Here is a 144179-nt window from a genome sequence, read left to right as displayed (position 1 = left end):
TAAAGTACGGTGCTGGGCAGATTGTGTGCTTTTGTCTAAGTATTCATGTTAATCACAGCTCGTGAAGGGGCTGTGATTAACATGAATACTTAAACTAAAGCACACAATATGCCCCGCACTGCGCTTTACTCAATAGAGTACAGCAAGTTTAAAAACACAGCGCGCTGGAGGTTACACGAAGATCTCAGTAACAGGAGTATCAAATTAAACATAGCTCCATGGGCACTTCGCAGCGCTAAGGAGCAACCGACGGGCTCAGCAGTCAATCACAGTGCGATAGATACCGACATTAACAGCATCATGTATGCGCATGCCTGCCAAGTGCCACGTATCAGGCGTGGGACTAACGCATTTCAGTGTGGTGCCCCACATCACCGCACTGAAATGGAAAGTCACGCATTTTAGGTATAGCGCTTGGCTCGGTAGTTAAGCCGTAGCGCTTCTATGCTGAATGAAACTAGTTGGAATGCCGTCCCTGCAGGCAATAAAGTATTGTTTCCCCATCTAATTTCTTGCTAATGGTAGCAAAATTATTGCGCATGGCTGCATTGCTATTGCGCCCCCACCACCCTGCAGGCTGGCACATGTGAATCTCCCTGCCCCCTGGACTAATGCAGCAGCCTTCGGCGTTTAGCCTACTTCTGACTGGCTGCTGTACTTGCGCAAGACTTCCGACATGGCTGCAGTGCAGTGTGCAAACCCGGAGGATGCGACCTGAGACGGCCGCACTATTCCCTCACTGCCCTAGGCCCCAGTTAAGCTGAAGCTGCTAGCGGGCGCCACCTGGGGACCACTCTCACCACAATGTCCTGCCGTACATTCTAGGGCAGGGGCGCGCCCGGGGTGCCTCCCCTAACACCAACAGCACCAGAACCTAACACTAACAGCACCAGAACCTACCCCCCTACCTGCTTGCAGTACCCGTGGGCCTGCAACCACAAAGACACGATCATGGCGCAGGAAAGTATACAGGCCTGTAAGGCCGGGGAGGAATCACGACATGCTATGTGAAAATGCACCAAAAAATAGGCATAACCGCCTGATGAGCACGCTGGAGATACGTGGGACCTGGGAGCACTGAAGCGGATGAGGTGCTCACTGACTGAGGCCAGCAGCATTGATAACCACTAGAGTGGGTGGGCTGGTAGGAGCGCTGCTTCCGTACAATAACAGCCTCATGCAGAGCCAGCTACAGATGGAATTTCCCAGCATCACTGGTGCTTTGCAGCGGTTTGAGATCGAGTTTCTGGCTGCTCAAATAGGTATAATTTCTAATATTTATATGTCTCCCTCATCTTCATTGCTTGAATTTTGGTCACGAGATGGTGTCACTCATAGTTGTTGAATGTCACTCAAGATTGCACAGAATTTATGTAAAACGTCACATATAGCAATCTGAAACCTTGGCAGCTATGTATGTTTTTGCGGCTATACACCGCGTCAAAGATGCGTGCACTGTTGCCTCGCTGCAATGGGTGCTCGCGGCGGCTGCTTCAAAAGCAGAAAGGATTTGCGTTGACCTGGTACCCAGTCCTGCCAAGTATCACGCATCACGTGTGACACTAACGCATTTCAGTGTAGTGTTCCGCATCACCGCACTGAAATGCTTTGTCACGCATTTTTAATGCCACTGAAACTGGCTACCGCGCAGGTGTTAGCGCGCCGGCTCTGCTGCTCCAGACTTCTGGCAGTGTGGCTCATACACAGAGCCTGTTACAGCTCTACTCACGGCCTGTCTCAGTGTCCGGAGCCCCGTGTGCCACCAGTTCGATCCCGACTGGGACCCGTGTCCGGAAGCCTTTCATTTCGGTCCTGACCGGGACTCCCAGGCAGAAAGGGCTACATCTGCATAGTATAGGGGAGCAGTGGTGGTGCCAGCTGATCCCGCCCACCCACAGCGAATCTCGGGTGACACAGTCCAGAGCACCGTTAGGTTGCCCGGCGCAGGACAGAGTTTGCAGCTGTAAAGTGAATGCGCACTACACAATTGCAGCAGACATTCAAGCACTGAGAGCAGCAGATCGCTCCTCCTGACCCCGGAACTGCACAGCGAGGAAGCCTGTGCCCTGGAGGGTGAAAGGGGTTGTGTCTGGATCGGCCACAATGAGAGAATCTATAGTTAACTTGGCGCCGGACGGGTGGGCTGCCCGGAGCTTTAATGAAGCCTACACTGGCCTCAAGCTTTTTGTCAGCGCACGAAGGGAAGAGCTGAGACCATGGCGATTTGCCCCCTGAGATGAGGTTGCAGCTATCTCTTACGTTGCTGTTCTGCCACCAGTGCTTTCCGATTTTGAGGTGGCAGGTCAGGTCAGTTTTTTGTATGTTTGTGAGCTTATCGAGCTCGGTCTGGACTGAAATGAGGATTTTTCTGAAGAAAAAAAAACCCCTGCAGTAAGCTTAAATGGACAGAATCTGACATGCAAAACACGTACATAGCTATGAGGACACCCTGAAACCGTGTTTTCTGTGGTGTACGTCCTGATCTCCTACTGTTGCACTGACGTGCTATGCCATATAAAATTGCTTTTGGTGTCACAGTCCCGTTGCTCAAATGGTTGTAGTTGCTGATATTTATGTTTCCCGCATTTTCTTTGCTTGCAAAGACAGTGTCACTCATAGTCGTTGAAATGTCACTCATAATTCCACTAAAATTATAAAAATGTCACACATAGTGATCTGAAACCTTGGCAGCTATGGGTACCTGAACCTTAAACTTGCCTCCTTTTTGGTACATAGCGCTTTAATCAAAAGAGTACAGCAAGTTTAAAAACACAGCGTGTACTTTCAATTCATTCTGAAAGTACACACTGTGTTTTTAAACTTGCAGTACTCTTGCAAGTAAAGCGTGGTGCGGGGCACATTGTGTGCCTTTTTCTAAGTATTTATGTTAATCACAGCTCGTGAGGAGCTGTGATTAACATGAATACTTAAACTAAAGCGCACAATATGCCCCTCACCGCGCTTTCCTAACCGCCCCAAGCCAGACAGCCAGCCTGCCTTACCTGCACTCCGGGGTCCAAATACCGCATCCAGGAAGTTTTTCGCGACGCTCGCTTTTTTAAAGCGGCGCCGCGAACTCTCTCCGGATGTCCGGTGCGCGCGCGCGCTCCACACGGCAGTGCGCACTAGCAGGAAGAGAGGCGCACCTTAAAGGGAACAGTGATACCAATGTGTTACTGAGTGCGTATAATAAATATAACTAATTTTATAACTACACTGTGTGGTTCTTTTTCGTTAAGCCGACAGTATATGAATAGTTCTGGTGAAACAAGCTGCTTAACACTCCTTCTGGACTAAGCCTGAAGTCTGCTCTACACAGCTACCACTTAGAGAGCTTTCTATGGTTGTCTAAGACGACTAAAATCACCATAAGTGTTGTCTTGAATAGTGCAAGGTGCCTCACTTAAATAAGTGTGCACCACATGCTTACCACTCTCCTGCTCAATGGGTGTGGCTCTTTTGCGACACTTGTTCCTTTATGTGATACTTGGATTTTTCAGAATCTCTAAGAGTTTAGTGATGTAACAGTGATGGCAGGACAATCAGTCGCAAAATTGTTCCAGCACCACTGCCTACTAGGGCCACAGGAGCTCTAACAGCAGTGGGAGCTTGCTGGTAGTTCCACCCCATTCCCTCAGCTGCAGAGTCGGTTTCTGGACAGCAGAATCTACTGAAGCACCTGTGGGGGCACTGTGAAGGACTCATTGAGCATGCACTGAATGGCCCAGCAGTACCGATGCTCAGTTTTGTGAGTGCACCATTCGGCCTTGGCTGCCTGATGCCAGCAGTGGTCAAAGAAGAAGGATAACTATTCATACTTCTGATGTTACTGAGGAAGAATTGACCATTAGCGACCCCAATAAGTTCTTTAAAAGTACTTGTGCATTTGTTCAGCATAAAATTAAACAAACAACACTCAAATCGTTCATTTTCCCAGTCTCAAAACTAATTAGATCTATGTTCTTTTACTAACTGCTATTGTATGCCCTCCACCGGTCAGACTAAACATATTGATTACTGTGACTGCCCTGTCTTCAGAGGGCACCCAGCAGCATTCAAGGAGTCACGGGCTAAAGCCAAGTCTTTGGGCCTCGCAATAGCATCCTGAATACGTCTTTCGTGGCTACGTAAGGGGTTTCCAACAGCACCAGCCCTACTTTAGCCAGAGAAGCGCGCAAAGTTCTGCAACCTCTGTGTGACCGGGGGCGCGGTTCGCCACAACCCCGTGGGTCGGGTGGCCAGAAGTCAGGGCAAGCCACAATCTCCTCTCCGTCCATCCTCCCAGATGATGGGCGTCCAGTTGGTGGCAGGATAAGGCATCACCTCCACCATTGGCGGGACATCACCTCGGACAGGTGGGTTTTGCAAACAGTCCAAAGGGGTTACTCCCTTCCCGTTGAGGCTACCCCTACCTCCATGTTTCCAACGTACAATCAGCTGACGGAGGATCACCTTGCTTTGTTTCGAGAGGAAGTTAAAACTCTCTTGGCCAAGGGAGCAATAGAGAGGGTTCCGGTGCCAGAAGTAGGCTGTGGTTGCTATTCCCGCTACTTTCTGATCCCCAAAAAGAATGGAGGCTTTGTCCTATCCTCGATCTCAGAGCCCTCAACTACTTCCTCAAGAAAGAGAAGTACAAAATGCTCACTCTTGCTCATGTTCTGTCTGCTCTGGAACCGGGAAACTGGATGGTAGAGTTGGACTTGCAGGATGCTTATTTCCATATTCTCGTCCTGCCTGCCCATCGCCGCCACCTTCGGTTTATTTTGAACCACAAGCACTTTCAGTTCACCATGCTCCCCTTCGGCATCACCAGTACCCCTCTGGTGTTTGCCAAGGTGATGGCGGTGGTCGCAGCTCATCTGCGGAGATCAGGGGTTCCAGTCTTCCCCTAGCTCGACGACTGGCTGTTGAAGGCTGGCTCGTCCCAGACAGTCGTCTCCCACCTCCAGACTGCGGTGGGCTCCAGCACTCGCTGGGGTTCACTATTAATGTGCCAAAGTCACACCTGACCCCCTCTCAGATGCTGCCTTTAATCTGAGCCGTTCTGAACACAGTTCAGTTTCAGGCCTATCATATTGAGCTGCGAGTCCAGGATTTTCAGGCAATGAAACAGATGTTAGACTGACTCTGAGGCTTCTGGGCCTCATGGCTTCCTGCTAGTGATTCATGCCACATGGCACATGCAGGCTCTGCAGTGGGACCTGAAGTACCAGTAAGCCCAGCTTTGGGGGAATCTCACCGACCTCGACCGGATCTTGGAGGGAACTGCGTGAGATGTGCAGTGGTGGCTGACAAACAGCGAATGGATCACAGACAGACCCCTCTCCCTTCCCCAACCAGATCTCACAGTAGTGACAGATGCGTCACTCCTGGGATGGGGCAGCCATCTGGGAGAGGTGGGAATTAGAGGACTGTGGTCTCTGGTGGAAGCCAGGCTCCACATCAACCTGTTGGAGCTTTGTGCATTCCGATTGGCCCTGAAAGCCTTCTTACCAGCTCTCAAGGGAAGGCTAGTTCAGGTGTTCACGAACCACACCACCACCATGTGGTACTGCAACAAACAAGGCAGGGTGGGGTAGTGGACTCTGTCAGGAGGCCCTGCACCTCTGAATTTGGCTGGAACAACAGGGCATATCCCTGGTGGTTCAACATGTGGCCGGTTCCCTGAAAGCCAGGGCAGACCTACCCAGCCTTCAGTGCTTAGCAGAGGTAGTGCAAGGTCTCTTTCAGCGGTAGGGAGAGCCTTGGTTAGATCTGTTAGCCTCCGTCGAGAACGCACATTGTCAGCGGTTTTGCACATTGCTGTTTCCAAGGTGGCTCTCGCTAGGCGACACTTTTCGTCTCGAATGGAGCTCAGGCCTCCTTTACGCCTTTCTGCCCATACCACTGTTGTCCAGAGTTTCCAAGAATATCGGGGGTGACTAAGCATGAGTTCTTCTTGTGGCTCTGGACTGGGCACGGAGAGTCTGGTGTCCTGAGCATCTGCAAATGAGCATCAATACTCCGATTAGGCTGCCCCTTCTGGAGGATCTTCTGTGACAGCAGCAGGGTAGTGTCCTCCACCCGCAACTGTCAACCCTCCACCTCCATGGACAGATTGAACGGCGATAGTTGATAGCATTTGAACTTCCTCCCAAAGTTTGTGATGTTATTCTGGCAGATTGCCATTTCTCCACTTACTCGATATACACCTGCTGATGGCAAAGATTTTGTAAATATTGTACAGAATGGTCTATTGACTATTTGTCTCATCCCTTTCTGACATTCTCCTTTTCATCCTATCTCTTGCCCAGGAGGGCTCTGCTCTGGGCACTCAGAAGGGCTACCTATCGGCCCCTTCTACGCTGCCACAGTTACCAGACCAACTGTCACTATTCGAGTCTCCTATTGTACATAGATGTCTGAAGTGGCTTGCACATTTGTTTCCCTCTTCACCATGCCGAAGTGGGACCGTAACTTGGTCCTCACTTATCTAATGTGCGCACCATTCCAGCCACTGCACAATTGCCCCCTCTGGCTTCTCACCATCAAGACTGCCTTTTTAGTGGCAATAACTTCTGCCAGGAGGGTGAGCGAGCTGCATGCGCTCTTCTATGAGCCTCCTTACCAGACCATCTTTCCAGACACGGTAGTGGTCCGCACTAGGGCTTCTTTTTTGCCTAAAGTTGTGACACCTTTCCACCTAGGACAATCTGTCACGTTGCCTACTTTCTATGCTCTTCTGCATTTTTCTAAGGAAGAAGAGCGTCTCCACCTTCTGGACCCAAAAAGAGCGTCAACGTTCTACCTTGACTGCACTAAAGAGTTCCAGGTGGACGACCAACTCTTTGTGGATACGTTGGATCATAAAAGGGACGTGCTGTGCAGAAGAGGACCATCTCATGATGGGTTATCCTCTGCATTAAGATCTGTTACACTTTGGCAAAGAAGGTTTCAGAGCTCATTCCAACAGGGCTAAGGCAGCCACCACGGCTCTCCAGCATGGTGTCCCAAGCTTGAACAATCAGGTCCGTAGGGAGGGCCTCTTTGGCAGTTCTGTCCTACAGGACGTTCGGGTTTAAACTTTTCTGCAGCGTTTCCTCTGGGAATGCTATTGCTTGGGCATCTGTTAACAGGCAAGGAATCTGCGGCTAGATGTCTCTATCAGATGGACAACTTAGTTACCTTCGGTAACGCCTTATCTGGTATAGACGTGATATAGCCGCAGATTCCTTACCGACCCACCTATCCTCCCCGCACTGAGGATCAGTTCTTCATGTCAGGGCTGTTCCCCTTCGGGGTATAGTTGTTTAAACATACCACTGTCAGTTTACTTAATGCGGTCACACTCCTGGCATGGAAATTCGGGAAAAGTACTGGCAGCGTGTCGAGGTGGCGCCTATATTGACAATGCAGAAGTCACGACGACGAACTCAACGCCATACGATGTCACGCGGAGTGGACCGACACCACCTACTGGTGCACAGAGATACAGCTAAGAAAAATCTTCCGGATCTAGCCTGCTGCCTGGAACTTCACAGGTAAGGAATCTGCGGCTAGATCATGTCTCTACCAGATAAGGCATTACCGAAGGTAAGTAACTTGTCCTTCTGTGCCTGAAATAAGATCAGATGCTGCTAGTATGATACCTGTTTTGTATGTGAGGATATCTTAGCTTGCACTGCTGATGACCATATTATACCTGTGTCACTTCTGAGGGGAACTTACACTTCTGTCAAATGCTGTACATTGTGCATGTATGTTTACACATAGTCTTGGACTGCTGCTGCAGACGCTGTCCATGTTCAGTGCATGGGAGGGAAGCTTCCATTGTTTCTGACCAGACCTGTATGTGTTCTAAGGTTAGAGGAAAGTGTGTACTCCTGCTAGGTGCTGTACCTGTTTTTTGTTCAGAGATCTTGCTATGCCTATGAGTCAAGCTAGAGTGTGGTCCCTTACACTTGTACCAAAACTGAAATGCTGCTTGTTCTTTCTAACTAAGAGATGCATTGCAATGTTCTGCCCAGTACACTTGTTCTATGTCTTTGAAGGAAGCATGCAGGGGCCCTGCAATACCTCACTTGAGACATGTCTTTGAAAGACGCTTTCACTGGCTGGCCCTCCAATACATCACTTGTTCCATGTCTTTGAAGGAAGCTTGCACTGGCTGGCCCTGCAGTACCAAACATCTACCATGTATTTGAAGGAAGCTTGCACTGGCCCTGAGTACCACATTTGTTCCATTTCTTTGAAGCAACCGTGCACTGGCCCAGAGTACCGTACTTGTTCTATTTCTTTGAAGGAAGCTCTCACTCGCCCTGCAGTACCACATTTCTTCTTTGCCTTTGAAGTTAGATTGCACTGACTGGCCCTGCAGCAGCATACTTGGGCCATGTCTTTGAAAGAAGCTTCCACTGTCTGGCAGTGAAGTACCACACTTGTTTCATGTCTTTCAGAGACGATTGTGATGGTCTTGACCAGTGTGCTATGTCTTATGCGTGGGAGCCATGGACTCCGCGTGCTCCTGTGCTCTATCTATTTCTGTGTGTTTTAGGTCTGACCAAAAGACCATTTTAGCTGTCTCATCAGCCTGTTTTCTCAAAAATTACACATAATCTTGCTTACAGAAAATGGACTTTAGGTCAACCCACTTCAGTAATACATCAGAGAGACATTCACATATTAGTTCAGCCCTTCTGAGCAATATACATACAATTGGGCAGTGGATTATCCCTCTTCAGCCATTGGCTTTGTTTGCAATGTATGGCACTGCCTAGAAGACAACCGCTGGTCTTTAGGATGTCATTTCGTCAAAGTAACAGTATTTTGCCTACTTACTCTGTGTTACTCAGCATAAAGAGAAGTGTGACCTCGGGAGATATTTCCTTAAGTTCATCCTTCATCAGCTCACCTGGAAATGCACCCAGGTGCCAATTGAGTAATGCTCTGCTGCCATTGCTTTTGGACCACAACTTTCTTACGCAGAGCACCAAGCATCACTGCTGCAAACTTTAAAATCATGCCACCTTCTTGAAACTATATCCAGCATACTCAATAAAAAATACTTATCAAAACTTTCTTTATTGAGTTTTTAGAGATTACAACAATACAGTCTTGTTGGCTTTTGTGCAGTTATCACAATTGAACCTGCAGCTTACAGAAATGCTATTAAAAAAATCAGTTTCTAAACATTCTCAGGTGTCTTCAACAAAAACCTCAATTGTCAAGTAACTTTCCCCCTAATAAAAGAGAAGGATAAAATGGAACAAAAATCCAACAACTAAATGGACATGAGTGAAATAACACAGATAGTCGATGATCTTAACGCGTGCAATGAGGGATCTACATAATCATAGCTTGCATCCAATTGGTATTTACACTGTCCTATAATGCCCCTCCTCGGGGCCGTTATTAGTATTGGGATAAGTGTAAAGCCTGTATTTATGTTGGGCAGGCGCATAAGGACAATCCCTGAGAAAGGTAATGAACTAAGGGTGTTCTTAAAGGTGTCCGATAGGATATCTGTCATGAATTCAATTGATAAAGCCTGCCATAGGCGAGTGTGCCATTGCATTATAGAGGGGGCATCTGTCCTCTTCCATGCGCCTGCCACTGCCATCTTCGCCGCTCCCAAACACAACCTCAAACAAATTTTACAGTTCAAAGATGGCAGACCAGTGCAAAACTTTACTTTGTAATTTGTTTTATTGAAGCACATGCTCTCCACATTTTGTTGCCATATGTTTGTTTTTTTAAAAATCTTTTTATTAAACAACAGTCGACATATAAGCAATTCCAAAATCTACTAATTATCAACCAAGGCATGACAGTTTGAGACAATAATCAATCAAATTGTATACAGTAAGGACATTTTAGGGAGGGAGCAGGTCTTCCAATTCAATAGTCAGAGGGGGGCTGCAAATATTCCCCAAACGCGGGACCACTTTTTAGGACAGCCTCTAGCAGTATATACTGTCTTTTCCCTGAACATGGACCAGTCCATACTCTTTTGCCATGCCTCCAACGTGGGGGGACTTGCCGCTCCCCAGGCTTGAGCGATGTTTCTCTTTGCTAGCATGAACCCCAGGGTGGCCCACTGAGTCTGCTGGGTATTCAAGTCAGTTGGTTCCCATATATTCAATAGGCATCTACGCGCTTCAGGATGGATAGCGATACCTAGGACTGCTCTCATGACTTCGTGCATCTCCCTCCAGAATGTTTAAATGTATGTGCATTCCCATATGATATGCATAAAGGTACCCGTCTGCCCACATTTTCTGCGACAGTCTCCTGTGTTAGCTCTCCCCATCTGGACCAATCGGGGGCCGGTTGTTTTCTTTTTTTTATCTTTCTTTCTTTAAGCATATGCTTGCACTATAAAGAAAACAACCACCTTGTGTTTTAGAAGGCAAGTTGGAACTTTTTTATGTCAAGACTTTTACCCGCAAAAGTTCCCAAATATCCGACTCACATCGTCTGTAGTGCTGGTCCAAGTATCGGAGATTAGATAACATCAGTGGACATTTAGACTTCAGTGTAGCTTACTTCAAAAGCTTTGATTTACACTAATGTAATCTCACCAACAAAGTTGGAGAAGGGATTGCTACCATCCACAAAGAAAACATCCACAGCACCAGCGAGACAGAAGACAGCATCTAGACCATTGAACACTTCGACTTCAAGTTCCAAACAGATGGAAAAACCACCATCAGAGGCACCCTTGCCTACAGACCTCCTGGGCCACGCCCCAGCTTTTGCATCGTCATCCCCAGCTTCATCGACCCTCTCGCCATTGACTCCAAGGACTACATCTTCCCCAGAGATCTGAATTTTCACCTCGATTACCTCAACACCAACACTGCCAGTCTACTCGACAGCATGAATAAAATCAGACTCACCCAATTCATTACTGACCCCACCCACAAATGCAGGACACATGCTGGACCCCACCTTCACCTTTAGCAATGGGGTCAAGTACAGCCACGTCATCTAACTCACCTGGACTGACCACTGCATCTTACACTTCAACATCTCCAGCCCCGCACCACCACCACTGGGCCACCCAGCAACCCCCACCGCAGTTAGAGCAAATTACCAGAGAGCCAATGGCCCTAACATTGCATCTAAACTGGACCAAGCTGTCAAAAACTTCAGCCCCTGGATCACCAACTTTACTGACTTCATTGCTCCAATCAAGACCAGAAGATACAGGAGATTCACCAAGCAAGCAAAACTGAGAACTGAGAAAAGCAAAATGCCACTGCAAGCAACTGAAAAGAAAATAGCACACAAGCCAGGACAACTCAGAGAGGACCCCCATGAAGACCTTCCTCAAACTCTACCACCGGCTACTGAAAGAGACTAAGAGGAAAGCCATAGCCGACTGCATCGAGTCCAGTTCCAACCACAACAAAGAGCTCTTCAACATCGTCAGAGAGTTTTCCAATCCCACAGCCACAGAAAACAGCATCACCCCCACCCAAGAACTGTTACAGACTCAACTATTTTTTTCCACAATAAGATCACCACCATCTAAATGAACTTCGAACCCCAGCCCACGTCCTCAGTTTTCCTTCACACACTCACCAAAATCAATACGGACCACCGACCCATCCAGGGCACAAGACGGGGGTGCACGTAGGTCCACGGTGTCCACCCACTACTTTCACAGGGTGGACGCTTTCCCCCAAGCTAAGAAGCTGGGCCACACAGAAATATGGTGAACTTGTGGGACACGTTCAACAGTGTATGTACGTTGTCTACTTTCAATTCCCAGCAGCAACGTGCAGGCAGCGAGGGAGCTTTTTTTCACCTCCAGCTGGATCAAAGTTAAGGGGCCACCAGGCCTCCTTTTGTGTGAATATCCTGACTGGAGGCGGCCTGGAACCTCACACTTAAATGTAAATGCCACGGAGGGGAAACAAAGGCACACAGCTTGTTATCTCTCCACAGGTACCTAAGAGAGGGATGCTTTTGCCTTTGTTCAGTGCCTGTATGTTAGAGATGCATGCACTGTAAGACTGTCAGATGTGTTGGTCTGTCCCAGTATTTACACAAATAACAATTTCAATAGCACTATTTCATTTCTTTACTAGCTCTATGTAACCCAATGCAGGGTGTCAGAGCTCTTTACGTAAAATACACATTATACATTGACAATAAATCATGTACATGTGTAAATCAATGTACAAGATGAGTTGCATGAGACAGGGTTACAAGGTGTAGGAGTCACATGTCCTTCATAGCTTACTGTGCTATATTACAAGGATTACAATTTACGAACTGCAGGAAACAAATGGATCTCTGTATTAAAGCAGTAACCCACTTTACTATCTACATAAAATAAAAATCTGTCATCTTCTTATTACGTGATGTGATTTGCAGGAGACACATTAACCTAATACTACTTTGATTCAAATCTGGGGCTTCACAAAACACAGATCTCTCCAACAAATGCGCTAAACTCCAGAGTTATCTCACCATTATTACTATTCCCTGAGATTTGCTGGGCACCTTTACAGCAGATGCCTTAACCCAATAAAATATTTTAAAATGTAGACTTTGCAACCAATAAGCGTAACAGATCTACTGCTATGCTTCTCCTTGCTACCCATTTCTTTGTGGAAGGCTTAAAAATATAAATGTATTAGTTGAGGCCCAGATTTTGCATCGGGATTGCTCCACTTTTTTGGCACCACCTCTACACCAAATCTCAAATGTTAAATCTCATAATGTGCTTAAATGTACTCATTATATACCTGATAATCATATGTGTGAGGTCTTAACAACATCTGATATCACTTCTTGTGATGTCACTTCCAGTGAGGTCACATGCAATGTCATGTGTCGTGACATCATGCGCTGTGATGGCACGCGTCATGATTTCACTTGCATACTGCCTAACCTGGCTAGTCCCCCCACTTCTGTTTTTTAAGGACTTGTGCCCTGGACCCATGCGAATCCAGAAAAACAGTCATGCACGCCCTTAACAGTAGCAGACTGGACAACGTCAACACTTTCTATGCAGGAATCAACAAGAAACTACTTTGCAAACTCCAGACCGTCCAGAACGCCTCAGCAAGACTAATCCTAGACATCCCCCATCATAACCACATCACCTAGCACATCCGCGATCCCCACTGGCTCCCCTTTGAAAGAAGAATAACCTTCAAGCTCCTCACACACGCATACAAGGCCCTCCACAACATCGGACCAGCATACTTAAACATCCACCGCTCCGATCATTTGACCTTTTTCTGGCCACCATGCCATGCATCTACAAGACCAGAATGGGAGTCCCTACACTACTATAGTTCAGGAAGAACCTCAAGACCTGGCTCTTCGGATAACCCCAGCATGCAACAGAGCCACTCCCACCTGCCCCCCCCCCCCAGAGACTGGAGACCCTCATGGGTGAGTAGCTGCACTTTACCAACCCTGATTGACTTACCTCACCGGATCAGCTCACTCACAGGACACCAGCACCATCAGGAACTCCTTTCACTCAGGAGCCCCCAATGACACCTGCCCGCACCACATTTTCACCCTCTGAAGGCGCAGGATCAGCAGTGAGCTCACCACCCTCTTCAACTCCTCAATTGCCACTGTCCCCTTTCCCGAAGACTGGAAACATGCAAAAATCAATCCTCTCTTCAAGAACCCATCGTCTGACCCTAATAAACTCAAAAACTACTGCCCGTCACCCTTTTCCCGCCAAAGTCCTGGAAAAAGCCATCAACCGACAACTCACTAAATATCTGGGGCAGAACCTTCTCCTAGACACCTCCCAACCAGGATTTAGCGTCAATTACACCTCAAGACTGCCTTCATTGCAGCCACCGATGAAATCAGAGCCCTCCCTTACTGGGGAGAACCAGCAGCTCTGATCCTCCTTGACCTCTCAGCAGCCTTTGACACTGTATCTCATTGCACCCTGATCAGAAGACTGCATCACATCAGTATCCAAGGGAAGGACTAAGTGGATCACCACTTCCCTCACCGGCAGAATGCAGAAGGCCTGCCTATCTCCATTCACCTCTGAACGCAAGAACATCATCTGCTGTGTCCCTCATGGATCCTCCCTCAGCTTCACCCCTTCAATACCTTCATGACCCCCTTGGCCAACATCGTCAGATCCCACGGACTAAATATAATATCCTACGCAGATGGCACCCAGCTCATCCTCTCATTCTCAGAAGATCCAGCCACTTCCACAGGTGCATGACGAGTATCGCCAACTGGATAAAGGACAACAGACTGGACCTCAACATGGACAAAACGGAAGTGCTGATCTTCGGCAAAAATGCACCCCTTGGAACGACTCCTGGTGGCCCTCGGAACCAGGACCATTATCCAGACCGACCAACCGTGCCAGAAGCCTCTGCATATTCCTGGACAGCAAACTGACCATGAAGTCCCAGATTCATGCAGTCGTCTCTACCTCCTTCTGCACACTTCACATCTTATGGAAAGTCTTTAAATTGATCCCCCATGAACACAAGGTGTACCGTCACTCAGGCCCTAATCACCAGTGGATTAGGCTACAGCAACGCACTCTACGCTGGGATCACCATATACACCTGCAGAGACTCCAAACCATACAGAAATCTGCTGCCAGACTCATCCTCAACCTCCCCAGATGGACCCACATCACCCCCCACCTCTGAAAACTCCACTGGCTCCCCACCCAGAATTGATGCCAATTCAAGCCGAAGATCCACGCCTGCAAAGCCCTGCACAACCAAAGACAAACCTACATCAACCATCGCCTGAATTTCCACCACCCTACCAGACAACTATGCTCCACCCCCCCCCTCCCCAGAAGCAACAGCATAGAACGCTCCTTCTCCTACCTCGTGGCGAAAACCTGAAACAAGCTCCCTCTGCAGCTACAGACTTCTGACTGTATACTGGAATTCCAGAGAATACTCAAGACTTGGCTGTTTAACTGAGTCACGTGAACCATCATGACTCCTCAAGCACCTGGATACCCTCTCGAGTGATTAGCCATGCTATATAAATCCACTTATTTGATTGGTAGTAGACCGATGCCTCAGATGATCAACCTGTTTCACCTCTTCCATCATCAAATTGTGCTCCTTCCTAGTGAGTGGTGTACCTGTGTGTGAGCAGTGTGCTTGTGTGAGGGCAGGATAGCCACCACATTTTGAGAGTGCATGGTGAATAAGGTTTCCAGTTTTCCATTTGACTGATATTTACAGATGAATACTGACAAAACAATGTGTTTTCTGTCTATATTTATTTTACAAAAGCAGAAAAATGCCAACGTTTGTGTTTCATGTTGGTGACTCCCCATGCTGTCCCCATGATGTTCAGGACAACAGCTCAGCAGATAAATAGCATGGGAAGTTAAAAAAAACAAAAATTGAGATTTCCGTAAAGACGGGCATAAGTTAACATATATTTGTATTATAATGCTGATATTTACCTGTGAGTGTAGTGTTTCACTATATTTAGCTGTTTATTTTGCTAAAAAGAGACATGCAGAAAGATAAGAGTGCATATTTATCAGTAAAATAAATGTGGAAATATACAATTTTACTGATCGATTTATTCTTAAAACACTAAATAAATAGGGATAAATACAAATAAGGTGGCCAAAAAAATAAATATGGATAAATACAGACAGCAATATTTTTCACACAAAAAAACGGAAAATCGAAAGCCCTAAGTGTGAATAATGGGCCTGTGTGAATGCAAAATTAACATTGTATTTTGTGAGTGCATGGTAAGTGGTCTACAGGTTGAAAGCTGTTCCTATGTGTGTGCGCAGAGTGGGGAATATGCTTGTGTGAGTACTGCATGAGGACTTTCCTATGCGAGGGCATCATTGCATACATGCCAACATTTTAGGACAGGGACATGGGAGATTTAAAGTAAAAAATCGGGAGAATGAAAATTCCCCATTGACTTCTATTGTTGAAAATGCAATTTCAGGCGGGAGACAGCTAAAATAAAGTCATTTTTGGCTTGAAAAATCGGTAGTCTCCCACCTGAATCGGGTCTGTTGGCATGTATGTCATCTACATGGCCCCCCTTGCCGCCATCGTCAGACAGCACGGGCTCAGCATAGTTTCTTACGCAGACGACACCCAGCTCATCCTCTCCCTCTCGAAGTACCCCGACGACACCAGACTATGTTTCCAGGAAGAAATGAAGGACGTCGCCGCCTGGATGAAAAACAGCTGCCTGAAGCTCAACTCTGAGAAGACTGAGGTCCTCATCCTCGGACCCTTCGCCTCCGCCTTGAACAACACCTGGTGGCCCGCCGCCCTCGGGAGCCCGCCCACTCCGACAGACCATGCACGGAACCTCTGCATTATCCTAGACTCTTCCCTTACTATTACCCGCCAGATCAACTCCATCGCCTCCACCAGTTTCAACTGCATTCGGACCCTCCGCAAGACCTTCAAATGGATACCCCCAAATGCAGAAAAACCGTCACCCACGCACTCATAACCAGCATTCTGGACTACGCCCTCTACGCCGGAATAAACAAAACTTTCCTACACAAGCTCCAAACCATCCAGAACACTGCAGCCAGACTCGTCCTCGGAAGCCCACGCCACAAACACATGACAAAACACATGACAAAACACCTACGAGACCTCCACTGGCTCCCCGTCGAGAAGAGAATGACCTTCAAACTTCTCACTCACGCCTACAAGTCCCTCCACAATATCGGACCCAAGTACCTCAATGAGAGTCTCCGTCCACATACCCAAGAGGAACCTCCGCTCTGCCAACCTTGCCCTCACAGAGACGCCCTGCATCCGCAGAACCAGAGCAGGTGGAAGATCTTTCTCCTACGTTGCAGCCAAAGCCTGGAACGAGCTACCGGTCAACATCAGACACTCACCCACCCTGCACACCTTCAGGAAGAACCTCAAGACCCGGCTCTTCACCTGAACCGGAGCTGCACTCAACCCCCCCCCCCCATCCCCTTGAGACCCTCACGGGTGAGTAGCACGCTTTATAAACCCCTGATTGATTGATTGTGAGTGTGTTGTCTCTGCATGTTATATCTGTGTCCATGCACTTTACAAGGGCCAAACTATTGGTTATGGCTTTGACTTGGAAAAATGCAGTGCAGAGAGTGGAAATACAATAGTCTGTACATTACGATGGTAGTGAGTTTTGATATGGAAGGTGCAGACTCTGTATAAGGAGGTTGAGGATTTTTAGGAGCTGCTGACAGGCTGAGATGTCACCCTTGTGAGGAGGCCCAGTTACTTTGCATGCACTAAGGCCCATAGCAAACTACCTACGCCACTGGGAGTGGCGCTGTTTAAGAACCTCATAAAATGTTAGTATCGGCAGCTCAGCTACCCAGCACTCCCGTAACTGTCCGCCCCTTCCATTTTAGATAGCACAAAATGAGTAGTCACTTGGTTGGGTGTAGAGGATATATAGGCGCTCATATAGTAATTACACTTCAATCTAGTGAAATACAATAGAGTGTGGTGCATCCAAAAAGGGGAAGAGAACACCCTACCTCCCTAAAACTCAATCAAAGGATTGAACAACTATTAACAATTTTTTGGAGCACACACGTCATATATACTAAACATTACCGTTATCATACAACAAAGCAAACTATAATCAGTTGGGCTCTTGTTTTTCTTCTTTTAATATCAACAGATCATCCAATCCCTTATGCCACTGTGTTTCGCCGTGATAGTGGGTAACCCTACAGCTTCCTCAGGGCCGGAAGTGATACAAAGTACGAGGTTGTAATGTCAATACTATATGCATTACAGTTATCCCATGAAGCCCAAACATTTTACAACCCCATGCAAAGGGCTAATCAATTCCATAATTGTCAAGCAATATGCCATAAAACGGAACAAATGTTAAACACCTTCATACTCGGATGTAACCAAGTTTTCATTAAATAATATACAAATTCCCTGCACAAAATATCTCATATTCTCTAACATTAGATTATAAAAAAAGTCATAAAGCATTATCCTTATTCTTCACATGATTTTTACATTCCATTGCATGCACATTAACATCCAGTTCCCTTTTATTTTTTTATATTTACCACGTTGTCGTGATGTTGTGACCAAATGTGTTAATATTCTAGCTACAACCATAGTGCTCTTTTATATGTACGTAACCCATGTGATTTGAAACAGTAGTGTCTTATGACACAGGTACTTTAGGGCTTCTTTCAATGCGTTTCTGTGAAGCCAAAGTAAAATTCTCATTATTGTTTCATGCTGCGAGGCAACAGTCTTTCAATGCATTAGTTATGATCATCAAATGCCATATTTTAGGTCACTAACTCTTACCTCAATAAGGGTAATCTTCCAAACTAATTTCTGTGCTCCTTCGTCAAATCCTAGTGCATAAATCGTCGCTAAAATATCCAGAATCCTAAATAAATATATGATATTGCATTTTAATTTAACCATATCATAAATCCTACTTTTCTATTCCAATGTTGAGCAATTATGCACTTATAAACCGCCTGTCCCTTACCTCCAAAAAGTGAAGTCCTCCAAGTAAAAATATCCCAAGTAATATTGCCAATAATATGATAAATCCAATATCTTTTGTGTTTCCAATACCAATTGAGGTGCAGTATGTATCTCCTACAAGAATCGTAGGACATGGGATTACACCAGGCTGGTCAAATAAGATCCCGGACAAGGCCAAAATAACTATACTTGCATCATAAAATAATCCCAAACACAAAGTCTTATGTTGATTATATTGTACATCCAATCCAAAAATCCCAAAATACCATTTCACCCTACCGTTTTGTTTCCTTCTCTTTTCTCACGCTTTCCCAAAGGTTATTATCGCCGTCAGTCAAAACCGGACCTTAGGTCCCTCAATATCCTGAAACAGGCAAAGTGCAAAAGAACGCAGGTTACAAGTTATGTGTATCCTGTGGTCTAGAAAGATAAAACGCGCATGTAACAAGTGATCGGTACATACCTGCTCACGCTGCCAAACAACACCCGAGTACAGACGAGGACAGCTAGACTTCCCGGTTCGCGGCAGAAGTAGCGGGTAGGCCAATTGTATCAGGGATTGGGGGACCAACGGAACGTCTATCACAATTTGTGGATGTATTTTTGCAACCTATAATGACTAACTTGCCTTCATATATTAAGGATACTCGGCATGTTCTGAACATATTAGGTGACATCAGATGGGACCCAGAGATGATACTAGTGACTCTTGATGTAGTCTCCCTTTACACCAGTATTAGGAATGAACTAGGCTTGAAGGCACTGAATCACTTTCTATCTAAAAGACCAGCAAGCTACTGGGAACACACGCAAATGTTATTAGCCATGACTGAGCTGATATTGTCTAATAATTTATTTTTATTCAAAGATGATTGGTTTAAACAAACCCAAGGTGTAGCCATGGGCTCCAGGTTTTCACCGGCCTACGCCAATATATTTATGGCTTGGCTGGAGGAGGTGATTATCTGGGGCTCAGGGGGCAGTCGTTGGAATGAACATATCCTGTATTGGGGAAGGTTCATCGACGTCTGCCTCATGATCTGGACAGGAACAGAGCCATTATTGCAAGAATGTTTTGATTATCTAAATGATAATGATATGAATATTAAGTTCACCACGCACTACAACACCACAAAAGTGTTATTTTTGGATGTGGAATTATATGTAAAAAATAATTGTATTCAAAGTGACATGTATCGTAAACCTACCTCCTGCAATGCCATTCTGCATGCAAAGAGTGCCCATCCCCGGCATCAGATTAAAGCAATTCCATTTGGGGAAATGATTAGGGCCAGGCGTAATTGCATCAATGATGTGGAAAAAAGGTTTATTGAAAGAGGTTATTGTAAACAGGATATACACTTTGCCAAGGATAGAGCATTAAAAACTAAGCGCATATCCACCTTGAAAACAGTGAAAGGCAACGCACAGAATACATCACCCATTAGGATAATTACTGATTATACACCAATTGGTAATACTTTGATGAAAAGTATGTGCACACATTGGCACATCTTGAAAATGGACAGAACCTTAGATGGCTATCTAACAGAGCGACCTCAAATTACATTCCTAAGAGGTAGGACCCTTGGAACCTTATTAAGTCCAAGTTATCCACTGAATAAACAACCAGAAGCCTGGTTAAGTCAAAACTCAAAGGGCTTTTTCAAATGTGGGCATTGTGGGATGTGCAGATGTGCTAAGGATAAGACCAAGGGGGGCGTGGCCAACTGCCGGGCATGGAGGACGTGAGCTGAAAGAGCTCCGTTCTCTACCCTGACAATAAGCTAATTATCCTGCATTTCCCCGGACCTGTGCAGCTGGGTCACCCATATTACTGTGGCGGAATACTTCTGGACCTGGTAGCTGCGTTTTGAATGCCGCAGACCTGGCAGATCCTGCTTAATTGTGCACTGCTCCTGGACGACACCAGAGCTGTGGAGAGACGAAGGGCAGAGCCGCATACGATGTGAGGCGAGCCCGCTAGACATCGCGACTCCTGCCGTGAATACGGTGATTGTGGGAGCCATTGGCAGAGGAGCTACGGGCACTATCCTGGTTCAGTGCTGAGACGGGGGGCACCTAGAGCGGACAATCGCTTGCCTATTTGCTGCACACAGACAATGGCCGCGGGATACAAAATGGCGGATGCGGCCGACCGCGTCTCTGAATGGCGCAGATGAAGGTGAAGACAGGAGGCTCCGCTTTGAGTTTGTGAGTGATCGCAGCAAGTATTACCACTGCAGAGCGCTGTACCTGCGGGCGCCTCCCCCCCCCCCCAACTGAGTTGTTATCTGGCTCTTACAGAGAGAGCCTACGAGGGGAGGGGTGGTGAATGAGCCTGTGTGGGCCCCCCCCTGCTTCTACACTGAGTGCGGCTGTGTTCTCCGCTGGCGGCAGAGGGTCGCAATCTACGAGGAGACAACTTGTGGCATTCTGCACACACTGTACCAACCTGGAGCCAGGTATTGACCATCCACTGGGAAGACCTATGTGTTGCTCTAATGTGAGGGCTACCTGTGAGCATTTGCACCCCTACCCCTGTGATTGGCGACCACACACGCCGGCGACATTGACACTCTCCACCTGTGGAGGAACGCCCGAAACCAGACTGGGGGTGCAGTGATCTTACCACTGTTGGGACAGCTCTGATACCTACTGATGGTGCGGTGACCAGCATTCTTACTGGTGAACTCTAGGAGTGGATGACTGGTACATAGCTGGGAATGCGGTGAATTGCGGAACTTGCGTCTGCGGAAATAGTTTGTTCACACAGATGCCCTGCGCCTACTGTGAGCATAATACTGTACGCTGACGTGCCCTGGTGGCCCCCCCAAGTGAACATCCTGGAGCAGAGACTGACGGGCGGGCGCCGTGGCACAATGGGGCGCACCCAAAAAAAATAAAAAAACGGATGCGGCTGCAGATGGAGAAGGGCAGTTTGCATTTGGTAGTGACCCCTCCAATGCTTCGGACAATGATGTGATAACTCCCACTGGGACGGACCCCCATGATGCCAAGCTGGACCTAATCCTGAAGGAAATACGTGACTCACGGACGGCGCTGGAGGCGCGAATGGGAACTATGTCTACCATGACACGATCCTGCGGGCAGCCAGAGAGAATGCTCCCATACGCTTGGAGAACAAGACAATTTCTATCTACCCAGATTTTACCCCGGCAGTCCAGATGGCCAGAGCTAGTTTTCTAGGAGTCAAGAAGACCCTACGTGCACACAACTTGAACTATGCATTGCTTTTCCCAGCTCGGCTGAAAGTAGTATACGGACAAAAATCATATTTTTTTGAACACCCAGAGGAAGCAGCGGACTGGCTTGAAATAACTTTTACTCCGGAGACTTCCCAGACCTCAATTCCACCGGGACAACTACACCGGGCCTCTCCGATACAATCTGCTGGGCTACCCAGACCGGTACATGACAGTCGTGTGGACACTATGGACACTGGCCCAACGTCGGAACAGATCACGAACAGCAAAAAGGATGCACTACTAACGGCGGCGGCGTTGGCTGCTCACGATGATCAGGCTGCGGCAACTTCGGTGCACTCATCGGATGCGGACACAGTGCGCTCTGACTCCGAGACCAGCATAATGCTGTTCCCTTCGATTACAACTCAGATTACCAGAGACTTCTAATGCTGCGTTCCGTGATGTCTGGGAGCGGTAACGTATGAAGGGGTTATGCAATATATACTACTGCTGGTGACTGCTCAAGTGGGTCTGGAGTAACTAAGCTATATAGGGAAGTATGCTTTTGTAGCCAGGACAGTTTCAAATGGGCAATGTGTTGTTTATACGAACTGTTGCAGTTTTGGCCTACTCCCCCCAGGCGATTGCGATATGGCATTTCTTGTTCATAGTCCATGTTGGACTTCTAGTTCAGGTTTGGTCCTCTGATGTTTTATGGGGGAACCTAGTATTGGGGTATTCATATGTTTTTGCACACTCGGCTCACAGGCAGTTCATGTTTGCAGGGATTCGGTCTCCACATGTAACATAGCACCTACACTATCTGCACCATGATGGCAGTATACATAAAAAGTATACCTACTGCACCTAGAACGTGAGGGGCATGGGTTCTAGTCATAAAAGACACCATATCCTGGCACAACTCAATAGAAGGAAGGTTGCTATAGCTTATCTGCAGGAAACTCATTTTAATGCTGATGAAGCAGCCAAGCTGCAGAAGAAGTGGAGGGGGCAACTGTTTGCCACGACATACTCAGCTTTCTCCAGGGGTGCGGCGGTGTGGGTGCAAAATAATGTTCCTTTCAGGCTTCTAGAGCAGAAAATAGATGTCAACAGCAGATATGTGATACTTCATGGCTTGTTGGATGGGGCTCGTGGTTATGGGTTGTATATATGCACCGAACATCGATCAGGATAAATATTTGACTACACTGAGTGTAGTATTGACAGACTGGGCCGAATACCCCTGGATGCTAGGGGGTGACTTTAATGCGATATTAAAAATTGACTTAGACAGGTCTCACCCCCCACTACACGCTACGGAAAGCAAAAAACTAGCTGAAGCACTTAAAGGATGGGCAGAGGGATGGGAACTTCATGACGCACGGCGAACAAAACATCCAGGACACAGGGAATGTTCTTTTTACTCGCCAACGCACAGACTGCACACTAGGATAGATAGGTTCCTCTGCTCCGGAACCCTGATGGGGTCCATTGCTTCTGTGCTCCATATGGGCAAAACCCTATTGGATGACAATCCGGTGGAATTAACACTACAGTGTGGGGCAAGGTTCCAACTCCAATACCGACTTGGAAGTTGCAGCCCATGATGCTAGAGGATGCTAGGTCTTCCGTGATGCCCTCTCGGAGGCGATTGCACATTATTTCTCGGAGAACACGGGGACTGCTAGTACTCGCCAGATGGAATGGGATGCCTTTAAAACGGTCATCAGGGGGGTGGCAATAAGCACTAAGACTGGGGTTCGACTTTGTCTGATGGAACGACTAGCGGAGATAGAGGGTAGGTTGGCTGCACTAGAAGGAGAGGCTTCAGGGACAAATGAGCAGTTGACACAATTACGGGAGGCTAACATTCAATAGGCAGAATTACTTGAGGAGCTACACGTTGTTGATCACCGGCTGTACACGCAGAAGCAACACACACAGGCTGACAGGTCAGGGCCGTTACTAGCATGGTTGGTCCGAAACGCTCCTTTGCCCACACCCATATTGGACATTCGCAACAGGGAGGATGTTGTGGTAAACACACAATTAGACATTAATACCGCGTTTAGGGACTACTATGAACACCTCTATTGTCCATTGCCTGGGCTTACCGACACTGTTCTTGAACCCTTCTTCGACGGACTAGGCTTACCACAGCTCACACAACAACAGCACGATGAGTTAGCACGACCAATAACCGGGGCGGAAATCCGACAGGCATTAAAGCTTTATCACGTAATAAAACCCCAGGGAACGATGGCCTACTGGTTGAGTTTTACGCTGTATATTCTGATTTGTTGATTCCTCATTTACAGTGCATGTATCACGAGTCGTTGGAGAAAGGTGGGTTCCCCGCTACTTCACTGCAAGCGGTATTGGTTTCTTTGCTGAAGCCTGGGAGGGATGGATTGCTCATTTCGAGTTATAGGCCCTTATCACTCCTTAACACGGATTATAAGATCCTGAGTAAGTTATTGGCCACTCGCCTTTGTCAGTTTATCCCCATACTAATACACACTGATCAATGTGGGTTTGTGCCTGGTAGGAACACAGCACTCAACATCAGATGCCTCCACCAGGTCATGTTGGGAACACTTGTCACGGTTACTAAGGAAGGTTGCATATCACTTGATTTGAGGCAGGCATTCGACTCTTTGCGTTGGGACTATTTGTTCTATGTCCTCGCACGATTTGGTTTCCCTGGTGAATATATTGCGTGGGTGTGCCTGCTGTACACGAACCCCCCTGAGCGGGTGCGAACGGGTCAGCATATTTCGAGGCAGTACACGTGGATCAGGGAACCAGAAAGGGCTGCCCCTTGTCACTGTTGTTGTTTATCCTAGCACTGGAACCGCTTCTGCACAGACTCCGTTCCTTTGCAGGCTGTAAGGGAATAACGCGTGGTCGTGTATCTCACACTGTCTCTGCATATGCAGATGATCTCATTCTTTATATCAAAGACATGGACGCAGACCCACACCCGATGCCCTCCATCTTTGAGTCCTTCCAGGAACTTTCTGGCCTGGCTATTAATGCTGCCAAGTCGTATGCATGTTTCTTTGATAATTCGGCGAGAAGCGGTCACTTTACGTTCGGCCCCTGGACCTTCCAGATAGCGCCTGATACTTTTAAATACCTCGGAATACAGATCTATCGCACTGCCACAGACCTCCTTGATGGCAACTTGACATGCGCAATCAATGTTCTCAAATTTCAAATCCACTTCTGGGTTTCGCTGCCCCTATCGGTGGCGGGTAGAGTAACCATCACTAAAATGGTGCTGCTGCCGCGGCTACTTTATTATTTTACCAATCTACCTAAACTTGTCCCCTCGAGAATTTTTAAAGTATTGAACTCTCTGATGATAGACCTAATATGGGGCACGGGGCGCAGACGTGTAAGCCTAGCGAAATTACAATTGACTACGAAGCAATGGGGGATGGGGGTACCGGATTTGCGCGCGTATTGCTATGCTAGCCAACTGCAGTGGCTAGCGTATTGGCTGGCAGGCCATAATTTGCAAGAGTTGGATATGTCATTGCGGGATAGGGACAAGGGGGTCCGCCACAGGCTCTTACTACCTCAAGCCCTCCTACCGACATCTACACCCCACTTGCTAAAGATGTACATTACTTACTGGAGAAATGCAGTGAGATACACTGGACGAACTACACCGTATGCTCCTACTATTCCGTTACTGGGTATCCCTACACGATCTGGACTGATCACTAACCGTGCACTACAGACATGGGCTGACGCGGGCGTCACCACGATAGGAGATTTTTTTTCAGAGGGTGTATTAATGTCACATGCATCATTTGTGCGCGTGCATGGTGCCTCCGATATACTGTTCCTGATACATGCCCACATATCCAGATATATACGCACTACATGGTCACCCGAAGACACTGAATCGAACACGAATACACTACTTACCATGCAATACCTCATGGGTAACGGGGCACGCCTGACAAAATGGTTAACTCACGGGATTCGGACTGAGAAGGCGATCTCGTTGAGATCGTTGCGAGACAGGTGGGAAGAGGACGTAGGCCGTGAATTTACAGTCAAGGAATGGGACACCATACTGGGATACCCCAAGAAAGTATCTCGTAATCCAAAATTTAAATGTATTCAATTGATGCTATTGCACAGAGCTTATTTAACCCCATGCAGATTTTGTGCTTTGTTTTAGAGGGCGCATGATTCCTGCCCACGCTGCCACGCACCAAATGGAGGGCTGATACACATGATATGGGACTGCCCTCGTCTGGGACACTACTGGGCAACGATATGCAAAATACTATCGGATATAGCCCTGGTGCGTCCTAACGACACATACCGCATACTGGGATTAGGGCCCCATGAAAAGAAGGGAAATTCCACCTGTCGCTTTGCTAATCTTGTGCTCCTTTTAGCTAAAAGGGCTATAACCACACAGTTGAATGCCACTAGTGCCCCGTCCCTACAGGACTGGCATACGGAAGTGAGGAGAGGGGGTAAAGCAGAGGGGACTCAACATCAAAGAGAGGAATATAAGGGCCTGCGAAAAACACCGATTTCTTTGAGTTGGAATACAATGTTGGAGGAATATGCTTCAAAAGATATATTATCCTACTAGGGAATGATGTCACTATTAAGGGGGGGCTTGGACCACTAACACGGGGCACATGGGCTCCTCACAACACCCGGGGGCTATATTATTATTTACTTAGCGAGACTGCTTAGTACATCTCAGACAGGCTGTGGAACCAAGATATACACGAATTTCATATAGATATGTGTCAATGCTATTATAATTGTTTCTTGCCGAGTGTGAGGGGGGAGGGATGGTGGGGTAAGTTTTGTTAGGTTGATGTAGATGTATGGGATATTGATAGAGCTAATTCATCATGATAGGGTATGCGGAACTACTAGTGTAGACGAAAATTCCGAGAATTACCTGTACTGGCTTGCTGTTAATGATTCATACAACGGTTTCAGACTTATGTGCATAGTTATGCAGATACTCTCATAGACCTTCAGCAATATAGATGTGTATATCTCTAATCTGGTTGTAGCTATGTATAACTAAGTTATGTACCAATATGATCGTGTTGTGCTCTACAATGTATAGCAGATTACTGTGTAAAATCAATAAAAACAAATAATAAAAAAAAAGGATAAGACCAAACAATTTCAGATCAATAATGGTCAAATGTACACTATACTTATTAACATAAGCTGCAGTACCAAATATGTCATTTACATTATTGAATGCAAATGTTCTAAAATATATGTGGGAAGTACAATAGGAGCGCTAAAAGATCGTGTGAGTGAGCACTTACGAGCGATAAAGCAGAATGACATAAGATACCCCATTTCAGAACACGTACACAACTGCACAGCCCAAGGTCAAAGCAAAAGTCTTCAATTTTTTGGCATTGAGCATATTAAATTAGACCCACGAGGTGGTAATAGAGAGCTTAAACTGCGGAGGCATGAGGCAAGGTGGATCATGCGTTTTAGGGCCGTAGAAGACGGCCTGAACAATGATCAGGAACTGCAATATTTCTTAGGTGACTAAACAGACGTTAGAACTATACTGCATAGTCACTGTGGTTAGTTTGGATTTACAGGACATAAGTTGAGTGAAGCTGTGTTCACCCTCTAGATGAGAGTGATATGTAGGGCGTATAAATAATACATGAAGGGGAAGAGAATTTTTTCAAATAGTGTGAGGAAGGATGATACGCTCAACTTGTTATATGAGATTATTCAGTTATAATATTTTATAAATAAAACAGAATACTGATTAGTATTAATGTGCGGGTTACGGTCTGATAGGAATATTTTGTAATTTAACTTCATTATAGTTGTGACCTAATAGAGCACTTTTCAGGTGGATTATTGGATAATTTGAAATATCTCTGACAAGACTGACACTATATTTTACCATTCTAAGATGGCGCCGACCTCAACCGCTTCATGGGTGAGTTCTTTTGTTCTAATTTGTCTACAATTAAATTACAGAGTAAACCATAGGTCCGTGGTGATAATTTTACAGTATATTTTATTCTGTGAAGAATATAATTGTAAGACGGTAAGAAATACGGCAGATGCACATCACGTCGAGATGGCACTGATACAAACAGGACACAGATTAGTCCTTTGTTAGTTTCGGATACGCGCTACTTCTACCGCGAACCCGGAAGTCTAGCTGTCCTCGCCTGTACTCGGGTGTTGTTTGGCAGCGTGAGCAGGTATGTACTGGTCACTTGTTATGCGCGCGTTTTGTCTTTCTAGACCGCAGGATACACGTAACTTGTAACCTGCGCTCTTTTGCACTTTGCCTGTTTCAGGATATTTAGGGACCTAAGGTCCGGTTTTGACTGGTGAAATGGTGTTTTTGGATTTTTGTATTGGATGTACAATATAGTCAACATAAGACCTTGTGTTTGGGATTATTTCACGATAGAAGTATAGTTATTTTGGCCTTGTCCGGGCTCTTATTTGACCAGCCTGGTGTAATCCCATGTCGTAGGAGATACATACTGCACCTCAATTGGTATTGGAATCACAAAAGATATTGGATTTATCATATTATTGGCAATATTCCTCTTTTTACTTGGAGGACTTCACTTTTTGGAGGTAAGGGGCAGGCGGTTTATAAGTGCATAATTGCTCAACATTGGAATAGAAAAGTAGGATTTATGATATGGTTCAATTCAAATTTAGTTTGGAAGATTATCTTTATTGAGGTAAGAGTTAGTGACCTGAAATATGGCATTTGATGATCATAACTAATGCATTGTAAGACCGTTGCCTCGCAGCATGAAACAATAATGAGAATCTTACTTTGGCTTCACAGAAACGCATTGAAAGAAGCCCTAAGGTACCTGTGTCATAAGACACTACTGTTTCAAATCACATGGGTTACGTACATATAAAAGAGCACTATGGTTGTAGCTAGAATATTAACACATTTGGTCACAACATCACGACAACGTGGTAAATATAAAAAAAAGGGAACTGGATGTTAATGTGCATGCAATGGAATGTAAAAATCATGTGAAGAATAAGGATAATGCTTTATGACTTTTTTATGATCTAATGTTGGAGAATATGAGATATTTTGTGCAGGGAATTTGTATATTATTTAATGAAAACTTGGTTACATTCGAGTATGAAGGTGTTTAACATTTGTTCTGTTTTTATGGCATATTGCTTGACACTTATGGAACTGATTAGCCCTTTGCACGGGGTTGTAAAATGTCTGGGCCTCATGGGATAACTGTACTGCATATAGTATTGGCATTACAACCTCATACTTTGTATCACTTTCAGCCCTGAGGAAGCCGTAAGGTTACCCCCTATCACGGCGAAACGCGTTGGCATAAGGGATTGGAAGATCTGTTGATATTAAAAGAAGAAAAACAAGAGCCCAACAGATTACGGTTTGCTTTGTTGTATGATAACTGTAATTTTTAGTATATAAGACGTGTGTGCTCCAAAAAATTGTTAATAGCATAAAATGAGTAGGCATGTCAGACCCCTCAGTTGAGGGTTTATTGCCTATTCATAAGGTTTGCAATTAGACCATGAGAAGTAGCAGGTATTCTATCCTAAAGTGGAACTCTCGCTAGTTGTTTGGAGTGGCTTAAAGTACGCCTCGCTGCCAATGAGGCCCCACAGTTAAATGGGACGTTAGCTTAGCAAGATTAAAAATATTTTCTCAGGCAGTCAAAACTGTCCTTGCCCTCACTACTGCGTAAATTAAACAGACTTCTCGGAGTAGGGGGGATTTCCTGACACTAATTAAGAAAGAGGATGTGAGATTCTCGTCCAACCAAAATGTTAAAAAAATAATAAGATACTAAAGAGGGCAATTCAGGAGTTTGATGTTCCTAATCTCTTTGGCGTACCCCCGCATGGTCACTGCTTAACGTTGTTACGATAAAGAGTTGCTAGTTCAAACGTGGCCACCATCGATGCACAATCTTGACTTTACGCTCTCTCGGCTATCTATCTTCAATAAAACAAACAGACTGGGAAAAACGTAAAACAGGGCTGTGTAATCGTCGTGTTCGCAGTCTCATGATAGAGTCTTTGGTTTTACCAATACATGAAAGCAAGAGAGGGAAAACAAAATATACACATTGTTTCATATTAGTGGAGAGCATGCAGTTATGAAACGATGGTAGTAAACTCGTTTATTGTAAACGATCATAAACGTTTTAAAATGGAAATACTGTCACGTGACAAAATTGGGTTTATAAGCAAAAAGTGAAAACGTATCATATTTTTGTTCTGATATGAAACATTGTTTTAAGTTTTTCAGTTCATTAGCCTCTCGTCCAAGATGGCGCCTTCTCCGTTAAGTGAGCGACAGTCCTTCTTTTGTTTCCACACGAATTGTCTTGTCCGGGTCGTTGTTGCCGGGCGGGAGCGGAAGTACTGTCAGACCCAGGACAGGAGCTGGACTCGAGGGGATGCTGAGCTCATCAGTAGTAGTACCTGGAACGAGATGGGTAACATTTTTGGCAGGAAGCGGCGTAGCAGGGTCACTGAGCAGGATAAGGCGGTACTGGTAAGTGTAGGGGCAAGAACGGAAATGGAGTTGGGAGGGATATATAGGAAGGAAATTGCCTGGCCTACAGGGGGTGTGGCTGAAAAGGGTGTGACCTGAGGATGCTAGGCACCAGAGTTTGGAAATAAAAGGTGGGTTAGTTGGAGAGGTATGAGAAGAGGCTGTACTAAGGGAATGAAGTGGGAGGATCTTGTATTTAAGGATGTTATGTTGCATTTTTGCAGTGTCAAGCCCTATTGTTATTCCAACAAATTGCACGTCCTATTTGTGTTCTCTTTCGCACCTACCGAGCTAGAGGCACTATCATTTGATAGTGTATGTTGTTGTATTGGTCTGTAATAGAATTAAGAATCAGTTAAGCACAGTTCACGCTCTGTTTTGTTGTGGGTTCCTTTTCTTTGCATGGGTGAGCTGGTACTTGGAGGCTAGCCTTACAGTTGGAAGGAGGATGAAGGCCTGACAGGAGCTACGGCAGTACCGAAGGCGCAACAGGAAAAGAAGACTGGCTATCTTCATACTGATGTGGCGTCTGTCTCATCTATATGAACACCATCCTTCAGAACTCAACATCTGGGCAACTAGGATTTAGAGAGCCTGCATGGAGATGCAGGCAACATCAGGGGGCATGATGGTGTTGTCACTGGTACAGGAATAAGGCTACATAGAGACACTGTAACCAGAATGGCGTAGTATGGGGCTGCCCACCTTCAAATCTTTCTGCAAGTGGCGTCAGAGCTTGCTGCTATGCTGGAGGAGCCCAGTGAGGAGAGGACACATAATACATTTCTGCTAGACATTTGGGCATAAGACAGGCTGTTGGATATTTGAAGTATGAGGTGTACTTGAAAGCGGTAAACTGTAAATGGAAACCTGCATGTTCTGGGTGTTCAGGCACTTTAGGAGCCTACATTGGGAGACGTGTGATTGACTATAGGCTCCTAGCTCTTTAAAAGGACTTGTGGTGCTCGTAAATTGGTTTGACAGTGTTGAGTCATTGTGCTTACTTACACAGTAATGCTTTGTTTCAATGTGCGTTATCTTGTTTAATTCATCGTAGCAGCCTGACTCTGTGTCACATGTACACCAGGGTTGTAGACCTACAAGATTGTTGGTCTTGCAGTATAAAATTGTTTATTGCATTTATGGTACTAGGCGTGTAAGGAACTATTGGTGACAGGCTAGCTGGAACTGAAAAAATGTTGTCTTTGGTGTGGGGTATTTATGAATGGGTGTGTATACAGATGTTGGTGATTGCCCCCACAAACTGAACTCTTGTGAGAAGTTGATGAGCAAATACAGTGTTGCGTATGAGGGAATATATGAGCCTTATTGCACTGTGCGATTTACCTGTGATCGTGTCAGTAATGCCAGCAAGACACTAGGCGGGGTCTACAGGTTGCACTACTGAGAGAAAGTTGTAGTAAGGAGGTCCATACTGGTAGGATGTAAGTAAAGATGATTTATTCAAGCAGGTAACATGTTGAATAGTTCCAGACAACAAGAAGTTGAGTTGTGCAGGGGATCCCCACCAGAAGCAACCTGTCTGCTGCTCAGCCCATGCTCAACTGTCACTTCAGCTCTCTGTGTCCCAACATTCCGAGGCACATCAAGACTCTAAGATTCTATTGAGCACAGAGCACAAGCACTGGCTAAGCAGTAGGTGTAAAATACATTACATTACACAAGGGAAACACAAGTCCTGTATATGAATGATTTATAACGAGAGAGAACCAAGGAAGAAATAACCAGGAAGAATGGTGGAACAGAATCAACGTCAAGGAAAAGAGTAAGCAAGGCAGAGTGAAGCGACCAGTAGATGAAGACGAGGAGGAATCAAAGAGCTAGTATGCACAAATGAGAAAGACCCGAACTCTCCAACAACGAATACAATAAGGAAGCAAAGAAGTGACCGAACAGGAGAGAGCAAAGAGATAGGTGAAAGAAGCGAAGAGTGAATATACACAAAAGGAATTGACGCATACCCTCCAAGAAAGAGTTAGAATGGAGAAGGAAGCAGAGATGATGCGAAGTAACACGACAAGTGAACAGAAAGACATAGACACACCAAAGACTACCCACAACATACCTACTGGCCAGGCAGGTAAGCAAGGAAGGAAGGACAAGACATGACGCGAACAGAACAGAAAATATACCCAAGCACAAGGAGAAGAGAAGGAAGGAACTCCTCCTGAACAATGGAGAACGAGAAGAACACAACAGACAAGGAAAGGCAGAAGACCCAGGAATAACAACAAAGAATGTGTAAGGTCCAGATTCCAAAGATGAAAAGGAAGTGAACATCAATAGGAAAGCTGAACCAGAGAAAACGGAGAGGAAGCAAAGAGACACAAACAGTATCACTAAACTCCTCCCCATTTCCAAATAGATAATACAAATAAGGATAGAGTGTAACTATGCGTAATTAAAACCGCTGTGTAACATCATAGAAAATACAAAGAAAGAAAATGACAGCCAAAGGGACTGATACCCATGACCGTCCTCTACCCCGATTGGAAAAAAAGTGAGGATCACTGTGAATGGGACTAAGGCCCATGACATAGCACCCCGTGTAAGGACAACCCCCATGTAGAGGTAAACAGTAGTGCCATGTAGTGATGGGACTATAAACCCGTAAGACGCCCTGTGAGGGTAATTGTGTAAATGTAAGTGGGACTGTGACCCATGAAACTGTGCCCTGTGTAAGGGAAGCTGTGTAAATGGGACTGTGACCCATGCAACGGTGCCCTGTGTAAGGGTGAAAACCGTAAGTATCCCATGTAGGAAAATGTAAGATCAAATGGGGCTAACACCCACTGCCATCCCTAATGATGGGAAAAGTTACATGTAAAGTGTGATAATTCGAAATAAAGCACGAGGTCAAGAAGGTGTAAAACATGCTATGAGCTTAACATATTATGGGAACAGATCCCACCAGGAAAACACGTGGAGTGAGGCAGGTTAAACAGTTCCTTGATGAGGTGCTCCAAAAACTTTGTCTTAAATGCGACTGTAAACGCAGCCAAACCAAAAATAGGCTTCAATACTGATACGCAAAACTGTAAGGAGACAGTTATAGATTAGTGTGTGTGTGACACCGTAATGCTGTGACACACACCAGCATTTGTGAGCAAGATGCTACGCAGAGAAAGTCCGGAGTAGACTATGTCAAGTAGCAGGCTCGTGCACTGGCTGATAGATCGCAATGCGTCAATGTCACCCTCGTGCACTGCCAACTGAACTCAATGTTTTAGTAGGGCATGTGGGCTCGAAAACCATGGACAAAATGTACACACCGACTTCAGTACACGACCATGTAAGTAGCATTTTCTTGGTCCTGAGATGTGCCAGAGTTCCTGAGCTGACGAGCATTGCCCAAAACTGACAGCAAATCCATGACAGCAAATCCACAGACAAACTCTTACAATTTGAATAAGAAGTCCAGCGGGAGCGGTAGCATTACTGAAACCTTCAAAAGTTTCCTCTGAAGTGAGATACTAAGCAACAGAGAACCTAGATCCCGCGACGAACAGTAGCCCAGGAGCTTGCCTGATGTTTACAATCGCAACATGGTGGCACGTAAGATCCAAAGGGCCGGGAGGCTTCCGGCGCACTCATGCTCCAAACGTAGTCACAGAGCGAGAAGAATCGCCGTTGATGCTCGTGACGTCATGAATGCCTCAAGTTGTGGCGATGTTCCGCGCGCTAAGATGTGTGAGGTAAGCGGCAGATGAAAAAACTGCCAACCGAACCAACGGTCACAAAGATGGCAGTTAGGAGGTTGGCCTGAAGGGAAAGTAGTAGAACCTGGGCTACGTTATATGGTACTCACCACAGGCACAGCAGAGTACAAATAGAGCTGAACACCCTTGCCCACCGCTGCCTCACAAAGCGCGATGCATGTAGAAAAGTAGAGAAACACCTCCCACGAGAGACTTCTTGCAATAGACAGCTGCGCATTTCCCATGAGGCGTGGCACTGTAGTTGAACTCTGAGGGGAAGATAAATGTAGAATAGAGAAAAGAGCCGGCAGTAAACTGTTTAGTAGACAGGAAACCTTCACGCTGTGACACTTGCTGTTGAAGTTTGTGGGAAGAAGATGTTCTCCCCAAACACGTTGTTCAGCAACATAGTAGAGGTCTTGATGACAGTCAATAGTAGAATAATTCAAAGTCCAAATTACGTAGTGTAGAAGTGTGCAAGATCACACAGCGTAGGCAGCAACAAGACTCCATTACATGCTGCATTGTAGTTGTATATCCACAAGGTCGTAGAGTGTCTGCCTGGGCATGCACCTGCGTGACTGAGATTAATTTTGTACCTGTAAAGTTTGTGCTTGAAGGCACACACAGTAGATGTACCAAATGCGTAATGTAGATGAGCACAGCACGCCTGGGCTAGGGCTGTCCGATGGTGAGGTCACTGGTGGGGCTGAGTGGCGTAGTGCATCATTTTCTTAGGTTTCTTGTTGTCTTCTTTGGTTTTCTATGATGAACTTACTTCTTCCTTACTGACGTCATTGTTGTACACAGTTTTTCCTTTTCTGTGGATGTCTCCTCTTGTGTACATTGTGGTTGTTGCCAGTGAAGTCTTTGTAGATTGTGCCATCTCCAGGTCCTCTTTTGGTCACCAGGTTCCTGAGATCCGCTTGTAACACGTAGGTTCATCACCATGCTAGTAGCCAAACAAATGTAGTAAGGAGGTCCACGCAGGTAGGATATAATTAAAGATGATTTATTCAAGCAGGTAACATGTTGAATAGTTCCAGACAACAAGTAGTTGAGTTGTGAAGGGGAGCCCCACCAGGAGCAGCCTGTCTGCTGCTCAGCCCATGCTCAACTGTCACTTCACCTCTCTGTATCCCAACATTCCGAGGCACATCAAGACTCCAACATTCTATTGAGCACAGAGCACAAGCACTGGCTGAGCAGTAGGTGTAAAATACATTACATTAACAAATGCAGGATACTACAAAAGACTTAGACTTTAGTGCAGGGTCATGGTTACTTTGGCAAATTGGAACAGTATTCCTCTGCCAGACAGGTGAATCTGTACTCTTTACCTATGGAGTTATCTCATGCCGTTGCATCGGTCTTACAGAGTCTCAGCCAAGTTTGTGTTGTCAATTGAAAAACAATGTCTCTCAGGTGGTGTTTTACCAGACCGTGGTGAGCATTCAGAGCTTCCACGCACAAGTGTGCAGCTTTTGTCCGCACAGTGCGAGCAATCATGGTTTTGGTCACCGGAGCTTGTTTTGGTGACCCCACCTCTTTATCTCTGTCTCAGCTGGTAAATGCTGCAGCAGCCCAGCAAAGCGGTGAGAGACCCACAGTTTCTTCAGCAAGAAGTGCAGATTTCAGGCAATGTCCTGGGCCTCTGGGAGATTAACTTTCAGCAGTACCAGTACTGGATCACAGCAGCTCCTTGGGTACTCTGCAAGGTACCCCTGCTCTTGGGCAGTGAAGCAACTTGGAACTGGAACAAAATTCGAAGATCTGTGCCTCCCTTTTATGCATAATTTCTGGACATGAATATGGATCCACTGTCTACAGTTCAGGGACTGGGTTGTTGTGATTCCTTTTCATAACTCCATTTTCTTTCTGAGGTGCAGATGATTCTTTGTGAAAAAGGATGGTTCTCACAGCAATTGGTGATGATGCTGGCTGCTTGGAGCATATCTATAACATGAACATAATACATGATTGGCCCCTCAAGGAAACGCAAAAGGCTCAGGCCATGCCTAGAAAATTCCCTTCTTTTAATAATTGTACCTGCTGACTCACCCCTCACACCTTCCCCCCCTACCATTATCCAAATGGCAGTACTTGGGATGAACAAATCAGCAATCGCCTACTAAATATGTCACATGAAATATCTAAAGGCAGCCCTGTTTGCTTTCCTTTCACACTTCAGTGTCTAGAACTAGACCCTCAAGCTAAAAAATGCACGCAATACACTTCCACTATCTAGAGAGGCTGTACCAGCTTCTTCAACTTATGCCATGTCAAAATCAAGCAAAACACACAAGATGATGGACGGAATGTTGCACATTGGCAAAACATTCACCCCCAGTCACAGATCTGGGTTTAATCCATCGTTATTTTGCTCACCACACCACCCCAGTTCAGACATGGCCATATGCAAATCAGTCTTGACCCTGTGCCTCATGGGAACAGGCCAGCCCGAACTGCCAAGCCATGTCTTCCCTGGACCGGAATCGAGCATTCTTCTTTTTTTTTTTTTTTTTATTTTTTTTATTATTATTTTTTTTTAAAAACCTTTATTACAGTTTCAGAGGCATACAAGTATGGGCCTACAACCAACAGGCTGGCCGCTAATGCACACTATAAGCATAGACACATCTTAACAACCACATCGGTGAAGCAATAAGAGAGCTACTGGAGTGCTAATCAACTCAGCCAGCCGCAGCCGCAGTCCATAGACAAGCAAAGAAAGGTTTCATATTTTTAAAGAAAACGAAAAACATCACACACACAAGGCAGAGGAGGTCAATAGTAGTAACATGTGCTCCCCGTATCGAAGGGGTAAACAAACCCAGGGAGAAAGAGGGGGGGGGGGGCAGGCAGAAGAAACCAAATGCACATGTCGCAGGAGCATAGAGGAATGCGCGGGCTAGGGAGACAGAGCAGCATCCATCTCTCGCGTCTGGGGCGGGGCGCAAATACCTCCACGATAGGAGTTCCAGGGACCCCACACCTTAATGCACTTCCCAGGCTTGCCTCTCGCCACATACACCGTTTTCTCTCTGAACATACACCAGTCCATGTGTTCCTTCCACGCTGAGACCGTTGGTGGCCTCTGGTAGCCCAACAGTTGCGCAATGTCACGCTTCGCTACCATATAGCCCAGAGTCACCCACTGCGTCTGCATCACATTATAATCAGTCGGCTCCCAGACATTCAGCAAACATCTCCGTGCCTCCGGCAACAAGGCAACATGCGTGACTTCTTCTAACACCGCATGCACTCTACACCAAAACCGATGCACCTCCGGACACTCCCACAGGATATGGAGGAAAGTCCCCAGTAGTCCACAGCCTCGCTTACACAGACCATCCACCGAATACCCCATACGCATCAAACCAGGCCCCGTGACGTACACTCTATGAAGTATCTTAAGCTGGACGAAACGCAAGCGGGCCGGGATAGCCACCTCTTTCGGGGAGGCCACCGCTGACACCCAATCCTCATCGTCAAGTTCCAAACCATCGGCAATCCATGTCTCCCGCAATGAGGTCAGCAAACCCATTCGATCATTGATAAGCTTCTTATAAATCAGCGAAATGGTGCTATCAGGCACATAGCCGTCCAATACTCTATCTTCCAACGGGGAGGACTCCGGAATAGCCGCAACGTCCGGGAATACGGAACACAAGGCGTGATGAACCTGAGCGTACCGAAAGTATTCCCTATCGTTCAACTGATATTCGGTTTTCAGCATGTCGAACGTCTTAAATTTCCCTTTCGTCCAGAGATCCCCTACCTTGCTGATACCAATCATATCCCATTTCTCAAAGCCTTTCGTAGTACACAGATAACCCAAACGCCGGGAAGCGTACAATGGCGTTGCCCGAGTCAAGCGATCCCTCCACCCCATCGCCGCATTGGCTGCATGCCACACCTGCACCGCGACCCGCGTCGGGCCTGTCAATCGCGCATCAAGGGACCCCGAGTATAGTGCTCGATTATATTCCCCGCTTGGCAATAACAATATGTCCATCTCAAAAGCCGGGTTCAAAGCAGGCCCATACATCCCGTGATTGACAGCAGCCAACTGGGAGGCCCAATAATATCGTTTAATATCAGGGAGAGCGACCCCCCCCATCGTACCACGGTAGGGTTAGTTTGGCAAGAGCGATCCGCGGCCGCCCATCCCAAAACAATCGACGCTGAAGACACTCCACCTCCCGAAAATAGCGGGCCGGCACTACGTCCACAGTGTTCTGTAGGGCGTACAAAAAGCGTGGCAGCGACATCATTTTGAACAACGCCGCCCAGCCGAGCGGCGAAAGCGGCAGCCGCCGCCAACCCGCCACATCCGACCTTAGGCGCTGAAGGGGGGAAAGAAGATTCCGCTCATACCGGGCCACCGGGTCTAGGGTTATAAAGATTCCCAAATACTTAAACCCCGACTGCGCAACCTGGATAGGGCAGCCCCGCGGAAGGGGGGGGGGCCTCCCTGGAGAGAACGTACACACAAGACTTAGCCCAGTTAATGACCAATCCGGAGTTGCGACCAAAAGAGCTCAACACATCCACCAATACAATGAGCGATTTGCGCGGAGATGCAAGATACAAGAGGATATCGTCCGCATATAGGGAGACACGATCCTCGTACTCCGGCGTCCATCTAAGGCCACGCATCGAAGGGTGCCACCGCAGCCACTCCGCAAGGGGCTCCAAACAAAGCGCAAAGAGAATAGGCGACAACGGACATCCCTGTCGCATGCCCCTACCCAAAGCAAAAGGAGCCGACACCCGTCCGTTGACCACCACCTGTGCCAGTGGGTTATCATAAAGCAATTTCACCCAGCCGATGAACCCCGGGCCGAACCCAAACTTCGCCAATGCTGCCCAAATATACGGCCATTCCAAGGTGTCAAACGCCATGGTAGCGTCCAGGGACGCCAAAATGGCCGGCTCACGCATGAATGGCGCTCTAGCGAGAACGCCATGCAGTCGCCGCAGGTTCAAAGCGGTATTGCGATGGGGTATAAAACCGGATTGATCCTGATGGATCAGGTCGCCCACGACCCGGATCAGGCGATTGGCCAGTACCTTGGCAAGGATTTTGGGCTCCGCGCTCAACAAAGAGATAGGCCTGTAAGAAGTACACCGATCCCGCGGCTTCCCTTCCTTATGGATAACAACAATAGTAGCAAGACGTTGGTCAGGGGGGAGGGAGCCCGCCGCCAGTGCCTCAAGGAACATGTCCCGGAGATACGGCGCAATCTTATCTGGGCGCAACTTATATAATTCGATGGGAAGGCCATTAGGACCCATGGCCTTGCCAGAAGCAAGAGAGCGAATGGCCAAAGCAATCTCATCCGGCGACGGGGCTGCGTCCATCAATAATTTATCCTCATCAGATAGAGATGGCAAAGCAATGTCTTTAAGCAGCAGGCGAGAGTCTTCCTCCGATCGCTCAGAGACCAGAGAGTAAACCCCGTGAAAATACTCCGCAAAGCAATCAACAATATCACCGGGGTCCGTCACACACACACCATCCACCCTCTCAACAACCGGCACCACTCGACTCGCTCTCTCCTTCTTATCCAACCAGGCAATCAACTTCCCGGCCTTATCACCCATATCGTACAAACGCCCCTGTTGCTCCCTGCTCATACTCTTAGCAGATTCAGTAACCAGCGCCTTGTAGTCGGCCTGTTTAAGCCCCAGCACATGCAGTCTGTCATCCGTAACACCTTGCTCCAAATCGATCTCTAACTCGGTGATCTCATTTTCTAGTCGAACCACCTCTTTCGCCTCGCATTTTTTGGTATGGGAGATGAGAGACAGGGCCTGGCCCCGGAGCACCGTCTTAAAGGCCTCCCAAAGGGAGACGGCGGAAGACCCCGACCCCACGTTGTCGTTAAAATAGTGTTCCAGGGACCTAACCAGGTCTGCACGGATCGTGGGGTTTCGTAGGTACCAGGGGTTGATCGGCGCCACCCTCCCACCGCCCCCATGGCGATATCTAAGTGTAGCAAAAGAGGGAAGTGGTCAGATATACCGCGGGCCAAGTGTCGCACCTCCCCAATCATCCCAGCTTGGGCCGCAGGCACTAGCATATAGTCAAGCCTCGAAAGACTACCGTGGGCCCCTGAGTGGAAGGTATATTGTGCTTGTCCAGGGTGTTTTAACCGCCAACAATCTATCAGTCCCAGGGTATCCAGAAAGCCCCCCAGCCAGTTCTGGGCCCGAGGGAGGTCCCTAGGGGGGTGTCGATTTTCAACTCCGGAAACCACTGCGTTAAAATCCCCCCCCAAGACCAAACCCCCCCCCCCCGGAAGCCCAAGTAGCAGGCGCCCCAAATCAGCAAAGGTGGCCGTCTGCAGGCCCGGCGGCACGTAGACAGTAACCAGCCAAATCAACTTACCCTCCCATCTCCCCACCAGTGCAGTGTAGCGCCCTCTGTCGTCGTGGAGCACCTCATCCACCTCCAACGGGAGAGAGGTCCTAACTAAAATGCCCACTCCCCTCGAGCCAGAGGTGAAACCAGAATGGGCCAGCAGGCGATATCCTCGCCTGTTCATGGCATGGAAAGAGTTCCCTATGAGGTGCGTCTCCTGCAGAAACACAATGTCAGGCGAAATAAGTTTCAAGAACTGCAGGACCACCCCCGCTTTATCCTGTCCCCCAGCCCATTCACATTCCATGAAAGAAGTCTCAACCCCTTACCCCCCATCCCCCCCAGCACAAAATATCCCCCTCCCGGAGAGCACAATCATAATAACACAACAGAAAACATTACCCCGCCTTGTGATGCAAACAAACAAACCCCAACCCCACCCCATCAACCCCAACAAAACTCCCCCCCTCCCTGCACCCCTGCGTGAGCCCAAACAGCCCCCCCCAACGTGCAGTGTGCCTGTCGCCCCAATATGAAACTCACTACAAAGAAGACGAGAAAAACCCCAGAAGGAGGAAAGGGCCCCAGCAAGCCCCCCGCAACCTCCAAATACCAAAGGGCAAAGTGTTACAAACTGGAGTCCAGTGCAGCCACAGGTGCAAAACGTTACCAGTCCGGTCCATAGCCAGGATCCCAGTTCTATTCCTACTCCGTCGAGCACTCTCCGCCACCCGACCTTCCCGACCTCGACCCCTCGGTAGGGCATCCAGCCACTCTCCAACCGCCTCCGGCCGGTCAAAGAAATGCGAGCGACCCTCTAACTCAACCCGCAGCCTAGCCGGGAATAGCATCGCATATTTCAGCTCCATGTCCCTCAAGCGCCGTTTGATGGCCAAAAATCCCAACCGTTGCTTTTGAACCGCTTGCGTGAAGTCTGGGTAAAAGCTAACATTAGAGTTCTCAAACTTTAATGGCCCAGCCACCCTCGATGCCTGAAGGATAGCATCTCTATCCCGAAAATTAAAAAGTCGGGCAATGATAGGCCGCGGGGGAGCACCCACCTTGGGCGCACCACCCGGAATCCTGTGGGCCCGTTCCACAGCGAAGAACTTGCTCAGTCCCTTGGGTGCTAGATGAGTCACCACTAGATCCTCCACAAAAAGATCCGCAGCAGACTCCTCCGATCGTTCGGGCACCCCAATAATACGGACATTATTCCGCCTGGCCCTGCTTTCGGAATCCTCAATGCGACGATCAGTCAGGTCACTGGCGAGCCGCAACCTCCGCACCTCCGTCTGCAAAGCGGCCACATCCACCGTTAAACCCGGTCATTTGTTTTGGACAGGTCCGCTCTGACCAAATTCACATCAATCAAAACCGAGTCCAATTTATTAGCCAGGGTATCAAATTGCTGGTTCACAGTCGCCTTCATCTCCTCAATGGCCCCCATGACATCCAGCAGAGTCAATTCGGACGATGCGCCCGAGGCCACCATGGGCCGCTCAGGCGATTTATGTGATCCACTAGGGGATCCCTTTGGCTGCGCATAGCGGTCCATGTTGTTGGCCTGGGTATAAGCTCCCCTCCGGGTAGACTTGGGTTTCAGCTTGTCGCCGTCCACTCTCGCCGCCATCATCAGCGACCACCAAGGTCAGCACCCTCCAGCACCCGGAGGAAGGCCAGGCGACCAATGCAGGAGATCCGGGCCACCAACTGAAATAGGCCCGTTTACAGTTCGAGAATCAGGCCATGCACTCCGTCCTCGGCGCTGCTTACCCGAAGTCCCGACGTCAGTTTCCGCAGATCAACTCGAAACCGAAAGTGAAAGCACGGGGTCCGGGGCAGGCCCAGACTGGCATGCCGCTGTTGTTCACTTCGCACCCGGGCACCTCACCAACTCGAGTTCGGGACCAAGGCCGGAGAAGGCCGCAAACTTCAGATCGCCACCTGTCCGGTTCCCGGAGTCCGATTTCGATTTGGAAAACGAGTGGCACCTTAGCGCAAGATCATAGACAAAAGCCCGTCTAGAAAACCAGGATTATGACAGGATAGACGTGGGAGGTTGCGGAGGCCCTCGGGAGCCACAAGCCTACGCGGCCATCTTGGTTGCACGCTAGGCTCCTCCCCCGGAATCAAGCATTCTTGGACCGGTTTCGGGGTTTCACCCCTCTTCAGCCAGGATAGCTTGACTCCAGTGGCGTAGTGAGCACGGGACCCTGTTCAAACTGGAACGGCATGGTGAGCAAAAAAACGATGGATTTAGGCCCAGATCTCTGTACTGGGGTGAATGTATGACATTGTTCTGCATTCTGTCCATCAACTGTTGTTTTTGCATTTGTCACCCCGAGTGGGAAGGGTATGCCCAGACGTGGGTCCCGTGCTCTCCATGCCACTGGAATCAAGCTATCCTGGCTGAAGAGGGGTGAAACCCAAAAACTGGTCCTAGGATGCTTGTTTCCAGTCCAGGGAGGACCTGGCTTGGCAGTTTGGGCTGGACTGTTCCCATGAGGCACAGGGTCAAGACTGATTTGCATATGGCTGGGTTCAAACTGGAACGGCATGGTGAGCAAAAAAACGTTGGATTTAGGCCCAGACTTGTGTACTGGGGTGAATGTATGACATTGTTCTGCATTCTGTCCATCAACTGTTGTTTTTGCATATGTCAAAATCAAGGGCAATCCAGAATGGATCCTACTGGCTACTGTATGCTCATAAACAGCATAAAGTCCTACTAGCAGGCACCGTACCACACCATGTATTCAAAATACGTGTGAGGGTGTTCGTGCAGGTTGTGAGCATTGTACAGAAGCGACATTGTCAATGAGTTTGCCTGAAGACATTACACTCTTTCTTGCAACAGGGAAAAGGCTGTCCAAACACTATGGAGGCAAAAACAGTTTACTGTCGCCGCCACTCACTGCACATGTCCTAGGTATACAAGCGGTAGTTTTGTCAGTCAAGGCTATTCTTTTTGTGTTCCCGATTTGATCCCAGAGCCAGACTCTGGGTTGCATGGTCTGTTTCAAGCCTAGATCACAGCACACTCAACTGCTTTCATGTTTGCTGGGCCAAATGAAAGTCGGGTTACCAGATTGACTCACATTTAGTCAGGGCAGGTGTGCACATCCATCTAATATGAAAGGGTTATAGTGTGTTACAGGTTGGGAAAGATCAATACCCTTCTGCATGTAGTTGAGTTGTTATGCCAAGTGCCTTTAGAAGTTGTTTTTTAACCTTTGTGCTAATGCTTTAGGCATTGTAACAAATCTTATGTGCTATAGACATACATGGTGTACTTTCACTGTAGCTGTATACAGTGATCATGTATGTCAGGGAAGTGCGTCCTTTTTAGGTCTCGCCTGATCCAGCGCATGCGCTGATCTGGCCGAGACATTTTGTATGCGGGTTTTCCAACTGCTGCCTGTTGCCTAAAGCTTGCGTGCACGTGAGCGTGCACGCGCGCAGCGCCATGTGTCTCACCGTGCTTGATCGCGTCCGCGATCACTTTCACAGGCCGCCCGGCCGTGTCATTTTTCACGGCCGCGCGGCCAATGCTTGTTTTTTTCTTTTCCTTTTGTTGTACCAACTGATGAAGAGCTGCACTCTAGCCAATTTTCATTCCATTTGATTGTTTTCTTCTTTGCTAGGAAGGCGCTCATTTCCGCTGCAGCGTCCTGTGGCCTCTGGTGCCCCCTCAGCGCGAGCCAAGGCTCGCTTCTCGAGGAGAGCAGCTTAGAATAACAGACAGCTGACTCAGACAACCCGGCCACTTCCATCAATTGAGCGCAATTTGCTCCGCGATCGCATTTGAATGCCAAGGGTAAGAGAGATGTGTAACCAGGATAACGCCCCTGCTGCTGCGCCGGGAGCCCAGGAGCCCAAACAATAACACAAGGCACATTTTTGCCGCCTGACCTTTGTCATGCACACATTGCATCATTACGTACGCAGTACACGTTTGAGCTCGCAGTGTTAAAATAAGACATTCAAAAGTACGGTGAAGAAATAGAAACGTAGAAAAACAAAATGTGGGCTAATAAACCACGCAAACTGATTAAGCGTAAAGCCTTTTCTGATTAAAAGTAAATGTATTCATGTTTGTATAGTCCCGGCTTGTTGTCTTGAAGCCACTTCGCACTGCAGACATTTTAAAAAAGATAGCCCTGCCCAGTGAGGTAAGAGCTAGCTGATGAGATCTCTTTGCAGCCATAAGCACACGTTTAGATCTCTGCAGGGCCAATTTAATTTCTCATCCTTTGAATGATGATGAACACAACACAATTGAGTTGGATAACAGCAACGCTTGCTGTAAACATGTATACCGAATGAGCAACGTGATAATAAGCGCTATAAAGTAATCAAATTGCTGTTATTACTATGAGGGAAACACATTTAATATGCTCTGATGGACATCAAGATAACTTGGTAATTTAAATGCCTGTGACGTGCTTTGATCTTCAGGTCACAAGTTTGAATCGTAGCAAGACCAATTAAGTCTCGTGTCCATCTGATATTGGTAAATTCAGCGCCATTATATTTAATTATAGTAACGACTGTTATTTACTGTGCTTAGAAAGGACATACATTTGTCAATCACGTGTGGCGAGTCAAGGCGCTTGTGGACAGCAAACTCAAGTTGGAAAACAGGTTTCTTTACATGGTCTCAACAAATATCGTATATAAACTAGCAAGGACAGAGTAAAGGGACTAAGGTAATAGAGGAGAAGCCCTGGCTGATGCCTGAGTGCTGCACAACAAGGCAGCTCAGTGCTTAATTTGTAAAACAATAAGTGCCAGGGTCCTAATCAAGAGGCTACTGCAGCTCGCCTTAGCCATTGCCCCAGCTAGTGCTGCCAACGACAGTAGCAACACCACTTTTAACCATAACACTCCTGCAAGTGTGACAATTCAGACTCTTCCAGGCCCCCAAAGCTACACGAATAGCTGGGATGCAAGGTATTAGTCATTTGTAATGTCTTTTGAATTACTCAACAACTGTTGCTGTGCTCCTCTCTAAATCACACAAACAGCGCCACCATGTGGCAGACAGCCATAAGTGCTGGTGCTCACAATTTAGTGCAGGTGCTGAGCACTAGAAACCACCGGCACAAATTAAGCACTGCGGGTCAAGCATATGAGATAAAGTCAGAGTGAAGATTCTAGTGGTTGGAAACTGACAAGGATACATACAGATTTCAGGTTCAGGCTGAAGCCAATAGCTGAGGAAGGACATTTGGTGTGTTCTGATTGACAGAGAGCCCCTGATAACTTTCTGCTATGATTCATACCACAAACACTGCAGAGGTTGACCAATTACCTCAGGGTCAGACAGAGAATAGGCCCGGGCTCCAAAATGAAAGTGGCTCCCATTAGTGAATTAGCTAAAAATGTGACCCATGAAAGAATTATACCACACCACAGCCTATTATATCTGATGCCACATTGATACAGCATCTCCAAATCAACTCTATGGTTGGTTCCAAAACTGGACGGGGTTATCAGCACTATATTGTATTTCATCTTGTGCACACAACAAATAAATTAAACTCCATGACCAATTTTCTTGCTTGTGCACTTGATGTTGACACCATGTTGGCATGGTGTACATAAAACGTCTCCTATGCACTTGTCATGAAAATATACTAATCAGCTATTTGTAATCATTATTAATGTTTTGAGCTCACTTCCATAGAGTATGTAAAAAAAAAAAAAGAATTCTAGCTAATGTCAGGAATCTAGGTAAATCCTGGTGTTTGTTGCGTTAGCACTAAATCATAGGAGGTACAATGTATCTGCATAAATTAAGTATAACATTCTTTGACAGAACTGGAGGCTTCAAATTATGCATTCTTTTCTTTGTTTATTTTTTACAGCAGCCAGGTAATACCAAATGAAAACATGGATATATAATAAAGAACTACAAATCCCAGAGTTCAAACAACTAAGTATGTCACAATAGAAAGTCCAATAACCAATCAGCCTTCATAACAATGTATAAACCAGTTGCACCACATTAACTCCGCCTCTTCTTTACTGCTCGGCGGCCATGTTATGTATATTTTCATTTTACTTCATACATATCTTATTAGTTTTTTTCTTACTAATTGTGCTGTTTCACAGCACTTGGTTACTCACAGCGCTTCCATTTATCGGTGCTTGTGTTTTGCAGTTTTTTGACTACCTGCACAGAGTTTTGTCAGAGGTATTTCACCTTCTGTGTCCCCCACTGATGAACACCAGTGCTTAATTTGAGCCGGTGGTTTCCGGTGCTCGGCACCAGCACTTCATTGTCCACACCGGCGCTTGTGAAAGTCTGCCACAAGGTGGAGCTGTCTTTATAATCAAGAGATGACCACAAAAACAGGTAATTTAGTACTTTAATACAAGCATTGGCATAGCCAATAGGTCTCTCCTTTTGGGACCTTATAAGTGTTTAGCCATGCAACAGTTGATGTTGTTCCACCAAGGATATTGTGCTGCATAACTAAACACTTATAAGGTTCCAAAGGCGAGACCTATTGGCTATGCCAATGCTTATTTAAAATGTTAGCGATGTAACGTGACAGGAGATATTAGAGCTGAGGATCTAACTAGGCTATAACCAGAATAAATAACGTATTACCTTGTGCTAATGTGACTCCTGTCCTTAATTATGACTGAACCACTGCCCTGGACTCATTCCTCCTATAAAGAGAAATAATTGGTCATAGCCACCCATTGACTATCCCTTATTTCTCTGAGTCAAGCGAAATATAAAGGTAGGCAAGCATAAATGAATTAATAATTACATATCATAGGAACCTAGCCTTGTTTCTTCAAATGTTTTTTGTCTACCAAGAACTGTCTAGGGAACGATCTAAAATGTGTCTCCCACTCCTTTTCCTAGGTCATTACCTATGCAGGAGCTACTTTTGGATGTACCACTCTTCTGTTTCTTAGCTGTTGCATCAGTTCTTTTAATTTTATTGATCTAACTAGTGTCCTTTCTTTCCTCACTCTAGCTCAATGTCTGACCGCATTTGGGCAGGGCAGGCATAGTTTGCTGTGTATCAGCCATGGGTGTTGAGAACTTTCGCTGTCCTGGGCCCCGTCTTGTTATGGCTCTCCAAATTGTACATAGTACAACCCTTCCCGCACTTGATAGTGATGGCAAGCAGTCACAGGCTTGTCAGGGACATAGTATGTGGGGCAAGAGCTCAGAACTCAACATTCAAACAACAAACGCAGTATGCTGATATACAGATCAGTGCTTACCTTTAGTTAAAAAAAAAAGTGGTTTAATCTCACAGCAAAACAAAATGCTGTACAATTCATTGGATGCAACATAGAATGTTGCAGGATGCTGTATTCTGTCAGTGAGGCACTGTAATCAATTAATTTCCCAGTAATCCACCTTCCTGCTATGGCCAAAATATCCATTACCACCATCCCCACCCTTCTGTGGGTTTACGCAGGATTAGGCTTGCAGCTCCAAGCATGCGGCAGGTGAATTTCATCCTCCCCCCTTTGCAGTGTAGACTCTTCGCTGTGGGGCCATGGCAGCAACATTTCTGGATGGCATTGCAAAACGAGTTCCGGGAGGCGGATCTTCGCAGTAGCACCTGGTTCACAGCAACAGCTGTCTTGGTTGGCTGCAAGCTGGCACTCACCAGGGGTAGTTGTCACTTTTAGGTTGATTTCTCTTGCAGCAATATCTTCAGGCAACGATAGCCCCTGAGCAAATCAGGGTTTCCACTGTGCGGTGACAGTCTTTCGCTGCTTGCCAACAGCAGCAGGTGATCAAACGTGCTTCTGGCTGATACATTTCCACCGCAAACTTGGTACAGCTCAATTCATGAACTCCACAACAAGACCCTGGGGATCTTTTCAGGTCATGGGTCTCCTGGCACTCAGTCCTGGGTCATCTGCTTTCTCTCGGGTTCCCCCCCACTGTGAGCATCCAACGCTCACTCCAGGACAATCTCTTTGCCTGCAAGACCAAACACACTTCTTCCCTTTCTCGGTAGGAAAGGATGCTTTTAGGCAGATCTTCAGCTCCTCCAGCAGAAATACTAACTTTAGGTGAGGTCCCCTCACCTCTGGGAGGCTGGCTGTCAGTCACACCTTCCTTGGTTATAGAACAGCTCTGGTACAGAGTGGGGGGGTTTGGATCTTATTTTCATATGTATTTTCCAGACATGAGATGTGGCTCTGTCTTTAGCTTCAGGATGTGTTTGACTTTGTTCTTTTATGTGACCTTCTTAAACTGCTTGCCAGACACAGCCTTTGTATGAACTGATACTTCTCATAGCAGAGAGCCCGGGGCTAGCTGGAGCATCCGAAACAAGGGCACAATGAAGTGCGCTTGGCTGTCTGCCTTTCTAAATAAGTGATCAGTCACTGAGAAAAATGTAGGCATGGCCTTAAATGTTCCTCACCTTAAACAATAGAAACGGACAGTCCCTGCTTCTACCATATACCAAATGGCAGTGCTCCGGGAGAACTAATCAGTAGCCCCTTGCTAACAAAGTCTTCATGGAATATCTAAAGGTAGCTCTCGCTCTATCCTCCTCACTTCAGTGGCTGGGATTTCACCCATCTGGCACAGGAATTCAGGCAATACACTACTACTGTGTAGGAAAGTTCTCCTTCCTGTCTATCTTGTGCCATTCTAGAGTCTGGGGCTTCCAAAATGGACCCTCGCGGCTTCTATACTCCTTCTCATTCTCTCTCTTACACGCATGCTTTCTACAATACATGTCAGACATTCACTGTACATTCCCACACACTCAACAAAGTCTTGGGGTTCTCATACTGTGATAAGAGCCTAACATTACACAACAGGGGTCAGTAGGCCACACTTTCACTGACACAAATAAAATGGCCTGGTCACACATAACATTTGCAAACAAGCATTGGCATAGCCAATTGGTCTCGCCTTTGGGACTAGCCAGAGATATTGACTTTGCCTATGTCTTTAAGCTGTGCTGTACAGAAGTTTGCAGCATGCTGAAAAGTTATAATAAAGAAGTGTCGGAAGCATTTTTGTTACCTTATATATGACTAAGAAAGCATTATGTACAACTGAACGACCATATTCAAAAATTATTAACAATAAATAGTGTCTTGAGGTTTTTTTTTTGACCTTTCAATGTTGGCAACTTCTATCTGCCTGTCCCAATGGTTGCTTGTTATGGTTTTTTTTGTTATGGGGGGGAGGCATAAATAACAGGAGGAGGAAGGTTGGGCAATACTACCTGTATAAGAGTCAGAGAGTCAGTCAGTCAGTGAGAGTCAGTCAGTGAGAGTCAGTCAGTGAGAGTCAGTCAGTGAGAGTCAGTCAGTGAGAGTCAGTCAGTGAGAGTCAGTCAGTGAGAGTCAGTCAGTGAGAGTCAGTCAGTGAGAGTCAGTCAGTGAGAGTGAGAGTCAGTCAGTGAGAGTGAGAGTCAGTCAGTGAGAGTCAGTCAGTGAGAGTGAGAGTCAGTCAGTGAGAGTGAGAGTCAGTCAGTGAGAGTGAGAGTCAGTCAGTGAGAGTGAGAGTCAGTCAGTGAGAGTGAGAGTCAGTCAGTGAGAGTGAGAGTCAGTCAGTGAGAGTGAGAGTCAGTCAGTGAGAGTGAGAGTCAGTCAGTGAGAGTGAGAGTCAGTCAGTGAGAGCGAGAGTCAGTGGGAGCGCGAGTCAGTGGGAGCGCGAGTCAGTGGGAGCGCGAGTCAGTGGGAGCGCGAGTCAGTGAGAGCGCGAGAGACAGCCAGTGAGAGAGAGAGAGAGAGACAGCCAGTGAGAGAGAGACAGCCAGTGAGAGAGAGAGAGAGAGACAGCCAGTGAGAGAGAGCCAGCCAGCCAGTGAGAGAGAGAGAGAGAGAGTCAGCCAGGGAGAGAGAGAGACAGCCAGTGAGAGGTTGTCAGCCAGCGAGAGAGAGAGTGTTGGAGAGTCAGTCAGTGAGAGGGAGAGAGTCAGACAGTGAGAGTCAGTCAGTGAGAGAGTCAGTCAGTGGAGAGAGTGAGAGTCAGTCAGTGAGAGAGTGAGAGTCAGTCAGTGAGAGTCAGTCAGTCAGTGAGAGAGAGGGAGAGAGTCGATCAGTCAGTGAGAGATTGAGAGAGTCAGTCAGTGAGAGTGAGTTAGTGAGTCAGTCAGTGAGCGAGTGAGAGTCAGTCAGTGAGAGTCAGTCATTTAGTCAGTCTGTGAGAGTCAGTGAGTCAGTCTGTGAGAGAGTGTGAGTCATTCAGTGAGAGAGTGAGTCAGTGAGAGAGAGATTGAGAGAGTGAGTCAGTCAGTGAGAGAGAGAGAGAGAGTCAGAGAGTCAGCCAGAGAGAGAGAGAGAGAGTCAGACAGTGAGAGAGTCAGTCAGTGAGAGAGTCAGTCAGTGAGAGAGTGAGTCAGTCAGTGAGAGAGTCAGTCAGTCAGACAGTCAGTCTGAAAGAGAGAGAGTCAGTGAGAGTTAGGCAGTGTGAGAGTCAGTCCGCGAGTGAGAGAGAGATTGAGTGAGTCAGTGAGTCAGTCAGTGAGACAGAGTGAGAGAGACTAAGAGTCAGTCAGAGAGTCACAGTGAGTGAGAGGGGGTGAGTCAGTGAGAGGGGGTGAGTCAGTGAGAGGGGGTGAGTCAGTGAGAGGGGGTGAGTCAGTGAGAGGGGGTGAGTCAGTGAGAGGGGGTGAGTCAGTGAGAGAGAGTGAGTCAGTGAGATAGAGTGAGTCAGTGAGAGAGATTGGGAGAGTCAGTCATTTAGTCGGAGAGTGAGAGTCAGTCAGAAAGTCAGTCAGAGATTCAACCAGTCAGTGAGAGAGATTGAGAGAGTGAGTCAGTCAGTGAGAGTCAGTCAGTCAGTGAGAGTCAGTCACTGAGTCAGTCAGTGAGACAGAGTGAGCGAGTCAGTGAAAGAGAGAGAGAGAGAGAGATAGTCAGTGAGAGAGTCAGTGAGTCAGTCAGTGAGAGTCAGTGAGTCAGTCAGTGAGAGTCAGTGAGAGAGTCAGTAAGTCCGTGAGAGTCAGCCAGTCAGTGAGAGAGACTGAGAGAGTCGGTCAGAGAGTCACAGTCAGCAAGAGAGTGAGATAGTCAGTCAGAGATTGAGAGTCAGTCAGTTGGTGAGTCAGTCAGTGAGAGTCAGCCAGTGAGAGAGTCAGCCAGTGAGAGAGAGAGAGTCAGCCAGTGAGAGAGAGAGAGAGAGAGAGTCGGAGAGTCAGTCAGTGAGAGGGAGAGAGTCAGACAGTGAGAGTCAGTCAGTGACAGTCAGTCAGTGAGAGATTGAGAGAGAGTGAGAGAGTCAGTCAGTGAGAGTGAGTTAGTCAGTGAGTCAGTCAGTGAGCGAGTGAGAGTCAGTGAGAGAGAGTGAGAGTGTCAGTCAGTGAGAGTCAGTCATTTAGTCAGTCAGTGAGTCAGTCTGTGAGAGAGAGTGTGAGTCAGTCTGTGAGAGAGTGAGTCAGTCAGTGAGAGAGAGGGTCAGAGAGTCAGCCAGTGAGAGAGAGAGAGAGTCAGTCAGAGAGTCACAGTAAGTGATGGAGTGAGTCAGTGAGAGAGAGTGAGTCAGTGAGAGAGAGTGAGTCAGTGAGAGAGAGTGAGTCAGTGAGAGAGAGAGAGAGAGTCAGTCAGTGACAGTCAGTGAGAGAGATTGGGAGAGTCAGTCATTTAGTCAGTGAGAGCGATAGAGTCAGTCAGTGAGGCAGTCTTTGAGAGAGTCGGTCAGTCGGAGAGTGAGAGTCAGTCAGGGTCAGTCAGAGATTCAACCAGTCAGTGAGAGAGTCAGTCAGTGAGACAGAGTAAGCGAGTCAGTGAGAGAGAGAGAGAGTCAGTCAGTGAGTGAGAGAGTCAGCCAATCAGTCAGTCAGTAAGAGAGAGTGAGTCAGTCAGTTAGTGAGTCAGTCAGTGAGCGAGTGAGAGTCAGTCAGCGAGAGAGAGATTGAGAGAGACAGTAGGTGAGAGTGAGAGTCAGTCATTTAGTCAGTGAGAGTGAGTCAGTGAGAGAGAGAGAGTGAGTCAGTCAGTGAGAGAGAGAGAGTGAGTCAGTCAGTGAGAGAGAGTGAGTCAGTCAGTGAGAGAGAGAGAGTGAGTCAGTCAGTGAGAGAGAGAGAGAGTGAGTCAGTCAGTGAGAGAGAGAGAGAGTGAGTCAGTCAGTCAGTGAGAGAGAGAGAGTCAGTCAGTCAGTGAGAGAGAGTCAGTCAGTCAGTGAGAGAGAGTCAGTCAGTCAGTGAGAGAGAGTCAGTCAGTCAGTGAGAGAGAGTCAGTCAGTCAGTCAGTGAGAGAGAGTCAGTCAGTCAGTGAGAGGGAGTCAGTCAGTCAGTGAAAGAGAGAGTGAGTGAGAGTCAGTCAGTGAGAGAGAGAGTGAGTGAGAGTCAGTCAGTGAGAGAGAGAGAGAGAGAGCGAGTGAGAGTCAGTCAGTCAGTGAGAGAGAGTGAGAGAGTCAGTCAGTTAGTGAGTCAGAGAGAGAGAGTGAGTCAGTGAGAGAGAGAGAGTGAGTCAGTCAGTGAGAGCGAGAGAGTGAGTCAGTCAGTGAGAGCGAGAGAGTGAGTCAGTCAGTGAGAGCGAGAGAGTGAGTCAGTCAGTGAGAGAGAGTGAGTCAGTCAGTGAGAGAGAGAGAGTGAGTCAGTCAGTGAGAGAGAGAGAGTGAGTCAGTCAGTGAGAGAGAGAGAGTGAGTCAGTCAGTCAGTGAGAGAGAGAGTGAGAGTCAGTCAGTGAGAGAGAGTCAGTCAGTCAGTGAGAGAGAGTGAGTCAGTGAAAGAGAAAGTGAGAGTCAGTCAGTGAGAGAGAGAGAGAGAGAGAGTCAGTCAGTTAGTGAGTCAGTCAGTGAGCGAGTGAGTCAGTCAGCGAGAGAGAGATTGAGAGAGACAGTAGGTGAGAGAGTGAGAGTCAGTCATTTAGTCAGTGAGTCAGTCAGTGAGAGAGAGAGTGAGTCAGTGAGAGTGAGTCAGTCAGTGAGAGAGAGAGTGAGTCAGTCAGTGAGAGAGAGAGTGAGTCAGTCAGTGAGAGAGAGAGTGAGTCAGTCAGTGAGAGAGAGAGTGAGTCAGTCAGTGAGAGAGAGAGTGAGTCAGTCAGTGAGAGAGAGAGTGAGTCAGTCAGTGAGAGAGAGAGAGAGTGAGTCAGTCAGTGAGAGAGAGAGTGAGTCAGTCAGTGAGAGAGAGTGAGTCAGTCAGTCAGTCAGAGAGAGTCAGTCAGTGAGAGAGAGTGAGTGAGTCAGTCAGTGAGAGAGTGAGTCAGTCAGTGAGAGAGAGAGTGAGTCAGTCAGTGAGAGAGAGAGTGAGTCAGTCAGTGAGAGAGAGAGAGAGTGAGTCAGTCAGTGAGAGAGAGTGAGTCAGTCAGTCAGTGAGAGAGAGTGAGTCAGTCAGTCAGTGAGAGAGAGTGAGTGAGTCAGTCAGAGAGAGTGAGTGAGTCAGTCAGTGAGAGAGAGAGAGTGAGTCAGTCAGTGAGAGAGAGAGAGTGAGTCAGTGAAAGAGAGAGTGAGTCAGTCAGTGAGAGAGAGAGAGAGTGAGAGTCAGTCAGAGAGAGAGAGAGAGAGTGAGAGTCAGTCCGAGAGAGAGAGAGAGAGCGAGCGAGTGAGAGTCAGTCAGTCAGTCAGTCAGTTAGTGAGTCAGTCAGTGAGCGAGTGAGAGTCAGTCAGCGAGAGAGAGATTGAGAGAGACAGTAGGTGAGAGAGAGAGTGAGAGTCAGTCATTTAGTCAGTGAGAGTGAGTCAGTGAGAGAGAGAGTCAGTCAGTGAGAGAGAGAGTGAGTCAGTCAGTGAGAGAGAGTGAGTCAGTCAGTCAGTCAGAGAGAGTCAGTCAGTGAGAGAGAGTGAGTGAGTCAGTCAGTGAGAGAGTGAGTCAGTCAGTGAGAGAGAGAGTGAGTCAGTCAGTGAGAGAGAGAGAGAGTGAGTCAGTCAGTGAGAGAGAGAGTGAGTCAGTCAGTGAGAGAGAGTGAGTCAGTCAGTCAGTCAGAGAGAGTCAGTCAGTGAGAGAGAGTGAGTGAGTCAGTCAGTGAGAGAGTGAGTCAGTCAGTGAGAGAGAGAGTGAGTCAGTCAGTGAGAGAGAGAGTGAGTCAGTCAGTGAGAGAGAGAGAGAGTGAGTCAGTCAGTGAGAGAGAGAGAGAGTGAGTCAGTCAGTGAGAGAGAGTGAGTCAGTCAGTCAGTGAGAGAGAGTGAGTCAGTCAGTCAGTGAGAGAGAGTGAGTGAGTCAGTCAGAGAGAGTGAGTGAGTCAGTCAGTGAGAGAGAGAGAGTGAGTCAGTCAGTGAGAGAGAGAGAGTGAGTCAGTGAAAGAGAGAGTGAGTCAGTCAGTGAGAGAGAGAGAGAGAGTCAGTCAGAGAGAGAGAGAGAGAGTGAGAGTCAGTCCGAGAGAGAGAGAGCGAGCGAGTGAGAGTCAGTCAGTCAGTCAGTCAGTTAGTGAGTCAGTCAGTGAGCGAGTGAGAGTCAGTCAGCGAGAGAGAGATTGAGAGAGACAGTAGGTGAGAGAGAGAGTGAGAGTCAGTCATTTAGTCAGTGAGAGTGAGTCAGTGAGAGAGAGAGTGAGTCAGTGAGAGAGAGTGAGTCAGTCCGTGAGAGAGCGAGTCTGTCAGAGAGAGAGAGAGTCAGAGAGTCAGCCAGTGAGAGAGAGAGAGAATCACAGTGAGAGTGAGTCAGTCAGTGAAAGCGAGAGAGAGTGAGTCAGTCAGTTAGTGAGAGAGTCAGTCATTTAGTCAGTCAGTCAGTGAGGGAGAGAGTCAGTCAGTGAGAGAGATTGAGTGAGTCAGTCAATGAGTGAGTCAGTCAATGAGTGAGTCAGTCAGTTAGTCTGTCAGCGCAGATGGTGGAGGGCACAGAGAGAGGATGTGGTGGCGGTTACAGGGAGAGGTGGTGGCGGGCACAGAGAGAGGAGGTGGTGGCGGGCACAGAGAGAGGAGGTGGTGGCGGGCACAGAGAGAGGAGGTGGTGGCGGGCACAGAGAGAGGAGGTGGTGGCGGGCACAGAGAGAGGAGGTGGTGGAGGGCACAGAGAGAGGAGGTGGTGGAGGGCACAGAGGGCGCAGGTGGTGGAGGGCACAGAGGGCGCAGGTGGTGGAGGGCACAGAGGGCGCAGGTGGTGGAGGGCACAGAGGGCGCAGGTGGTGGAGGGCACAGAGGGCGCAGGTGGTGGAGGGCACAGAGGGCGCAGGTGGTGGAGGGCACAGAGGGCGCAGGTGGTGGAGGGCACAGAGGGCAGGTGGTGGATGGCACAGAGCGCGAAGGTGGTGGAGGGCACAGAGCGGAGGAGGTGGAGGGCACAGAGTGGAGGAGGTGGAGGGCACAGGGAGAGGAGGTGGAGGGCACAGACTGAGAGGAGGTGGAGGGCACAGACAGGAGGTGAAGGGCACTGAGAGCGCAGGTGGTGGAGGGCACTGAGAGCGCAGGTGGTGAAGGGCACAGACTGAGAGGAGGTGGAGGGCACAGACTGAGAGGAGGTGGAGGGCACAGACTGAGAGGAGGTGGAGGGCACAGACTGAGAGGAGGTGGAGGGCACAGACTGAGAGGAGGTGAAGGGCACTGAGAGCGCAGGTGGTGGAGGGCACAGAGCGGAGGAGGTGGAGGGCACAGGGAGAGGAGGTGGAGGGCACAGACTGAGAGGAGGTGGAGGGCACAGACTTAGAGGAGGTGAAGGGCACTGAGAGCGCAGGTGGTGGAGGGCACAGAGAGAGGAGGTGGTGGAGGGCACAGAGGGAGGAGGTGGTGTAGGGCACAGAGAGGTGGTGTAGGGCACAGAGAGCGCAGGTGGTGGAGGGCACAGAGAGCGCAGGTGGTGGAGGGCACAGAGCGCAGGTGGTGGAGGGCGCAGATAGAGGAGGTGGTGGAGGGCGCAGAGAGAGGAGGTGGAGGGCACAGACAGCGCAGGTAATGGAGGGCACAGAGCGCGCAGGTGGTGGAGGGTCGTCTCTAGAAAACCGCAATCTCTTGAGAGTTAACCGTTTGAAAATAAAGACTCTCTTGGATACATTACTATTGCCTTTCTAGACTTCATGACTTGGCGCACGCCCAACCCCTGCTCTGCTTAGGATCAGCTTTACAGAGGCATCACTTGATGGCTGGTGCCAGGGTTTTTTGCGCGAGGACTTCTGATTTATATGAAACTAATGTGAGGTGCGGAAGCACTAGTCCGCCGTTAAAGAATGTGGCAAAAGCTAACTCATTGGACTTGCGGAAGAACAAATACGAGACCACTGCCACCATGGTAGAGCAGATTTTCAGAGTTGATTATACACTTTTCTAAGATATAAATAATTTACCCACTCTCTCTCTCTCTCTCTTTTTTTTTTCTCTCTCTCTCTGTCTTTTTCTCTCTCTCATGCAGGGAATATAGTAATTTTGGTAATTGGATTGTCTGTAATATGGGGGGGGGGGGTGGTCTCTTTTGTACTGAGCCTCATACTGTAACCTCCATGATTTGTCCTTAGATTTTTAGCTGCTGGCTAAAGACTGCTTTAGCTGTATGATGAAACGTGAATGAGGTTTATACTACCGACCTACAGCATATTGCAGAAATGCACATTGTTGAATAGACACCATTATGTTGCAGTTGAGTCGCCCAAAGTTTCTGCTTCACTATTTTGCATGCATGGAATTTTGGCATCACCATGTGTCTCTTCTGTATATTTGCTCTCTTCCCTCTTCCTCCCCGCATTCCAGGCAATAAGTGCGTACTGTACCTTTAGTGTGCCACCACTTCACCGCTGGAAAGTCCCTGCAAGCACTGGCACTAGTGTGTGCTGAAGCCCGTTTGTGGCACAGGTGTTTCATGTCTGGTGATGATGGTTTCAGAAGGAGAAAGATTACATGGCGTTGCTTGAGATAAGCATACCCTTCTTTATGCCCCCACTTAATACCACATGGCGAAGATTGAGCTAACTAGAATGCTTACTTATATGAAGGCTAATCAAGATAAAAAAGATGCCACTATAAGGGATTTGTTGTTCCTATTTTAATATAGGATTAGATGACCGCTTCACAGTTCTAGTCACTGAGTTGAACACTCACTTTGATATTTAGATAAACGCAGACTATGAATGGTTTCTGCTGTTTCAGGTCTTGCGTGAATAAGACAAATCACCAATGCCCTCCAGCCCAACTGTGAAACATAGTGAGCATATGTGAGATGAGTGACTTTGATGAACTAACGCTCAAATTATAAGGGACTGCCCAACCTAAATGTGACCGCTCATGCGGAGGAAATAATGCATGCTGCTAAAGAACATTCAAAGCCAAACCGATCACTGGAACTCTGGAGAGTAAAGGCAATGCCCATGAAGAAAACCTTGACATAGTCAAGCTAGAAGAGTAATCTTCATTTCAAATCATTTGCATAAAAAAGATCACAGTACCAGATAAAAAGTAGAAAAGCTTCATAAGCATTGTGACAGCAAAGCTTTCCTAGAAGAACAAAGCCTCCCTCCCCAGTCCCCCGTCCCCCCCACCACCCCACCCCCGAGGCATCAATGCCTTCCATGTACTGCAACAAAGGATTTTACAAATGTGAATTTACCAATTGATGCTAAACATCATCTCCAAAGAAACATTGCTTCTGTGAAGCAGACAGACATATACGTTGTAAAAGGTCTTTGCCTGCTTCACCGGCAACCTCGAAACCTCCCCAAACTCTTGTAGCACCTTCAACGTGAAGGGGACATATGTTTCCTTATTGGACACACATAGCAACAAGTTATCAGCAAACAATGAAATTATATGTTTAGACCTAGCTAACATGATGCCCTTCATTCATCCCACTCTCTGCATAACTCCACTAGCGGCTCAGTGGCAAGGCCGAACAGAATGGGCGACATCGGGCACCCTTGTATAGTAGCTCGGTAAATGTCGTACGAACCGTAGACCATCCAACCTGTCTGGACCCTGGCAGTAGGGCCAGTGTACAGCAGGTGCACCCAGCGCACCCAGCAGCTCCCAACCCCATTTTGACCTTAACTGCCTCCAAGTAAGCTAACTGTGTCAAACACCTTTTCAGGTCAACTGACACTATCCCAGCGTAAACCCTTTCTCTTTTACAAAGGAGAACGCATATTCCTATAAAAGCGACGCAGGCTAAGGGAAGTATTACGCTGCGGTATAAATCCGCTTTGGTCAGGGTGCACTAACATTTGCATATGTGGAAGCAATCACCTCGCAAGAAGTTTGCTTAAGATCTTGAAATACATGTTCAGCATGGATAATTGTCAATAGGCCTTGGCAGGTTCCCCCATCATTTGTGTCTTAGAGTGGGATGACCATTGCATCCCTGCTGGTGATTGGCAGCTCCCATTTCTCCAGTGCCTTAGCATATACTTCGGCCAAGCGCGGGGCCAGTATTCCAAAAAACGTAGAATTAAACTCTGCGGTAGGCCATTTGAGCCCGGCGTCTTACCCCTGGGCAGATCCCGTATGGCACATTTAATTTCCTTAGGCGTGACGGGCCCACCTGCAGCACCTGAGGCGAGACTATGCAGCCACAGGGGGTTCAGAAAGTCCTCTGTAGGTTTTCTGGGACCCTCAGTCTATCTCTCATCTAATGTGGTGTAATATTCTCTAAAGGCATTATTAATATCCACCTGAGAATACACCCCCCATCAGGTATACGCAATTGGGGACCCCCTGCTCTTTGGTCACACCAGCCACCCCAGCCGTCTTCCTGCCCTACTCTCACTGTCATGAGCTTGAGCGATATATTCTTTATAACTATGGAATCAGAGCCTCTCCAATAGGATACCGTATTGTTCCTTGGCCTCTGCTAATCACAGCCCAGATGCAGGATCCGTGCCAGTCTGATTGTCTAGGCCATGTATGACCCCATCCAGTTTTATCAGACCTCGCTCAAGGTTTCTCTCGATCCCTACTGTTGCAGCCATGCAGCACCCCCGGCCGACCACTTTAAAGGCCTCCCACTCAGTAAGGCAGTCCGAGGCCTTACTTTGGTTTCGCTCAAAGTAATCTGAGATGGCCTTCCGGAGGCCCTCTTGATAGGTAGCTTCCTCCAAAGCACTGGGGTACAGGCCCCACATGGGGATTGCCAGTCGGTTCTCCCCCATTTGCAGTCTCAGTAACAATGGGCTATGATCAGATATGGTGCTGCCAAGGTATTCAGGGTGTTTGAGAAACTGACAGTCGCGGAGAGCAAATGAATTTATCTATGCTTACATGAAGGGTATATAGACTGTAATAGCAGGTGTATTCTATCTTTATGCCGTGGTGTGCTTGCCTGAAAGTCAAATTATTTGTGTCATTGTCTGAGCCACACCGTCAATGTGGAACCATCATGCACGTGCTCTGTATTAGTATCAAATCAAGTCCTCTGCTGTTTGAGGGGTCACTTGTGGGCATGCTGCGTTGGCTGGTTTTGGTGTCTTCCAAGGCATACTCCTTGAAGCGGGTACCATCATCTGAGTCCAGGGGTTTACCATTAGGGATTCCAATTGCCGCTAGCAGTGCTGTTGCTGTATCCTTATCCGCTTGTGGCCTTGTCTGCTTCCTGACGTGTTGTAGGCTTGTTGGGTCACAGTACCATCGCCATCTATCTCCTACAGTCCAGCCCGAACTGCAAAGCCAGATCCTCCCTGGCCGGAACAAGCATCCTGGGACCGGTTTCAGGGCATTCAAGCTAGCCTGTCTGATGATGGGTGATGCCCTGAAACCGGTTCCAGGATGCTTGTTTCGGGTCCAGAGAGGACCTGGCTTGGCATTTTGGGCTGGACTGTTTCCGCTGGGTCCAAACTGGAATGGTGTGGTGAGCAAAAGATTTAACCCAGATCCTTGTGACTGGGGGTGAATGCTTGCATTGTCCAGCATTCCGTCCATCAATTGTTTCTTTTGCATATGTCGCCCAGACATGGGTCCCATGCTCACTACACCACTGGATTCAAGCTATCCTGGCTGAGGAAGGGAGATGGCCTGAAACCGGTCCTACGATGCTTGTTGCTGGTCCATGGTGGACCTGGTTTGGCAGTTCAGGCTGGACTGTTCCCACAAGGAACAGGGTCATACTGATTTGCTTATGGCTGGGTCCTAACTGGGGTTGTGTGGTGAGCAAAAGAATGATAGATTTAGCCCAAATTCTTGTGACTGGGTGTGAATGCTTGCATTGTCCAGCATTCCGCCCATCAATTGTTTCTTTTGCATATGTTTTCAGTATCAGTCATTCGATCCTGTGTTGCAACATTTCTTTTACAGCATAGTTGTCAATACCTAACCAATCCAACTGTGATTTCGCCCTCTGACAAGCTTTGTAATTTACGTAGAATTCTGGTCCCTGGTGCAACCGAGAAGTGAACACTATGATAAATCAATTAATCAATCAAGGATTTATAAAGCATGGGAAATCACCTGTGAGGGTATCAGTTTTGTTCCAGTCTAGTTTTTACATTGCATGTTCTCTGACAGAATGACAGGGAGGGGTTTTACTTTGAGAACTCCTTGTCAAACAACATATTGTGAAACCTCTGACAAATGCAGTTGGAAGGGATTTTACATTGTAAATTCTAACAAAAGCATTAGCAAGGGGGTGTTACATTATGAACCCTATGTAAAACACAAAAGGAAGGGATTTTACATTGTAAACACATGACAGAACCCATAGGGCAGGGCTTTAGAATTTGAACTGTTTGACAAATACAATAAGAAGGGGCTTTCCATTGTGAAATTTCCGATATAGGCAATAGGAAGTGATTTTACATCGCAAACTCAATGCCAGATGCCACAGGAACGAGTTTTGTATTGTGAACTCTAACAAATACAAGGGGGAATGGTTTTACATTGTGATATGTGGCAAATGCAACGAGGAAAGAGCTGGAAACTCTGACAACTACAATAGGAAGTGGTTTTACATTGTGAACTCTAATACAAATATCAAGGGAGGGACTTTACATTGTGGACTGTCTGACAAGGAACGGGTATTGCATGGTGAATTGTATGAAAAACACGATAGGAATGGATTTTACATTTTGAACACCCTCGGACAAACACCATTGTATGGTGCTTTACGTTTTCAACTATCTGAAAGATACAATAGGAAGGGAATTTTACCTTGTGAATTCTCTGACGAATGGAATAAGAAGATGGTTTAATACACATGGCCCTTTTCTTGTTTTGGCACAGGAAAATATTTGCAGAGGGGAATTTAAGGTGCTTGTCAATGTATACTTTGAGTCTTTCTAAAATATTTGATGGGTCAGGTTATTTATTCTACTGTTGAATCCAACAGACCTTTTTTGATTATTAATTGTGTGAAAACGGCACATAAATTTGAATGACTTGTAGGCAGAGCCAGGGCGTGCCCATGATGGCTACTCCCTGCTGATGCTTTATAGCGAAGCACCCCACCTAGAACCGGATATGCCTTTTCTGCCTTACCTATTATTAAATTTGATTGACCACATGCTGCTGGTGACTTTGGCCATAACTGGATCAGTATTGGCTTTTATAATGCATTTTCAATTAAAAGTAATACCTAAAAGGTATATTAAATGACTTCCTCTAACATTGCCTAGTTCACAGTATAGGTATATGGCCCCAGAGACTTTTGCTGAACATCAAAATGTTTGTTTATATATATCACCAGTATTTTTGTTTGGATATGTTAGTTATCCTGAAACAATTGTTGTAGACCAGTGAGCATTCCTTTAAGCAACAAAGTGTCTTCATGGGGAAATATATTCTTCCCTGTAGCCATACGGAAAGATGTGTAATGTAAATAAAGTTTGAAGAACAGGTGTGCCCAAATGGTGCTCTGCTTAGTATGCGTGGATTAAAAACAGCAAATTTTCGGTTTAGGTGTGCATTTCTCCTCCTCTGTTGGGATCTATAGAATCAAATGCAGTTCAAATGTCTACAAAACAGCAAAACATTGAACACTGGTTTATTTGGATCTTCCAAGATGAAAATAGCGCATAGTGCATGCTTTTTTATGGGAAATGCTGAATTGGTAAAAGCTATATTGGCAAAGTTTAAATCCTACAAACTATAAAAGGCAGTTCAGCAATGTATAGTTGTGAAAAAAATAGCTTAGCTAATCAGAAGCCTGGTTTAACATCATCTTCTTAAATATTTGTATTGGCATCACCTTGTCCAGTTTTGAAACAATTCAGTTTCTTGTCGCCCTCTGTTTTAAAGATGTCCAATTTTATTTGCTTCTAATTTGTTTAACAAAATCACTGCGTAGTCTGTGTTATCTGACCTCAGGGAGCAAAAAAGCTTCACTGCTAAATATCCCTCCAGCTGCCAAACCAGAAACCATTAAGCAACAGGAAGCCTTTTGTGTTGGCCCGGGAAATGGAACAGCAGTGAAAAGTGGCGGTAGTAGCTGCAAGCAGAAATTTAGAGGGACTTTGGTAAAACGTGGTAAAGGCTAATGTGTTAACATTTCTTTGGCACACATACTTGCTTAATGTTAGAAATGGGGTCTCTAGTTGGTGAGTGTTTGCACCATGTCCAAGTAGGGACCCTCACAGTAGGCAGGGTAAGGGAGTCGCACAGCTCAGACAACCCCTGCTCACACCCTTGGTAGCTTGGCACAGAGCAGTCAGGCTCATCTCAGAGGCCATGTGTAAAGTATTTGTACCCATGCACACAGTAACAAAGTGAAAACACTACAAAAGGACACCACACCAGTTTAGAAAAATAGCCAATATTTATCTGAATAAAACAAGAACAGAACGACACTATTAAAGCTATCACCTTTAGAAGTCTAATACAATTGTAGTTCCTTATAATCTATGGGTGTGCTTCACTAGGCCAAAGTACCTTAGATTCATTAAAAGTCAAAGACGAGACGCTGGGGGGGGGGGGGGGAAGAGTAAAGTGTTGAAAAATCTGGTGATGCCTCGTTTCCTTACTGCTAAGCAGCGCAGGTGTTGCGTCGTTCTCGGCACGATGCATTGGTTCCTATTGCGGTGGAGTGTCGATGCCACAGGAGGCGGTCGGCGACAGTGCGTCGATGCATCGAAGTCAAGTCGTGCTGCGTCGTTTTCATTAGATCAAAGCAGGCACTGCATTGGGGTCAGTGCGGTGTGTCATGGACTTTGGTGATGCTGTGCTTGAAGCTCATGCAGCAGCGCTTCCTCGGAGGCGCTGCAAATGAAAGCTGTGGTCTGTGTTGTAAGCGCCAGTTGGTACGTTGAGTGGGAACCACACTTCATTGCAGGCAGCGGCAATGCGTCGGATTTTGCAAGGATGGGCCAATTCCATATGATGCTGTGAGCCGATGTGTTGATTTTCTTCTTGAAATCACCAGAACTTGCTTCCAAGGGCCCAGGAACTGGATTTGGCACCACTTGGCTAGACAGGACACTCGGCAATAGAGCTCAGGTGCTGGTAGGTGAAGTCTTTGATGGCTCTGAGACTTTTTAACAGGAGGCAAACTCAGATCAAACCCTTGGAGAATCTCAGAAAGCAGAAAGCAAAGTCCAGTCTTTTCACTCCCAGGAAAGATGCAGCAAGCAGCAGGCCAGCACAGCAAAGTAAACAGCAAAGTGGCAGTCCCTCTTGACAGCATCCAGCCCTTCTTCCTAGCAGAATATCCTCAATCCAGAAGTGTTTTGAGTTAGGGTGTCGGAGGTCCAGTACTTGTACCCATTTTTGCCTTTGAAGTAGGCAAACTTCAAAGGAAAGTCTTTGTAGCGCACAAGAGCCTGCCTTACCCTGCCCTGGCTCCAGACACAATACACTGCAGGGGTGTGGAATTTAATAAAATATCTACTTGTCCATGGGGCAGGTTGCTTCATAAATCTACTTGTCCTGTAAGAAAATCCACTTGTCCCTTTTGTGCCATGTAATGCAGCGACAAATTACAGCAGCAATCTCATTATATAAGAGCGCTGATATACCTCAATGATTATGCCAGGGCTCATACCATTGTAGGGTTTGAATAATAGCAATTCTCTTATGTTGCCATGTTTCTGCAGATCTACATACTGGGGATGAAGATAGTGGTAAGCAATAGTTCCATGACTGGAAGGCCCTTTTGAGTCTGTGCAAACCTACTAATTTGCATGTTTTAAGGGTTTTCACCAACTCTTCTCTAATCTTTTCCCATACTGCGAAAAGTTGGAAATTCACTCCCGACAATGGTAGACGTAAAAAGTCTTCCAGGGTTGGGAGAAAAGTGATTGGAGGGAAAGTGAACTTGCAAACTCATATTTTAGCAGGAGCAAAATTAACACATGCATATTTGCTCATGCTAAAATACAGTTCACAAATATTTTCTGGGAGTACTATTTCTTGGCCTACTTCTGTACATTTTGTGAATTCATAAAAAGAAATATATCTGCACTTAATGAAAGTACATATACCATGGGTGCACTTTTGAGACTTCCTTTATTAATTGGGCCCCTAATTAGGTCTGGCATTAACCATGACCTTTTGAATTTATTAAAATTCAGTCTCTCTATCTCGGTCTATCGGCTGGCTTCACTGTGAGTGACAGCATTCGTCTCTTTCACAAGGAGCATATCGGCGCACAAAGTAGTTTTGTTCACTGTGCTGTGGTAATGCATGCTTTTTGAGACCAAAAAATGTTTTTGCTTTGCCAAAGTTTGTTATGAGGCTGAGGACCTGGCAGCTCCCACACCTATAAGGTTTTACAAAAACCATGCCTAAACAAGTCACGCATTGACAAAACAAAAAGGCTGATCACCAATTTCAGACCTACTGACTTTGACAGTGCTTGTTTATATTTATACGTTTCCCATAATCGTATTGAAACTGTTTATACTTCTATTCTATTATGAATACTTTTGGGAAATACTAGCATACATCAACACATTTTACTATATGATGCTGCAAATAAATTGTACCTAAAACCTTGCAGTAGTTTAGCAAAATGTTTTTTTTTTCCTACTTGCATTTTTTGTTTACATTTTATTTTGAAAGCAAAGAATCCTCAACCTTGCTTTCAAGCTTCTGCAAATCTTTGTATCTAATCAGAGAGCATTCTGGGAGCATTACACATAAGCCTCATAATACTAAATTTTGAAAATGTTTGTACACATTTTTCTACTGGAACCACTGTCAGTAGTGCAGTCCAAGCATACATATACTTGGAGCGCTCACCCTAATAATAAAGACTTTGCATTATTGAACCATAAATACAAGTTTGAACAGCATTAACACATGTACACACATATTACCTTATCTGCAGGCAGGACCCTTTCTTCATCCATAATCTGGTACTGTAATCTGGCAGCCATAGAGTTTGTGCTGCAGGGGGTTGGGCCTACTTGTCCCAAGGACAAAATACACATGAAAACTTGTTGCCCTTGACCCCAAACAATATGTCCTGGGTGTCGGGCTATAGGAATTCCACATCCCTGCACTGGGTTGAAAACTGCTTTGTGTGAGGGCTGTCCCAGCCCTATTCAGGTGTCAGTGACAACTCCTCCCGCCACTGTAGTTCAGGAAAAACCATCAGTGATGGGCCATCAGGATATGCAGGGCACACCTCTGCTCCTTTTGTATGACGGTCTAGAGCAGAGGTCTTCAAACCTTTGGATGCCGAGACCCCGTCAACATTTTGAGGCATAAGGACCCCTCCAGATAAAATCTTCTAAACCTGTAGGCAGGGCTACTGGAATTATAAGGCAGGTGAGGACCAAATTACGCGACAGGCTTGACTAAATTGTGTGGGAAGAAAATGTAAATAAGGTTATGTGATGCTGCGTATTTTGGGATAGCATTGCTTCATTATTTTGACAATCAGTACCCGTTTATAACCAAAATACAGCAATTATCATCAGAAAGATTTCTAGTCAACCTTCCACTCCGCAGGAATACCTGCTGCCACATTAGAAGCTCACTGGCCCTGGCCGGGAGAAGCGGGGGTCCCTTAAAACCCTGGCGGTTTTGTGCAGAGTTAAGCAGTCTACCCATGCAGCTTTCCTCTCACCCACCTCCCTTCCATCCCTCTCTCCTCTCCTAACCCCGGATCCCTCTCTCACTTTGCAGGCCATTTTCTTTCATCCCTTTTTACAACTTCTGAACTCTCCCCATTCAACCTCTCACTTCACCTTTAACAACCTCTTGCCATTCTGTCTTTTCACTGCCCTCATCTCTAACAGTTTCTCGCATTTATCTCATGGCCTCTCTTGCCCGGTCACCTTCCGTGCCCCTCAGCACTTCTCATTCACCTCGTCTCTCCCTTCACATTTTTGTCTATTTGTATCTTACACCTCTCCAGTCCCCCCATTCATCTTTCACATATCCCCTTTGTTCTAACAGAAGCCTTCACCTTTGGCTCACACTCACTTCTTGCGTGTCCACATTTCTCTTCGGCAATTCACATTTCTCCTCATCCCTGACCTCTTCAATCAAATTCTCTCACTCCCTTGCTATCCTCTCTCATCCTCTCATCTCTCCTCACCAAGTATACGGGTCGGACCCGTATGCTCTTCTCGGCATGTGCCACTCTGCGTATTGTTCCCTAATTCAAGAAGGCATGAGTTGTCTGTCTCTCTGTTTTGATGCAGGCCGCGCAGTTATGGAAAGTGCACCCTCCTTTGCTTCGCTCCACCAATAATCTATTATCCTTTAGGAAGATATAAAAACCTTTCTCTATACTCTGTAGGTTACCCCATTTGGCTGGTTCTCCTTCTGTGTGATTCTCATTTGCCTTCAGGCAGTAGATGGTTATTAGCCCCAGGACATCTTTTGGTAACAGTCGCGCACTACAAATGTAAATAATAATAATAGGCAGAAGCAGGGAAGTCACTAGACCAGAACTTTGGATGTGGGGGGGGGGCTAACACTCCCAGCCAGGGCTGGTCCTAACACTGGTCGCACCCGGTGCAACAGTCTTTTTTGATGCCCCACCCCCGTTTCCTCCTCCTCCATGAATACCTTCACTGCCACTCACCAACAATGCACCTCCTCTCTCTATTGTTACAACAAACAAATGATGGACGGAATGCTGACAATGCATACATTCTCCCCCAGTCAAGAGATCTGGGTTAAATCCATCGTTCTTTTGCCCACTATGCCACCCCAGTTCAGACATGGCCATATGCAAATCAGTCTTGACCCTGTGCCTCATGGGAACAGTCCAGCCCGAACTGCCAAGCCATGTCTTCCCTGGACCGGAATCAAGCATCCTAGGACCGGTTTCTGGCTATCAGCCATCATCAGCCAGGATAGCTTGACTCCAGTGGCGTAGTGAGCACGGGACCCACGTCTGGGCATACCCATCCCACTTAGGGCGAAAAACGTTACAACAAACAAATGATGGACGGAATGCTGACAATGCATACATTCTCCCCCAGTTTTCCGTCCATCATTTGTTTGTTGTAACGCTTTTCGCCCTAAGTGGGATGGGTATGCCCAGACGTGGGACCCGTGCTCACTACGCCACTGGAGTCAAGCTATCCTGGCTGATGACGGCTGATAGCCAGAAACCGGTCCTAGGATGCTTGATTCTGGTCCAGGGAAGACATGGCTTGGCAGTTCGGGCTGGACTGTTCCCATGAGGCACAGGGTCAAGACTGATTTGCATATGGCCATGTCTGAACTGGGGTGGCGTAGTGGGCAAAAGAACGATGGATTTAACCCAGATCTCTTGACTGGGGGAGAATGTCTGCATTGTCAGCATTCCGTCCATCATTTGTTTGTTGTAACGCTTTTCGCCCTAAGTGGGATGGGAATGCCCAGACGTGGGTCCCGTGCTCACTACGCCACTGGAGTCAAGCTATCCTGGCTGATGACCGCTGATAGCCAGAAACCGGTCCTAGGATGCTTGATTCCGGTCCAGGGAAGACATGGCTTGGCAGTTCGGGCTGGACTGTTCCCATGAGGCACAGGGTCAAGACTGATTTGCATATGGCCATGTCTGAACTGGGGTGGCGTAGTGGGCAAAAGAACGATGGATTTAACCCAGATCTCTTGACTGGGGGAGAATGTCTGCATTGTCAGCATTCCGTCCATCATTTGTTTGTTGTAACGCTTTTCGCCCTAAGTGGGATGGGTATGCCCAGACGTGGGTCCCGTGCTCACTACGCCACTGGAGTCAAGCTATCCTGGCTGATGACGGCTGATAGCCAGAAACCGGTCCTAGGATGCTTGATTCCGGTCCAGGGAAGACATGGCTTGGCAGTTCGGGCTGGACTGTTCCCATGAGGCACAGGGTCAAGACTGTTTTGCATATGGCCATGTCTGAACTGGGGTGGCGTAGTGGGCAAAAGAACGATGGATTTAACCCAGATCTCTTGACTGGGGGAGAATGTCTGCATTGTCAGCATTCCGTCCATCATTTGTTTGTTGTAACCCTCATCTCTCTATAGCACCTTTCTGACAAACATTTCATTTTTTTATAGCGCTACTCATAGTTTACTCACACTCATTTCTGTGATCTGCATGGTACATATTCTTTGTAGCAGGCACATTAATCCTCAAAACTGTGTGGGTGACAAGAGTGCCCATGTGAGTGCACGGTGAGATGCAACCGTGTGACAGTAGGGCACGAGGAGTGACTGCAGAGTGAGTGAGGTGGCGTATGAATTTGGGTGCGGATGCAAGTTCAGAATGGGATGAATGAATGTATGATTACTGATGGGCTTGTTTGAGTGAGTTGCATATTGAGCAGTGAGGGGGACAGGTGAGTGAAGTGTCACATGAGTGCAGGATGAGTAGTGTATTCGTGTGACTGCAGGGTGAGGTATAGGGTGAACAGCGCAAGTGCATTGTGAGTGCAGAGTGATCACTGTGAGTGCAGGGTGAGTGGGTGAATGGTGTGAGTGCATGGTGATCAGTGTGGGTGCATTGTGATCGCTGTGAGTGCAGGGTGAGCGTGAAAGTGAAGGGCGAGAATGAGGAATGAGTTGTCTGAATGCAGGGTGCATTCCCAGACCCATGAAGTAGCTCAGCATGTTATTGACGGCGGCGTAGAGTTTAAGATCGAAGTTAAACTGTTGCGGATAGGAAATAAATAATGTGCTGATCCTGCGACAAACTTACATTCCTATGGTTAGGGATGCCAGCAGATTATTTTGATGGCCCAGTCGGTACAAAAATAAGCAGTCACCTAAAGCTCTATTTTCAGCACTTATCTGTGCATACTTCGAACAGCAAATATAAATAGAAACCACTTTTAATTGTGTTCTAGGGCTGCCTCAATGATACTGATAATTAAAGAGAACAAAGACCGAAAAGTCACATAACGAATGCATACATACTTTTTTATTTATAAGTCTATTTAGTGTCAAGAGGAGATCTTTGCAGGCTCTTTAAACAAAACAGGGCAGGCATTTTTCTTTTGGCAACCCTACTTTATATTCCTTTTCATTAAATGCATTCTCACACTGCAGCAGTAAATGTAAAATACAAATGTAAAGAATAGGCCAAGTGGGGACCCAGGGGTACTGGAACCAGGAAAAAAATCTAAGCCTCTGCAACCAGTTTACAAAGGCATGTAAAAATGCAAATGGTCTTTAAAGACCTGTGAAAAACTCGGGCGTGCCGGAGATAAGACTCCAGACACTGCCCAGCTGAGCCCCCAGCAGCTTGAGTTGCACTGCAGCAGCCCGGGCTGAGACACAGGACGGGGGAAGAGGGGGGCTGAAGCCATTGGGCCTGGGCAGAAGTGTGACTGGGAAAGCGCGACCCCCTTTGCATCACTCCACGGCCCCCCTGGGGGTCGCGCCCCAAAGTTTGAAGACCCCTGGTTTAGAGTGAATGCACAAGCAGCCCAACTGTCATCCTGACCCAGACGTGTATTCTACAGAGAGGCAGAGGCACAGAATGGTTTAGCAAGAAAATGTCCACTTTCTAAAAGTGGCATTTTCAAACTTACAGTTCAAAACCAGTTTCACCAAAAGATGTATTTTTAGATAGTGAGTCCAGAGACCCTAAACTCCAAAACTCTGTCTGCTCCAAATGGGAGATTACAATTAAAAGATATTTCAAGGCAATCCCCGTGTTACTCTATGGGAGAGATTGGCCTTTCAATAGGGAAAAACGAAATTTGCAGTATTTCACTATTAGGACATGTAAAACACGCCAGTACATGTCCTGCCTTTTGAATATACTGAACCCTGCCCATGGGGCATTGGATCTCAATTAGGGGTGACTTACATGTAGTAAAAGGCGAGGTTTGGGCTGGGTAAGTGGGTGCACTTGCCAGGTCTATAGAACGATTTAAAACAACACTTACAGACACTGCAATTATAGGTCTGTCACCACCTTATGGCAAACCTCTTGTGCATTCTAGAAGAGGCAATGCAAGGTCCATCTGTAACCTGCCCATGGGAAGTCCCCTGGACTAGATGGAGAAACTGTATACATTTTTGCCCCTCCCCCCATGCTATCACCAATTTGCAGCAGTTAATTGAGAGAGTTGAAGTTAGTCTGTCACCTGTGCCATTTCACCACTCAGGCTCTCCAGGTCTAGGAGAGGGTTAGTATTAATCTTCCTTCAATTCATGGTCAGCCTCCAGACTTGCTTAGATATGTTGAATACAGAGTTTTAATACACCACACATGCCAACTCCACAGGGCTAGCTTGGAGAGGCAGGTGTCTGGTTAATTTGTCCAGAGGTAAATGTGACATTAGTAATGGTGTCACATGTGCCAAATAACTGGTCCACATAGGTGCAGTCAGAGTGGGAACACAAGTGCATTTTATGGTTTAGATCATTCTATTATTAATTTCAATTTGTCATAACCATGTAACAAAGCATTGTAATGAACAGAAATAGCTCCATTATATTATGTAATACAAAGTAAACAAATAACAAATCCCGTAACTCCCCGCCCCTCGGAACTAGATGATATATGGGTGATGTGATCATGCAAAGTGTTTATTGCTTCCTAATTGGTACTCTGAGCGTGGAGTAGTCATGCAAAGTGTTTATTACTTCCTAATTAGTACTCTCTGAGGGTGGAGTAGTCATGCTGTCTTTCAGACGAAGGAGACAAAGATATTTAGGGCAGGTAAGTTCTCGGTATTCAGATATCAATAAAGGAATAAAAGGGTACCAGAGGTCAACATAGGAAGAGCTCTGTGCTGAAAATGTGAGGGTCAGCCTTTGCATTCCTAATATATACCAGAGGCGGTGGGGCCACCCTTGATAAGTAGGTATTCGGTCAGAACCCCAGTGTATCAGAATGTTCTGTATACGGCCCATCTGTTGTCACCTATGTGATTTTTAAAGGGAAAGTTAGGGGCATAAATGCATTGTAGAAATATTCCTAAGCATTTGTACCAGAAGCAATCAGAGGAGTCTGCTCCCTTTTGTTTTTTTCTAGTTCGCCACAGCAAGCTTTGGAAGGAGCTTTTAAAGACACTATATACTGAGTGAAATCCCTAGGTCATGATTAGGTTCCTCTAATATAATTCCTATCTGTAAAACACATTGATTTCTCCTCCATATTGGTAACGGTGGTAGAGCAGGCCAGCTCCAAACAAAGAATTGGAGTTTGATAAGGCGCAGTGCCTGAATCTTGAGAATGCTTAGATCCCATGCCACTCACACTCTATAGCACCATGGTAAATCTGTTTTATGAGCAAACTGTAATTGCATTCCAAAATCATGGGAAATAAGCCATCCTGATAAAACACATGCCCAGGAATACTCGTCTTACCAAGGTCCATTCAGATCCTCGGGGCATAGAAGATGCAGGATAGCTGCTGCTTGCAAATTCCATGTTTTCCTAGAGACCCCCTACCCCCCACCCCTGGGCCACCATATAAGAGAAATTTCACACCCTTTATCCCTCCACACCAGTGAGTCCATCACATTTACACCTGTGGCATTATAGAAACTTTCTCTCCAGTTTGAACTTCCCAGAAACCATTTCCTCCTCTCTGCCTTTGGGCTCAGCACGTCCATATGCACAACGCAACCTTACAGGGGAGATACAAGATTGAGTAGTGCAGATACTCTGAATCTCCACCTGATTTGTGTTGCATTTCATCACACCCTTCAAGTTGTCCCATTAGGGTGGACATAGTCCGGGAGGCGTATGCTGTCCATTTACTGAATATGAAATTGAAAACTGATAATGATAGTGGTGAAAATGCAGTTGTCTCCAAAATTTCTTATCATTTTTTATGTAGAACTTGATAAAAAATAACAGCTAATGACTTTTCTTTGCATGTTTTCTTATGTGGTGCTATTTTTGTTTAAATATATTTATTGGTATTTTCTGTTTTTTAACATGACTGTCATCATGGTTACATACAAAATTTACAACCGTATATATCATACTTACAGTACACATATATAAAATAATAGTACACATTGCATCAGTTCGTTGTGTAGTAATTTGCGTCTTATGTGAGTATGAGTTCAGGGGTTCCTGTGTGCCATTGCTCTCATTTTTACTACATCATGGTATAGACATTATAATCATTTCTATGCACATCTTACTAATGACACATCTGTCCTGAGTTGTTATGATAGTATCCTAAGTATATATACATCATGAACATACAAAATCTGTCTTTCGGGCCCAATCAGCACTGCACTGCGGGAGAAAAGGAATTATATGATGACAGAATGGAAAAAGAAGTCATTGATGAATACCAACAGGATATGTTTTCTAAAACTATACAAACTAAACTGAAACTTATAATATAAGAAGAAAATTTTTCATCTATGGAATACAGTGAAAATCAGTCTCGCTTGACAGGGTACGAGGGTACATTATCGATTCATTGCCACATAATAAATGGGAACAGTGCGCATAACTAAGCATAGTTACCATCCAGCAAAGGGGACCTCTATGTCAAGAGAAACGAATGGGGTGCGTGTGTCTACCCACAATGGAGCTGGGGGCGCGATAAATGTCTAGTCTGTACATTCTAAAGCATGTCTCCTCGTCTTGACTGAGTAGTGAGGCATTAACATATCCGTCACGAATCAGCAGTTAGGGTATTATCTGCGTCTATTGTGTTGCCGATGCATAGTGCAGTGAGTAGTGTGTCCCAGCCTTGCGCAATAGGATATTTACAGAGCCCCGCCGTCTCCTCTCTGTGGAGTGCCGTACTTTTCCGCTTGAGCCCATATTAGAAATGAACGCTTCCAGCTAATTATCTCTGGGGAATCCGTGTTTTTCTTGGTTATTAGATGTTTTGCAGTAATTAGATCTAAATCTCGGAATCTCGAGGTGACCTTGTTTTTTTTTTGATCTGTCATAGAGCCCTAGAAGTCAGACTTCCCATGACAATGGAAATGTTGTGTCTGTGCAAGAAGCTAGGGCCATGACTGTCTCTTGCCAGTAATGTTGAAGGGAGGCGCAGGCCCACAGCATATGAAGCAGGTCTGCATCTGGATGTTGACAGCGCGGACACACAGAGGCGGCGGTGCGGAAATATCGGTTTATCATGTCAGGCGAGAGGTAGGCCCCCTGTATGATGTACGTTTGAATGGGTTTGAACCTAGAGTTTCTAGCACCCGCCAGTATGACGTCCCATTCCTTATCATTCCAGGGACAACCTCTATCTGTTTCCCATCTGATTCGGAGGCGTTGCATCGGCTTCAACGTATGTGCAAGCAGCGCCTCCACCAGCCAATGCACCACATGCGATCCCGCCCCCGTGACATGCAGGTATTGTAATACTAAGTGTGTTGGTGGCTCAGCTGTTGGATCCCCCCAGGCAATCGACAAAGCCTTCAGAAGGGAGGTGTGTAGAATGAATTGTCCAGCCGGCAATTAATTCTCTGTGACTAATGTCTCAAATGTGAGTAACGCACCGTCTCTATATAGGTCACCCAATGTGTTCAATCCTGCCGCATGCCAAGTCATCAAGGCTGCCTCCGATGTACCCAGTCTGCCCCTTGGCGTCCCCAGCAGTGGTAAAATTGGGGTGTATGGAAGCGTTGTGCGGGTAAGATATAAACACCTTTTGTAGCATTTATAAGCCAATCCTAAATGTAGTTGTGGTGGGCGCGGGAGTTTTGCAACGGGATGGAACAGATGGCAGATTTGAGAGTGGGTCCAAGGCTGTTGCATGGTCGCTGTGTCTTCCAGACACCTACCGTAACGCCTTTCCGTCGCCCATTGAAGCTGGGCAGCTAAATAATACAGTTCCATGTTGGGGACAGCTAGTCCGCCCTGGCTAGTGGGAGCATACATCTTCCACAGAGAGACTCTCTGTCTCCCCTTGTTCCATATTAAGTCCCGAAATAACCGTTCCAGCTCCCGCAAGATCCTAGGTTGGACATAAAGTTGGAGGTTTGAGAAATAATAGTAATTTGGGAAGTACGATCATTTTCAGCAGGGTGATACGGCTCATGACGTTCAGTGGGAGCGTTTTCCAAAAGTGCGCTTGGGCTCGTATGGCCGATATTGCTCTCCATAGATTGCCCTCTAGTAAGTTGTCAGGCGATCGGTACACAAAAATGCCAAGATATCTGAAGGTGGTGGGATACCACGTGAGGAGCGAGCCATTCAGGAATACATCTTGCTCTATTGTGTCGGTGTTAATTGAATAGATCCCTGACTTGGCACAATTGACCCGGAGTCCTGATTTCCCCTCAAATGTTTTGAATATATCTGCAATGGACGTTGGGATTACAGTAACATCCCGGAGATATAACAACAAATCATCTGCATATAGGGAAACTGCATGCAGCCCATCCCCCAGCCGTATGCCCCACTCTTTGCCATCTCTGCGGAGCAGCACTGCCAAAGACTCCATAGCAAGGGAAAACAGCAGCGGAGACAATGGGCAGCCGTGGCGTGTCCCACGCCTCACTCCAATGCGGTCTGAGACTAAATTACCGGTGTGAACCCGGACAGTGGGCCATTGATACAATAAACAAATCATATTTAAATAATGTTCCCCTAGTTCGTATTTGCCTAACACAGCTGCCAGATAAGGCCATTCCAAAGAATCAAAGGCCTTCTCTAGGTCTAGTACCAGGCAGCCCGATCGGAGCCAACTGCGTGTTGCGTACTGTTGAACTCTTAAAAAAAACCTTTGAATATTAAGAGAGGTGCACCGTGCGGGGACAAACCCGTTCTGATCAGGGTGTACCAACGTTTTCACTGAGGGTGAAAGACGCCTGGCTAATAGCGATGCAAAGATCTTGTAGTCTGTGTTGAGGAGCGCAAGCGGGCGGTAGGAGCCCAGGAGGTCGGGGTTTTTATCAGGTTTAAGGAGGGACACCAGCAGGGCTTCATTCTGCGTGGTGGTAAGAGTGGAGTCATCAAGTGCAGTTTCGTACACTTTCAACTACTGCAATACTAAGATGTGTGTATACGCCTTATAGAATTCAGTCGGCAGACCATCTGGTCCTGGTGACTTCCCTGTCTAGTGGGTTTCTGTGCCGCCACACGTCAGTGAGGCGCCAGTGCGTGGCCCAATTTGCGAATGCCTTCGCAGCTGTGTGTGTGGCAATGCCAGGCAAGGGGGGGAAGGATCGGTCTAGGGAAACGTCTGGCACACAGTTGTAACCACTGCCTAAGATCATAGGGGTGTCGTGCCACATGGATACTTTGTGCAACATCTGATCTAAAAAGGCTGGCTGCTCGGTGTTGGGTGCATAGAGTGATGCCAATGCTACTGGCACACAGTTGTAACCACTGCCTAAGATCATAGGGGTGTCGTGCCACATGGATAATTTGTGCAACATCTGATCTAAAAAGGCTGGCTGCTCGGTGTTGGGTGCATAGAGTGATGCCAATGCTACTGGCACACAGTTGTAACCACTGCCTAAGATCATAGGGGTGTCGTGCCACATGGATAATTTGTGCAACATCTGATCTAAAAAGGCTGGCTGCTCGGTGTTGGGTGCATAGAGTGATGCCAATGCTACCGGCTTCCCGTCAAGTACCCCCTTAACTAAAACATACCTGCTCTCCCCATCAACCATTGTGTCTATCACTCGAGATGGAGTACCCGGTCTCACCCACACTAGAACCCCCCGTGCATATGCTGAGTAGCCCGTCGCACATAGTTGCCCTCTCCAGCGTCTGTGGAGGCGTGTAACTTCTGCTTGAGTCAAATGTGTCTCCTGGAGGAGTGCTATGTGTATGTGATGACGTTTGAGATAGGAGTATATAAGATAATGGCGTGTCGGGCTATGGATAACTCGCACATTCCATGTACCTATCTTAGTGGGTGCCATAACCGATAAGTGTCAGAGGTACAAGTAGTCCAGTCCGGCCCGAGGGTGGAGGAGGTGGGCAGCAGGCATGTAGAGGTCATTCTAGAGTGTGAGTCCCTGCGCAGATCAACTGTACAACAGTCGTACCCTTGTTGAGAAAAGATGGCATAGTAAACATATAAACAAAACACAATCAAAAATGCCATGAGAGCGATTTTGCAACAGGCAATGGCCCAAACTTGTAAAGCAATGGCACACAACTAATGTCTGGGGGAGACTATTATGCACAGCAAACTAAATGATAAGTAAAGTAAAGGAAGGGACTGTCATATGCGGCTAATCCTATCTCTGGCCAAACACATGTAGGACAGGGCCGCTGCCTTCTAGTTATGTGTAAAAAGTCCCCATACATGGAATAACTAATAGGGAGAACATGTCGGTGGTTAAAGGATTGACCCTGTAGAAACAATATCAGCATGACTACGAAATGTAACCGTTACAGTTTAGAGACAGCATACAGAGTCTTTTATACTTGCGTATCTAATGAAAACGTATGGCATTCAGCCCATGCAGGAGAGGAGAGATGGACACAAGACATACGTATACTCAAGCGACATGGTCAGAGGTCTGCGGGGTGACATGTGGTGGCACGCAGGAGCATTGGGAAACAGGGAGATTGTTTGAAAGTTCCTCGTCACTTTGCGGTCCCTGTCGATCAGAGTCCGAATCGGATTCCCCGTCCAGCGATCCGCTGATATTCGCCACTGCTTGTACCTTCTCGAATTGACCGCTCAATATCAACTCTGGTGTTAAGCCAGAGGCTTGAGAGGTTGAGGATTGCGATTTCCTTCGTCGTCTTCGGCGTCGCCGCAAAGCAGTCTCTGGCAGCGCCTCTCTGCGCCCTGTTTGTGGTGAGCTGTAGGACTCCAGCCATTCCTCTGCACTGTCCGGGGTGTTGAAGAAGTGAGTTTTACCACTTGCAATGACCCTCAGTTTCGCAGGAAACAACAGTGAGTATTTAAGATCACATTGTCGCAAGCGTCTCTTCACCGCTAGATATGAGTGCCTCTGTTTCTGGACTTGGAACGTGTAGTTCGGGAAGAACCATGACTTTATGATTATCCACTTGTATGTTCTGCAGCTTTCGAGTCTCTTGGAGAATGCCATCTCTGTAGTTTAACAAGCGGATTAAAAGCGGCCTTGGGTTCGAGCCCAGAGGTGGGGGCCTGGCAGGCACCCTGTGTGCTCTTTCAACAACAAATTGTGGAGATAGGGCCTCCCCTGGCAGCAGCGATCGGATCCGGTCTTCTGCGTAATTTACTGCATTTCTTCCTTCCACTCCATCCGGTAGGCCCAAGACGCATACATTGTTGCAGTGGGCCCTGCCTTCAGCATCCTCAGCCCTGTCTTTCAGGAATTCCACTCGATTTAATAAATCGCGAATGTTATTTTCAGCCTTGGATACTTACGGTGAAACCTCCGCAATGTCCCCTTCAGTGGCAGCAGTACGTTCTGCGAGTTTCCGGTGGTCTGTGTGCAGCAGCGTAAGATCAAGTGCCACTTTATCTATTTTGCCTTCTTAGGAAGTGCGGATTTGATTAATAATCTCTCCAAGCTTCTCAACTGCCGCCAACACCCCGTCAAGTTTATGCGCCATAGGGTCCACTGTCTCTGCCCCGCCATCATGTCTGTGTGTGCCCGAGTCTGCGTGTGAGGGGCTGCCGCACCCCGGTGCCGACCTTCGTTCGGCCCCCTCGTGACATGGAGAACGTCAGGCGCCTCTGGAGCAGTCCTCGGAGTTCACACTCACCATCCGCAGCGAGCAAATGTAGAAATTGACTGGACTGGGTGGATGGGACTCACCAGTGTCACTCGTAACTGCAACGCAACAACCGTGATGTGAAAGATGTCAGGTGGGTCCCGCCACCTCTGAACTCGGCGCTGTGACTTCTGGGAACAGGGTGTGTTTTGTGTGGTGGATGTCTGTTTATGTCCAGTCATAGGACCGTAGCATCCCAATTAGAGAGGACTCCAGAGGAAAAAAGCACGTGCTGCGGCAGATCGCCAGCGTGAGCCACTATGAGTAGTTCTGCAGTCTCTGCTGTTCTCAGTGGGCAAGGTCTGGAAGTCTGCCCCAGTAGTCCCGATTCTCACTGGGCAGTCAGCACCCAGATGGGCATCTGGTTCGCAGCGCCTCAGGCTGCGCGCACCAGCGCAAGCGGGTCATGTTCTGCTGCCCAGCAGGCCTGCATAGATGTCTCCTCACGTCCCCGATCAGGGCAGGATGACCGCAGCAAGTGGCTTTAACGCCGCTGCCCAATTCCAGACCGGGCGATCTCTTGGGTCCAGCGCCTCTCCTCACCTTATGCGACGTCCAGACAGGGGAACGGGCCGGCACAAGCGCCTGCATCCCCCGTCCCCGCTCCAGGGTCTCACCAGCGGGCCCGAGGCCTCAACAGCAGGCCGAAGTCACCATTCCCAGCCAGCGTCTCTCCCTCGGTCAGGCCTAGTGGGTGGGGCCAATCCCCGACCATGAGTGGATACTCACAGCCGGCGTCACCACCCCTCATCCGGCGGTCTTATGGGCAGCGGGGTTATCACCAGGTAGTTTAAGGCTGACTCGTCTTGCCGCTTAGTGCCGACTGGGCCGGTCTTGGGCCGGTCTTGGGCCGTAAGTGTCAGTGAGTAGTGCACTGGGCAAGATGAGGCCACAGCACCCGACGGGGCCTAGGGGGTGGAGCCAACCCCCGGCCTTGCGTACTGTGCTACGCCCGGCGTCCTGGAGCTGCTCTCGGCAAGGCTGGAGGCAGGGGGACCCGCTTCGGTGTTCCGCGGCAGCCGACTGCTCATTCCTTCACCGGGACGTCAGGGCCACCTCTGGATCAGCCCCAGCAGGCAGTGGCACCTGTAGCGCTGCTATTTACAGAGTAATGGGGCTAGAGAAGGGAGCCGATGACGGAGCTCTACAGCAACACGTCCGACTCCATTGCTGGCCAAGCCACACCCCTTCTTATGTGGTGCTATGTTATTGTGTTTTTAGTGTAGCACATACGCCTGCAAATCTGTGGCATGGCCCTGACTGAGAATACAAATGCTCTCATTACAAGCAGCCCCTTAATTCCCTTGTTACCAGAGGTTTTTTCTATTTTCACTCAGAGTTTTTGTTTGCTAAACACAGTCCAGTGTAAAATAAGGAATTACCATGGGAACTGGATTGACCAAATTCCTTCTCAAGTCCTCATTTACTTTTGTACCCTAAGGGTCCTGCTCGTAATGGGCTGCATTTTCCCCACCCCAGACTTCCCAGTACCCTTGGCATTGGTAACTCTGGGGGTTGGGAAAATGTGACTTAATTCCTGGTTCACTCATTTGAGTCTAAAACAGAGAGCAAGTAGTCTGCTGTAAAAAAGGTAGTTATCTGGGACTTGTGAAAATGTGTCAGTTGAGGGATAGTACCAAGAATAGGAGTCAATTCCATAGGATTGGATGCCAGGAAAGAAAAACTCTTGCTACCCATTTTCAAATTTAGGACTTGATGGAATGTGGGACATACATGTATGCTCCTGAGGGGTGCTTTAGTCCACAATGTATTGTGCAAGTGTAATGAGACTTCCTGTGTCATTTCTTCTACAGCAACTCAAGCAGCAGCGGGATAAACTAAAGATGTATCAGAAAAAGATTATGTTGCAACTCGAGAAGGAACGAGAAGTGGCTCGGCAGCTTCTGCGGGACGGCAAGAAAGAGTGAGTGGTGTGCTCTAAAGCCTGATGTTCCTCCTCAGAGCTCCAAATGTTCTACTTGAAGGGCTGTCCAGTATACTTAGATATGTCCCGAGTGGCCAGTCACTGAATGCTTGCAGTGATCTGCGGTAGAGTTCATCTAACATTTGTAGGTCTGAAGGAATTTGCTCCAGATATCTTTACACCCTTACTCTTGCAGTGATCTGCTTGTCATATTCCTGAATCTGGATGTTGTCTGTAAATTGGCCCACAAGAACCTGTCAATTTGCTACAACTTTGATTAGGAGTATTTGGCATTTACAGAGCTAAAGTTATCCATCTGAAGTTCTGGGGAGTCAGTGGGTTACGGTTTTCAGGTACCACACTTATTTTGCTGAGTGGACACACTCCAAACTGCTATTGGGCATAGAAATACCAGAACACGTTTTAGAAGGGCACAGTCATGTACTATGTATTAGAGCTCTGGACATAACTGACTTGTTAAACTACTAGTCACATTTTGTCTGAAAGATTTGTAATATTGTATGACAAGACCATCCTGTTGATTTTAGAACTGTATGGGGCAATTTCGTACCACAGCACATTGGAAGAGCTCCTAGATTTAGACTTAACTTACTTGTAACAGATTAATAGCAGCATAGTAAATTCTCAGCGTTTACTCGTGCATTCAATGTATTTTCAATGTGTTACAACTAGCACATGGTTTTGCAGTGCAGCTTGATGTCTAACACTCTGTAGTGAGATGGATGTGAAAATGTTTATCCTCTTATGCAACCTCCTGTGTGGGTCACATGATTGGGTTTCACAGTTCATGAATAGCCTAGGTATTCAGGGCTTGTGAAACACTTAACTGTACTCTGTTCCAAACAGATGAGTTGTAGTTGGATGTGGTGTTAGCTGGTGTCTTGTGCACCCACGAGTTGATAAATGTGACTTGGTGCCTGTATTTAGCTTGAGTGTCTGTATCAAGCATGGAGAATGGAGTAGGAGGCAAGCATTAAAAATGCTGTGCTAAAGAAGCTTCCAATGCATCCAGTATAGCTTGTGCCAGCTTGTAGCTGTGCTTCTGCCAATGTTGTACATGCTCTATGTATGCAGGTTAAAATTTTTCGCGTACCCTAACTCAAATGCCGGTGGCATGTTTCACATTCCTGGCAAACAAACTCTGACAGAAAGAGAGTACCTAAAACATCACACGTAGAACTAGAGCAAAAAAACATTGTATGGATCTGCCTTACAAGTAAGATTTGAACAAGCCTTTACATGTATCCAAAAGGAGAACATGGTGTCAGTGGCGTGACTTGGAAACGTTTGTGGTGATGGAGGAGGAAGCCTGTTTTAGAGTTCTTGTTTTCTTCATCTTTGAGGCATCTAGTTACCAGCTATCTTTGCTGTTGGTTGCATTTCGCCCTACTGTATGAGAGTGGCCAGCAGCTATCTGTTAGTTGCTGGAAATTGAACATATTACCTAGATACAGCAATGTCCAATCTTGATACTTGCTTGTAAATGTGTGTTTTTTACAGCTGGTTTGCTTCAAGAAGAATATCTAGAGCTGCACATAGCACAGGGTTTCCAGTGCTGAGACTGTATTGGGCAGACCATAGAGCGTGTTTCTTCTGCTCTCTTATGAGAACACTAGAAATTCAGCTACTGTGTGGAAAACAGGGGTAGTGATTGGCTATTTCATTTTCCACAATAGATGAAGTTCAGTAGCATGTGTCTGCTGCAACGTATCCAGCTGTTGAGTGAATCCCAAAGAATTTGATGTGAATGGCAGTGGCAGGAGGTGAATCTAGAAGTAGGGAACTAGTTGTCGATATTTACTGGAGATTCTTTTGAATGAACAGGAAGAAATGTTGTTTTGTGTATTTGATTTAAAAAGGAGGAGTTCCTCCAGTTTTGTTTTCATATATATCTATTTTTTACTGGAAATCTTAATTTCACACAAGGAAGACTATACTGAAAGATGCAGCTAGTAGTATTGCATCATTTAGCACTAGAAACAATATCATTATTACACAAGTTGTGAAAGTAAGCTAAAAAAGGACCATGCATAATAAGAAGCTAGTTAGTTAAGTCCACCTGTGAAATGTGGTGTGATTAATAAGGAACAGATTACTGTACACAACCATTATGTAACATACATTTATCCGACTACCTGGCAGTTCTGCCGTATATGGGATTGGGGGGAACAATTACTCGTGAGGATATCCTTACATCTCCCTTCGCTGTTTTTGTATTCTTGCAAAATACGGATTTGCTGTGATGGGAATTTAGCACAATGCTTGCCGTTCAGGTCCCAGGTAAATTACAATACGTCTCAGGCTGGTGTAGAACTAGGAAAAGAAAAGGTTTCCATATACCATCAAATACTCCTATTTGGTCATTCATTTTGTAGATTATCCGCTTACAGTCTGGGACCATGACCAGTTTGATTAATCATTTTAGGGTAGGGAGGGAGGGTTGTCTTCAGACTCTCAGGATACACACCTTGACAGGTGCGAGGGCTGTTGCAAGCCACTGATGATTGTGCTTATTTAGTAGGGTCAGGTGCATTGATGGGTGAATAAAAAGTCCTCATACATCCAAGGTTGACGCACGGCACTCCAGGATTGTTGGAGTACCAGGCACTGCTAGAGGAATTGTAGTAAATGGCAGCTTCCAGCTCTACAACTCCAGCATAAGTCATGCAGTAGGAGGCTATCACCATGTACTTTTTGGTGTCTCCAGTACCAGTCATGTAGTAGCTTAAAATAGTGGAATTTTAGTTTGGCTTCCTGGTGGAGAGCATTATGTGGAGAAGGGTGGACCAGTCTTATTGCAGTGTAATCTCATCTTAATGTGAGCTGCCACTTTTGTTTAGTGCGATCTCTGGCTGGCATGGAAAATAAGTTGTCTATAAGTAGATTGTATATGCCAGACACCGCTCATCATGGTTCCTCCAATTTTCCAGTTGCTTATATATGGGTGAGCGGTGGACCTCTGCAGTATTGTCTCTATGGCACCCTTTGAGGCAATGCGTCACTTGGGTGAAGGACCATCGTTGAGACTAGGAAAGGCCAAACTTCAACTGGAGTGTCTGGAAGGTTTTAAAACCAGTTGCATCGAACATTTGGTCAACTCTTATGATCCCTGCTGACTTCCATGAGAGGCAGGTTATGGGGTGGCCTCCTATGCATATCCCATGGTTGTGCCATATAGGGGCAGAGGCATGCAGCCATGAGCTGGGTTTCAGAAGGCTGTGCGCGGACCAGCATGGCTCTAATCACTGGGTTGTCATTTTGCAGGGAATGGGCCTTATGCTTATAAAGGACATCTATTGACCTATCACACTTCAAGAAATGTTTTTCAATGGTAACCCATGTGGGTGGGTCCGAGCTCCTATTTATCTAGCAAGTTAGCTGTGAAGGGTAGTGGGCGATAGATTTATTAGAAACACACGTGTGGCAGGCGTAACCCTCCTGATTCAGTGTGGGTGCCTATAGTTTATCCATTCGTAGTTGGAGGTGCATATGGCTTTGGGGATCAAGACCAGGAGCATTCAAATCACAGTTGAAACTCTGGGGTGATGACCCTTTTTACGGCCTGCACCTGGCCCCTGAGAGAGAGCTAGAGGGCTGACCATCTGCCAAAGTTAGATCCAGGTTTTGGCAAGTAGGAGGTCACATTGTCCTCTCCCATGTGAAAAAGGCCCTTATTTAGGTAGGTCCTGAGATACTTCATTCCTTTAAACACCCATCGGAAATTTTACCCTTCAATACAAGATCTAGTGGAGGTCCGGGACATAGGAGAGGGTAAGTGGATGGAGTTGAAGCGACCACCCTCCTCATGATTGAATGGGGTTTAGACTGGTAGAGGGGCTAATAGTATGAGGTGAAGTCCTCCAAGATGACCTCTTGGTAAGTTAGTAGCCCCACCTGCTTATTTCGGATGGTTGGGATTTCCATAATTGGAGGGTCAGCAATCTACCAGGTTTCTCATCCCACTCGTAGTGCCTCCATTTGAGTTTTGTTAATTCTCTCTCTGCAGTAGAGGTACAATATTGGTTAAGAGGAAATTTGTCTGCGCCTGGAACTCGAAGCTTGGAGGGAAATGGGCCTGGAAATCTGGGGAGACCTGTTTGCAGACTCTCAATTACAAGACTTCGCGAGTTTGATGGGCGATTATGGAGTACCACCGGGGACATTCCTGCTTCATGCAACACTGCCACAGCAATTCTTTCATTTATGGGGCTATACTCGCAATGAACCCACCACGTCTCAGCCTCTACAAACTCTTTTAACACATGGACGGGGTAGGCGTGCAATCACTGCGATTTACATCTCTCTTAGACCCAACTTGACACCCCTGTTGCCCCACTGCGTGAGTACTGGGACACGTCACTGGCAGCTAACATCACCGATCAACAATGGACGCAATGCATAAATTACCCTAAAGTTAGATCAACGAATACCAGGTGGAAATATGCACAATTCAACTATGCCTGTCCCCGAAAGCAACGTTTTCCTACTTCGTCTGGACGTGCCCTCGCCTCAGGACATTCTGGGATGACCTAGCTGGGACATTGATGGAGGCAGCGGGCACCCCGATAATACCCTGGGGTCTGCATTTTCTGCTCGGAATAACTAAGCGCAGCACCCTACGTAAGAATCTCAATACATCTTTAGACCTGGCACTGGGGCAAGCAAAGCGCAGAATAGCTATGTCTTGGAAGTTCCCTTCGTTCTTCTACTCATTGCCTTCTTAGCACTCCCCGCTATCGAAGGAAAAAATTTGGCGGCTCCAGATTCGCTACCCTTGTCCCCCACTTCTGGAACTCACTTCCTCTTACTATTAGACCTATTTCCACCTACACACACTTTCGTAAAACTCTTAAAATTCACCCATTCTCCCTGGCGTACCCATCATAGTTCCCTTCCTTTGCCCTCCTGGATAATCTTTGTTTAGCGCCAAGAAACCGCTTGGTAGTAGAGCGCTCTATAAAACCCTTCAACTTCAACTTCAAGTCACAGACGGGCCCCAACATCCAATCATGACTCCTAGATCTCCGTAGAGCACTTGTTGGGGAACATGAGACACAATTATCCAGCCCACCTAAGATACCCTCGCGGGTTAACCCCGGCAATGGCAGGAGTACCTGACTGCCATAGAAACTAAGCTGCACACAGTAAATCTAACTGCAACATAAAGCACACCCATACCCTGCACTTTTAACATAAAACAACGTGAAATCCCCGCATATAAAGTATATCCTTATTGACTACATACTCATGTTTAGAAATGGATGGGAAGGCGATGCATTTAGGAATGCATGGACCATGGGGCTCCCCTTAACCCGCACCTGATTGTTTACACCTGATTGCATGTAACTAGACCTCCATCCCAAATATAAGGCAGACGAGATCAGAAAACTCTAGACAGACAGTAGTTAAGAATACTGTTTTAAGATATTGTGTGGCACTCCACCACAGCTGCTCCTGTAATCGGTGCTGTAATACCAAGCATATTATGTTGGATAAAGTTTACTTGTATAACCTGCTGAAAATCAATAAAGATTATTCAAGAGTAAATTTGTCTGCTTCCAACTTATGCCGTTCCTGGGCAGAAGAGGCTAGATTGTACGCAGCTGTGGATTTGGTTGTGGCCTCATCCAGGTATCTCCTCTCATTCAGGGCTTTTGTTGTGATGGCAATGTCTTACATAAGGAGGCCCCTACAGGAAACCTTGCCCTGCGTCGGTGTGAACTTACTGTGTGGGCATTTTCGGAATATTGTTGTGATGACAGTGTCTCACATTAGTAGACCCCTCCAGGTAGCCATGCCCTATTTCTGGGGGAGCTTACCGAGTGGGCATGTTCAGAAAGATGTACCTGAACATCTGAGTTCTGTAGGTGCTTATCTTCAGGGGCTTTGTAGTTGGCCCTGTTCATTCTCCATTTCCTCTCAGTGGCTAATCTATGCCCTAAGTGGACGGATAGCCTGATCTGGTATTGATCAGAGACCCCTCTAGGTAAGATGTCCACTTGGAATGGGAGGGGTTGCAAGGAGCCTTGTGTGAGGAAGTAGTCTATCCATAAAGATGTACCATGGACCCTTGAGTGGAAGGAATATTCTTTATCTGAAGTGTGAGAGAGACCATGATCAGCGAGTACGTCTTCAGAATGGCTAGGTCTGCGGAGTTGCACATGTCGGGGGGGGGGGGGGGTCCTGTGCAGTCTAAAATGGGATTGATTGCAATGTTCCAGTCTCCCTACCCCGAGCCACGACTACTCTTGTGTCTCTAAATTGTGTGAGCAGCCTTGAAATATGTGCCAGAAATTCAGTTTTGCTTACTGGAAGAATAGGCTGACCCCAGAATTAGTGTTTCGGAGTGTTTTGATTTTAGCAAATAGAGATCTCCCTGCTGGGTTTGTCCTTATTTGGAGCACTTTGGGTGGGAAAGATTTGCTAAAGAGTATAGCAACCACACATTTCTTTGTGCTGTTGTTGGCAGGTGGGTTGTCCGCATCCCTCGGGTGGTCCGACAGCTGTGTACAGCCTGCACCACCCAATCTCTCTTCTCCTTATCCGCCTCCTTTGGAGCAGTTTGATATCAGCACACTTGTGTTTAAGATAGGCCATAATTCTTTGTCGTTTGACATAGCTTTTCAACCCGTTGACATTGAAGGAGAGTATATTAACAGGGCTATGAGCAGGAGTAGTCAAAGCCATGTCCTCTCTAGGAATGTGAGGATGTGAACCTCTGATGGATTAAGTTTCCAGAAGGCTCTAGGAGATGTGGGGCTAGTGGCAGCAATGTCACTGTTCTCCAGGGGAGAAGGCTGATACTTAGTGTATCCTCCTTTAAGACGCTGCAGCGGTGAGTGGTGGAACTGGAAGATGGGGGGCGTTGAGAACAACAAAGGGGAAGTGGACCTTTAAGCAAAACTGAGGTTCTGTTAGTAGGGAAGAACGCTAGCCTCTGGAGTGAGAGTTGGTGGCCGAGTGTCCTGGGCAGTCCTCCCAATCCCAAGCCTGTGGTTAAGAACTTGGGGGTCTGGATGGATTCCTCCCTCACTTTTCAAGATCATACAAAAAAAGTTACAGGCACCTGCTTTGGACTCCTACGGGGTCTTAAGCCTCTTTTAAAGTTTTTTGATCCCCCAACACGCCAGCTGATTGTCCAGTCAGCTATTTTATCTCGACTGGACTATGCTAGCTCTCTATTATTAGGGGCTAACCAAGCTGAAATAACTTGGCTGCAGCGTGATCAAAATGCTGCCGCTAGAGCCTTGTTAGGGCTCCCGCGGTTATGCTCCTATGCCAGTGCCATTCGAAGACTTCACTGGCTTCCCATGGTGGAGTGAATTCAATTTAAGACGTTATGTCTTTCCTTTAAGATTCTGAAGCTGGCTACTCACAGTCTGCTTAGTAACTTGCTCATCCCTTATGTTCCCGCACGTCAGCTGCATTCCTTGGGGCAGCATTTGGTTATTGTCCCCTGCGTAAAACGCCTTCGCGCTGGGGGCCGGTCTTTTCGCTGCTTGGCAGCTAAGCTATGGAACTCTCTGCCTGTTCAGATTTGTAGGATGACCTGTTTGTCCGGCTTTAGGAAGGCGATCAAAACTTTTCTCTTTCCCTCTATTTAGTTTTTTTCTTTTGCTTGCTTGACCATTTTACTGTTTTCTGCTGCTCCTCTGTCTTAGGGTTTGGATCCGCTCTCTGATGCTGCAGCGCCGGGACGCCCCTTTGCTGGGGCAGCTGTGCGCTAAACAAATCCGAATAACATAACATACTGTGTGAGCCAAGCTCCACTACACTTCAGGGGTGCATTTTCAATATATCTGATATAGATCTCATGAGCGTAATGTATATTTTAAACTGATTAGGGAGAACCCTGGACATGCACTCGACTCACCCAGGATCCAAGAGAGCAGGTCTTAGTGAATTGGTTTAATCACTTAACCCTGTCACTACCAGGGTGTTTGGACACCTCTGTGAAAGGGTTTTTATTCAGAAACGGGTGTTAAGATGTTCAGAGACTGGTACCTCTTTCATTTTTTTGTACACTCTATAAACCTTTTCTGTTTTTCTGTCGCGTTCAAGACTGTGTTTTAGTGCAAACCCCACATCAATATCTCATTGCAGCATGAAGAATGTGGATATATTTTTTTTATTTTTTCGCAAATTTGCTAGATATTTTGTGGCATTTTTCCAACCAGACCATTATAAATCCTTGAAATCTAACCGAGGAAATGTTGCCATGAATGTCTGGAATGGGGCAATATCAAATATGGGTTGGTTTTCCTAGGGAATGTAGCCTCAGAATGGATTAACATAAGCAGAGATCACTAAATTATGACAGAATCACTATTTATGGTGCACCGTTTATCTGATGTCGGATATCAAATTTAGAACTATATGGAAATTACAAAGGTTTATTTTTTCCAATTCTGAACAAGCTAATAAATCTATTGATGCTTCCCTGACCTCCCTTGCCGGTCTGGAGAATGTACTAAACACATCATTTGTCAGGTTTACAGCAATATTTTTCTTCCAAATTAAGGTAATTCTCTCCAGAGTCCCTTATGCTGAGACGTATCCAAGACAAGGTTTGCCCCATATCTATGTTCCACTTGGTCTTCTGAGCTTGGTGGTACAAGATCTGTATGAGTTTTTATGGGTATGGGATGCTCACAAGCGACTAGTTAGGTGAAGTTCATTTGAAATTTGTAAAGCAACTGTAAAGAAAATGCCTGTTTAGGCTACCTGTTTTGTGGTCACAGGTATCACCCCTGGAATGGATGAAAACCAATTGTCAACATATACACTTCCTAAGGTGTCTTTCCCTGATGGCTCAGTTTCACCCCGATTGTCTGGCCTGGAGAATGTGTTGAACGTGATGTTTATCAGATTTTAAACGTTTTCCCTAAAAAATATGGGTGTCTAATTAAGCCTTCCTCATGCAGAAACATATCCCTGCCAAGATGTGACCTACATCTGTGTTCTCCTGTCCTCTGAATGTGAGGGTATGAGACATGGGCAGGTTTTCACTGAAGTAGAGCGGGTACCCACACTGTAGACACCAGAGATGTTTTGGTGTGGGGAGCTTCCATGCAGCATTTTGGCCCTGGGTCGGCCGGCACCAAGGGATGAAAAACGGAGCCTGAAAATATATAAAAACCATAATCGGGGACTGCAGGACACTTTTTGTGACTGTAAACCCCTCTCCCTGTAAATTCAAACATGCATTGGCATAGCCAATAGGTCTCGCCTTTGGGACCTTATAAGTGATATTGGCAATGTTTTTAAGGTATGTTGTAGAGCAATGTAGCTGCTGTGTACAAAACTGTACATTTTGTTTGCAAGTTATGCTTAGTGTAGTGACGTTCGGGCAGTGGCATGGTGTGGAATGTAGTGGTGAGTTGTGATATGATGTGTGTTGGTGGTATGTCATATCACAGGGAGGACGGCACGGGAGCATCGAGAGGTGGCTGCTGGGGATACACGCACCACCCAAGACATATAAGGTGGCTACGTAGTTCGCTGATCTTGCGGTGTTGCTAAACCAAAAGGCCCATCACCATGAGATGGAAGGTACCTGGGCCCCCTGGATGAGAAACTGGAACCGGGTGGAAGTTGGAACCATGGTACTCAGAACGTAAGAAAGGAAGGCGCTGAAACCCATGGGAGGACTGTGGTCATGGCGACGCCCCCTGTTTTTTTTTTTAGAGCGAACTTGATCCAGAGGTATTGGAGCACCAGTTACGTTGCACGAAGACTGTTACAGTGTTGTTGCTCAGTAGGCTTTAATTACAGCCTCCGACCACTATTTTCTCAAATAGCTTAGACCTCTTCTAACGCTTTTTTTTTTTTTATAGCTCACATTTGCAATGCAATAGGTCTCGCATTTGCGAGAGTTTAAGCTTTTGGCATTGTAAATGACAATGCCTTTTATTTATCTGTTTTAAAAACAACACATAAATAAAAGACATTGTCATTTACAATACCAATAGCTCAAACTGTCACAAATGCGAGACCTAGTGCATTGTAAATGCTTGTTTGAAAAAAAGGGTGCTTGAAGGCCGGTAGGAGGAAACAACCTCTAACCCTTTCCGAAACTTTCCTTTGCAAAGGGATGCACTTCCACTCCAAGTACACTCACACCGTGGCACGGTCTCTAGGATGACTCGGATTTTACTCATAAAAAAATTAAACTGAGTACCTGTATAAATCTCCCCTTACAGCACACACTAGCATCCTAATCATTCCAGGTATGTCACAGCTCACGTGATACCCTGCAAGCCTTACCTAAACAGCCCAGCAGATTAATCTCCCAAGCGCCTGCATTCACGTTTCAAACAGGGGGTTCTCTAAACTGTTTTGTCTTATGGACAGCACAGCTTTCCTGGCTGTCTGTACAACGTACTTGTTCTCAGGTCCCGTTACCACCACTAATATGCTATTGATGTATTTCCATGCAATGACACATAACTAGGACGTGACGCGCGTGTCACGTAATGTTTACGTCGTTGCTGAGGGTCATTCATCTAATGGGAACTAGTCTCTACCTGCTTGGGGGTTTCTGTAGTGCCGGGTCCGGGTGTTGTGACTACTCCAATGTTGGTGAGTACTGCGAAGATCATCACACTTAGGAGAAGTGGGGGGCGCAAGGAGCTTGGGGACATTTTGCCTGGTAATTGAGGTGTTCAATGTGTCTTTGCACGTACTCTCTACACCTTGCCAATGCTGACGGCACATTGTGTACGTTCATTCGCATCGCGGGGTATATTTTACCTCTGTAATCAGCGTACAAACAGCCGTTGCACAGCGTGAAGTGCATCGATTACCTTGCTTTATGTACACCAGACCACAGAATATAATTAGCAGCTACATCCTTAGTTGCCAAATGTTCTCTGTTATATGTAACACCTTTAACCGAGTTTGATTTTTAAGGCAACGACCACTTGCATATCGCGTCATTTAAGACACTATAATGGTGAAAACTAAACCAAAGTCCCAACAACAACAAGCAGTTCAGAAGTGAAGAAAAAGGGCAAATTGCAAACAGCTGTTTTTAGGCACTCGTGCTTGTGTTTTCAATTACCACGCCCTCCGCTGCTCGCTCCCGAAAGGTGGATGCCAGCACAAGCACGAGTGTGCTTGAAAAGGAGCAGACCGATGGCTAAAGGCCCTCCTAGAGCAGCGCATACACGCTGCCTAGGCGAGACCTAAAAATGGATTTAAGAAGTGCTAATTTCTTCAGTTTTTCTTGATCTGCTTCAAAGAACAAGAAATGGGCGAGTATGCACCTCAATCCTTCGTCACCACCACCTTGAAGCAGGTGGTTGGACCACCGCTGTCCTCTCGTGGAACAGGCAACTCGTAATACGCACAACGGTGCAGCTCCCCTGTACCACCCTATGGTGGCTGTTTTTCCCCGATCGGAAACCTGGCAGTCTCTGCGGTCTGCTGGCGGTCTGCTGGCGGTCTCTGCGGTCCAGCGACGGTCTTCGCAAAGGCGATCCGCCCAACTCGTAATGCAGTGGTAGGACAGATGAGCTCTCCACGCTCGGAATGCCACTGCCGATACAGCGGTCCATGGAACCGCCAAACTCTTAATAAGGCCCTGTGTCTATAGTTTCAGTTTCTTTCTTTGCAAAATATTTGAGCAAGATACACAAATCATCGCTTCCCTTCTAAAGCTTTATGCCTCTCACCAATCTGTAGCTTTATTGTATGTCCCATGAGTTTATCATTCTTTCCCTCTCCCCCAAAACAAATTGCAGGTAGGTATAAAGCACACAAATGGCAAATGTCTATTTCCCTAGGCTTAAAAGAAATCCAAACAGCATTTGGTGGCTTTCTGGGTCTGATACACACCATTCTTTATGCAAGGAACCAATTGCTGTTTGAATTTTTAAAACTCTAAAAGGCATTTGGCTCCTTGCTGGTGCATTGAACTGTGTGTTTGTGCTCCAGCAAGAAGACTGATGCTGACTGGATATTTTCATATCAAGAAAAAATTAATGCAGCAGTTGTCTCTTTGATGAGGCTAAGTATTGTGCCTGTACCCCAGAAAGGAGACAGACGTTATTTATATTTTATTCCTAGGCGAAAAGAATACCTAAACAGTGTTTAGCTGGAGCACAGAACCATAGCTCATTCCTCTCACAGTGTTTCTCTTGGGCAGAAAAGCATTGTGAAACGAAGGAGTTGTGTGAAATTTAATCTGGAAGATGGGATTGAAAGGAGAGGAACCAGGAACAATCCTAATCCCCTTTATTCCAATCTTCTCCTCTTTCTTCCTTCTTCTCTTGGTAGGGTGAGAGGAACTGGCTGATCATCCCAGCTGCTCTCCCACCACCCTCCCTACATCCAAAAACAGGGTTATGGCCAGTGGGAACGGCTAGGGAGTAACAGGAGGCAGTGATAGCTGACATTAACCCCTCCTTTTGTTTTGGGGGATAGGTGGGGTGGGGTGTCTGGGTTTGTTTTCTGGAGTTTCTCAGTGTCAAGAAAGGATTGGGCTCTAGCAGACTCCCCTCCCCTTCTCCCCCATAGAGAAGGGAGATTGCCTCCAATCGGGCCAACAAAAACTGTTACATTTACTGAAAATCGCACAGTTGGAGTTATGGTTTTTGCTCTAAAGGACAAATCGAATGAAATTCAGCATTTGTGGTATCCAGTGCATACCATTACGAAGTTGTCCGCCATGTTTAATTCTTGGTGGTAGACTGCTTATTTTTACAGTGCCATTTGTACATGCATGTTTTATACATGGCTGTCAACTGTAGATATGGTGTGCCTTGCATACCATACATTTCTATGGTTTTGCTCTTTGGAGCCACTAATGGTAGTTTTTCAGTGAATTTCATGGGTTTCTTTAATGACTCCCTTAGTTTCCAAACTGCTTCGCCAGGCCTTCAGTCTTGTGCAGCAGGGTTGGTTCCAGAGCCGCCTGGCCAACAAGACGATTACCAATGCATACCCACTGAGTGGCTAACCTTTAACCACTTTTCAGCTCAGTGGTTTGCCCACAGAGCTTCATCCTTGGAAAGGTCCTGTTTTGTTTTCATTTTGTTTTAGGATTTGTAGGTCTGAGTACACTACACCAATGTGATTCATGAAAGGTACTGAAACAGGTTCCGCAAATCCCAGGCTCCATTTTAGGTGTCAAGGTACTGTGAATCCCCAAAAAGATCCACAGACGCCATGACACTTTTAAATTATTTTTTTATATAAGCCATGGGGGCTCCCAGAAAGCGAACCCCCCCCCCCCCCCCCACTAATACCTAGGGCTTGGGGGCCTTTCACCTTTTCTTTCAGGATGCTGTGACCGTGATCTGTGTCCTGGAATGGCAACAACAAGAAAAATGGTTTTTTTGCGACCAGCGAACCAGACCTTTCAGGTCCGTGGTTCCACCTTTGGAACCGCAGAGTCCAACAGGACAACAAGAGAAATCAGATTTATTTATTTTTTATTTAACTTCTGGATATCTGCCGATTGGATCCGCAAATCCTTTGAGATTAAAACAGCCTCGTTTTAAAAGTGTATTAACCATTAGAAGCCAACCAGCACATTCTTTTAAATGCCTCTATCTCAAATACTGCAAAAACAACAGTTGATGGACAGAATGCCGAACAATGTCATACATTCACCCCAGTACAGAGGTCTGTGCCTAAATCCATCGTTTTTTTGCTCACCATGCCATTCCAGTTTGAACCCAGCCATATGCAAATCAGTCTTGACCCTGTGCCTCATGGGAACAGTCCAGCCCGAACTGCCAAGCGAGGTTCTCCCTGGACTGGAAACAAGCATCCTATGACCGGTTTCGGGGCTTCACTCCTCTTCAGCCAGGATAGCTTGATTCCAGTGGCATTGAGAGCATGGGACCCATGTCTGGGCATATCCGTCCCACTCGGGGTGACAAATGCAAAAACAGTTGATGGACAGAATGCAGAACACTGTCCTACATTCACCCCAGTACAGAGATTAGGGCCTAAATCCATCGTTTTTGTGCTCACCATGCCATTCCAGTTTGAACCCAGCCATATGCAAATCATTCTTGACCCTGTGCCTCATGGGAACAGTCCAGCCCGAACAGCCAGGCCATGTTCTCCCTGGACTGAAAACAAGTATCCTAGGACCGGTTTCGGGGTTTCACTCCTCTTCAGCCAGGATAGCTTGATTCCAGTGGCATGGAGAGCACGGTTTTGCATTGTTAGCCATAAGTTGGCAGGGTATGCCCTGACGTGGGTCCCTTGCTCACTTTGCCACTGGATTCAAGCTAGCCTGGCTGATTAGCTAGAAACCGGTCCCAGGATGCTTGTTTCTAGTCCAGGGAAGACATGGCTTGGAAGTTCAGGCTGGTCTATTCCTTTGAGGCACAGGGTCAGACTGATTTGCATATGTCCATGTCTGAACTGGGGTGGCGGAGTGAGCTAAAGAATGATGATAGATTAAACCCAGATCAGTTGACTGGGGGTGAGTGCTTGCAATGTTCAACACTCCGTCCATCATCCCCTTTGGTTGTGCTTTGTTTGCCCTAAGTTGGCAGGGTATGCCCAGACGTGGGTCCCTTGCTCACTTTGCCACTGGATTCAAGCTATCCTGGCTGATGACGGCTGATTAGCCAGAAACCGGTCCCTGGATGATTGTTTCCGGTCCAGGGAAGACATGGCTTGGCAGTTCGAGCTGGACTGTTCCCATGAGGCACAGGGTGAGACTGATTTGCATATGGCCATGTCTGAACCTGGGTGGCGGAGTGAGCTAAAGAATGATGATAGATTAAACCCAGATCAGTTGACTGGGGGTGAGTGCTTGCAATGTTCAACAATCCGTCCATCATCCCCTTTGGTTTTGCTATATCTCAAATACTACCTAACAGGTTTACACAAAACCAATGAATTCACACATTCTGAGTAAAGTTCGACTTTCATGTCCAGTTTGGTGCAAGTCCATTCAGCAGTTTTGGCTATAGGAACATGCAAAATTTCTTATGGGAGTTAAAATGGGAAAACACATCTTTTTCAGCATCCTCGCCCACTTTTAATTTTTTTCGCCTGCATGAAAATTGGTATGTCGGACCCTAGCTGACTAAGCCAAGTGACTTGCAAATTTGGTGCAAATCAATAGGATTATCCAAAAATGCATTTGCAATGGAAAGTGCATTTGAACCATAACTGCATATTATTGACTCCCATAAATAATATAAGACAGTGGTGATAGCCACCGTGTAGTTATAGTTGGGTCAGAGCTTCCATTGGAAGAGTGTTTTTTGTTTTGCTGATAACGTTGGCGAAGTTGGACACATCTTCACAAATCATTTTCCCCCAAAAATTCAATCCACTTTAGCACCTTCCTGGAAGGCTTTGTGGTGATCCTTCAGTCTGAGGTTAAGAAAAAGGTGGTCCCAAAACATTTCCCTTGTTCATCCTCATTGAAACTTTTGGGAAGAGATACATAAAAACAGATTACAAGACTTGGGGTCATTGTCCCCCTTGAAATGCATTGTAAATACTAGAGAAAATATAACTGGACTATGGATGCAGTTTTGGGAAATGGATGCAACTAAATGTAACATTATGGAGTAGGGTGTAAAAATTATGAAAAGGAACATAGCACCCAGGTTTCAACTATATATTCGATATGTTACCCTATAGATACCAAGGGCCACAATGCAGGACTGAAAGATGGCTATTGTGCAATTTGTATGGAGAATCGAGAGCCCCAGGCTGAAAAGGTCAAAATTATACGTCCCCATGATAAAGGGCAGTCTCCCATTACCTCATATGGAATGTTATTGGATAGTGCACCAACTGACCCACTCTATATACTGATTAAAACCCATAGGAAACACCTCTATGGTCTAATACCTATTCTAGGAAAAGTACTATTGATTTATTGTACCGGCCAAACCCGCAAGATGCTCACTAACTGCCCTGTTCACAAAGGCCTGAGCAGGACAACATGAGCTGGGGTATCACAACAGATCACAGCAGCCGGGAGAGAGGTGGGAGGGGTACAACAGCAGTACACTGATGGAGGGTGGAAAGGGATAGGGACAGAAAGCTGACCAGAGAGGGCTGGCCGGCAGGGACAGCAAGGTGACCACAGAGAGCAGGCGGGAATGAGCTGAGGCAGGCAGACAGAAATCGGAGGACCATTGGAGGGAGGCAGGAGCAGCGAGCTGAACATGTAGGGCAGACATAAGCAGGGGAAGTACAACTGAACACAGAAGGCAGGAGGTAGGGTGCAGGGGAACACACACTTGAGAATATTGTGTAGGGGTCAGGGGCATGGTTAGGAAACTGACCACAGAGGGCACGCCGGCTTGAGTAGCACAATGGAGCAAAGGGGGCAGAATGGAGGTGGTAGGGGCAAACACACAGAGAATATAGGGCAGGCAGGAGGGAATTGGGCAGCAAGCTGACCAATGAGGACAGGCTAGCATTGGCTGTGGCTGCACGCAGACCACGAAAAGAAGGTGGGAGGGAGCAGGAGCATGCAGACCTTGAACAGAGGGCAGGCGGGAGGGTTGCAGGTGCAGCAAGCTGATTATTCAGGGCAGGCCGGCATAGGCAGGGTATGAAATCTGATCTCAGAGGACAGAGGAGAAGTGGCAGGGGCCCCCAGGAGGGATTTAGAAAGCAGGTAGGAGGGGGACTGGGACAGCAAACTGACCACAGATGGCAAGCTTCTGTGGGTTTGCCACCTGTCAGGGGTTGCCCGGGCCAACCCCCTGTTGCACATGGCCAAAGGCTGTGCACAGTTCAGGTGTTGGTTGATGTATTGAAACTTCACATCAGAAACCTCAAGCAGGTCCATGCGCACATTAAACAAGATGTTCGATGGGATCAAACCTAGAGGCCTGGTACCTGGACTCTGCTGTTTCACTGTGCTGCAATGCCTGGATGTGTCTGTGGGTTTTTGATGAGATGTCCAGACCATTGTGATGGACATTTTTTCATTGGTGAGCAGCTTTCCCATGAGAAAGCGGACTCTGTCCTGTAAGGCTTCAATAGTAGCAGAGCTATGGCTCTCTGGCTGGACCTTATCTCACCATCGAAGAGTACCATCAGCAATACAGTACATTCCAGGCTATTCTGGAATGCAGCACTTCCGAGAGAGACAACCTTTGCAACCTGTCCAGATACCACAGCAAAGGTTCTACTCCTTTTGTGGCAGAGGTATATCGAGTGGTCACCAGCAGCAGATCCAATCCTCTCCATCATTTGCCTGCTCTCCTACCTCAAAACCACTCTGACCCCACCATCTTTTCCCACCATGTTCTGTGGGGGTAAGAGACTCCCATTTTTCACCAATCGGGCTTCACTGGATTGCTCCGTCATCTATCTGCTTTGCACGGGCTAAACCCCTACCCTTCCAACTCCTTGCTACTAACTGGACTCCTTCCACTAGGACAACCTCTTCATCATTTATCTTTATTCTGGAAGCAGATTTCCTTACCCTGTTGGACAAAGAGGCCATAGAGGTGGTACTTTTGGAAGAAAGAGACTGTATTCCGCTTCCTTTACTTTTTGCTCCTCAAGAAGGACAGAAGACTAAGAAACATTGTAAATAACCATCTACTGAATTTGTTCATTTGGCATGAGAAATTTAGAGTGCTGTCTCTGAGCCAAGGATTGCTCGTCTTGAATACAGAAGAATGGTTGTTATCCTTGGATCTCCATGATGCCTACTTCAAGTTTTTCTCTCACAGGTGTTACCCAAGTGTTTCTGTGGGGGTCCAAGCACTACCAGTAATGATCTTGCCATTTGCTCCTAGTGTTTTCACAAAAGTGCTTACAGATATGAGGACATCACTGAGATAGTCGGGAGTCCATGTATTTCCATTCTTGGACATATGGCTGGTGTCCCCGGTGTTGATCGTATTGACTCTGTTTCTGGTGGCTGCCCATTTGGCAGGTTCCCTCATTCTGACAATGGCTGCTGTCCGTCACCTCTTGCTGGAGGATGATGATTGAGAAGTACACCCCAAAGTGACGGAAGTTTTAATCCCCAGATAGATGGGGGTATCCATCTGTGGATCTCTATGCCACATCCCAGAAAAGACAGCTTCCCCACTTGTGCATCATATGCTTCACTCTGGTTCCCTCAGGGTTCAGCTATTCTGATGGATTCTGTGCGCATTTCTTCTTCTTCCGCTTCTGCTACAGAATACACAGTTGATCCCGATTGCTCCTGTTTGAGCAAGTAACATCAGATACTCTAATCTGTTAGCACTCCAAATTTGATCACCTTTTCCCTACAAGACCAACAAACCTGTTCTATCCTCAGGATTGTTATGTTCTTCAACCCATTCCCAAGCGCTACTCCACAAGTATGGATATTGATCGATTATTTTTGCCTCTGAGGAAATTGCAGATGTCTTATTGGCTGCCAGAAAACCCATCATGAAATCTATTTTTATTTTTTTATTTATTCAATTTTACAAACAAGAAAAACAGGACATAGGAGACACTAGGGGGCACGCGGGCAAGATGGCCGCACCTTAGTGAGGCTCCGCCAGCCCTGGAATAAATATTCACAATCTATCCTTAATCCAGGGGCTAAACTCGTCCAAAACTGTATTATACTGCATCGGAAGGCTGAAGGAAGTGGCGCATGTTGCCTGTGGCGAGCCAGGGATCGTGGCCGCTCTCCTGGGTGCCAGATAAGAGGGCGGCCTGCGGTGCGTGTGTCTGCTGCCTAAGGCCATGATGGGCGGGTGAGGAGCGATTTCCGTGAGAGTTGGGGTCCCCCTGCAGTATCGCCGGAGCCGCTGTGTTGATAAACCTGAAGAGGCGGCCGAGGCGGTGGAGAAGCAGATAGTGGCTGCTCCTGAATTTCCGAACCACATGCTGCCCGGGGACTGTCCCAGAGTGTGAGGCGAGCGAGCTGGGCCGGGAGCCGGGGCTCATCTCCAACATGCAAGGCCCTGCAGAAACAGTAAGTCGAGGCAGCGATGGCCTGGGGAAAGAGCCGTGAGGGCGAAACAGCTGGGGACAGCCCCGACGCTGCACTTGAGCAACCGCCTGCCTGCTGCCCAGGGGCCATTAGGATGAGGAGGCCGGCACGCGAGACCGAGGACTGGGGCCTAGCTGGCGCTCACTGCCACGACATAGCGCATAAGGGAGGAACCGGCCGGCCGCAACTGATTAAATCCCCACCCAGTCACATTGCTTCAATATTGCCTGCTGCGGAGCCTGTGCGACATTGCCTGGGGGAAGTCTCCCCTGTTGACTGTGCCGACTATCGCCCGATCTCGCTCATCAATACTGAGGTGGCTCAACGGCTCCGGCACCACCTACAGGACTTGGACCAGTGTGTATTTATGCCTGGCCGGGGGACCCGGCATTGTATACGCCGTCTCCACCTTGCCCTCGCTCACAGTCATCGCCTTGCCCCCTATCTGGCACTACTTTTCATAGACTTTGAAAAGGCGTTTGACACAGTGGCTTGGGGTTACCTTGGCGATGTGCTGGAGAGGCTGGGTTTCGGCCCCCTCTTCCGACACCTCTTCCGGGTTCTTTATTCCCAACCCAGGGCGCGGGTCCTTATTAACGGCGTACTCTCTGAGCCCTTTTCCATCCAAAGGGTCACCCGCCAGGGTTGTCCACTTTCTCCACTACTATTCGCTTTGGCGATGGAACCTCTAGCCACGATCATTCGTCATGACTCTCTTATCAGCAGCTGGACCTGGGACCGGAGCCACGCCGATAAGATAGCCTTGTACGCTGATGATGTCCTTCTGTATCTAGCAGACCCTGAACACTCTGGTCCGCGCTGCCTGGGCGTCCTTTCGGCGTTCGAGCGGGTCTCTGGCCTTCGACTCAACCCAGCGAAGTCTACCTTGATCCCTCTGCACCCATCCCGGTCATGCTTTAACTGGCAAACGAATATTCCCTTACATAAACAGTCCTTCAAATATCTGGGTGTGTGGATCGCCCTCCTTCCGGAGCTTGAATGGGCCCTGAAAATTGCGCCCATGGTCTCCAGGGCCAAGGCGAATCTCAAGAAATGGTAATCCCTCCCCCTTAACCCCTTAGGCCGTAGTGCCCCTTTTAAAATGTTGATCCTTCCCCGTTCTCTATATATTCTACAGAACGCAACCGCCTACCTCCCGGGCAGCTGGTTCCGGGACATGGATGGTGTTATCGTTCATTTTCTGTGGGGTAACGGGAGATCAGGATTGTCCCTAGCACATTGCCGTATCCCTCCCTACGACGGGGGCATGGGGGTTACTAACCTGCAACTTTAATATCTTGCCTCTCGCCTTATTGTGATCCACGATTAGTTCACCGGTGGATGGTCGGATCCAGCGTACCAAGTGGAACTTGGAGCCCTGGACTTTCCACGGATCCAGGACTATCTGTGTGGCCGCCCAGTACCGCGGGATCCTCCTCCCATCACTAAGTCGGTGCTCCTGGCCTGGCGGAAGGCTTTGCGTTGCGTCCAGTGGGACCGGAGGCTCACCAGGCAGACGCCCTTGTGGAGTGGAGCATGGTTGGACGAGGTTTCCTCCCTTCGAGACTTCCGGCGCTGGGACCTCGTGGGGATTTCGCTTCTAGGGGACATCTGGGTGGGGGACCACATTAGATCTTTTGCAGACCTGCAACAGCGTCACTCTCTCCTTCCCTCACAGTTTTACAAATACCTCCAACTTCGCCACGCTCTACAAGTGCACATTCCCAGTCCTACTACCCTTCCAGAGTTCAGACCCTTGGAGGCACAGGTGTTGATGGGTGACCTTGGTAGAGGTGGGGTGTCGAGAATTTACAAATCCCTAGTTAATAATGGTCCTGCGTCTCTCGCTCGACTACGCACCCGGTGGAAGAGGTGGCTGGGTCCCCTGGAGGAGGCGGACTGGAGGGATGCCCTTATGGCACCCAAGACCTTGACAACCTCCTCCAAACTTCGTCTTACCCAACTTTATTTCCTACATACGGCCTACCTCACACCGGTGCGGTTATATAAAGCTAATCTGCAGTCCTCCTCCGATTGCACGCGCTGCTCTTATACCGCTGCAGACTTCTTTCATGTGGTCTGGCAGTGCCCCATTATTGAATCGTTCTGGAGGGAAGTGGAGGGGGAGCTCATGGGCGCCCTGGGTTGGGTGGTTCCCCATGATCCGCTGCGCCTGCTGCTCAGGGTGTTGGAGGGCATGGATGGATCCAGAGCAGATAGACGCCTGCTGGGAATGGCAGTGGCGAAACGGGACATTGCCGCCTTGTGGTCCCGGGCCAAGCCACACACTGTTAGGCGCTGGAAGCGGGGAGTGGATTAGTGTGGAGCCCAAGAGGAGCCCCTTTTTGCGGCCAGAGGCTGTCCTGAGATGTTTGGCCGAATATGGGGTAAATGGTTCAATCTCCTTCCCCCGTGAGTGTTCGAGTGCGTGAGAGATTACATTCGTCCTCATACAATGGTATATCTGTTCCTTTTGATGAGCATTACTCTGAAAACTTGTGTATACCTGTATCAAACTAATGTGTGGTTCTGCTACCGATGTAAGTTTGTGTTAAATCTAAATGCAATAAAGTTTGCTATAAAAAAAAAGATATGTACTTCAGTAAAAGAGATTGTAGAGGTCAATTGGGACGATAATATTGTGGGAGTAAACGGTCACTTGAGAGGTGGGATAATTTACATTTGTCATTAGTAGGCAGAGCTAACGTATTGAAGATGAATGTCTTACCTCGGGTTATGTATGTTTTTTAGGGCAGTGCCTTTGGAGGTATCAGGTAAACAGATTCAATACTTACAATCACTCTGTGCTAGGTATATGTGGGCTCCAGGGAAACCACGAAGAGCTGCACGATATATGACCCTCTCTCGAGAAAGAGGAGGGTGGTCTGTACCTGATTTTGCTTTGTACATCTGAAAGAAACACGTTAGTTAGATTCCTCACCTTAGAATATCCCCAGGCGTCAGACTGGATCCGGAAGATTTTTCGTCAGCAATACCCCTTGCGCGTCGCTAGGCGTCGTCTGCGGCTCCGCGTCCGTCGTCGGCGTCGTGCGCCGGGATGACGTCGTCGGAGTACTTAGACGCCGCCCTCGCGCGCTGACGTCAGTTCTTCTTTTTTCCGCGCCAGTAAGCGCAGATCCGGGAGAGCTACCCCTTTTAGTCTTTTTTGACTAACTCTTTTTGATCATTTTTGATCCCTGTCTGTCGACATCTGGTGCCGGTAGGATGCCTGGGTTCAAGGCTTGTGAAGACTGTCATCGACTGATGTCGGTGACCGATCACCACCGCCGGTGCCTCTATTGCTTAGGCCTCGACCACGACGCGGAGTCGTGCAACGACTGCCAGGCCCTGACTTCGAAGGCTAGGCGGGAGCGGTCCCGCAAGCTTCTCGAGCTTCGCCACTCGGCTCCGCGTCGTGCGCGATCCCGGTCCAGGAGGAGGTCCAAGGATCGCTCGCGGAGCCCTAGCCGACGCCACCATCGATCGTCGGGCTCCAAGTCGTCGGGTAAGTCCAAACACTCAAAGAAGTCCAAGCGGCGACATCGCTCTTCGGACTCCCCTCGCCGGTCGCGCGACTCGGCCGAGGGTCCAAGTGGTTCCACCCCCGCGGCTCCGGCGGAGCCGCAGGTGCCGCGTCCGCCCCCATACCTTCCGGTCCCTGGGGCTGACGCGGCGCCGGCGGAGATCAGCGCCTTCCTCTCGGCCATGAGGAGCCTGGCCCCGCCGTCGACGCACGCTGGCGCGCCTTCGGGCCCCGCGGGCTCGACTGGGCGACCTCGCGTGCCGGCGGCTCCGGCCCCGGCGCCGTCGACGACTCCGGTCTCGACGCCGCAGGTCCCCGCGGGGCCCATGCCTGGGCCCCAGTCGACGCCGGTTGACCTTGTCACTCCTCCACCGGCGCCGACGCCTGAACCACCGACGCCGTCACCGGCGACGCCGACGCCTGTGACGCCGACGCCCCAGTTTAGCCCTCATCCGGACCCGACGCCGGCACGGCGTCCGCCGACGCCGCATCCGACGCCGCTAGAGACCTACCATCTCTACAGTCCGGTTCCGATCATTCCTCCTGTTTATCAGGAATCGGAAGAAGGGGGCGACTGGGAGGGGTTCGAGGACCCTCTGGCTGTTCAGTCACAGCTTTCTCAGGACTGGGCAGATGAACTGGGGGAGGCCAGCGGGCTGGACACCTCGCCAGACGCTGGATTCACTTCTCCTCCGACCGTGGCTTCGGAGGAGGGTGCAGCATTTTCTGTGGTGCTGCGCAAGGCGGCTGAGGCCCTTGGGCTCGAGTTGCCTGCCGTGGCTGTGAGGACCAACATCCTCACTGAGGTGCTTCAAACCTCAGCAAGCTCCACTGAGCCTCTGCTGCCGTTTAACGAGGCCCTCACTGACGTTCTGCAGGGCACCTGGTCCAAGCCCTCCACAGTCCCTCCTGTGGATAGGAACGTTGCCAGGCGCCACCGCCCTGCTCCGGGCGACCCCAGCTTCCTGTCCCAACACCCCACCCCCGAGAGTCTGGTTATCCAGGCCTCTACTTCCCAATCCTCCTTCCCGACCGCTCCGCCGGACCGGGATTCCAAGAGACTCGAGCAGTTTGGCAAGAAACTGTTCTCGTCCCTTAGTTTGGGCCTGCGGTCCTTAAATACCGCCTGTCTCTTGGACCGTTATTCCCATTCCCTGTGGGATACGGTGGAGGACGTGCTGCCCCTGTGTCCGGAGGAGGTCCGGCCACGTCTTTCCCAGGCTCTGGCCGATGGGAGGGATGCAGCACGGCACGCCATAAGATGTGGGCTTGACACCACGGACTCGCTAGGTCGGGCGATTTCCACCACGGTGGCGCTCCGCCGCCACGCCTGGATGCGGTCCACGTCATTTTCCGGGGATGTCCAGAACACCCTCATGGACATGCCCTTTGATGGCACTCGCCTGTTTGGTGAGAAGGCGGACAGTGCGCTGAACCGCTTTAAGGACTCCCGGGCTACGGCCAAGTCCTTGGGCCTCTCGGCTCCGCGGGCGCACACCTCCGCTTTTCGCCCCTTTCGTGGCCAAGGAAGGGGCGCCTCCTCACGTCCGCAGAGCCACCAGCCGCAGAACCAACCTGCGCGCGGTCGCGGACGTGGCTTCCGCCGTGGCGGAAATGGAGGCCGACGTGGTCAGCCCACATCCACCCCGGCAGCATCCGCCTCAAAGCCTTCCTAGTCCGAGCTTTCAGGCCCATACCACGCCAGTGGGCGGCAGAGTTCGCCATCACCTGCTCCACTGGCGGTCCATCACATCGGACAGGTGGGTGCTGCAAATCGTCCGAAGGGGCTACTCCCTCCCCTTCGAGACGACCCCTCCAGCCATGCCACCACAGCACCACCGTATCTCGGGGGATCATTTGGATCTTCTCCGCGAGGAAGTTCGGCTCTCTTGGCCAAGGGGGCCGTCGAGCGCGTTCCGAGTCCAGAAGTAGGTCGTGGTTGTTATTCCCACTACTTTCTGGTTCCCAAGAAGGGCAAGGGGGGCCTGCGCCCTATCTTGGACCTCCGGAACGTCAATGCCTTCCTCCGAAAGGAAAGGTTCAAGATGCTAACGTTGGCTCAGGTTTTAGCTGCCCTAGACCCTGGAGACTGGATGGTAGCGTTGGACTTGCAGGACGCATATTTCCATATCCCCGTCCTGCCGGCCCACCGGCGTTACCTGCGGTTCACGGTGGGCCAAGAGCACTTTCAGTTTACCGTGCTCCCCTTCGGCCTCACCAGTGCCCCTCGGGTGTTCACGAAAGTGATGGCGGTGGTCGCAGCTCATCTGCGCAGATCAGGGGTCCCAGTCTTCCCCTATCTCGACGACTGGTTGTTGAAGGCGGGCTCGCCCCAGGCAGTCGTCTCCCACCTCCAGACTACGGCGGATCTCCTGCATTTGCTGGGGTTTTCCATCAACGTGCCGAAGTCACACTTGAGTCCCTCTCAGAAGCTCCTCTTCATCGGAGCGGTTCTCGATTCGGCGCAGTTCCGGGTCCATCCACCGGAACAGCGGGTCCGGGATATACAGGCCCTGATTCCCATCTTTCGGCCTCTATCCGGGGTTTCGGTCAGGCTAGTGTTGCGGCTTCTGGGGCTGATGGCCTCCTGCATCCTACTAGTGCATCACGCCAGGCGGCGCATGCGGGCTCTGCAGTGGGACCTGAAGTTTCAGTGGGCCCAGCATCACGGCAACCTGTCCGACCATGTCTTGATCTCGGAGGGCACTGCACAGCAGTTGCAGTGGTGGCTCACGGACCGCGAGTGGGTCAAGGGCAAGAGCCTCTCCCTTCCCCAACCGGAGCATGTCGTAGTGACGGATGCGTCCCTCCTGGGTTGGGGTGGCCATATGGGAGAGGCGGAGATCAGAGGCCTCTGGTCTCCGGCGGAGTCTCGTCTCCACATCAACCTGTTGGAGTTGAGAGCGATCCGGCTTGCACTGAAAGCCTTCCTTCCCTCTGTCAGGGGAAGTGTCGTGCAGGTGTTCACGGACAACACCACCGCCATGTGGTACTGCAACAAACAGGGCGGGGTGGGGTCGTGGACCCTTTGTCAGGAGGCTCTGCGCCTCTGGACATGGCTGGAACACCAGGGCGTCACCCTGGTGGTTCAACATCTGGCGGGCTCTCTGAACGCCAGAGCAGACGAACTCAGCCGCCGGTGCATGATGGATCACGAATGGCGTCTGAACTCCGAAGTGGTGCAAGGCCTCTTTCAGCAGTGGGGAGAGCCTTGGTTAGATCTATTCGCCACCGAAGAGAACGCGCAATGTCAGCAGTTCTGCGCGTTGGAATTTCCAAGGCGGCACTCGCTCGGCGACGCTTTTCGTCACGAGTGGAGTTGCGGTCTGTTGTACGCCTTTCCGCCTATACCACTTCTGCCCAGAGTGCTGAAGAAGATCAGGCGCGACCGGGCCCAAGTCATCTTGGTGGCTCCGGATTGGGCACGAAGATACTGGTATCCCGAGCTACTCAGTCTGTTGACCGATCCCCCGATACGTCTGCCCCTTCGGGAGGATCTTCTGTCGCAGCAGCAGGGGACGGTCCTCCACCCGAACCTGTCCAGCCTCCACCTCCATGCGTGGAGATTGAGCGGCGGCAGTTGATGCCATTTGACTTGCCTCCTGAAGTCTGTGATATCATTCTGGCAGCCAGGCGTCCCTCCACAAAGTCGGTATACGCCTGCCGGTGGAACAAATTTGTGGCATGGTGCACAGCAAAGGCTGTGGATCCCCTTTCCGCCCCTCTTTCTGAGGTTCTCCTCTTCCTTCTTTCTCTGGCCCGGCAGGGCTCTGCCCTGGGCACCCTGAAAGGTTATCTTGCTGCCATCTCCGCCTTCTTGCGGCTTCCTGATCAGCCTTCTCTTTTCAAGTCCCCTGTGGTTACACGCTTTCTCAAAGGCATTACACACACGTTCCCTCCTGCCCCTTTTGTAATGCCTCAGTGGGACTTGAATCTGGTTTTGACATTCCTGATGTGCGCTCCCTTCGAGCCTCTTCACAATTGTCCTCTTCGTCTTCTAACTCTAAAGACTGCTTTTCTGGTAGCCATCACCTCGGCTAGACGGGTGAGTGAGCTCCAGGCTTTATCTTCAAAGCCTCCTTTTCTATCTGTTCATCCGGACAAGGTTGTCCTTCGGCCTCGTCCCTCTTTTCTTCCTAAAGTGGTGACTCCATTTCACCTTGGGCAGTCTGTCACCTTGCCCACCTTCTTTCCGCCTCCGCATCCTTCCAAAGAGGAAGAGAGGCTCCACCGTCTGGACCCAAAACGTGCGCTCTCCTTCTATCTGGACCGCACAAAACAGTTCCGGGTGGACGACCAGCTTTTTGTTGGGTACGTGGGCGCTAAGAAGGGGAAAGCTGTGCACAAACGAACCATCTCTCGGTGGGTCGTTTTGTGTATAAAAATCTGCTATTCCTTGGCTAAAAAGGACCCTCCTGTTGGGCTGCGCGCCCATTCTACTCGGGCCACGGCGGCTACTACTGCCTTGGGACGGGGAGTCCCTTTGCAGGACATCTGTCAGGCGGCGACGTGGGCTTCTCTACACACGTTTGCCAGGCATTATTGCCTTGACAGCCAAGTCCGGAGGGATGGCTTGTTTGGCCGTTCTGTCCTCCAGGACTTTCTGGTGTGATCTTGGTTCGCAGACCCACCACCGGGGATGGTATTGCTTGGGTATCTATTCTAAGGTGAGGAATCTAACTAACGTGTTTCTTTCAGATGAACAAGTTACTAACCTTCGGTAACGATGTATCTGTAAGAAACATTAGTTAGTTAGATTCCTCACCGACCCTCCCATCCTCCCCGTTCTGCGAACTGACATCTAGGGTTAAGGTTGTCCTTTCAGGCCCCTAGATTTTATTTTTGGCACCAGTGTCGGTCTTTGCATGGCTCTGCGTTCCTGGCGCGGAAGGCTATGTACAAGAACTGACGTCAGCGCGCGAGGGCGGCGTCTAAGTACTCCGACGTCATCCCGGCGCACGACGCCGACGACGGACGCGGAGCCGCAGACGACGCCTAGCGACGCGCAAGGGGTATTGCTGACGAAAAATCTTCCGGATCCAGTCTGACGCCTGGGGATATTCTAAGGTGAGGAATCTAACTAACTAATGTTTCTTACAGATACATCGTTACCGAAGGTTAGTAACTTGTTCTATTATGCTTTTATCTTGGTTAATGCACGTATTCTATTGACTGGGGAAGAGGTTAGTAATACAGCTGAAGCCCCCTCAATTTACCAGATGATTCTGGGTCCTGAGGTGAAGCATTTTTTGTTTGAGATTGGATGGCAGTTATTTTAAAAGAACCCGTTTCAAAGTGCTAAACGCTGTGTTCAAAATCTGGAACACAGTTTGGAGAAGTTTTAAAATTCCTACACTCTCGTTATACACCTACGGATGCTACTGGATTATTTCCATCGATCTTTTGGGATCATGTGGCTGCCATCTGGAGGGAGAAGGGTATTATCCGACTGGGCGATATGTATCAGACCGATGGGAGCCTATATTCATTTTCAGAGCTGGTGGGTAAATATCATTTAGCTTTAACCCAATTTTTTAAGTTTTGGCAAATGAGGGAATTTTTAGGGAAACATCCAATCTCTAATACAACTGTTAAAATAGAAACTATCAGACGACAGGCAAATATTGGGTTAATATACTAAATATTGTTCGAGGGAAGAACAGAGGACCTGGAAAAGTATAATACTAAATGGGGAACTTGGCTGGGAAACTCCGTAATTTCACTGGAGAAATCGATTGATTTGTCTGGGACGATTCCCATACACCTGCCAAAATGATGAAGTGGGAGGGCCAACATGATAGAAATGTTTCCGGTGTGGAGCAGATAGTGCAGATATTCTACATGTTTTTTATGCTTGTACAGCTCTAAATTCCCTGATAGAATCTATAGAAAGATTTTTATCAGAGATCACGGGGCCCCTGTTAAAAATGTCTCAATCTATGATGTTGCTAGGGATTGGGGAAGAACTGTGTCACGGGAAACCAATGTATAAATACCATTACTTAATTGTTATTGCTACAGCGGTGGCACGGATATCAATAGCGGCCATTTGGTTACAACAAGAGGTTCCCTCTTTCGAAATGTGGCGAGCTAAGCTGTTCAATATTTTTATTATGGTATATACTCTATATGCTGTTAAAGGACCCAGAAAAAGAAAATTGAGGCTACAGGTTGGGGGGCCTTGAGAGATTATATGGCAGAATAACGTGCTATTGTCATATGAAATCTGTTTTGTTTTAAGCTATTTTGATGTACTGTTATAATTTTGTTGGACCTTGTCCTTTGCTATTATTTCTAATAACTACTGATGGATATCTCTATGTATCTTGCTGCTATGGATTTCAATAAAAAAAAAGGAAAAAAAAAAAAGACATGCGATGCCAATTACAGCGAAAGGAAAGAAACAATAAAAATCAGTCACAGTGTGCACATGTAAAATTTAAGAAACATTCCTGCCATTAGTGTACAGGTTCACAGAGCTTTACAGTGGGAGGGGCGAGCATCCCAAGGAGACATTTACAATCATTGTTGGGAGACCATGATGACACTGCAGGGGCACGATGTATGGAAAAAAATTCCGGGGTAGGGCCCCAGAAGCAGCTTACAGAAGCAATACACCAAGTCAGCACGTAAAAAACGAAATCCTAAGGGGAAACCAACAATACCTACAACTACTCCCTGACGAATCCCCATAGTGAGAGGGTGAAAGGTTCCACAGATACCTTGGGGCAGCTCTGTTGGAATATAACATGCCTCGAGACCATTGCACTGTGGTAGGGGGGACCGCTGGCCCAATTCATTGCAACCACATGTTTAGTTATCAATAGCTCCATATCTACCAAGCGTCTAATGCCTTTGCGTATATGTTTGGAGAAGCCAAGCAGAGCCAACAATGGGTCCGGGTTCAAAGATTCACCCGTAAGATCACTAAGCTTCTGGAAAATGGCAATCCAAAAGTTGGCTACGCCAGGACACAGCCAGGCCATGTGGATAAACCCTGCGGGATCCATACCACATCTCTCACACCTCGCCGTGTCACGAAGGCCGTATTTGTGTAAGCGGATCGGGGTGTAATATACTCTGTTAATAAATTTGAAATGAATAAGACGGTGTCGTCCGTTCAGAGAGACATGCTGCGAAGCCTCGCAGCAATAACGCCATGTGTCATCTTCTAATACAGTTTCTAGATCGGTTTGCCAGTCTAGCCTGGCTTTAGTAAAGTGATTTTTCCATTCGCCTTGGACAAGGGTGTAAACATTTGAAACAACCTTCCGAGGGGACTCAGCCCTCAATAGGAGGGAGAAGGGGGCAACCTCTGGCGGTTCAGTCAACTCATCTCCCAACATATCACGGAGCGCATGCCGTACCCTATAGAAATGAAACGTCGTCCGAGGGGTGACGTCCCACCCATCCGAGACAATTTCTTCCTATCCCCGTCCCTCTCCATCCTCAAAGAAGTCGCCAATTCATGAAATACCAAGTGATAACGCACGTAGCACCTCCGGCTCAGTAAGTACCGGCAACCAAAACACAATTCGACTGGCGCAAGTGGAGAATATAAAATAGAAGCTGCCTGCTATTTTAGTATATTGTACCATGCATGTGTAGTGGCATTTATGGAATAAAGTATACCTGCGCATCTATATGGGGTGCGGAACAGAAATGTAGCCAATGGGGAGGGCGCCGCGGAAACCTTCTCTATATGCAGATGGGGAGGAGTTTTTTTTGATGCAGCCAGTAAAAAGCAGGCAAATGCTGTGCCGCATGATAATACAGTTCCATGTCTGGAGCACCAAGGCCGCCCATAGAGTAAGGGAGTGTTAGGATATCCCATCTGACCCAGGGTTGTTTACCGGCCCAGGCTAAGTTAATCAGCAGGGACTTAATATGCTTAAAGAAGGGAGCTGGGAGGATCATCGGAATGTTGCAAAACAGGAACCGTGGGAGGACCACCATTTTCATTAATGAGATGCGGCCCATGAGAAAAAGTGGCAAAAGCACCCATCTGTTGACATTGTCTTCAAGTTTAGCCACCGCCCTGCCGTAGTTCTCATTAAACACCACTACGGAGTTAGTGTGTACCGGAATACCTAAGTATCGCACAGATTCGGTAGTCCATTGAAGCGGGAATTCCAGCTCGATAAGCCTCAATGCTGGCGTGAGTGGGAAGATTACGGATTTGGTCCAATTATTCTGGAGACCAGAGAACTCGCCGTAACGTATCACCTCCCTCAACACAGGGGATAGGTTGGTCTCAGGGTCTCTGATATATAAGAGGGTGTCGTCCGCGTAAGTGGAAATAATTAGGTTATATTCGGGGAAACAAATCCCTCTGTGGCTATGGTACTCCCTGAGGGCACACGCCAGTGGCTCAGCAACAATTGTATAGAGGAGTGGTGATAGTGGGCACCCCTGCCAAGAACCCCTGGAAATCTTGAAAGGGGAGATGACCAAATTGCCCACCCTAACCCTGGCAATCAGGGAGTTATACAGAACGGACACTAGCTGGGAGAAGAGGTCGCCAACACCTATCCGCTGTAAGACCAGCATCATGAAGTCCCACTCAACCGAGTCGAAAACCTTCTCTGCATCCAAAAATATCGCAGTGGCCTTGACTTCGGGTTAAGTGTGTTAGATGGTTTTGAATACTGTGCGTAAGTTATGGGTGAGGGTGCATCCCGGTACAAAACCTGCCTGTTCGGGACTGACCAATGTCAGCACCAATGGGGCTAAGTGGTTGGCAAGTACTTTGGCGAACAGTTTGGTGTCAACATTTAGCAAAGAAAGCGGTCTATACGATGAGCACTCATCCAGAGGCTTACCTGGCTTCAGGAGGGTAACCAGTAGGGCCCCCCGCATAGACGGTGGCATCATTCCACTCTCTCCCATTTCTTTGAATAAGGAAATCAAGTGGGGAACCAGGAGTTCTCTAAACTCCTTGTAGAAGGCCACAGTTAGGCAGTCTTGTCCGGGAGCACTCCCTGCTCGCATAGATTTTAGCGCCTCTTTAATTTCCCATGCCTAAAGATTCCTCATCAGATACTCCCTGTGTTCGTCCACCAGCCGAGGAGCTTTATGTGCTCCAGGTAATCGAATGCTACGCCACTCCCCTCTGTCGGCCTGGATTGATAGAGCTCGGAGTAATAAGTCTTAAACCTGTCGGCAATGGCATCAGGGTCGCGCAGTACCTCACCAGTGGCTACACGGAGTTCTGGGACTCCAGTCATTTCACATCTACCCTTTCGGACCACCGCGAGTGTGGCGCCCGCTTGCTCACCCTCACCATAAGTCTTGGCGACTGCATACTTCCTGAGAAACTTGACTTCTCTATCTGCAGTCTCGTGATATTCGTCCAGTGTAGTCTTTAATTCTGCCGCCACCTGGTCAGCTCCAGTATCTAGGGCCTCCCGTTCAAGGGCAGCAAGTTTCCTTTCCAGAACTACCAGATGATCCCTGCTGGAGCGGAGTACCCCCGAATGTTTGGACATCGCAATCCCTCTTATGTAAACCTTAAAGGCTTCCCATGTCGTGGCGAATAGAGGGACAGAACCAATATTAGTGTCAAAGAAGACCTCGATGGCTTCGGCCATTTCAGTCTTGATCACATTGTCGAGCAGGGCATAGGGTGGAACTCGCCAGGAAAAAGGACCAGGCCATTTCGGTGGGGTAGTAAGGCGTATTTGAACTGGAGAATGGTATGAGCGTGGATGAACCTCACAGCCGCAAATTGAGTGAGCCAGTGACAAACCAATAATCAATCCTGGTATGCAGGTTGTGTGGGGTTGAGTAGTGCATGAATCCCCTCAGACCACTATTTCTGGTGCGCCAAACGTCTATCATGTTTAATTCTGCGATAGCGTCCTCAACAGTTTTAGCCGTTAACGATGGTCTGCGCACTGGGCCCCCGGAGTGATCCAAAGCAGGATTGAGGATGCAATTAAAGTCCCCTCCCCAAACCAATGGGAGAGATGCCCATCGCCGCAGGCGCACTAGCAAGTCCCTAAAGAATTGTGGATTGTCTAAATTGGAACCATACACATTAATGATAATAAACTCCATCCGTTTCCCCTTGATCTTGGAGATTGCAAACTTTCCCTCCCTGTCGGTCTCCAAAGCCTTCAGGGACGTAACGTTTCTGGGGTTAACCCATGTGAGCACCCCTCGGGCATGCGTGGAGTAGCCAGCAGCGTAAAAGGCGCCATGTAGTCGCCTGGGAGTGAGCATCCTGGAATCAGCAGGCAAATGAGTCTCTTGCAGGAGCACCACATCTATATTATGTCTATTGAAGTAGGCAATCACTTATCTGGTTTTCCGGAAATCGTTTAGGCCCCTAATATTCCAAGTTAAAAGCTTCAGCCCATCACGCTGATGTCTACATAAGGAAACAGTACAACAGGAGCATTCCTCGTATGTCTAGATGGGGAAAACCCTCAAGCCCCACTCATGGACGTCCCAACTGAATTGGTTGAGCACAATGTACACTCTGAGACAGAAACAAAATAGTCTAAAAACAAGCATTTCTGAGCAAATCCCGCCCACGCCATGCAAACCTCAACCTAGCATTGACGACACCCTTCAACCCCCCTCCCTCCCTAACAAAGACCATGATCCAACAAGAAACAAAAATGGTGAGTAACACACGGGCGGATGTTACCTGACTACCGCAAAAACCAAAGAAAAACTCTGCAAGTTAGAAAATATGGTGCTGCCATTAAATGCTAGTAAAAACAAAAAAGGGTTTGGCCCCTATTCAGTAAGGCCGGACCAATATATCATTAATAACCACAGAAAATGCCAATACTGATACTCATTCAGATTCAACAATTATTCCAACAACCAGATGACCTAAACACTCAAATGCTAATCCGTAGCATCCATGCTTAACAGTGACAAAACTGATCATTCAGCTGAAACAGCCCAGCACCCCCCGCCCATGTTTCCAGGGTATGGAGTCTAGCATCAGGGCATAGAGTCAAAGAGGTCCAACTAGTCCCAGTCTCGCCAACCAACATGGTAATTTAAACAATACTTACGATACGCTGGCTTCGTGGTTGATGAAGAACAGGAGCAAAGAATCGGGCACAGGAATGCAGACCAATGGGATCGAGAGAGTGGGGGGGGGCCGAATTGAACCAGACATGTCAGTAAGTTCCAGTCCAAAGGAGCACAGTGAGTGCCGCATTAATTCTCGTCAGCGGCTGCGCCACCGGCCGCTTCGTCCAGCCCCTCGGTTTCCTGACTGCGCCCGGCCGTCTTGGGAAGGTCTCTTAATGCTTTCTGAGTGATTTAGGGTCGAGGAAAATTCTTGAGTGGCCGTTCATATTAACCCTCAACCTGGCAGGATAGAGCATATCGTAATCGATGTTTTGATCATGTAGGCGCCTTTTCAAAGGAGCGAATTGGCGTCTGGCCTCCTGCACCTTCATGGTGAAGTCCGGGAACAGGGAGATCGCAGATCACTCGAACTTCAGGGCACCTTTTGCTCTTGCTTGCTTAAGGGAAGCATCCCTATCCCTGTAATTTAGGAGCTTTGCAATTACTGGATGCTGCGGTGTCCCTGGGGGGGCCTGGGGCCAAGCGATCGGTGTGCTCACTCCACCACGAACATGTCGGAGAAGATTTCTCGACCAAGAAGTGTAACCAGCAGCTTTTCAATAGACACCTCCATGTTGCCGATTGACATCGAACCCGGCAGCCCCGTAATACGTAAATTGCTTCTCCTGGATCTCGCCTCCGAGTCCTCTGCCTTCTCCTGCAGCGCGGCTAGTGTTTTTGAAAACTGCTTTTGGGCTGTGCTAGCCTCCAACTGCGCCTCCACAACCTCAGTGACTCTTCTCTCAGTCATGTCGATACGTTTGGCGTGTTTGTCTAGGCGTTCTGACATTCCGTCTATCCGGTATGCTAGGGTATCTATCTTACCGTCAGTGGTAGAGAGACTTTTCTGTATACTTTTCTGCATTGCCACTAGAATCTGTTTAATATCCTCCGCTGCCTCTTCCGACATATCATCCCGTTCCTAATTGGGAGGGGCGCCCTCTGTGTCCCTAGACCTCGATTTGCCCTGCTCAAAATGCAGCTTGGATTGGGTTTTGTCCACCTTGCCCATGCTGAATTACTGTGGTAGAGGGGATCCAACACCTGCCAGTCCAATTGCACTCTAACGCCTGCCACAAGGACAGGAAACAGCACAGTCTTCACACTGCACGGCCGAAGACCCAGCACACTCGTGGGAGACACCGGCCTCTCGGGCACCCCCGACTCTCAAAGTGGGCGCCGCAATCAAGGAGATCCCCCAACACAGCAGATACGCAAAATCCACCAGAACCTTGCTATGTAGATCGTCCAGGTAGTGTGATCCAAGCGTGCAGGACGCAGAGGCCAATCCAGGGTGAAGACAGGGCCTCGTGGGGCAGCAGCGTCGAAGCGAGCCCAGGCTGAATGAACTATGTGACCAAACACCTCCAGGATGGCACATACATTAGGCCGCTCTGCACTTGTCGGGTTTATGGAGCCTCTCAGCTCGTCACTGGAGCTCACCGCACCCAGAGCTCCGCCGCAGCACTCCACCGCGCGCCACCACAAGAGGCCCAAACAGGAATTCAAGGCAGGCAGCAGGGCATCCAGCAATAGTGGCAGGCAGAGACAACGCGCAACTCAGCTGCGTGACCCCTAGGTCTGCCCCGGCTCCTCACCGCAGGGCGTCCTAGTACGGCCGGGCGGCGTCTTCAAGCCCATGACCAGCGACACGATCCACTCTGCGTTCCACAGGGCCACAATGCCGCTTAAGGTAGGCACGCCGCAATTGCGCACCGGTCTCCAGTAGTCGGCCACAGGCCTGTCAGCCGCCAGACAGAGGCAGTCACACCCCATGGCAGCCGCGACCCCGCCAGGTAAAGCTCACAGGAGCAGTCAGTGTGGCGTCCGCCCTCAGTTTTCCAGCAGGCACCCCTGGGCTCACGCGAACAGTCGGGGCAAGACGGAACGCCCGAAGGCACACCAGGAGAGTGTGTGTGATCAGAGGCACAACATACCTCCGATCCGGCTGCTCTCAGGCAGTGGGTGCAACCAGACGTGTCAGCACATGGGCCGCTAGCGTAGGCCTCAGCCGCTCTCGGTATCAACAGCCCTCAGATTCCAACAATAATCACAGCGGGCTATGACGCTGTCTCGGGCTGCCTCTAGCTGTTAATTTGAGAGCTCAGTGAGTGTATGAATGCAGGATTAGTAGCAATGACTCGCAGAACTCGCTTAAAGCGTGGCCATCTTAGGCTCCGGCAAGCTCCGCCCCCCATCATGAAGTCTATTTATGTAGATTACTGGAACAAACGTATGCCATTGTGTAAATCTGGACTCTTGGATCCTTTTAAATCACCCATTTCTGATGTCCATCATTTTTCACATTTGGGGCTGACAGTGACTACAATCAGTGGTTACGTGGCTGCCCCGCTGGCTTTTGTGTGTCTCCATGATCAGCCACCTTTGTTTGTCACCTTTACTGGCCTGTTTTCTGAAGTGTTTGCTTTACTCGTTTCCTTTCTCTCCTATCATTGTTCCCATGTAGGATCTGCATCTTGTGTTCAAATTTGTTGATGGCATCCCCTTTGAAGACCATTTTGAAGACAGCATTGCTAATAGCACTAATTTCAGCTCCCAGGGTCCTGGAACTTCTGGCTGTTGCAATGCGAGCCGTTGTTCGGCCCGCGATTCTGCCCGCATCATTCTCGCGGGCCTCTGTGCAGCCTGCAACACCTCTCCCTCCTCATCGAGTGCATCGTGCTGCTGCACGATGGCCTGCTGTTGCTGTTTTGCCGTTGCGGTGCATCCCGCAATGCCAACTACATTTTCGGTATCAGGCACGTCGCGGACTTGCGTGGTGGCCCGTTGTATAACATCTCTGCATATCAGGAATGCTGCAGCTTCAAGATTGCTTCCTATAATACACTTTTGGGGCACTATTTACTTCCCTCTTCACTTGCTGTGAAATAATTCCTTGCTGCTCTCTGCTTTCCTCGGGGCCACCTTGTTGCCTGTTCTTTTTTCCATGCTTCCACAGTCTTGGTCCCAGAAGGCCTTGGGGAGGTTTGTTCTACCACCCTAAGATGGCGACCTTTTCTAGTCTGTTCTTCACTGCTTTCCCTATCCAAGATGGCGGCAGCTTACTTCCTGTTTTGTCACTTCCTGTTCATGAGTATATAAGGGGCTGAACCTTTCCTTTCTTTGCGTTGCAACACTCTTTGCTCCTGTTGGTGTGTCCTCGCTCCTGTTGGTGACTTTTTCTCCATTGTGGTTTACCTTTCCGCTCGTTGGTGCACTTTTGTTCCCTGCTGGCGCATCCTCTTCTATTTCGGTTTTCCTTGGAGCCTTCCTCTCTTTCTTGGAATTCTGGTTTCAAGTTCCTTCTCCTTTTTTGGTATCTCTTCTTGCTCCTTGATTTTCTCCTTCCTTTCTGTTCCTGGAGTTTCCACCTTCTTATGAGGTTTTTTCCTACTGGGTTTTTCCTCTTGGAACTCCTTCTGGAAGGCACAGTCTGCTTAGGCTTTTTATTGCCTGCAGCACCGTGGCTACCGGAAAGGGTCGCCCATACCTCGGACAGACCAGAACCATCAAGAGCCAAAGTCTAAAACCGTTCCAGCACACCAAGACCGGTAAGAAAGATTCCAAACGTGGCACAGGCCTTCTCAATTCACCTCACTTTTGCAGTTTCCTAGCCAGACAAGTTAGTTCTATGTACTTGCACAGCCTTCTTTCCTAAAGTGGTTTTTTTCCACCTTTAATGTTGCCCAGTCTATTAGTCTTCCCTCTACCTCATATCATCAAGTAGGAGAAGTGACAGCTTAGACTCGATCCCAGGTGTGCAGAATAATACTACATGGACTGCAGTCAACATGACAGACTGGATGATTAGCTCTTTATAGGCTGGGCTGGAGCCAAAAAAGGCAGACTGATAACCAAAGGCCCCATTGTATGCTTGGTCTTCCTGTGTATTAAGATTTGATTTGCCTTGGCCAAGAAAGACCCACTAGTGGTTATTCATGCCCACTCCACTATCTCCTTGTCATAGCCACAGCTCTCACCAAAGGCATTGCATTGGCTGACATCTGCTGGCCAGCCATATGGTCACCCCTGTATACATTTGCTAAACATTATTTGAACACAGCCTAAGCACTCAGTGACTAGTATTTTGCCAGGGCTATAATGCACGACTACCTTAGTCGATCGGCATTACTTATTCCCTCCTCCAAGAGAGTATTATTTGGGAGTCATTCTTAAGGTAAGTAGTCTGTAGGTAAAGTATGAATCCAAAGTAAACGTTACTGTTGCTGATGAGTCAGTGCCTTAGATAATAAGATTCCAAGATATGCAAATGTGCGTGTGCTGTTATTGTCACTGTTGTTGATGCTGTCTTGGTTCTTCTCCACACGCCTCATTGAATGCATAAAAGGTATCATGGACTAATGTCATTGGGAGGGTTAGCACCTGTTATACCCCGGTGACGACGTGTTAGGCAAATGATGCTTGAGCCTCATGGCGCTACTTGGCATTGCTGGATAGCTGCTCAGGGGAAAAGTTTCACTGGGCTAGTCTTGCGCTTGAGGAATATTTTTAATGTAATACAGAGGTACGGCTCAGTGAAATACACTTTTGGAGATGGTTCTTGGGAAACCCTCCTGTCTGTGCTTGGGGTAAGAGCGAACATCCTGGTATGCTATGTCTGTTTCGCTAGACTCTGTGGTCTGGGTAGAGACTTCTACACAGGCCAGATTAGCAGCATCAGAGTTTTAGGAGTGCACCAGGTGTAGTTCTTGCCTTGGGGAAATTGACCTCATGCAACTCCTCATTGAAGAAGCACTGCGGCAGGGTCCATGCATGTGCAGGTAAGAGCAGTGTTGTTCTTTGTGTGCTGGTGGGGGTGACCCATACCGCTATCATGATTTCTCGTCAGTTGAGTGGCCTCACACTACCAGTAGATGCCCTTCTATCCCAAAGGTGCTTCTTTAAATAATAGCTTTAATTTGTGAGAAGCCTGCTTTTGGTTATTTCGGCAGGATGTGTAATATGATCCACTTTAAGGATAATGAACACCTTATTGGAATTATGCATTAACTATGAAGAGATTAGATAGGGCAGGGCTAACCATTTCCTTGATTAGTTTTGCAGGAAGCTTGCACTCCAGGTGACCGTGTTCTCCCTGGCCTGCTGCTACCTATACTGTACGTGTGGTGCTGCCTGTGGTGCAGCAGTTCTTTGTGCCGGTGAGCTGAACATGCTCTTGCTTGTGATGTAGGTCATGCTTCACATTGTTTATGAAAACAAGCTAAACTTCACACCTGCACCACTTTCCCTCTGATGTTGTGTGGTTATGTTGCCATTAAACTCTTCCAGGTAACTCATCTGCGTATACCTAGATGGAGTTTCGGATGCAAAACATGTGTCTCCCTCAGCAGATATTTGCATCAAGTTATCTGGTGTTTCGTTTATTGATTCTGGACTGTAAACATTGGATTAAGAGTGCAAAGTCCAAATATGAACTATTACATTGGAATGTTTAACTTTCAATGGTAAATGGGCAGGTTATTTTCCATCATTACTTTCTTCGCCACGCCCGGAAAATTGTTTGATTCTCTTACCGCTAAGAGTACAAATGTGTTTGACTTTTTGCTCGCTGCTTAAGTCATTGAGATTAAAAGGCAATGGATGTGGAGGGGAGTGCGGGCATTTATAATGTGCATACTAGAGTGGCTGTTGAGGTCCAGTCTAATGTGATCAACATGGTGGTTTTGCATCTTAAACTTCTTGAAGATTCAATGCTGTGCATTATTGCACTGGTGGGTCTGGACAAACATACAAGTTGAAATAGATGTGTTGTTGTGGGCCTTCACCCTACAAGAAACCAGCCGGACTTCTAATAAAGTCGACCATATTCCCACAGTGCCCAACAAATTTGAGCTCTTGTTCTGCGTTTGTAACAATTTCAATAATGGAAATGACAGAGCAGCACTTTATGGATCCTGTTTTTCACCCATTGATGCTAGGTCTTCATTGTATCTCCCTTGAACCTTGTGAAATCTACTCCATCACCTTTTTGGCAGTGATGGAGTTAGAAAATATTCCAGTCTAAATTGTGAGCATCCCATTGGACGTGACCTGTGAAGTTTAAAATGGCTGCTTTTCTTTTCGTTCTTAACAGGAAAGCCAAATTGCTGATTAAGAAAAAGCGTTACCAGGAGCAGCTGCTAGACAAAACCGAAACGCAGATCAGTAATCTGGAGCATATGGTAAGCATTGTCCGCCAACTGGTCCCCCAGGCATGGGGGCTGCTGTCCCAGGTCTAGCTAATGACCACTTCTGTCTGGAGACAAGCCTACTGCCTGAATAAGACCGTGGTATTCAGGATCTTCCAAAGTGATTGGCTCGCTATGTTGAGAGTTCTACTTTTTATGTATTGTTGTTGGAATGTCTGCTGGCAGAGCAAACGCGAAAAGCTTCTTTTATCAAATTGTAGTGGGCTCCGTTGTGCGTCAGAACTGTACACTTCATATTGTGGAGGAATACAAACAGTAGACTATTGGGAAGGCACGTCGACGTTGCCACACTTGATGAGTGAGTGTCGCGGTGCCAGCAGTTGAAAGAACAACTTGCGGCTTAAAGATGCTTCTCTGGCACCGTGTGGAGTTGTTGACAAAAATAGAATTTGCCATCGGGTAAGGTCCTCCAGCCATCAGTCTACCTAATTACTGTCTGATTTTTGCACACGGAGTGCATGCTTTGTGGCATTGCTAATGTGTGTCTTTTATGCCTTCTCTTGACATGCCATGTCTTTTGGGGGTGGGTTGAATACCCACAAAGAGTGGGGGGAGAGAGGTACAACTCCTCAACTGTCCTCCCTAACTATAAACCAAACTCTCACAACAAAGGGATGAAGAGGTATGACTTAAAATGTTATCACTCTTTGTAGGAAGCTGGCTCTGTATATACTATACCAAAGTAAGGTATAGTGTGCACAGAGTCCAGGGAATCCTCAAGGGCAAGCAGAGGTTAAAGTAGACAATACTTTATTCTCTATTTTGTGGTAGTGTTGGGGAGCAGTAAGGCCTTATCAGAGGTTAGTGCTAAGCATTTATTGTACAACTCGGGCAAGAGATGATTTCACACACACTCAAGGAGTCAACTCCGACCAATTGGTTTGTAGGAAAATATTATTTAGGTAGATTTATTTCCTAGAACATTCCTAGTACAGGTAAATATAGAAATACTTTGCAAGCATTACTTTGTATTTGTGTAAGAAAAGTAATTGCACAGTATTTCTGACTATCTGCAGTCTGGTATCTCTAGAGACAAGGTTGGTACATTTCCTGTGGGAGTGAAAAAAAGGAATCAATACGTTTTGAAAACTTAATACAGGTTCACAGTATTACTCACGAGCCACATTTAGGTCTGAAAAGGCAGAACTGAGTTTACGGGTCCTCGGGTAGGATTCGGTCAGTGGGCATTTGAGTCACACCGCCAGCGGCACAGAGGCAGCCGGGGGCAGAGTGCATGGACCACAGTTTAGCCAACGGGCTAAACACGGTTGTGGTATTGGGGACTGCTGCGTGCAGGCCACCAGATTGGGGGTCAAAAGCTCCTGGGGTCGAGGTCAGCACTGTAGGGTCCAGTGGCCAACACAAAAACTACACCACTAGTGGTGTAGGGGCAGCCGGGTGTAGGATGCGGTCTAGGCTGATGCTGCAGAGTCGGTCGTGGTTACCTTGGAGTCAGTCAGCTGCTGTGGAGGCGAATGGGGCTTTGGGAGGCGTCGTCCTGTGACCACAAGCGTGTGGTTACAGAGTTGGTCGAACGGACGCGGTTACTGTTTCTGGACGGTTTTGGTTATGGAGCCGATCAGGGTGTCTCCTTCGGTCACGGTTTAGGGGACCTGTCAGTTCTTGGCTGCAGAAATGATTTGAGAGCTTGTTGAGGTTCAGGGGTCACTGGGATTCAGGCTAGGATCGCCGGGTGGACCTCCTTAAGGGGTTGGTTCACTCGGGCTCGGGGCACCGGGAGCTGAGTGGGGGAGACTCACAGAGTCGGCCGGAGTCAGAGTCTGTTTCTTTTGAGCACATCTAGTACTCATGGGAGACAAAGTCTTGGTTTAGGAAGGCAGGGCAGGTCCTCCGGATTCTTGGGGGCTGCAGAACACACCGAGGTTTTGCTGGAGCAGGTTCGAGGTTTAGACAGGCTGGTAGGACTGGGGCCAAGTCAGTTGGTATCCTTCTCTTTTCAGCACAGCTTCTTCGGTCTCTTCTTCTTCTCTCTTGTCTGAGGAGGCAAGGTTTGGGGTTGCACCTAAATACTATATTTAGGGGTGTTACAGGTAGATACAGGTCGGGACCAATGGGTCTTTTCGTTGGGGTGGGTACACCCCCTATTATGCCACCCTCCAGTGGGAGAGGGCATAAGCCTCACTCTGGTTGGCTGGGTCCCCCCATCTGCAAGATGGCGGGGGACTGAGAGTTGTGCTTCACCTCGCCTCCCCCACCTGATTGGTGGGGTTGGCAAAGGTGGGCACACCTATCCTCCTAACTTGGTTTTCCTTCCGATTCTCTCACCCAAACTGGGGGTCAGAACCGGTGGGGGCCAGTTGCTGGGGTAGCTCACAAAGGCAGCAAGCCTTCAAAGCTTCCCCTTCGTGGACCCTGCCCATCCGAGGGGAGGAGGCTTGGCACCTCGTCCCAGGATGTGCATTGTTTCAGGAGCCGGAGAGCGGCTGGCTCTTGACCCAGGTATCCAGAAATATGACTGGTGGTGGCAGCTGATGAGCAGCCACTCAGCCAGGACACTGGACTTAGGTCGTTTTCAGGGGGCATCTCTAAGATGCCCTTGGAGTGCATTTTTCATTAAATCCCACCCTGGCATCAGGATGGGTTTAATGTGCTGAAAAGTTTGATACCAAACTTCCCAGTTTTCAGTAAAGCCATAATGGTGCGGTGGAGTTCGTAATGACAAACTGCCAGCACCATATACTTTTTATGGCATTACTGCACTTAGAATCATCCCATCCTCGTCGCCAAGAAAATATTGTGACCACAACATGACACGTAGAAGGAAGATAGCTTTAATACGTTTATTTATCTTGGCACATAACCCCAGCGCGCCTCATCCTTCGGCCAGCGGGTGTCCAACTACTAAGATTGAGCGCCGCGTTTACATTAGAACGTTGACAGTCAATAACATTCCACCAAGGCGCGCGGCCACAGTGACAGGAAGATCACAACACAATGTCTAAGAATTGACTTAGACACTGTAGGGATACAGGGCTCCTGCACCTGTACCCTCACCACTGGTATAGTGCACCCAGCTAGAGGGGTGGCTTACCTAAGCCAGGGCAGTAGATTGTTGGCATGGCACACAGGGACGTGCGCCATGTCGACTCTTCACTTTGTTCTGCACCAAAACATGCAACCTGCAATGGCACAACAAGTGCTGCAGCCCTTGGAGGCCTTCCCTGGTCACAGTGCCCTTGGTACCTATGGTACCTTTAATACGGGACTTACATGTGGCCAGAGATTTGCCAATTGGGTTTTGCAACAGTACAGTTTTAGGGAAAGAACATAGGCCCTGGGTGCCTGGTTGGCAGGAACCCAGGACACACTTAGTCAAAGTACATCAACAGTTTGGCAAACAGTGGGGGCATCCATGCGAAAAGGGGCACTTTTCTACACCCTTTATGGGAACCCACATATGGTTAAAAAGTGCACCCACTAATAATGGCATGATTGATCATAGGGCGTGCTACAACACCCCCTGTGCAGCCAACACTATGTTTTTTTTGTAGTTACAAACAAACATTTAAAGGGATACACTATGCAAAAACTAATTAAAACTACCTTGGCCGTGTCCCTCTCTATTTTATTCTAGGCCCACTAGGCAGGGTTAAAAATGTATCATGAGATGAACTTGGGATATTACTGTCCTGTCATCTCTTATGCTGTCAACATGTTGTGGCCAGTCATCTATTGCCATAGATGACTGGTTAAAACATGTTGACAGCATAAGAGATGACTAGGCAAGTCAATAGTTTTTAATTATTTTTACCCACCTGCTCTTGTCCCCCTTTTCTACTGTTTTCTTTTCCGGAAGTGTACAGTGGCTCAACCATAAGACCCCATTGTTCTTTTGATCTGTATGTTATAAATGTACATTAGCATTTAATCTCCATTCCCAGCTTTTAGTGCTAACCCCACAACAGTTGTCTCATATTTCACTCGGTGAAGGATGACTGGCATGAACATAGTGATGCTCAAAGTCTTCATGGAAGAGAAATGACGATGAACTTGTGCAGACTATATATCCAGAGAGAGCATGCTATAACTGTTGTACTGGATACTTGGTGCATTGGCTAGTCACTCTGCCTAGGTCACTCAGTGCTTTAATGGGTTCAGTGTTGATTGTGGAGCAGTTCAGGCTCTTGAAGATCGTCGTCGAGCCCTCATTGTGTTTTTTTATTTCTTCCAGGTTCAAGACATTGAATTTACTCAGATTGAGATGAAAGTCATTGAGGGGCTTAAAGTTGGAAATGATTGCTTGAAAAAGATGCATGAGGTGAGAGCTGTGTCTTCAGTACAGTAGGCAATGCAAAAACCTTTTGGTCCAAGGAATGATCAGCGATTTTCCTTCTTTTACTTCTAGGCCATGTCAATCGAGGAAGTGGAGCGAATCATGGACGAAACCCAGGAATCCATTGAATACCAGAGGGTAGGTGTGAAAATACTGATATGTTTTAGGGGCCTTCCGTAGCCGGAATTTGTTTTTCATTGAGGCTAAAGTGTTTTCCATGCAGATGAGAGGTTGTTCAGTGCCTGTTCAGTAACAAATCGCTTTCCTGCTTCCATATGTGGGATCTTTGGGTAAAGATCCAGCATATTGTTTTCTAGCTTAATCTTTGTTGAACACCTTCAATGTGTTATGCTTATGCAACTTGATGGAGGGCCAAACATGCAATGTTGAATGATCCTCCATTTCCCGAGCTACAATTCCCACCCCATAGCCAGTCGGCTCCTCTGTGATATGCTCCCCACTGAGGGTATCCTGAACCTTGCTGAATTATCTCTGCTGATGGCTTTCTCTGTATCCGTCATTGCGTAATTCCCCTGCACCGCTAGGGATTCTGTATTTTTGTCACTAATGTTATCTTTGTAGAATTTCCTTGCCCGAAGCCTAGTGCAAGTTTTTTTTTCACATTCCCACAGATGAGTCACCCTTCATTCTTTTCTTTTATTTTGGTGGTGTGATCTCTCCAGTCTTTCTGAAGTTGTACTTGTTTGTTTGGTCCAAAGCTTTTGTGGTCAATTTTGACGCCCGCTCTCAAAGTTATAAAGCTTTCTGTAATCAGAAAAATAACCTATGCCCCATATCGCACAGGTGGCGTGCAAGGGGCAGCACTGATTTTTAAAATGTTAGTTGTATTTTTTCAGGGGGTGTATGGGGGTGGTGTCATTGCTTGAATACTCCATGTTTGACTGAAATTCGCCTATTATAAATTGGAGAAACTTCTGCTATGTGCAGACCTCTACTTGGACTTTATCCAAATAGTGGATGCACCCCGTCCTCCAGCAATACTTAAGTTATTTGATTTTTTTTTTATAAGTTGTTAAAAATTAACTTTATAAACGTATACATACACGTGATTAAAAACCATACCTATTAAACAAAAATCAAAATTTGCAGTCCAGATTTTAATTGAATTGACACTTAATTTGAGCAAACCTTCTTTCAAGTGTAAAGTCAGCTTCGCACCTTCTTTTCTTTTTTTTTTTTTGTTTAAAAGAGTGTACATTAAAGAAAATACAGCATGTCTTCAAATACAACCTTCCCTGTTTGGTCCAATAATTGCAATATACTCTTACTCCTTGCATTATCCAATTGGCGACATACAAACATGTGAGTTTGAAATTTTAAAAACGTCACCCGCTGTTCGTATTCTATGATTGATGGGCTTGGAATGATAAGCCGGTTTTTCTTTAAGCTTTGTCTTTCTGTAGTGAAATCACCTTTGTCGGATTCAAAACAGTCACCCTAAAGATGCAGATCTGTGCACTGCCAAATGATGTGTATTCAGTGAATATACAAAAAGCAGAAATTGCATTTGCTGCACTGTTTTTTTTTATCCCCAAGACCTTCATTGAGCATTTTTGAAGCCTAGAAACGTAAGTTACTAATGATTTGTTCCTGCCAGAGCCCTTGACCGGAGCATTGGGCAGAACTTGAGGTGTACTTGTGGTGCAGCCCATACGTCAGGTGTCCACAATGAAAATTGGTCCTGGTCAGCGGGTTGTGTGGTGTGTATGGCTTTGTGCTGACCTGTATCTGTATGATCACTTCTACAGTATCCGTATGATGAGTATGGCTTGACTTCCAAACTGGGCTTTGGAGCTCCAAGATACGTGGTCTCTGTGGCAAGTCACATGGCGCTTGCCTTGTGACCCTTCCCTCTGGATGAACCGACACTCTCCTTGTCTTGCAGCTCCGTAGGCTAGTCTTCTGCGAGGCAGGGGTTTGGTCAGTTAATAACTGTCCTGATATAAAAAACGAATGCCGCTGACCAACAATGTGCTGTTTATTCCAATACTTTCAGCAAATAGATGAAATGCTGTCTGGGAGCCTGACCGAAGAAGATGAGGAGGCCATCCTGGAGGAGCTGGACGCCTTGACGCAGGTACGGCCTCTTGCAATGCTGCCCTCCGTTGTCATGGAGCTTCCAAGTGACAATGTTGTTACCAACAGAAGCTGATTTTCTGCTGCTTGGTCCAAATGGATGTTTCGAGGGATTTACTTCCTTGGTGTGACTGAGTGTTTAGGTCTACAGCTGATTGTCATGGCAGGCCCTGAGCAGAGAGGAGTGTTAGGGTGTAGCGACCAGCTGGTGCATCGAAGAGTGGTGGCTGTGCCGCTGGCCTTCAGAGATGCATACATGCTGCTAAATCTCCAGATTGCATACATGCTAGTCTGCCACCTGTGCCAGTACTGCTGCACGTTTGCCGGAATATGAGTGCCAGGAGATAAATGCATCAGGGGAAGAAAGTCACCTTTGGAAAAACCGGCGTTTAAGCCGATTATACCTGCAAAGTGATAAACGCTTCAGTAACTAGTCAAAGACTGGTAAATTGAGGGATGGGACTGGTTGTATGGGCAATTTTAGTTTGCTTGTTTGGTTGTGGACGTGAATAACGGGGTGACTGGAAAGCTGTAAGTAGGCTGATGGGAGACAGGCGGTTGGTGACTGGTGAGGAGGGTGTAGGCTGGCCGCTTGACGCATGTTGCAAGTAAGGAAAATGAAACGTTTGTGCAGTTTACACAAACATAAATGACCAACATTGTTCAAGTTGCAAAGGGCTCTGCTACGACATTTGTCTTTAAAACGTTAAAAGAATGTTGCAGTGTTCCTTTGATTGAGAATTGGTGCCTTCCTATATGATTGCACAGCCTCTTTCCATCTTCATGTAATGCCCAGTTCTGTGCCAGGGTGTGGACGTCAGTTGTCTGGGGGTGCAGGTGAGGGGTGGCTGGGGTAGTAAAGTGATGATGATTTATGAGCCTCTTGATGGTGTGGGCTTTATTTTTGAGCTACAACGCGACATTGATTGCTCGTGCACGAGGACACGCAAGTCTTATAATGTTTTAGTCCTAATAATCGTTACAAATTGTCCTTACTTCTGCATTTTTAGGAAGAGCTGGAGCTGCCAGAGGCCCCCACGGAACCCCTGCCAGAAAAGAAACCGGGTATTCTTCCGACTTTTTTCCTCTCCTTTTTCAGTTCCCGATGTTTCCCCCTTGCAGTCTAGTATCACGCTCGTGTGTTTTCTTGACGCCTGTAAGGCATCATAGAAGCACACAGGTGGCTTGTGTGCTTAATCCAGGTAGTGTGGGGTTTCGTACTAGCCTAGGGGGAGTTGTTGAGTGATTTAGGGTGGATACCAGTTGTTTAGGTATTCTCACCCCAGAGTAAATGCGCTTGTTTATAGTGTTCTTGCCTTTATGTAGTTTGTGACTGTCCTTTTGTGATTGTGGTTTCCCGTAGTCATTTTGAAATGGGAAGCGGTTTTACCACACTAGTCTGCGGCTGGGGCAGAGGGTTATGAGGGAAACACTCATTCCGCTTGATGGGAAGCTGTAACAAATGAACATTGCGTGCCCTTTTACTACAGAAGGAGTGCCACCAAAGTGCCAGAGGTGGGCGTCAAAAAGGAGTTAAACCTGGCTGTAAAAATGATAGAGCCTTCGATCCGACGCGTATAATGAAATCTGGTGGTTTCTGCTCACAGTCTTTTAATCAGAATCGAGCTCTGAGCGGGCACGCAGGGACTGTGGAAAGACTTTTTATTCATTTTATTTTTTAAATTGGGATTATTTTCATATTGAGGACATTCGGGTTTGTGAAGCAATGTTAGTAGTAGCTGTTCACAGGGTGGGTGTCAATGTCTTGAAAATGGGCACTTACAGCAGTAATTGCGACATCAAAAGTGACCATCCAAAGCAGTTTAATCCAGTGATGCAATGTTCCTGTTTAAGATTAACACAAGCATCCTTGAATCAGGTGTGTTTTCCATTCGGTGTATTGTTTGAGAATCAGTTCTTCTAGCATTAGAGGAGGGGAAACCGCATTTCCAACGCGGCATGAACCACGCATAACCTTTGCCATGTGTCCATTACAACGCATGAGTCTTGACCATACATGTCTACCACAATTTATCTTACTGCGCATATATCTTTACCATGCATGCCGTTACAAAGAAAATGTAACTATTTTGTATATATAAGGGCGAGGCCATTTGTAGGGTTTATGAGTGGGTGAGGGTATTGGTTGGCAAGGGTATGTTTTTTAGGGTTTAGGATGGGTAAGGGGTTTTGGGTGGCAATGGTTTTTTAGGCTTTAGGGTGGGTGAGGGTATTTGGGTGGCAAGGGTATTATTTGGGGTTTAGGGTGGGTATGGGTATTTGTGTGGCAAGGGTATTTTAGGGTGGGTAAGGGTATTTAGGTGACAGCTGTATTTTTAGGGTTTGCAGTAGGTAGGGTTTTTTGGGTGACAAGGATATTTTTAGGCTGTGGGGTAGGGGGCTTTGGGTGGTAAGTGTATTTTTAGGGTGGGTAAGGGTATTTGGGTGGTGATGGTATATTTAGAGTTTAGGGTGGCAAGGGTATTTTTAGGGTTTAGGGTGGGCAGAAGTTTATGGGTAGCAAGGGTATTTTAAGGGTTGGTAGGGGTTTAGGGTGGCAATGGCATTTTTAGGGTTTAGGGTGGGTAACATTTTCTGGGTGGCAATTGTATTTTTAGGGTTTAGGGTGGGTGGGGTTATTTGGCTGGCAAGGGTATTTTTAGGGTTTAAGGTGGGTAAATGTATTTGGGTGGCAATGGTATTTTTTAGGGTTGAGGGTGGGTTGGGGTATTTGAATGGCAAGGGTATTTTTAGGGTTTGGGGGTTGAGGGTCAATAAGGTAAGATGTCTTTTTCTATATCTATTTACATATAGATATATACACACATACATATGCAAATGTATACGTGTGTGTGTGTGTGTGTGTATATTATATATATAAATATATGTGTCTGTGTGTGTGTGTGTATGTGTATATATATATGTGTGTGTGTGTGTGTGTGTTCGTCCGTGTGTATATATAGCTTTATACTTACCTGCAAAATACTTACATTTTCGTTGTAAAGGTATGCTAGCTAAAGGCATGCGTTGTTCTGTCATACAACCTTTGAGGAGTGCCTAGGGATTTCTGCACAGGACTCTTGTATTTCAGCACTCGCCTACATCTACCTTTAGTATAATTCAAACATGTTTTGTCACATGGATTTTTCCACTCGCTATTTGTGCTCTGTTCTAAATACCAGATCCTTCTAAGATTATACATCTGATAGAGAATTTTAGTCGCAGATTCCTTACCTCAGAATTATCCCCAAATCGGATCCAGACGTTTTTTGTGAGAAGTACCCCTGCTCGCTGGAAGGTGACATCAGTTGGCTCCTGGTGGCGTCATCTGCACCAGCAGTGATATGTTTGGTTCCTATATAAGCTCAACCCCAGCTTGTTGATGTCCGTTCTTTTCTTTTCGCCCTAGTCAGCGCAGATCCACAGAGAGCTACCCCTTCAGTCACTTTATTACTGAGCTTTTGTCGAAGTCTTGTGAGAGTTCTTCTCCTGGTGTGGCAGGGATGTGGCTTGGTGTGGCAGGGCTGTCCACTAGGAAGACCGACTTCAAGCCCAGCGGCGCCTGTCATCGACATATGTTGGTGATGGACCCACATCTTCTTTGCCTCTGGTGTTTGATACGCAATGACAACGCAAAGACCTGCACCAATTGTCAGGCCATGCGACCCAATGCCTTGAGGCAGTAGTCCCACGAGCTCCATGCTGCCTGACGAGCGACAGCACAACGGTCTCGATCCCAGTCGAGAGGAAGGGCCCAGGATCGGTCACGGCGTCCAAGATCATCCTCACATTGTATGTCTTCGGTCCACTCTGGTAAGTCCCACAAAAAGAAAAAAAAGTAAGAAGTCAAAGCAGTCTTTGACTTATCATTGTCCTTCTTCCGACGAGATAAGGAAGCGTCGCCATTCAGGGACTTGCTCCATGGTTGAGTAGCGCCTGGTTGAGTTCTGCTCTTCCCTGAGATTCCAGAAGCTGTACTAACCCCACTGAACTCCAGGAGTGCTATAAGGCCATGTGCCTCATATTTGAACAGCCTGCCCCACCAGTGCTTCTTCAGGCCCTCTGGGTTCAGTAGGGGCCCCTACTGGCTCCTCACTGGCAGCTCTGGGCCCGGCACCAGTGGGGCCTGAGGATCCTCAGATGGATCCGGACCGGCGCAGATCATAACACTTTGACTGTCCCTGGCGGAGCCTTCCCCGTTCTGATCCCTGACTCAGACACGGAGCAAGAAGGTCGTGGCTAACTGGAGCCATGCCTTTCAGGCTGAAGCCTGAGCCCTATTCCAATGGGCTAGGACTTTGGAAGGATTGGGAGGGGGCACTGGACCCTGAGGAATACCAGCTCTTAGATCCACATATGGACTGGTGTGAGAACTTGGCAGAGGCCAGTGGATTGGAATATTTTTTAGATACTGGCATGTTTTCTTCCTCTACCATGGCTACGGAGCAAGCAGCATCCTTTGCAATGGTCGTGAGAAGGGCGGCCGACGTCCAGGACCTTTGCCTGGCTCAGAGGTAGTCAAGACAGACGTCTTGACTGAGGTGCTTCAGCCAGGAGTAACCCCCTCAGAACTGCTTCTGCCATTTAATGAAGTTCTTACTGACGTCCTTTTTGGGACCTGGTCCAAGCCTAGTGGCTCGTGTGAACAGGACTGTTGCCCGCTACTGCCCCACCAACACCAATTTCCTCACACAGCACCCCACCCCCGGATAGGGAATCCAAGAGGCTAGACACCTTGGGAAAGGTGATGTTTTCTTCAGGTGTTGCTCATGTTCCCGGAGGAGGTCTGGGCCATACTCTCCCAGGCTGTTGCTGACGGGAGACATGCAACAAAGTTCACGTTGCGATGTGGACTGGATATCACTGATTCACTGGGCAGAGTGGTTTCACTGACAGTGGCCTTATGGCGCCATGCCTTGCTGAGGACAACTGGCTTTTCAGGGGTTGTCTAAGCATCACTTATGGACATGCCCTTTGATGACTCCCTTCTCTTTGAAGACCAGGCGGATTCAGCACTGGAGTTCTTTAAGGACAGCACGGCTATGGTCAGGTTCCCGGGACTTTCCATGGCCCCTCGCCACCCCCAATCCACCTTTTGCTCCTTTCATGGCCCCGGACGGGGCTTCCAGTTGTTTCTATAACTGCCTAGCAGTGCGCAGGCTTTCCAGCCTCTGCGTGGCCGAGGATGCGGTGCCCACAGACCTCTTGGGTCGAGCAACCAGAGGTGAGGCCAATTCTCCCCCCTCCCCGGCAAGCACATCCTCCAAACCCTTATAGTTTGCCCTCTTACCATCATGGGCACCCAGTGGGAGGCAGGATACCCCATCACCTGTCCCACTGAAGGTCTGTACCATCAGACTGATGGGTTCTTCAGATTGTCCGAAGAGGCTACTCCCTCCCCTTCATGACTACCCCTTCACCCCTGCCACCTGCTTGCGACAGGCTGCCTGATGGCCAACTTACCTTGCTCCGCCAAGAAGGGACTTCTCTATTGGCAAAGGGAGCCATAGAGAGGATGCTGGCGCCTGAAGTAGGTCGTGGTTGCTATTCCTGCTACTTTCTTGTGCCCAAGAAGGGCAGAGGCACTTCTGCAATCCTAGACCTGTATCCCCCAGTTTCTTCCTTAAGAAGAAGTTCAAAATGCTCACGCTCGCTCAAATCTGGTCTACCCCAGACCCGGGAGACTGGATGGTAGCGTTGGGTTAGCAGAATGCATACTTCCATATTTCCTTCCTGCCTGCCCACAGGTTTTACCTGCAGTTCATGATGGACCATGAGCACTTTCAGTGTGCTGTGCTCCCCTTTGGCCTTAACAGCACCCCTCCGGTGTTCACCGAGGTGATGGCGGTAGTTGCAGCTCATCTGCGGAGATCGGAGGGGCCCGTCTTCCCCTATCTCAATGACTGCCTGTTGAAGGCGGGCCCTCCCCAGGCTACTGTCTCCCACCTAAAACCTACAGCAGACTTCCTGCATTTGCTAGGGTTCGATATCAACGTCCCGAAGTTGCACCTGACTCCCTCTCAGACGCTTCCTTTCATCTGAGCTGTTCTGGACACAGTACAGTTTCGGGCTTATCCTCCCGAACGGTGAGTCCAAAAAATTTGGAATGTGATGGTAATGTTTCAGCATCTGTCCTGGATTTCGGTGCGAATGACTCTGAGGCTGCTGGGCTCATGGCCTCCTGGTTGTGACATGCCCGCTGGTATATGTGGGCCCTGCCGTAGGACCTGAAGTTCCAGTGGGCACAGCATCAGGGAAATCTCTCCGACGTAGTCCAGATCTTGGAGGGAACTGCACAAGATCTGCAGTGGTGGTTAGCAAACAGCAGTTGGGTCAGCAGTAGACCCCTCTCCCTTCCCCAACCAGATCTGACGGTAGAGATAGATGCGTCACTCCTGGGATGGGGCGGCTATCTGGGAGAGGTGGAGGTCAGAGGCCTCTGGGCTCCAGCGGAATCAGAACTCCACATCAATGTTCTGGAGCTCTGGGTGATCCGGCTGGCATTAAAACCCTTTTACCCTCCATCAAGGGAAGGATAGTGCAGGTGTTTAGCAGACAACACCACTGCCATGTGGTAGTGCAACAAACAGAGAGGGTGGGGTTGTGGACTTTTTGTTAAGAGGCCCTGCATTTCTGTATATGGCTGGAACAGCAGGGCATTTCCCTGGTGGTTCAACACCTGGCTGGCTGTATGAACGCCCAGCCGAGTGAGCTCGCCAAAAATGCCTAGCACATCACGAATATGTCCATCCGGGTCTGTTACTGCAGTGGGAAAAGCCTTAGTTGGGTCTGTTCGCCACTGCAGAGAACACACTCAGTCAGTAGTTCTGTATGCTGGAGTTTCCAAAGCCGTTCTCGCTCTCAGATGCTTTTCTTCTTGAGTGGAGCTCAGGCCTCCTGTAAGTCTCTCAAGCCATACCACTTCTTCCCAGGATTCTTAAGATCAGGAACAACCGGGCCCAAGTCATCTTTGTGGCTCCAGACTGGGCTTGGAGAGTTTGGTATCCCGAGCTGATGAGCATGGCCATCAGTCCTCTGATTAGGCAGCCTTTTTGGGAGAATCTTCTGTTGCAGGTTTCTCTACCCGAACCTGTCAACACTCCGCCTTCTTACGTGGAGATTGAGCAGTGAGAATTGATAGCTTTCAACCTTCCGCCTGGAGTCTGCCGTTTTAGTCTGGCTGCAGACGTCCCTCCACCAAATGTTCTACACCTGCTGTTGGAGCAAGCTTATGGCATGGTGTACAGAAAAACAGGTTGATCCCCTTTCTTAAGTTCTTCTTTTTATTCTTTTTCTTGCCCAGCAGGACTCTGCTCTGGGCACTGTAAAGGGCTACCTTTCTGATATATCAGCCCGACCAGCGAACCATTTTCTAATCTCCTATTGTACATAGGTTCTTGAAAGGTTTGCAACATATGTTTCCTCCTTCTCCCTTCATCATGCCTCAGTAAGACCTTAATCTAGTCCTGACTTTCCTGATGTATTCACTTTGAGCCCTGGGACAGCTGTCCTCTCGGGCTCCATACCATCAATATTCCCTTCATGGTGGCAATAGCATCTGCCTGGAGGGTTAGATGGTTTGAGGCTTTGTCATCCAAGCCTCCATACTTGAACATCTACCCAGACAACCTGGTTCTACGAACTAGAGCTTCCTTTCTCCCGAACGTTGTCACTCCCTTTCAGGTAGGCCAGTCCATCACCCTGCCTACTCTTTATGCTCTGCCACAACCCTCAAAAGAAGAGGAGCAACTTCACCGACTGGACCCGAAAAGAGCATTGTCATTCTATCTTGACTGCACAAGTGAATTCTGGGTGGACAAACAACTCTTCGTATTATATGTTGGAGAGAAGAAGGGAAAGGCCATGCAGAAGCGGACCATCTCCTGAAGAATCGTGCTGTGTATTAAATTCTGCTTCGTGATGACCAAAAAGCAACCCCTGATGGTTTGTGTACTCATTCCACCAGAGCCAAGGCTACGACCACTGCATTAGCACACAGAGTCCTGGTCCTAGATATCTGCCAGTCTCTGCACACGTTCACCAAACACTACTGCCTGGACAGTAAGGTCCATCGTGACAGGCACTTTCTCACTTGGCCACTAGATTCAAGCTAGCCTGGCTGATGAGGGCTGTTACCCCGAAACCGGTCCCAGGATGCTTGTTTCCGGTCCAGGGAAGACATGGTTTGGCACTTCGGGCTAGACTGTTCCCATGAGGAACAGGGTCAAGACTGATTTGCATATAGCTGTGTCTGAACTGGGGTGGCAAAGTGAGCTAAAGAACGATGATGGATTCAAGCCAGATCTGTGACTGTGGGTGAGTGTCTGAAAAGTTTCAGCGCTCCGTCCATCATCTCCTTGTGTTTACTTTCTCACTTGGTCCTGGAGGAGCTATTGCTTGGGTATGTATCCTAAGGTAAAGAATCTGCGGCTAGAATTCTCTAATGTATGAACAATTTGGGTACGCCGTACATGGTAGGCACTCGGTTTGGCTAAAGATTGCTTACTGTCCCACCTATCCGCCCCCTCTGCGAGTGGATTTCCCCTTTCAGGGCCCTAGTTTCCACACCAGTGGTCAGTATTCTTTGTGGCTCCACGCTCCTGGCGTGGAAAGTCGTGAAAAGAAGCTGTCAGCACGCTGAGGTGGCGCCTATATAGGCACCGCACGCGTAATTTCCGGTGGGGACGATGCCACGCTGAGCCCATCAACGCCACCCACCGGCGCATCGGGGTATTGACGCCTGGGGCTAATTGTAAGGCAAGGAATCTGTGGCTAGAAATAGTCTCTACCAGATAATGCGTTACTGAAGGTAAGTAACGTATTCATTAGTATGAAATCCGATTTTCATCAGGTGAGCATAGTTTTTAGTGGGGAGGTATGTCCTGTGCAAGAATAACTCAACCCCCGCGCACAGGCAGAGCGCCATTCATGTGAAAATACTGCAAACTATCCCATTTTCATCTCACCATTTTTTTGTTCCATACAGAGAGAGAAGCTGCGAAGGCCAAGCCGAAACCACAGCTAGTGGCTGCTTCCTAACGCCATTTCAGAGAGAGTGCCAGACATTGTGAAAATTTCAGCGAGTTTGCCCGACCTTGCATTGTGACCCGGGCAGAGCAGCTGCAAGTGCTGTCCCTGGATTGTGGACAATGGCCTGCTGACCACGCATCGAGAAACAGATCACTTTTTTTGTATCCAAGATTTTTTTGAAAAATGTTCCTTCTGTCGACATATCAAGTACATTGTAAAATAATTGACTCCTGCAAAGTGTCCTGAAGACATGGAACTTCCAGGGCCTGAAGTCCAAAGGTTGTTTATTTTAACCTTGTGTGTACTTGGCTTCGGCTTGAAGATTCGAAGTGCAAGCCCTTTCATCTAAGAAGGGACATGTCAGCAACTCTGAGGTACTAAAATGCGTGAACCTCTTGGGCGTTTTTTTAACTGCTGCATTAGTACCTACAGAAAGGTTTCAGGTCTGGTTCTCTCATTGGTCCTTCTCTCTACTTACATTTTTGCTGTAATTCTAGGTGAGATGGTCCTATTGGTGCAGCCAGTGTAGCACTGTGGGTCACAAGCCTGTTGAGCAAGCTGAACTCGGAGTAGTGTGCTTTCTGGTTGTCAGCGCAAACCACAACCACAAAAGGATCGTGGCTGTGAGCATGTTATGACTTGTATCTGCCCCATGATAAAGGGTGCTTGAAATACTCTTGTGACTCAAGAGTGGGTGCGGGGTATTGGAGCAGTTTCATGGGGGTGTGTTTCCTGGTGGTGATCTGTCTTCTCGAAGGGCCTGTGGTGCCGGAGTTCATTGCACATCTTATGGTATCGTGTGCGATTTGTCAGAATTCTGCTGCCCTTAAGTTTAGTAAAGCAGGAACAGCATTCTAGAGAACTTGAAGATCAGGAGGATTGTTGGCTAGCTGTTAAAGAAGAGGATTATCATGTGATTCGAGAGCTTTCAAGTTATCTTAAAACCAAAATTTCTGCCTTGGAGATGGATTCTGACAGATTCATCTTAGGTCGCTGGCAAAAACCGATCTTAAGGCACAGTGATTGTTGAAGTGAATTCTTCTTTAGTGCCACTCTGCTACTTGGCATGCATTTTACCACATATATGACCACCGGTTAATGGGGTTTAGTCCACTATTTTTGCTGGTTGGAAGAACGTGCTTTTCAGAGCTCGAATTGACCACCCCTAACCACCTTCGGGCATCTTGGAAGAAGTTAATCAGTTCAATGTCAGGAGTCCAGGCTCCAGATAACATTTATAGGCGGTGGAGGATTAATTTACTTTACGTTTAGATGTAAAGCTTTTTTCTTCATGTCAGGATCTTTTTTAAATTTTGAAAACCTGGATATGGATTTCGTAATTTGTACTTTTTCCCTTAAATAACTCCCTCAAAAGCATGCTTTACAGGAGAGTACCTCCCTGTGGTATGTCTCTGATGGTACATCTGATCAAAACACATCAGCGAGCAGCCCAAGTGGAAGCTGGCGGTGGACTCCAGCATATCCGTTGCACCCAATTTTCTGTTGGAGGTGTCAACCTGATTTCATGAGTACTGCTTTCATCTAGATACCTAAACCCAGCTGATACAGGATTGCTTGTGCTTTGCGGCATGCTTTTCAATCCTGTAAAGATGGCAAGTGCAGACCCTACAATTAATACTAGTATGAATCTTGCTTATAGAGATTTTGCAAATGGTTTGATACCACTTCTGGAGAGGTGTACCCATGATGTGCTTTCCATTTTCTTTAATGCATTATTTATCCAAATTATACTGGCACAGTATTCACTCTCTGTACACTGTGTGCCCCTTTTTGAGTCCTGAAGAGAAACATTTTTGTGGGGGTTAGGAGGGCGTTGAATATTCATTGGTCCTTTGGTGATGTTTGCCAGTACTCATCTACTAATATGAATACTCACATTTGGGCTGCTATAACACCAAGTTATGTCGAAGTTTGTTTTCTTTTTTAGGGCTCAGTGCTGCACACTACACTGAACAAGGGCAGGAGATAAATGAGTAAAACAAGTACCCTATGCACCAAGGGACAGAACTGAACATACAGTTAATACTTGGGGATTAGTCCCCAACTTTTGCTGCAGAGAGGCTTTGGCACCATATGTTTGAGTCGTTTGGGCCTGGTTTCCAAGCAACAATTTTTCTGAATAGTGGAAATGCATATTTGTGGACCTGTCTGTTCTCGCCTGTGTTAAGCTATATCGATGGTTCCCCAATTTCATGGTTCAGTACAGATTACAGTTGCCCAAAGCCCAACCAGATAGTCTGGTCTCGCTTCTTTTTTCCGTTATCAATATCATCGTGTCCCAAAATCTGCAGAAATTGCATATTTTCCCCAGCACAGACTTTCATAGCAGTTCGGGTATCCTTACTGACACTTTATGACTCTTGGTGGCCCAGTATCTTTGACACTTGACAGAGGCCATCTTTCGGCAATGTTATGACTTGGCTTTTTAAGCAGTTTATATATAACTGGCGTGAAGCAACACTACCACAGCCAAGGCTTTAGGGAGTTTCATATGCTACCACAGATACAAAATTTGCGCCTTATTTTGTTCTATCGGGGGACGAAAAAGGAGGGTTATTTACTGTGGGTACTTGTGTGGAGCTCCAAGTTATGGACTGCACACGTGGGCTTTTATAATGGCAAGTATAACGCTGAGAGCACCCACTCAAAACCTTAGTACATAACCCCGAAGTTTGCCGGTCTCCATGGTACATCCCTGAAAGGTGAGGAAGTGGTCAAGCATCAAAATTGCTAAATGTGTTAACAGGAGCCCTCATTTTATATCCTGTCTCCCACTTTACTAAGACTGTGATCCTGGGAAAAACATTTTGTCTCTGTGTCCTTCAGTCTGCTCATCTACCAAAACCCATTAGCACCAGTTAAGCCATGGTACTTTGTACTAGGAGTTAGGTATCATTTTTTTTTTAAACTTGTTTTCGGGGCTGAGCTATATGATGGCTGCACCGACTGTGTGGGCATAGTCTGTACATTGAAGCTGAGGTGATAAAAGGGCCCGTGATCTCAAACCTTGTGCCTGTGGTTTACGGCAAATATATACTGTGACCCAGTGGCTGTTAATGGCTTATACATGACTTTCAGATTACATGTTGGTCAATCTGTTGGACCCTGTTGCGGACTGAGCATATGATTTTGAGAAAGTGTTGCATGGTATTGCGCATTTTAACGTACTAGAGCGCCATACAAAGGTGGACTGGCCTTCTGTTCAGATTGGCAGATTTTCAAACAAGTCAGCGCCTCTGAAAGGCCAGATACTGGCTTAAGTCAATTACATGTCCAACTAGAGGGAATTGCATCATGTGACAGTAAGCCAGTGACTCGGCAGGAGTGGTAGTGCTGAGACTGCAAGTTGCATGTTGGGGGCGCGGTCGCCTGAGCAGGCATTTCCTGGCTGTTGAATTCATCAGCCAGTGATGAAATGCCACTGAAGGTCACTACACCACCAACGCCCTCTAACACTTTCCATGAAGCCTGGTGAAGTGTATGTATAGTTTTGGTATCTTTTTTATTACAGTATTTATAATACATACACAGAATAAGAAGAGGGATCGCCTTTATTTGGGTCTTTTTGTCCTTTTCGGAAGGAGAGATTACAGGAATGTAATTTGAGATCAAATGATATTAAAACTCAACCTGCTATATGTATAATGTTTTGTTTAAATTGTATCTGTTACTCTTTTTCCTTGCCAGATCTAGAGTTTCCTGAGCTCAGAAAACTGTACCACAGCTTGTTTGTAATCCCTTTTTGAATTTCTCTGCCTCTAGATTGCTTTCCGCACATACATCGTGTTGTATTGTCCCAGCTTGTATGTGGGGTGAAAGGCAGCATTCGTGATCGGTGGGCGGGTCAGTAAGCCTCGGTAAGTCAGGTTATGGTGAGGTTGCTGGTCAGATGCAGAGTGCTCCCTGTCCCCAGGCTGCCCAGCTTGAGGGAAGTGTTCAACCACAACTGAAAAATGCGGTCCTCAGTCACTGCGGAGCTTGAATCTCCTCTCCAGGGTTGGCTTGTACGCTTAGTGACCCACAACTTTGAGGCAACCATCTCTCAACGCTTTTGTGCCACTGTAGGCTCTGTATGCTAGGGCATTAGCTCCACATAGCATAGCAAGCAGCTGCCAAGATGTTGAGGGCAGCTGTCCGTCAAAGGCTGCCACTGGCAGCATCTCTTGCTTTGGCAGCACCCTCACGCGCTGAAGCTCCTGCCCCATGCCTGGCGCTTCTACCCCTTTTACTTCGAGCACCTGTAGCTTAAATCACATCATTGTTGCGCTCTGCGACGCTTCTTAGGACAGGATACCAGCTCTCAGTGTCTGTTGTTATAGGTACATTGCTTCTACTCCAGGTGACTTCTCTTGGTCTGCATCTCTTGCTTCGAGCACACTCCAGCTCCGTAGCTCTCTTCAGTGGATCTCCCACTCCACAGCTCTCTGTCTTCCCACACCCCTGTGCTTCCCAGCAAGTGTCTGCATCTCCCTTCCAGCGCGTCCAACGCTTCGCACCTCTGTTCGTGCATCACTGCTCCAGTGCATCCTCCCCGCCTCTTGCTTCAAGTACAGCACACATTCGCTGCACCCGTCCCTCTGTGCACATCACTCCAGCCCTCGGGGATCTGAACTTTATTTAAGGGTGTTCCATGTCCAGTCGTACTCACAAAAACACCTGCCAAGAGTTGGAAGCCACCCCGTGGCAGGAATAGATACGTCAGACGAAAGTCCTAGGCCGGTTTCGCTGCATGCTTGGTGGTAGCCCGAGGAGGAATGGGTGACGTCAGTCAGTGCCCAAAGTATGCAACTCACTCCTGTCAGAAATTGGATGCTTCATGATGTATGGCGATTCAAAAAGAATTTCAAAACCTTTATCGTCCATCTGGTATTCTTCCTACCTTTTATGTTTGTTTTGAGCTTTGACAGTGGTAACTTAACCATTTTTATCTCTTGTACAGTATTGGAGCCTCCCTCCCGTGACCTGCTAGTGAATGTTTTGCTATGAAATATGCAAACTGGTCTCACCTGCTTTTCAAGTAGAGCAGAATTCGTTTTTGTGGAAGCAGTGCATTGCGCCGTGGGTGCACCGACAAATAATGTACTCACTCCAGCAGTATGAGATATCACCACTTGTTTCCACATAATGGTGCACATGTATTTCACGCCCCTTTGTTTCCTGGAGAACTGAGGTCTTCACTGTCAAGTCTGGTCTGCTCCAGGGGCGTAGCTGCAGGGGGTGTCTGGTGGGGTGTTACACCCGTAATAAATCTAATCTCTGGAAAATAGTTGGGCATGATGAGGAGTCAGTAGGATAGATATATATATATATATATATATATATATATACTCAAACCTTCCTCGTGTTTAAGGAAATTTAAGCACTCACGGGTAACGTGTTGACAGGTCTTTTATTTCCAGAACAAACGCGTTTCGGCGGTCTGCCTTCTTCGGTGATACCGACACACCACAGGCAGCCGTCTTTTAACCCCTTCCACGCTCATGACGGAACCACGCCGTCATGAGTCACGGGTGGCGTGTGCTCATGACGGCATGGTTCCGTCATGCTGCGGCCGCTCCGCCTATGTGGCACTAATTCCCCGCCTGTGCGGGCGAAGTACTGAGTGGGCGGAGTCGTGACGGAACCACGCAGTCATGAGCACAGCTCGCCTGTGACTCATGAGGGCGTGGTTCCGTCACGAGCATGGCGGCGTCGCGCTCACCCCGAATCCCCCAGCGCCGCGGCGGAATTTGCGCCGCAGCGAAGGGGTTAAACACACACATATAGAATAGACATAGACAATGGACAACAACAGTGCAGAAGCAATAGAGCCATCTTGTAATGTGTAAACATTGTTGTTCGTATGCTAACGCATTCAAAGCAAACCAGTGCAGAAAACGACATACTATTAAAAAAACATTGGCAAGGGCAAATCCCTAGCACATGGTACTGTTGTGCTAGGGATTAGCCCTTGCCAATGTTTTTTTAATAGTATGTCGTTTTCTCACACAATAAGGTCATGTGCAATGGACATTTGCCGATTCACGGCTAGATTTAATGAATATGATGCTATGATGAAAGTAGGTAGATATACTACCGAAAATGCGACATGAAATTGTTGAATATCGGTGATCACTAAATAATAGGGTAACCGTTGCAGTATGCTTTTCAATGCCAGTTAATGAACTGAATCAATATGCATTTGCACTGGTTTGCTTTGAATGCGTTAGCATACGAACAACAATGTTTACACATTACAAGATGGCGCTATTGCTTCTGCACTGTTGTTGTCCATTGTCTATATCTATTCTATATGTGTGTGTTTAAAAGACTGCTGCCTGCGGTGTGTCGGTAACACCGAAGAAGGCAGACCGCCGAAACGCGTATGTTCTGGAAATAAAAGACCCGTCAACACGTTACCCGTGAGTGCTTACATTTCCTTAAATACGAGAAAGGTTTGAGCTTTAATAATAGCGGACGGCACCGCCGTAACGAAAGCACCCGAACGCGAGTGACTGGCATGGTGCAAGTGGAGCGTAGATATATTATTTATATATATATATATATATATCAATCAACCAACCTCCAACTCCCGTCTTCTATCAAAGAAAGGACGCCGACACCAACGATTCTCACCAAATCCACAGTTTTAATGATTCCAATCCTTTGCGACGCGTTTCGGCATTCCTGCCTTAATCATGCAATGGATAACTCGTTCAGTGTGTGGGTTAAAATACACAAACACCGATTACAAAAAAAAGGTCACATGATAGAATCCACCAATTGCTGACCACTAGACATGAACAAAAGACTTTGTGGCAGACCTAGATACAGGCAGACATACAAAGTTACCATTTTTTGTCTAAATACAAATAACTTTATCGACACAGCCACTAAATAAAAACAAAATATTCTTTCATATACTTTTAAATGGACTGATACATTTATGCTGAACCAGCCAATTACCAGGAGCAAGTTTTTTAAATAAATAATGGGACATTTATTTAAACAGAAATTTCATTCTAAGTTTAAAAAAGCCATGTTCCCAGTTGACTTTTTATCCTGTAAACATCATTTGCACGGATAAAGTGCATAGTGCTTCTCTCCTAAAGTGCAAATATAGTGCAGTTTCAAGAAAAAGGGGGATATTACAACTCAACGCATAATGTGTACTAAAATGAATCTAAAAACTTTGCTCTATAGGCTGTGGATATTGTGTCATAATAATCTGTAGCCTGCCACAAATGTTAATTAGTATGCATACCTTCCACATTACTAATTTCCTTTAGTTAAATACTACCAAATCATCATATTTAAGCATACAATTGCATCCGGTGACTTAATTACTTATTTCCAGTGTGACATTGCTGGGCCTGAAATAACACCCAATCTGCTGTCAGGTCTGTATCCCAATTTTTACTCTATACAAGTTGACAGGGCTTCCAATGTACTATTATTTCGAAGAGGGTGTCCTGGTGTAACTTCTTAATCCTTGTGTTCTCCAATCACATGCCTCTCTCTCTGAAATGTTCTTGATTGTAAAGGAAGCCTAAAAAGCAAAGTAATTTAGGATTTTTAGAATTCCAAAAGGTCTTCACAACTGCTGCCCTTTGGCCTTAAAATACTATCTTATTTTTATAAACCAATAAATATATCTAAAATATTTTGAAATATTATATCCTTAAATAGATAGAAAGATTTATTGTTAATTTAAATTTATATACCTTCTCATTGAACTATCAGAGAGACTTTGTTCATATCAAATGGTAGAACCATGTACATAAAGTGCAAGTGCCTGTAAGTGCATATTTACATAATACTGATGTGTAGATTAGCCTCTGTCAAATATAATCTTATTGTACATAGGGAACAGACACCGGAACTAAAACGACTCTAAGAATCAACATGGTGCTTTGCAATTGTGATAATAAGTTTACACAAGGAAAAAAGCCTGCTTCATTGTTAATTGAATAGTGCCGGTGGAAACTAAAATCGACCTTTAAAACAATATAAAATACAGTATCAATAAAATGAAGAACATATGGATAATCCTATCTGATAGAGATAATTTATAAATGAACATGTAAATCTTCTTCAGAGTTCAAGCCATGCGGCACCCTGGTGTTGAATAAGATGATGTATTTGGATTCAAGTTGTCTTAATTTCCGCTCCCTATTGCCTCCCCTCCGGGATTTAGGAGCTTGATCAATGGCAAAATAACACAACTCATTAGCATTTCCATTGTGGGATTCATGAATATGCCGGGCAACTGCATCATTTGGATCCTTATTATTAATTGCCCTAAGGTGTTGTAGAATCCGAATGTGTACCATGTGTATCGTGCTCCCCACATACATTTTGGGGCAGGAGCATTTCAAAACATAAACTACAAACTCACTTCTGCAATTGAGTGAACATCTGATTTTCCATGGGTTGTTTATCAGAGTCGAGGACACTTGAGTTTCATTTTTCCCAATCTTGCATGCCTTACATTTAAAACAGCGATGGAAGCCTGGGCTGGGTCTAAGCCAAGTTTGTTTAATTTTTAACTCTGGGCTCGTTATCACCAATTCATCCCTCATTGACTTTGCCTTTCTGAATGTCAGCATTGGTCTGTTTGGGATGAGGGTGTTTAGAATTGGATCCCCTTTAAGTAAATGCCAATGCCTGGTCAGACTATGTCTGACATCGGCTTGGTAAGCTGAAAAGCCAGTTATGAGTCTTATAACTGCACCCCTGTCCTGTCTCACTCTTACAGTTTGTTCACTTGGCCGTGCGAGGAGTTGGTGTCTCTGTAGTTTCTCGACTTTCTTCATGGCCTGATTCAACGTTTCGGCTTGGAATCCTCTTTGTGTAAATCTTGCATTGAGATCAGATTGTGCTTTAGCTATTTCATTGGTCTCACTACAGTTTCTTTTCATTCT

The 144179-nt window shown here is 47.4% G+C and overlaps 1 protein-coding gene across 3 annotated transcripts; it reads left to right on the top strand.

Annotated features, from left to right (window-relative positions):
* Nucleotides 1-30087: 30087 nt before the first annotated feature.
* Nucleotides 30088-138918, top strand: CHMP6 (charged multivesicular body protein 6). 3 transcript variants are annotated; one of them, XM_085617417.1, is made up of 10 exons: nt 73458-73602; nt 73694-73888; nt 73972-74092; nt 79950-80059; nt 119720-119807; nt 124027-124113; nt 124201-124266; nt 126146-126226; nt 127236-127290; nt 135212-138918. In XM_085617417.1, exons 4-10 carry the CDS (start codon nt 79980-79982, stop codon nt 135262-135264), a joined length of 510 nt encoding a protein of 169 aa, XP_085473543.1. In that variant the 5' UTR covers nt 73458-73602; nt 73694-73888; nt 73972-74092; nt 79950-79979; the 3' UTR covers nt 135265-138918. The 3 variants fall into 3 exon arrangements, with proteins under 3 accessions (XP_085473541.1, XP_085473542.1, XP_085473543.1); XM_085617415.1 differs by lacking the exons at nt 73458-73602; nt 73694-73888; nt 73972-74092 and adding an exon at nt 30088-30269; XM_085617416.1 differs by lacking the exons at nt 73458-73602; nt 73694-73888; nt 73972-74092; nt 79950-80059 and adding an exon at nt 30112-30269.
* Nucleotides 138919-144179: the final 5261 nt, after the last annotated feature.

This window comes from Triturus cristatus, chromosome 7 (assembly GCF_964204655.1).
Source record: "Triturus cristatus chromosome 7, aTriCri1.1, whole genome shotgun sequence".
Lineage (NCBI taxonomy): Eukaryota > Metazoa > Chordata > Amphibia > Caudata > Salamandridae > Triturus > Triturus cristatus.
Note: the sequence above shows the minus strand (reverse complement) of the source record. Positions and strands in the feature narration are given on the sequence as shown.

Coding starts and splice junctions, on each gene's coding strand:
- CHMP6 (XM_085617415.1), top strand. CDS start 30,207: ATGGGTAACATTTTTGGCAGGAAGCGGCGTAGCAGGGTCACTGAGCAG. Junction 80,060..119,719: donor CTGCGGGACGGCAAGAAAGA/GTGAGTGGTGTG, acceptor CGTTCTTAACAG/GAAAGCCAAATTGCTGATTA. Junction 119,808..124,026: donor TCAGTAATCTGGAGCATATG/GTAAGCATTGTC, acceptor TATTTCTTCCAG/GTTCAAGACATTGAATTTAC.